Below are 144,179 nucleotides of genomic sequence, written 5' to 3'. Positions count from 1 at the left end.
TTTTATGTACTCTATTTGTTGAGCACTATCTGCAGATCATTGTCATATTTTTATTAATAATAATATTATTATTATTCCTCTTATAAATCATTAAGATTGAGCTTTGCAGCAATAACATTTCATTATAGCACTCAATTTATATTCACAATTCAGGTATCATTAATATTACCTTTTCGATTATTGTCAGGCTTCAATGGTCATTAATGTCATTGACCTAATTTCATTTAAATTTTGTATTTCTCTAACGTTTTATCATGTTGTAATTATCCCAAGATATTTGACTCAATCTAATTACAATTGTTTTTGTATGTGGCCATCTGCCTATTATTATTTTATTGTTATTAAATCTCATCTTGTTGATTCATTTAGTCCTTTATTGGCGTACTTACCACACTTCAAGCTATCAGTATTTTTATGCACAGAATTCGAAGATTTATTTGTAGGTATTAATACCAACTATCATTCACAGTCCACTGCCCTGACCTTGGATTCTGTCATAAAAATTGGTCCTCCTGCCCGTCATCTTTGACCCAGTGTACCTAGGATAATTGTTAATTGGACCAATTGGATAAAAATTGGTCCTCCTGCCCGTCATCTTTGACCCAGTTTACCTAGGATAATTGTTAATTTTTATTACCCATTTCTTGGTCCATTGAACCTTAGGGTTTCAGTGACCGTGTGCCTAATAGTCTAGCTTGACGCCAATGATTAGGTCCCACTCTAGAGTATATTTATTCCATTGTACCTTTGTATGTTATATTGTTTAATATTAAGCATTCACACACTTGTTTCAAATTTTCAGTACTGGCTGCAACTCAAAGCATGCTGCGACGTGTATGCACCAGCTATCAACTATCTTGTACCCTGAGAGACTGAACCGCACTGAACTGGTCACAGACGGCTATTGCGCATTGAGAAAACAACACACGGCAAACTACACCGCCTTGCGAGCTCGCTACTTGACTCGCCGCACAGCAAGCTTGATACAACTTGCCTCATATGCACAGGCGTGCCTCTCTGCGTACTGGACCAGCGCCCAAAGTTGCTTGTTGGCGCAGCAATCGCATTGCAGTATCGTTTCGTTCACTCAGGTTTTTCTGTTAATTTTTAAGCATGTCCGATCATGAGGAAGATTCACTTCCTGAGCCTTCTGCTCTTTTCAATACAAGAGACAATTTACACCACGAAATAGATTGGTTCATAACCAGCTATAGCGATTATGTTGTGGACACTGAAGCCACTTATTATCAATTGTTGACTGTCAAAAACGAACTAGGTTCACTTAGAATTAAGTATGATAAAATTCATGAACAGTTATGGAATTCAGAGTTGCAAGCACAAGACACTTCAACTCATTTTGAGATACTTAATAAGTTTATCTCCATTACCTCTAAGGCAAACGCTGCATTAACTGCTTTTGAAAGCAGACAACGCAACAATGAGGCCACTGCTGGTGCTTCCCAGCGGCCAACATCTCAAAACTCACATTTGGCAAATTTTCAGTTGCCTCAGATTCCGCTTCCACGCTTCAATGGGGAGCTTTCAAAATGGCAAGCATTCTCAAGTGCTTTTACCAATATTATTGGTAATCAAGATAATATTAATGACTCATTGAAATTTTTCTATCCTCGTCAATCACTCAGTGGTGAAGCTCTTGCTAGAGTGGACACATTGAAGCTGACGAAAATGGTTTTCAGCTTGCTTGGAACCTCTTAAGGAGAGGTATGACAATAAGAGATTAATTGCTGCCAGGCACGTCACGGCAATTGAATCTCCGCCTACCATAAAGCGTAACTGTCCGCAATCATTACGGGCATTCATTGACTTTTGCAAGTCCCACATTACCGCGCTCGAAGCGCTTCAACTTGGAGTCCAAATCAAGGACTTATTGTACATGCACAAAAGTTGTTGCAGTTGGATACTGCTACTGTTCGAGAATGGGAAAAGAGTGTTGGTATACACGACATTCCCACCATTGATAAATTTTGGAATTTTTTGGAATCACAATGCAAAATCATGGAAGCTGTTGCTTCGAGCTCAGCTAACCATCATCAAGGAAATGTACAGCAAAGTACATCCAACTCGGTTGGTGCTCATAGCAAGCCGAAGTTCAATCAAAGTCAATCGAATGTTCAAGCTAGGATGCAGGTTACTACCTCTTCTATGTCACCTTGTAGTTTTTGTAATTCTGTTGGTCATTTTCCAAATCGTTGTAATGAATTATTGAAGTTGCAGGTTACTGATCGTTGGAATGCTGTCCGTGACAAAAGGTTATGTTATAATTGCCTCAAGCCTTTCGCACCCAATCATGTTTGTTCGGACAAATCGTGTACACTTTGTGGCAAGAGTCACCACACTGTTCTTCATAGGTCGTATCCTCAATCACGAGACACTCAGCCTACTTCTAAGGATAAGGTAACTTCAAATGTTATTCATTCTCAATCTTTTGCTCCCTCCAAGGGTAAGAATGCTGTTTTGAATTCCGTCATGGTTCAGAATGCGGAAACAACTAAGCAAGCTGTTTCTCATGCAAAACAGCCTCAGAAGAACTCTCATGTCACAATGAGCTCCACTTCGTCTCTGTGTTTGCAACAGCAATCAACTGTCGCCTTGTTACCTACTGCCGAAGTTTTGGTTCAATCTTCTAGTGGGGAATTTATTAAAGCAACCACGCTTTTAGATTCTTGCTCTGATTGTAATTTGATGTCAACTAGGTTGGCTGAAAAATTGTCACTTGTTACTTTGTATTTGGACACTTTGATTCATAGTGTAGGTGAGAATAAGACCAAATCATCTATTTCTCATTCAGTTTGCTTGTCTTCATCTGATCGTTCGTGGTCGGTCGAAGAAAATTGTATTGTAGTTGATAGCATATCATCTAATGTTCCTAGTGTGAACATTGATCTTTCTAAAATTTCAATTCCTGTTGAACTCAAATTAGCGGATCCATTGTTTGATCAGCCTAAGCCTGTAGATTTGTTACTTGGTGCTGGCATATTCGCATCTATACTTCAGCCTGGTAAATTATATCTAGCTCAAAACGCTCCCATTCTTCAGAAAACCAGTCTAGGTTGGGTCATATTTGGTTCTTGTAAAGCTATTCCTCCTATTGCAGCACCTCGTTCGTGCCTCCCCGCTTCACCTGTGGCCGCTCCCCGTAGGGTCATGTCAAATTTTCTAACTTCAAATGATGTCTCTCATCAGTTAGAGAAATCAGTTCAGGAAATCAGTTCTCAATCAGTTCAGGTATTAGCTACTACTTCGTCTCGTAATGATGTTATTTCAGGTATAATCAATAGTTGCTCCACCTATCACAAAATCGTTCGTACAACAGCATATGTTCTACGGTTCATTCATAATTGTAAAAAACAAAATTCAGTCACTCCGCGCTTTGGTCAATTAACTATCTCTGAAATTTCAGAAGCTGAAAATTGTATCTTCAAATCTATTCAAGAAGAAGCTTTCTCTGCTGAACTTAAAGCATTGCGTCAAAATCAGGAGCTATTGCCTAATAGTTCTATTAAAGCCTTGTCACCATTCATTCATTCAGATTCTCTGCTCAGAGTTGGTGGACGTTTGCAAAATGCAAATGCTTCATTTGATTACAAACATCAAATATTGTTGCCTAGCAATCACAAGTTCACTCGTGCATTGATTGTTGCTCACCATCGTCGTCTAAGTCATGCTGGTGTGCAGGCCACCATGGCCAGTGTAAGACAACGATTTTGGTTTCCCTCCACCCATCGCACCATCAAAAGTGTATTGCAGCTTTGCATAATGTGTTTTCACCTTTCGGCTCTTCGTTCTGAGCAAATCATGGGTAGTTCACCAGCGGCCCGCGTTCAGGCTAATGTTCCCTTTTACAATTGTGGTTTGGATTATGCCGGTCCTATTTCCATTCATGTAGGCGGCCCCAAATCTCGTACTTTTTCTCCACCACTCTTCAGAAAAAAGACCCATTCCTCCACCACTCTTCAGAAAAAAGGCAAATGGTTAAACAATTGTGAAAATTTGAAGGTCGGTATGGTTGTCATCTTGAAGGATCCTGGTTCTGCGCAGTCCACTTGGAAGCTGGCGCGCATTACTGAAGTTCATCCCGGTAAGGACGACAAGGTTCGAGTTGTCACTGTTCTCACTCCCTCTGGCACTTTTAAGAGAGCTATTTCGAGTTTAGCACCTCTTCCCATTGATGAGGATTCTAGTTAATCCCCTTGCTCTTATGGTTCATGTTGTATTTTTAGGTTTCATTGTTTTTTCCCCTGGTTCTCACATGGGGCCCAGTTTTCAATTTCCAATTGCCTTGCCAGATTTTACATATTTCTTACTTTTTCTTATTGTGCCATACCCCCGTATGACACAAGGGGCCCAGTTTATGTAAAATCTGACAAAGCATTTATTGGAACGGTCCACTTGTTACTCGTTCCGCTACTACGTAGACATCATGTCATCATTTTGTCTGTCTGCGCTGACCAGTGACGTCACACTCACGGTTCTTTGACACTGCTTTAGTCAAGTTGGTTTTCTATACTTTTATTCGTATTTTTTCAACGGATTATTTGCCGTTGCAATTTTAATATTTGTACTATTCGATTTTTTGGAATTTATTTTGTCTTTAGGCATCTTACTTTCTAGATATTTGTTACTTTTTCACCATATGTTTGTAAACGTTTTACCTACGTTTCAAACACATCCGGCATCTTCCTTCTTTCATCGAGCATTGTAGCGTCTTCTTGTCTTTTGCAATGATTCTTAGTCGATGGTGCATTTATGCCTTCGGTCTAAACCTTTTATCCATTTTCATCGGACCTACGAAACGTTTTAAAAGTGAGTTATTTTCAAATTAATTCGTTTGTTCTATTCTTCAATTGTGATTCAATTATTCATCGATTTCTTCGCATATTTACTCTGATAAACTTTGTTAAAATTGCAACCTCGTGTGGACGTTTTTTCGCTATTCATCGGATCTACGGAACGTTTTTGAAAGTGAATTATTATTTCAAATTAATTCATTTATTCTATTCTTCAATTGTGATACAATTATTCATCGATTGCTTCACATATTACTCTGATAAACTTTGTCAAAAATTACAACCTCGTGTGGGATTCAATTGCCATTCTTCTACAATTGGCTTCACCTCGTGAAACTTAAACTTTCAAGTTCATCATCTCTACCGTTTGGAAATCAATCTAAAAATTCCACAACTTGAAGGTCGGATTTTTCGTTTGGAATTCTACTTGCTCCTGTTCTCATTTCCACTGGGGGATTTGCCTGCTGTGATGGACGCTTCCACGCTTGTCATCGCATCACCAGAGGCATCAAAAACACCACTGGAGCTGCTGGAAGACATCAGGCGACCACCAGTGGCAGCCTTTGCTTGGCGTGGAGTGACCTGTGAGGACATCCTCAGGATCTCAAGCAGAATGAAGACCTCAACCAGCAAGGACTTTTACTTTATGTCTAGTGGCTTCTTGAAACGTATAATTGAGCTCATAATTGTCCCACTCACATATTGTATTAACATATGTCTGTCTCAATCTATATTTCCAGACCAGCTTAAATTGGCAAAGGTAATACCTGTGTTCAAGAAGGGTGATAGGGGTGACCCCAATAATTATAGGCCCATTTCAATTTTGCCTATTTTGTCCAAAATATTTGAAATGGTGATAGCTGAGCAACTCTATGAATTTTGTGAGTTGAATAATCTGTTTGCAGGTACACAGTTTGGCTTCAGAGTGGGGAAGTCGACAGTGGAGGCTGTTGAACATATTGTTCTCAAGGTCCATGCAAGTTTTGAGAGGGGAGGCCTTGCTGGGCTCACACTGTGTGACCTTAGCAAGGCATTTGACACCCTGGACCATGCTACTCTTTTGGCCAAGCTCGCTTCCTATGGAATTGGTGACAGCCCTCGGATGCTTCTCCGTTCCTACCTGGAAGGACGTGAGCAGATAGTGCTGGCGAATGGTGTGAGGTCTCAAGTCAGATCAGTGAGCTGTGGGGTCCCCCAGGGTTCTGTACTGGGGCCTCTCCTGTTTCTCATCATGATTAATGATGTTGCCCTTTTCAGAGACAGGAATGTGGTGTGTTATGCTGATGACACCTCAATGCTGGATATCAGTGGTGACATGACTGACCTGGGCAGAAAGATGTGTGCTTCTGAGAGGGCTGTTGCAGACTGGTTTCGGGCAGATCTCTTCCTTCTCAATAGTGAGAAGACCCAGAGAATTGTGTTTGGCCTCAGGAATGGAGTACATTATGATTTTCCTCCAGTGAAGCTCCTTGGCTTCACTCTGGACCGCAAGCTTTCCTGGGGCGGGCACATTCAGGTAGTCTGTGGCAGGTTGAGCAGGGTGCTGTTTTTGCTCAGGAGCCTGAGAAGATGTGTACCAGAGGCCCATCTCCGCATGTGTTACTTTGCCTTCTTTCAGAGTGTGATGGCCTATGGCATCACCTTGTGGGGTGGTGCCTCTGAGGTAAAAGATGTGCTGCTGGTGCAGAAGAAGGCCATCCGGATTCTTTGTGGAGCAGAATTTTTAGCGCATTGTAAGCCTCTTTTTGTGAGTGAAAAGATTCTCACTGTATTCAATTTTTACATTTACAGGTCAGCTATAAAGGCATTCCACAGTGTCCGTACTTTGCCTACCAGGGGTGATGTGCATGATCATGGCACCAGAGGCAGGCTGAGGCTGGACCTGCCATATTGTAGACTGGAGAGGACCCAGAGCAGCCTCATCTACCAGCCAGCTAAAATTTTGAACAAGCTGCCAGTTTCAGCCAGGACTCTGCCAGAGACAGTCTTGAAGAGGAGACTGAGGGCTTTCCTTCAGGAGAACCCCTTCTATTCTATGAGGGAGTTCTATGATTGTGATCCTCAGACTGTAAGTAGATACTTCTTGCATTAGTCTTGCTGCCTCTTCTGCTTGCTGCTTTTTGTGTTTGATGTGTTTTTTTTTTTTGTTCTTGACCTGTCTTATGACAGTTTTTTATGTTCTTGACTTGTTCACTTGTGGCCATACTTATGACCACGCCATGAACAGAAACTCATTATTATTATCATTATTATTATTAATACGTCACAAAACCAAACAATATCAGTCATAAAATAACAGATTATTTCAAATTTCAAACATTTGGTATCCCCACTTTCGATTGACATTCTTGAATGAACCTTTGTTTCACTACACTGAACTTTCGTTGGTCTGTACGTTGCTTTATCGTGGAGGTTACGGTACCTTGTTTTTGGCGGTGAACTTTTACTTGTTTTTGGCGGTGAAATTTGGCTTGACGGCGACATCTTACGTCACTAGACCTGTCATCTGAACGGGTGTCTTGAAGCAGTGTTACGGTACATAAAGTTGCGGAACCAAAGGGGTGGTACATGAGGTTGGTTTGGGGTCACTAATGGACCGCTGTAAATAAATGTATTACAGCATTAATTTTACCTCTTCCTACAATTCATTAAAATAAGCTATAAAACTTGAGTTACCGGTATCTATTGATTACAGATTATTTAAATTCTCTCATTCTATTTGAATCCTTATTTTATATAGATTTTTAATTTTAAACTACTGATTCTTTGTATCAGAATTAATGGGTCCTCCTTCACAAATAATGAAAAAGTTCTGGAATAATTTAATAAATTAGCGTTCAGTTAAAAGCCATGAAGAAACATAGTCAGAAAAATATAAAACTTTACCAAGTCTCAAACTCAACATAATATTCAAAATTACATTCCAATTTGAAGACTATCTTCTTGGCTTTCAGCAGTTCTATACAATAATATATCTTCAGAAACAATAACTCAAATAATGTAACATAACTGAAAACTTTCTATACTTCTTTAGAAAAAATTATAATTTTCTTCCATCACCAATAAAATCAAAAGGACTATTCTCAATCAATATTATTAACTTGAAAAATACAGTAACAGGCTTTGTTGATACAATACTCTGATGGAAGTTTCAATTAATTAGGTTCCCTAAAATATATTTTAACCTTATTTTACGTACATTAGCGGTTATTTGTAGAAACAATTATTCCTACATGATGAAGCAACACAATTAAACTTTTCAGGACATGTCACAAATAGAAAATTCAAACTTAAATACAAATTAAACTAACTCCTACATTAACTAATCTAATATAAACTTGCCCAAAAAGGGCAAAACAAAATGACTACATCTTTACTCTCATAGTGCTCCTAGCAAAGTGTCTTCCAAAACATAATCTGGTCTCTCAGCTGGGGAATCGCCCCACTACTGTATTAAGAAACAGGTCTCCTATTGGGCAAAGGAAATCAATTTGACCAATCGCCGCGTGGCTTCTATAGCCTTAGGACCAAATAGTAACCGCAAAATCATTAGTTTGTTATAATTGTAGTATATTGCTTGTAAAACAGCACTCTATGTCGCGACAGGAAGGCTAAGTTTGAGAGATAATTCCATAATCTACATTTCTCGACGACTCGGAGCCACAATTTTCAAATATCTATCCTGGGAAACTCAAAGTCATGGCCGTTCATAATAGGGAGAGAAAATAATGTATTTCGCTAACTCACTTACAAAAATGGCTCTAGCCTATTGCTTATTAAATTCACTATTATAACTTGGGAAAAGACCTGAATTAGAAACAGTGCACGGCACAGTAGGCTAAGGCTACAGTCACTATATTACTCACAGTCAGTACTCAATACTTTATCCTCCTTGCTCACAGTATGGCCATTGATTGTCACGAATTTGATTGGCTAGCTCGATCACGTGATACAAATCCGCCATTAAGATTCCAAACAAACTAAAAAGTCCTATCGTATTGCATTGGAAATTTAGATATTATCACTTCTTCTACCGTTTGGAAACATATTTTGAGCTTCCAATGAGTTTGGTATAACATTTTCGAAGAGAGATTTATTACACTTTAATATAGACCAATAAAGTCTATTCAAATAACACTAATAACGCCCAAACATCAATTTTTCTTCCCTTGGGCTCCTCTCGGACCACTTCTGGAGCTTTCGCGGATCACTTTTTTAAAATATGTAGAAAGATAGATTTCAATTTTATTGTATTTCCCCATCCAATTTATTGGTTTGACGTTTTAATAATCTAATTCCAAAATATTTTGCTGCTCAATTGGATATAACATGTTATGAAGTCAATAAATCACAGTTGAATATTTGAAAGTTTTTTCCCTCCCGTCGCCATGGAGATTCAAAATATGAGTAATTTATAATGCAGATTATAGTGGATTATAAGTAAAATCGCTCGCCTTAACCTTCCGGCAGTCGCGCTGTTGTAAAAAGTACAAGTGTCAGTTTTTTTTGCTTCACAAAACTATTGGATGGGGTGATGTCAGTGAATGAGTCATTCCAAAACTTTCTCCCCATCACTCCACTGAGTTGCAGTATCAACCGAGCAATGGTTCAATCTTTAGGTGCCATTTAGTCGCGACAGTGCATAAGTTGCACTGTGCATAAGATAGGTAGGGAAAGACTGTATACGGGGACTGTATACGATCAAATAACACAGAATTGATGGCTTTCCTTGGTGTACCTTATTGGGGTATGAAATGGTAATCAAATAATTTTGATCTTGTAAAAAGTACAACACGCGACTGCTCGTGTGATTGAATAGGGCGCGACTACCGGAAGGTTAAAAGTATATTTTTATTAAAGTATATTTCCATGATTACTTCGATTTAATCTCTTTCAATTTTTTATATATCCCCAGTATATAGTTTTAGAACTTGAAATAGTAAAATAGATAATAGCGAGTAAAAATGAAAGGTTCGTAGGTAACGTAACCTGAATCTCCAAAAAACTACTTATAAACTTTTGCAATGTATCATGATATTTAATATATTGTTCCATTGACAAAAAATGACCAAGTTCTCAATTATTATATTTGTAGAAATCCCAATAAACAGGTAAGCAATTGAGAAAGAAAATGCAAAGCTCATGACCATTATTATTTATATTCAGCGATTGTTCGAATCTGCTGAAGTGATATTTAATACCACTGCTAGTGGTATTGCAAGTTGAAATATATATCAACAGCTATTAAAAAATTGATCATGCTGTGGGTAGGCTACTCAGGACTGAAGAGTATCAATCATAGAAGTGAAGATGTCTTTAATCAGCACTAAATCACGGTTAAATATTTCATACAATGTTATATCCAATTGAGCCACAAAATATTCTGATAAAAGTTTATGTGACAACAAATTTCGTAAGCGGGCTGGCATAGCTTGAATTGCCAGATAGCGAGCAGTAATTTCGATAAGATAAGGTGCCAGCCAGCTATTATTCCGTTTCATGCAGCGTTAATACTGGGTCCGGCAGTCAAACCTGACGGTTTTTAAGTGGGGATAGGTGGTGGTGGGGGTGACTGGGCGGGTGGGGATGGGCGCCATCTTGTTCACCTTGAGTGGAAGTTCATTAGTTCAGTAACAATGGAGCGTTGGACCGCTGAACATCGTGCGTTTGTAGTCGAGACGTTTTTTTAGAAATAATGATTCTGTGATTCTAACGCAAAGGAGTTTCCGTATACGGTTTAACATTCCCCCTCGTGGTGCGATCCCGTCACGAAACACAATTCTTCTGTGGGTTCGGAACTTTCAGAACACTGCGTTTGGAACCACAAGAAGGAGAGGAGGATCACCTCGAACGGTAAGAACTCCTGCTAACGTTGAGGCTGTTCGACATGCTTTTGAACGGAGCCCTCGTCGCTCTGCCATTCGTCACGCCCAAGCTCTTCGGATCTCCGACCGGTCTGTGAGACGTATTCTTCATGACGACTTGAGCTTCCACCCTTACAAGATTGCTATTATTCAAGAGTTACAAGCAGGAGATTTTGGTAGAAGGTTGAATTTTGCTGAAACCATGTTAAGAAAGATTGAGGAAGACCCTGGAATCATTGTTTTGACTTCAGACGAAGCTCATTTCCACCTTAATGGATGTGTTAATAAACAAAATTTCCGTTATTGGGCCCCAAATAACCCACGGGAACTTCATCAGCGGCCTCTTCACTGTGAAAAAGTAACTGTCTGGGCTGCAGTGTGTAGGTCAACAGTTATAGGGCCTTATTTTTTTGAAGAGGGTGGCCATACAGTGACAGTGAACTCAGAGCGAAACGATCTGGCAACAGAGCGAAGCGAGAAAGAGATAGCGCTATCCGCTTTGTTGAATTATAGACAAGGAGTACCATTGCTGATCAAACACTGCCACCATTATAACGTGGACCTCACTATAGTAAAGCGGGCGCCATTCACTATCCGACAATTTCGTCCATCCATTAGTCTGATCTTTCACCACTCAGCTCTGAACTATTATCTCCATCTTTTAGGCTAGGGCCACATGAGCGCACAAAGTGCATCCGTTGTAACTTACTTTTGACGGCCGTCGCCAATGACACCACACGAGCGTTGAGAGTGGTGCGTCAACCAGTTGGATTTACACAATGGTCAATGGAACCAGACGAAGCAATAACTTTTGTTTGTATGTCTCGACGTGCGTTGTAGCATTTCTGCGCAGTTCAAAAATCACCGTCCGTTACGACTTCCGTTACTTGGTACGCACGTACCTCGTGTGTTGTCACCAATTCACTTCTATGTATTTCTACAACGGACGTCAAAAAGTAAGCTGCAACGGACGCACTCTTGTGGCCCTAGCCTACCACACACGCTCCAACTGCTTCAATTGTCATCCAATCTTCAATCCTTGTTTTAGTTCAGGTCAGCCGTTATTTTATACTGAACAACTGAAGTATTGGCAATCAACCTATCAACATCATTTAGGCCTAACCATTGAAATATGGTTGAGCTACCAGATAGTTATTCCAACCAAGGTCTATAAAAACCTTGATTTTATTTATAGACCTTGATTGTATTAAATACAATAAATTTTATAGACCTTAATTCCAACCCCCCCATTTACGTTCCAAATATAGATGGCAGACCTTGTGTGGTCGGCCAAGTCAGTTGTCCAGTTTGCCGGACTTCTGAGAGCATTCGCTTCGCCACACTAGCCCCATTCAAGTTTCGACATCAAACTGAAGGACCAACTTATCGGATGGAGAATGGCCCGCTTATGATAGTTGACATAATTTGTATTACCTCTTTCGAGGTTGGGACACAGTTTCAAAGTGTCTCAACTTCAGCACTCACACTTGAGGCTTTTTGATACCACTTCGATTCAGGTATACATAATAGGGTATAAACCCCATTCTTACCTGATAAATAAAGTAATCCTATGAAGTAAATATTGCAGAGCAAAGTGATAGATACACTCACATTATCACAGTCGAAATGAAAAGAATAGGCCTATGGGGGAGAAATAGAATAAATCTTCACATCAGTTTACAAAATCTCATAATTTATTCAACTAAACAAGTTATTTGGACTTTTGTTCTCAAGTTACAATATACATAAAATACATTACAGAACTTGGGCCTACAAGATACATGTCATATTACTAAAATTACAAGAAAAAATTACATCTGGATCAATGATCAGGCAGTAATAATATTTATTGGGTTAATTTTGTAATTCAATTTTATTTATTCACTTTAACCACACAAAGAAGCACATTTCTTGTGAATAATTGTGATATTTATTTGCTTCAAGACGCAAGGGCCATACCGTATACAAAGAGTTGCACACAAACATCACAAATGAGCATATAAATTACAACAATATCCAAAAACAGAGTTACAGAAAAACGATTTGGTAATAACAAAGGCACAAATTTATAGCATTTATATAATTAATAGATTATAAATTTTCTGAAGTGATATATCTATATGATTAACAAACTGAAAACTGAATTGATGAGATTAGAGTTACCAATGCTTTTACTAATAATAAATACTTAGTTAATTACTATGAATTATAATTGGACTCAGTTTTAATCAATGATAATGCTTGATAATTACTGTACACTAGAAAGAAACTATTTTCAAGCACCCATGAAATAATACTTTTCAGCCACACGTGCCAGTTGTGTCTCAAGCCGGCCAGCTTCAACTTCGCAGGAATTTTAAGCTTTTCAGAATATGTCTACCCTTACAAGGAGAGAGAAAGAAAAATGATTATAAGATAAGTTGAGAAAGTATGGAATATGATAGGATGAAAAGTCAAAAAACCAGGTGTTAGAAATAAGTTACAGAAATACTTAGAAAAAATAATTACTTCTAATCCAAATATAATTGTTATGTTTAATAGAGATGCAGGTAATTATGTACTAATTTATGTATCAGTAAGATGGATTTGTACAGCGTCATTTATAGATTAGATTCTGAAGAGTATGATTGTATTCCAAATAAATGGATCACCACCAAAGAGAGATGTTGGTATCTAGACAAATCTAAGAGAGAATGCAAAAGAGCTGAGTGAAGCTGAATGAAGCTGAGTGAGCTGAATGAAGAGCAGAGTGAATCCAAATCCAGACAACAGAGTCTGTGAGAATTACCAGACACATGGATCATAATAAAGAGGATTACCGAGACTGCATTCAAGCAAATTAACCCTCCATTACCCACTTTGTGGCACTGGGTGCCGCAGAATTAGTTTCTTAATCATGAGACCACCGAGAAGCTAACCCCAACATATCAAGCCCAAATTTTGGAACATACAGGTTTTGGACTTAATTTAGACTTTCAGGAGATCCAAGTTTCCGAATTTGGGCTGATGGAAAAATGGGGTTTATACACGTCTATATTTTGGCCCGCCACTATGACCGATCTTGAAGATGAATTTTGTGAAGCTGCTTTATTGTGATGGATATTGATCTACAGGACCCTGGACATTGTCTCTAACTCATGTTAGAGACAATTGAAACTTGCCAGAGTCCTAGGTTGGCTCTAGAGTTGACTGACTTAACAGCATTGAAGCAGGCCTCATCCAGGAAACAGACGAATCCATAACCTTTTGGGTCCGGCTTGGCTGGCAGGACATTCCACTCCTTCACCTTCAAGGTGGGGTTTTGCTTGTCGAGCATTTGAAGGACCTTTTCTGGAGTCTTCTTCAGTAGCTTTGGATGAGCTCTAAAGAATACCCTCGTTGACCTCGAGATGTCTTTTCTCACAATGAGTTTCTTCTCCCCGAGTGGTTTGAGTCTGGGGATGAGTGCCTCCAGCCAATGGTTAGTAGCATCATTAATGCTGGATATGATCATTACACCTTCTTCCATGTAGGTGCCTGAAAATGATGGAGTGGAGCCATCCTCTAGGTGTTGGAGCTCATCCATAATGGCATCTTCAATGACTTCTCCTTGCTCTGCTGAAAGCTTAGCCTCAGGATAGCCTTCCAAGACAATGGCCATTTTGGTGGCAGAAATGTCACTATGAGAGGCTTCTTTACTGGAAGACTCTGTATTCAGGTTTTGGTCCTCATGACCTACTTGAGTTCCACTACTGGCCTTTTTTGTAGGTCCTTCCACTGAGAGAGGAGTCACCAAATTACCTCTAGGGTGATTGGCCACTCTCGACTCAGTCTCTTGACCCACATTTGTGCCAGGAGTTTCACCCATCTCTGGTCTCTTGGGCTTTTTCTTTTTGCCCCTCCGAAACTTTGCAGGGTCAAAAGCTTCACCTCTCTCAAGAAGTTTTGCCTTAATGACCGCCTTTCTTTGAGCAGTGGAGAGGTTTGGTCTCTTTACTCGCAAACTGCTCGGTTGCTCTATTGCATCGTCAAGCATTCCTGTAAATGTTTGCTTTTCTTGACTTCTGAGAAGCTCATCCTCCCTTGCCAGTTGGGTTTGGTCCTCAAGACCTACTTGAGTTCCACTCCTGGCCTTTTTTGTAGGTCCTTCCGCTGAGGGAGGGGTCTCCAAATTGCCACTAGGGCGCTTGGCCACCCTCAACTCAGCCTCTTGACCCACATTTGTGCCTAGAGTTTCATTCATCTCTGGTCTCTTTCGTTTTCTCCATCTGCCCCTCCGAAACTTAGCAGGATCAAAAGCTTCACCTCTCTCAAGAAGTTTTGCCTGAATGGCCGCCCTTCTTTGAGCAGTGGAGAGGTTAGGTCTCTTCACCAGAAAACTGCTTTGTTGCTCTATTTCATTTTCAAGCATTCTTGAAGATTCTTGTTTTTCTGGACTTCTGCAAAGCTCATTCTCCCTCTCCGGTTGGGATGGTGTGATTGAGCTTATGTCATCCATGTTGTGAACAGTAGAAGCCTTCTCAATGTTGATAGCATCTACATTAGAGTGCAACGGAACCTCCTGTGTTCCTGAAGCACCCATTTCAGATTGCGGAGCCTGCCCTGATGGGGCAGATCCTGATGGGTTTGAGGGCAAGGCAGCTTCTGGAGTTGCCTTGGGGTTTGGTTTTGGTTTGTTTGTTGTTTTGTCATCCATGTGGTTCCCACGAGCAGCTAGGGAAGTACAGTCGACCCAGACAGAGCCCCGCATATCCAGGCAAGGCTAAATACTACAGGAGGGCACCTGGTATCCTGCAGGCACCGTTAGAGACACCACATAAAAGGCCTGGTGCCATCCACCCATCAGCACGGTCCACATCACACCTTGGGTTGGCCAGTAAACAGGGTGAAAAAAAGATGATCCATGCAGAAATGAATAATATGAAGAATATGGATCAATAGGAAAGATCCAAAGCATTGTGAAGAGGGGAAGAGGGAATAAGGGCTTTGGATGAAGAGGGGGTCCCCTTTTAGTCGCCTCTTACGATATCAAGCAGGGGATACTGTGGGTGCCATTCTAGTCAACTTAATACTGAGTCCACTGTGTTTGGACTCATCCGCCCCCCACCCACAGGGGGTATGATGGTGCTAAGTTAGAGGGTTTCTTTTCACAAGTTTTTCATTAAGTTTTTGATGCATTTTTCTATGTTTCTGAAGTATCTCAAGTCTCCTCAATTCATACTTGAGGGAGTTAGATAATAGGTTTTTGATAAGTTATCCACATCATTCCTGTTTCAAATTTCAAAGTTGACTATTGGACTGAGATACAATAATTATCATAATATCTTAACCCAAGTCTGTAATTAAAATATAACTAAATATTTTATTAACTCTGATAAGAATAAAACGTTTAGCACTCCTGCACTACTTTATTCAAATAAAACTGGTGATTGAATTGAGCCTCTAAGTTTCTTTTGACTTTTTGATGGAAGGAAGCAAGCTCAAATGCTGAACCTATTTTTGGATGATCCAGCTGGGGGTCTAGGGGGCAGAGTCCCTTGGCTAGACAGATAAGGCGAGTGAAGCGAGCCTGCCGGCTAGTAGGAGAATATTTACTTCATGTCCCAGTAGCCCCATATCAAAGTAATTTCAATTTAAACTTTTTCAATCTCATTGTACGATAATAAAATGAATAAATAAATAATCAGTCTTGGATAATGAGACGTAACCATTTATTCCACATTGATTTGTATGCTATAAAAAATTATGATCTCAATTGATTTTAAACTAATTCTCAGTTAATAAGAAATGACTTGGACCTATAGAATTATCTGACCTATAGATTTATGGAATTAAAAATTATTAAAATTAATATTGAATCTTCAATATTATATAGCTGTTTTATTAAATACATTGAATTCTTGAAAGATTTGAGATTCGAGCAGTATATGCTCGGTTCTAAATTTATTATTTATTCTAATTCTGTTTATGATTCTTATTATTCTTCAACTGGAATTGACTTTAGCTGACTTTTTGTTGAGCTGTTTGAACAAAACAATGCACTTGATTATCAGCTTGAAGGTTTTGAAAATATGTCAGGTTTTAAAAATATATGAAGTCAGCTGTCAGGATTATCAAATAATCTATATTCGGGTTACCTTTATTTGAGTATTTTATTGTCAACAATGTTACAGATTTTAATAATCTAATCTAGGTTTGCAACTATGTATTCTATGAGTTGTGGTATCACTATTATGAGATGGAATTTTCCTGCAATGAACAATATTACAAAAAACTTTGATTTCATCAATGAATTTGATATTGGTCACACAAAATGTTATCATAACGTTGCAAATATGGTGTTGACTGTTGCAATACTCTTGATGATGTTCTCAAGTGTTGTCACAGTAGAGCATAAGATATTTGATTTAGTTGAATGTTTTTTTGCATGATGCGCAAATGGGGTAATCAGGAAGACCTATATTCCAAGATGGTTGAATGACGGTAGGGTCTCCTGGCTGGGGTTGAGCGCATGTAACCCTTAGTGATGCCAGAGTTCTTTGGAGTCAACAACCCCAGCCTTACGCAATACGATGCTTTGCGTGAATGGATTTTAGTTATGAGAATAACAACAAGATACAATTACACAATCACAATAATAATAATTATTATTATTATTGATGCAAGAATTTTTTTGTTTTTAATGACATTCATAAAACGGAAATTCAGTTCTAATAGAAATGTATGGTTGTTATAATATTTATACAAAAGAAATATTATATTTTCACTCATTTCTCAGTAACTTAAGTTTATTAGAGATGAGCAGGTGTTACCCGTGCTCCTCAAGGGTCTGCTGTTAAAAGCACTAAATTAAATTTAGATTAGTTTGAATTTAGTTTCATGGTTCCTTGCTGATACTAAAAATACAAAGGAGCCTACTCTAACCCTTAACGTCATTGGGATCTACCAGTTAAGAGGCTGGTGGGCCACCAGTCGGTGCCCGGGAATCTCAAGGGGTTCAGATGCCGACCACCAACCATTGCAATGCTGTGCCGCTTAGTCCACAAGGCACATTGCCTGCCACAACACCACCTGTAGTAGTTGGAAGTCCCCATGTCTGCTCCATCTGTGACAGGGGCTTCTCAACATCGATTGAGCTGGGTGTGCATTTCAAATTAGCACACCCAGCTGAAGCAAACGTGGCGATCAGGATTGATCGTATGCACGCCAGGTGGTCGAGCAAGGACATGTCAGTCTTTGCAGCAAGAGAGGCCGCACTTCTTCTTGACATCAGAGGGGGTGTGAGGACCAATTGTCTCCGGATCATGCATTACACCCTCTTCTCCAAGCCTCCTGATGGGACAAAGCAAACAGGATGCTATCAAGAAGTTGCAGCAGAAGGCCAACTATAAGACGGCAGTCCAGGGGTTTTTGCAGAATCCAACATCTATTCCACCGAACATCAGGAATCCTCTGCAGCCTGGACCCACTCCACCACCTGGTCATGTAAAGCTGCTTGCTGCACAGGCCGCTCATTGTGCAGCACTTGCAGCTGGACCAGCACCTGCTGCTTCATGTCGCGTAGGAAGGACAAAGGCTCTGGTGGCTGCAACACCTGCCCTAGTGCCTCCAGCAATGCATGTACTGTCACAGGAGATTGTAATTGTAGTATCTCCTTGTGCTGTCAGCGCTCCACTTGCTGCCAGCAACAGCGCGACGTCAGCGGATGCTGGGATGCTGGCTCAGCCATTGTACTTGACCTGGAGTTAACACCTGAGGAGGGACAGGTTGCTGCCCTCCTAGACGTTCCTCCACTCCCTGGATTAGACACTATTGCTGTGAGGGACATCCCGGTGTCCCCTCCAGCACAGCAACTCCCAGACTATGACCATACTACGGTTCCCTGGACCCTTCCAGTTGTACCCAACGATACAGGATTTATTGAATTCCTCCCCTTCCTGTCCCTCAACACCCTCCTCATCCTGTGCAGCAACAGCCAATGGAACATAAGTTCCCACAGTTGGCCAAGCCTCAATCCTCTCCCCTTCCCATCCCTCATCACCTCTCGCAGCAGGAACAGAGACAGCCAATCCCGGTGTCCCCTCCAGCACAGCAACTCCCGGACTATGACCATACTACAGTTCCCTGGACCCTTCCAGTTGTACCCAACGATACAGGATTTATTGAATACCCTCCCCTTCCTGTCCCTCAACACCCTCCTCATCCTGTGCAGCAACAGCCAATGGAACATAAGTTCCCACAGTTGGCCAAGCCGCAATCCTCTCCCCTTCCCATCCCTCATCACCTCTCGCAGCAGGAACAGAGACAGCCAATGAAGTGTAAGTTCCCACAGTTGGCCAAGCCGCAATCCTCTCCCCTTCCCGTCCCTCATCACCTCTCGCAGCAGGAACAGAGACAGCCAATGAAGAGTAAGTTCCAGGAGCATAGGTTCCCTGAGTTGGCTGAGCCGCTTGCTCAACACCACATTCACCCGGTACAGTATCCACTCCTGAATGCAGAAGACATTCGCACTGCCATCCTCCAGAAACTCAATGCCCAGATGTTTGAGCTTGAGCAGATGGAGGCCTGGGGTGCACCTATCCTGGCTCACTCTATATTCGAGCTTCTCATCAGAAACAATGATGAGGCATTCCTGCTGCTATATGAATGGGCAGATGCTGTGATGCCAAAGCCAGCGCATGCTACCATGGTGACCACAGGGCCAATCAACCCCAACCATCATCTGGGGCCAATGGACAAAAGCAGACAACAAGGGCCTCCAGGTGGGCTGCACATTTAGCAGCCGTCCAAGAGGCATAGATGAAGGCTCGCTTTAGCACAGCCAAGGCACTGTTGTCCAGTGAGGAGACGCTGTGCACGGCTGTCCTGCCAGCCAAGGCTCTGAAGCCACTGTTTTCGTCCAAGGAGATGTTTAGTTTCTGGGAGCCCATGATCACCACACAGTCCTGTGAGGTGGACATCTCCCAGGTTTCTCCCACTTGTGCCAATTTGTGGTCACTGTGGTGGTCTGTGACAGTGATGGAGATCTGGACGAGTGTGGTGCCTGCAATGTCAGCAGCAGGACTGGACAGAATATCCCCACTTATGTGGGCAGCCTGTCTGGCAGTTGATAAGGCAGCTCTGTATGATAAACAGCAGGTTCCTCTTGTTCCTGCAGGCAGCGCCAGTACAGTTGGTGGAGGCATACACAATATTTATACCTAAGAAGGGCGAACCTGCGGATCCCTCCCAGTTCCAGCCAATCATGGTGTCGAGTGTTATCATCCAACACTTCCACAAGGTCTTGGCGACTAGGCTGAGGCAAGTGGGGGTAGTCAGCGAGTTCCAGCAGGCATTTCAAGACTGGTGTTTGGAGAATACCACTGCTTTGGCTGCCACCCTACATTATGCTCACACTCACCTCAAGGAAGTCCATATCGCATCTTTGGACATCGCCTAGGCCTTCAACACTGTGTCACATCAGGCCTTAACAATGGTGTTACAGGAGCTGGGAGCTCTGCCAATGTTTATAAGGTGCCTTTCAAATGTGTACAACATATCCACCACAATGCTTCTTCGCTTTGGCCGGCATTGTTCTTCTTTGCTGTCGTCAGGCAGGGCATTCGGCAGGGTGATCCCCTTTCCTCTTTTGTCTGACCATTGACAATGTGCTGCACAGCTTACCATCTGCTGTTTCATACCCCTTGGCAGACACGTAAATTCAGCATCTGGCATATGCAGACAATGTGCTGCTTTTTGGTTCTTCAGTCCCGGGTCTTCAAATGGCGATCTTGGCTTTCTCAACATCTGCAGCAAAGCTTGGGCTTCAGCTCAATGCTAAGAAGTGCCTCTCTCTGTTGATCATTCCAAGTCACAGGAAAAAGAAGTCAAAGATTGTCACTGATGCCCTGTTCAGGTTGCTGGATGGTACTTTGACTCCGGCCAACACCACAACTGTCTTTAAATACCTGGGAGTGTTGTTTTCTCCCGGGGGTGCAAGGAAGTGTGGTGTTGACCTCAAACTTCTCCTGGACAGGGTGACCCAGGCGCTGCTGAAGCCACAGCAATGCCTTTACATCGTCTTCCACCATCTGATCCCATCCCTTTTCCATCAACTGATTTTGGGTCGTGTCAATTCCCAGATGCTGGAGGAGCTGGATGTCAGGGTGCAAGCTGGGTGCATGGCTATGACTTTCACACAATGTCGGGCTGGGCTTTTTTCATGCCTCCTGCCAGTACTTGGTTGGGACTGGGAGTGCCATCATTTGCTGCTGTCATCCCCTCACTCATATACCATTGAGTGAGGAAGCTGGCTGCCTCTAGGATGTCTGTTTTCCAGGCAGTCTATGCTACTCCTTTGATGCAGCGGCAGATGACATGAGTGCTGTCAGCCACTTGCCGCTTCAATCCAGTGTTCCTGGAGGGTCCTTATAGACTGCAGGAGTCTTTCTTCAGAGCCCTGCTGCACCACTCCACCAACGACTTTGAGCTCTGTGAGGCCGGGGGAGTGCCAACATCAACTGCCTGGATGAGCAATGCCACAACTGCTATCCTGGGTGCAGACTTTGTGGGCTATGTTCACATACTGTGCAACGCCCTGCCATCAAAGGTCCACACCTCACATGGCCGCCCACAATTAGATACATGTTGCAGGGCTGGATGCAACCAGGCAGAAACCATGGCGCACTGTGTGTGTAATTGTTTCAGGAGTCATGGAGGGAGGGTCCTGCAGCATGATGCCATCATCAATGCCATTGCTGGTTATCTTTTGGTGCTGAGGCCATTGTGTCATCCGGGAGCCCTATATTTGAACATCTCAGGGCAGTCAGAAGCCACACATCATAGCAGGCATTGAGAGCAAATTGGCTTTCATTCTAGATGAATTCGGCAATTCGGCTTTCAACCTCTTCTTGGAATAATACACATTTGTGGGAGTTAAGTTTACCACTTCACTATACACATTGAAAAGGTTTCACAAATGATATTTCTACACAGATGTGTAGATTAACATTTGTTAAGTTGGTATCATGTCTTCCTATTGCTTCCAAACAGCTGTAAAAGCAGTTACAAAGTCGAATTTGTGGTGTTGTTCAAGTCGTGTTTTGGTCAGCTTTGTGGCTCATGAAAAGTTATTTCTATTCAAAAAAATGCATTTTAAAAAGCTTTAAACAGTAAAACATAGTTTCTTGTTTATGTTTTGATAGTTTTGTGCAGTTTTGGAAGAATTTTACTGATTCTACAGACTTTTCTACAAACATACACAAACGTGGACTCAGTGCAGATTGGGAACCCATCATGGTGTTTTAGGTTATGTTTTGCTACACTGTCTACAGTGCGATTTTCAATGTCATGGCTGTTGTTAGAACAATTTCTAATCATATTGAAAAAGTTTGTAGGCTATTATCAATAATTTCTTGTAACAAGTACTTGTTTTATCAATATGGCAATTAGTTTTAGTTCAATTTTGTAATAAAAATGACTGAAAATTTTATAGACACTGAAGATATTGTGAATGTATTGTATGCACTGGACGACCCAAATGCATCAGATATAGATTTTCTCACTGATTTAGACTCTGATGATGGTATTGATGACAACTTTCAATCATTGGACAATACTGAAAATTAAATAAACACTGTTTATGTGACTGGTTTACGTGTAGAACCATTCCAAGTGCCTAATAAGAATACTACCTCAACAAATGCATCAGATTCACCTAGTTCAACAACTGATTCTCCTCAAGATGATTCACTATCAGCATCAAAAAATTTGAAAACTACATCAACTTTGACATCTTCAAATATTCAGGACCAGCAACAGCAAGCTACAACATCCACAACAAATAGTTCAACTTCAATTAAACATAGACCAATTGTATGGTATGCAAAGGACAACGATTTTGTGAATAATGTTCCCAACTTCACTGGCATTTTACATTTAGAATTATCAGAGCCCAAACATGGTGAGACACCATATTATTTTTTTGTTAACTTATTCACAGATGAAATGGTTGAGATGATTGCTACTGAAACTACAAGATATGGTACACAGGCAGGGGATCATGATTTCAAAACATCTGAGAAAGAGATGCGTCTTTTTTTAGGAGTGAATCTTGTGATGACTTTTATAAAGTATCCACAATATCGTATGTATTGGTCATCTATACCTTCCCTTCGTCTGAACTTGATTGCAGATAATTTGTCACTGAAACGATTTGAAAAATTGAAAAAGTATATTCATTCCATTGATAATGACACTATTCCTCCAGATAATTCTGATATATTTATAAAGGTCCGGCCAATTCTTGACATGATGAATACCACTTTCTCAACTGTTGCTTCTCCTACTGAGTATATTTCTATTGATGAGATGCTGATTCCATTCAAAGGTCGCAGTAAAGCTAAGCAATACATCCAGTCAAAACAAAAATAATGGGGGTTTAAGGTCTGGGTCCGGGCTAGTTCTGATTGCTATGTTTCCTCTTTTCTAATGTATCAGGGTAGTTCAAAACAGCCAAAATTTGAATATGGCCCAATAGGGGATGTTGTGTTATCATTGTGTGATGACTTGAAGGGAATAATCATAAAATTTTCATGGACAATCTATTTACTTCTTACAAGTTGTTGAAATGTTTAAAAGAAAAAAACATACATGTATTGGGCACTGTGCGAGCTAATAGATTAGTTGGGGCAGATAGGAAATTGAAAGCTGGCAAAGAACTTCTAAAGGAAGGCAGAGGCTCTCTAAGTGTCACTACTAGCAGTGATAATATCACTGTTGTGCGCTGGGCAGATGGCAATATTGTTCACACTATGTCAACATTTGCGGGTATTGAACCACAGGATGAGGCAAAAAGATGGGACAGAAAGAATAAAAAGTATTTAGCCATCAAGAGACCATTTTCTGTTTCTCATTATAATAAAAAAATGGGAGGTGTGGACATGACTGATCGTATGGTAGCACATTATCCCCATGCTTTCAAAAGTAAAAAATTCTATCTGAGAATTTTCTTTCATTTTTTCAACGTTTGCTTAGTTAATGCATGGATAATTTATAAGGAGAAAACTGGAGATACTATGCCATTCCTTGATTTCAAGGCATATATTGCCAACACTTTGATCAGCATTTCCAGCATGCAAAAGAGACCTGGACGACCATCAAATGCTGCTCAGAAGGAACCACTAAAGAAGAGAGCAAGATTAGGATGTGTTGATGAGATACGGTTGGATGGAATCGGTCACTATCCAAAGAAGAATCAGTTGAAAAATCCACCAAATTGCCGGGACAAGAATTGTCGTCGACGTACTCGGTATGAGTGTAAAAAATGCACAGTTCCAGTTTGCCCTGAGTGCATGGAAAGCTTCCACCAACTTTGAAGTGATATTTTGATACCTCCCTTGCGTTCGCTACCTTTCAGCCTGCCGCTCTGCTCTGCTCCCCACGCCACGCATCAACCAAATGAGTGGTTGACCCACCCGCCACCAGGGTGCGCCTCAGTCGCCGCCACGCGTTCCTGCGTTTCTATTGGCCGAGCACCGCCGGCTAATAGCAGCGCAGGTGAACTCGGGGACTGTGAATAAAAGGGGGCTACTCAGCTACCCTCGATAGCACTTGCTCACTAGCAGCCTTCCACTGAAGAGCCAGAAGAGACCACCAGCCGAGACCACTACCAGAGACCACTACCAGCCGAGACCAGGAGCAGAGCAGCGAGCAGGTCAATGAGGGAACCACGGCGAGACTAACCGCAACCTGAGGTGTCTTCCTTGTCTACTACCCAACCGATGCCTAGGAGGAACCGAGCCGACCGCCGAATCCAGAAGAGGAGGGCCCTACGTCGGCTTCGCCAGGTGGAGGAGAGGCTGAGGCTGTACACCGCCGCGCCAGCTGCGCCCCAAGACTTAGCGCCCCAGCCTAACAACTGGCGTGCGGTTCTGGATGCGCGGGTTGGGTGCCGAACCGACATCGGAGTGTGTGCAGCGGAAGCCTAAGACCCTGCCTGCCCGGGGTTTGACCGAAGGCCCCTTCTAAACGAGGAAGTGGTCGAGGAGGTCCTCCCGGCGGAGATTCGGCACGACCTCTGGCTAGTAGATCACCCGGTCAGCCCTCTCCGTAGCCCGGGTAAACCAGAGTGGAGACTGCGAACCATTGACTTGAGCCCCTGCCGGCCTGCTCTCGCACCAGACGGACCTGCCCGTGACCCTCGCGCGGCTTGGTATCGCGCCAGTCGACGACTACTAAACATCTAGCCTGCCTTGGTCCCTTTTAGGGCCACCAGCAACAAACTTGGCCCTTTTCAGGGCCACCAAAAGCCATTTTTTCAGACAGTGGTAACAAACCCCTCGCTCGACCCGACTGACTAGCCCAATTGATGAACGAGCCACACCTTCCGCCATATCAATTTATATGAAAAAAAAAGTTTTTTCCAAGTATAACCACCAACTTTAAAGTGATATTTATATGAAAAAAAGTTTTTTTCCAAGAATAAACTATTATCTGTGTTTACATATTATTCAGAATTATATTCATCATTATTAGTGTTGTTCAATGTACTATATATTTTTTTTTTTTATTGTAGGTATGGCTTATAAGGTAATGGTAGGCGAACAATGCCTAGTATATAATAAGTATATAATAATAATAATAATAATAAAAGTATATAATAATAAGAAATGTAATAAATATAATAGCTTACTGAAATAGTAGTAGATTTCTCGAAAGACTTGAGATGTGTAGCTAATTAAGTCATTGATACAGCACTCAGAAATTGAAAAATCTAATAATATAATGTTTGGACTGATTTTATGGATGAAATCTTGGTAGGTGAGCTACTCATAATAGTATTACAAGGACAGAATGAAATGATTTCTGTCGTATTAATACAATAGACTTCAAATGTTACAAAGCCACTTCAAATGTCATATTCACAGAATCCACCTCACAATAATTAAATAATTTATCACTATTTAGTATAATCATAACCATAGATTCAAGATAACATAAATCCTCTTATAACTTGAAACCATGCTATCTTTCCTCTATGGTATGACCTACCTAAAGTAGGCCTATCTATACATAAATATTGATCAACATAGGTTGATATTTCAGTTTATTGGAAATCATTATCATACTTTATTAAATTCTTGTAATCAACTATAGTTAAAATGCAAGCATTAATAATATATTCTGCTTAACCCTGAATGAATGATTGTTTTCTCGCTGCCGTTTATGCGTATTTATACTATAAAGGAACAGTGATTATTTTAATAAAAATCATCATCAAAACAACTGTTGAAACCAATGATGAAAAATAGCAGTTGAAACATTTCATCAATGAACATGCTGGTGAGTCATAATTTTTTGTTTTTCCAACATTTTTCATTAAAATTGAAATTATTAATGGAGTATGATATTGCATGCATGAATTGAGCATAATCATACAGTACATAGAATCAGATAAGTTAAGGCTGCACCATTGGACAATGTAACATGCTTCACATCAGCTAGCATTCATATTGGTACTCATATGGGCAGAATACACATATGTGGATGTTACAATTTTTATCAATAAATTCCTCAATCATGATGAAATTCCACCAATAATAATTTTTATATCATCTTCTACCAGTAATGAGCCACTGATGAAAGTTTCAAGTGATTCTGATGACTTGAATAGAAACCTGTCCTTGAAGAGGTTAATGATTTGCGTCTTAAGCCTCGACAGAAAATCAATCTCTTTTTCACCTATGTCTTAAGCCTCGACAGAAAATCAATCTCTTTTTCACCTATGTACTACCAAAATTCTATCACATTCTATCCATAGGTAGAGCGAGTGGTGCCCAGCTGCTGCGGCTGGATAACCTAATCTGCATGTGTGTGAGGCAGACTCTGCATCTTTATATGTCTACCCCTAATGGACTCTTTTACGCAAGAAAGAGGGATGGAGGACTTGGGCTGCCCAGGGTGTCGAATATGGTCAGGCTGTGCAGCATGCGAATGATGCATGGCCTGTCTACTTTCAAACATCCCTGCAAGGAATATTACGACTGTGGCCCTATGCCCTCGGAGGTTGCAGAGAGCCTGTTGATGGGGCTGCCGCCTGAGCCTATAAGGGCTGACTTTAATAGAGTTAAAATGAACCTAAAGAGAGATGAGACTGTCTCATGGGCAGAAAACGCATCTACAGGTCATGGGGTGAAGGCCCTGTCGGATAGTAGGGATGCTAACTACTGGTTGTATAATGACCGCATTATTAAATCCGAGTCTAAATTCATTAACTTACTTAAATACAGGACCAATACTCTCGGCACGAGAGATGCACTGTGGCGGGAGGATAAGACGAGAGAGCGATTATGCAGGAAATGTCGCCATCCTCAAGAGACGCTTGCTCATATTACTGGGTACTGTGAGGGCATCCTAGCTGAGCGAATCCAGCAACACAATAAAATTTGCGACATGATTTGCGAAGAACTCAGAAACCTGATATAACTGTAGCGAAGGAACAGACATTCTCAGTGGATTCGCAGATGTTTAGGCCTGATTTGGTGGTGAAGAGCGGTGACAAGTCTTACATCTGTGACGTGACGGTTAGATATGAGTACTCCGCTTCCTTGACATGTGCGGCCAAGGAGAATGTACAGAAATATAAAATTATTGAGAAGGAAGTGTCTCACATCTTTGGCGTCAGCAAAACTGTCTCAATGCCGCTGGTGTTTGGGGTTAGGGGTGCCCTACCTCGATCAACTGTGTCCGTAATGAAGAAGCTTGGTATATACAGTTTCAGCTTCAGCATGAATATATGCTAACGAAATATGATATCCGGTCCTCTCTCTCTCGCTCCCCCACCTGCTCGCTCCCATCAGCATCTACCACTGCAAACTGCCCACCACATTGGATTATCTGCTGGACTCTGATAAGTTTTATAATAGTGCACTGTAGATTAATTTGGACTTGAATTTCTATTTTTCCAACGGACGCCGAGCTATCTGATGCATTCATGACTATTCTTGTATTTGAGATTTTCTTAGTTTTAAGCCTTCCTAGTTTTAGTGTTACCTTACTCTTTAATTCGTCTGTCATGCTCTGCTATTGAGTCTTTCTGTGTCTCGAATGATGCCTTTCAGTGACAACCCAGCTCGCTCGCCCTCTCCTCATTTTAACTTGAATAATAATAATGGTAACAATATTCAGGACACAGGCATAATATTATCTAACAAACTTCACCCTCTTAAGAAACTTTTTAAAGCCGCTCATCTCAATGTTCAATCCCTCAGCAGCCACATCGATGAATTGGGAGCAATTTTCAGATCTCAAGACTTCAATGTAATAGGTATTTCAGAATCATTTCTCAAGCCTAGTATTCATTCTAGCCAAGTTGCATTGCCCGGATGTAATCTTTTCCGAAATGATAGGCTTAATAAGGCTTGTGGAGGGGTTGCAGTCTTTGTGAAAGATTATATAAAAACAAAAATATTAATCTCATCAGAGCAGGAGTATTCTGCCACACCTGAATTCATGTTACTTGAATTATCGTTATCTAGCTCTAATAAACTACTTGTTGGTATCTGTTATCGCCCACCAAAAATTGGCCACTTCAGTGACTTCGAAAATGCCTTACTTTCTTTCATGCCTCATTATAATCGAATACTAGTTTTGGGAGATATGAACACTGACCTAAATATGACAAATCGTAACTTTGACTACTTTCAACTGACCACAATATTCCAATGCCTTAATATGACTATCTTACCACTCGACCCAACTCATCATACTAATGACTCTGACACATTCATTGACTTACTAATAGTTAGTGATCCAAATGAGGTTGTTGAAACTGGTCAAATCTCTGTGCCAGCCATTTCAGGACATGACTTGACTTACTGTGTACTCTCTCATGAGACGCCTAAACCCACTCAGAAATTTATTATTTACAGAGACTTCAAACACATTGACTACGCTTTTTTGACTGACGTAGCTCAAACCCCCTGGCATCATATTGAAGCCTTACCCACTGTTAATGCAATGGTTGAAACTTTTGAAAATTGGACACTCAATCTGTATGATAAACATGCACCCTATGTGACAAGGAGGATAAACAGAAAACGACGTGTACCATGGATGATTCCTGAAATACTCAAAATGATGGGACAAAGAGACAAAGTTAACAGAAAATTTAAAAAGACATTTGACTTGGACAGTTTAATTGAGTAGCACAGTTTGAGAAATAAAGTTAAACAACAGTTACGGAATTCGAAGACAAGGTACTTGAACTCATTCATGACAGACAATAGACAAGACTCTAGATCACTATGGCGCGGAATAAAAGAATTTGGCCTTGGTAAACAGAAATCTCAAACTGAAATTGACTTAACTTTGGACGATATTAACAAACATTTCGTTTCTCATTTGTCACAACGTGACGAGACAGTCATCAATAATCATATTAATAATCTCAGGTAAGCTCAGGTTAATATCTCAGATATTAATAATAAACATCAGGTAACCAATCTAAATGTACCACTTGGAAACAAATTCAACTTCCAACTGATATCTGAACTGGACGTTTTTAAAGCAATACAACATCACAGCATGCAATGGGGGTGGATAACATACCAATTAAATTTATTAAAAAAATGTTGTTTGCAGTGTTGCCCACCATAACATTTATTTTTAACAAGTCCCTTGAAAACAACGAATTTCCTGAAAATTGGAAGCTTGCTCTAGTACATCCACTAAACAAAGTCACCTCTCCCAATAAAGTTGAAGATTTCAGACCAATTAGTATTTTACCCGCTCTGTCCAAAATACTTGAAAGAATTGTTCATTCACAAGTTGTGGAGTTTCTCGAAGCAAATAGGAAACTACATAATTTCCAATCTGGATTCAGAAAATCTTTTTCTACTGAAACCGCTCTCTTGCGTGTCACCGATGATATTAGGTTAGCTATGGATCAAAGAAAGTGTACTGTTCTCTGTCTGTTTGATTTCTCAAAAGCATTCGACACTGTAGATCATGAAATTTTGTTGAACAAACTAGCTATTCTTGGGTTCAGTTATCAAACCCTCGCATGGTTCAAATCCTATCTCTCAGGTAGAAAGCAATGTGTCTCTTGTTAAAAATAATAGGTCTAATTGGTTAAATGTTAACCATGGCGTCCCTCAAGGTTCTATCTTAGGCCCCCTACTCTTCACTCTTTATGCGAATGACCTACCCTCTGTCATCAAATTTTCTAGTTTCCATACTTATGCTGATGAACTTCAAATTCATGCAAGCTGCCCAATCACTAAAATTAATGACACAGTAAATAAAATGAATCACGATATAATTTCAATAGTAGAATGGACAAAGAAAAACGGACTAAAACTCAACCCTACAAAAACTCAGCCCATAATAATGGGATATTCAAGACTAGTAAACAACATCGACTTAAACTCACTTAACAAAATTAATGTTTGGTGTCAAAGTAACTTACTAAAAACCTTGGAATTATTATGAACGAAAATCTTGACTGGTCTGATCAAATTAATAAGACTTGTAAATTTATATTCTCTGCCATGCATTCATTGAAGAAGATGCAAGATATTCTTCCCAGAAAAATTAGATTGTTACTAGTCAAATCGCTCATATTCCCACATCTTATGTATTGTAATTCTGTGCTCAATGATATGCAAGTAACCTTAAACGATAAACTTCAGCGATGTCAAAACTATTGCCTCAGGTTTGTTTACTCTCTACAACGCCATGAACGAATCACTCAGGCCCATATTGACAGTTCAACTTTAAAGTTACCCGATCAGAGAATGCTTCGTATAATCAAGCTTGTTAGGGACATTTTAAAATATAGTGAACCAATCTATTTCAAAAACGATTTTAAATTTGTCTCTGAAGGTAGGAGAATTGATGCTTCCCACCCTAGAACAGGTGAAAATACTCTAAGAATTCCAAATCAACTATTTATACAAAATCCTTCCTTGTTAGCGGTTGTCGTGCATGGAATGCACTCCCAAATCAAATAAAATCCATAGAGTCGAGCAGGCTTCACCCGTACATTGAGACATTATCTTTTAGAAAAAATGGCTGAAACTGTCCAACCCTAAAGCAGCATGACATTCAATTGAACCTTCCTTAATCCCTATCCTTTATAATCATTTCCCTCCACTGCCAAGTAAAAATAATGGTTTTTCTCTTTTTATTTCATTCATGTAAACTTAGCATTAAAAAATGTGCATAAGTTTAGCTTAAGATTGCTTCTTATTCAAACTCTTCCTCGAGTGGATCTTAGCAACCTCATTCTATATCCCTTACCCTCTCTTTTGTATTATAATTTCCCCTTCATAATTCCCTAATCAGAATTATTATTATTATTTCTTGTTATTTACATAAACTAATCTCCTTTGTACAATAATTTCCCTTTGTTATTAACATTATTTTTGGATTTAAATCAACAAATCTCTTTTCTAATGATAACTTTCACTCCCTCATTATTCCAATTATTATATCATATCGATTTTCTAATTATTGGGAATTAAATTCTTCTTTATTTTTATCGTTATTATTATTTACTCTTCTCTGTTAATTGATTTAACTCTAAATCATTTATCGTTTCTATGATTTGGTTTTTACTTATTGATATTTCTAGTCTTAATTTTTTTTCGCTTAGACATAATATTTCGTTTGAATTTTTAACTTTATTTTTTTACGGTTAAGTGCTGAAGGGGAGGGTATCCTTGATACCCTCTCTGAGAATGGACTTCTTGAGGTCCAAACTTCACCGTTTCATGTGAAAACATTACAGTAGTACCTTGACTTTTGCATTTTTTATCATATTTCTTGCTCAATATTATTGTAGAACTCATTAGTTTAATATGATTCACCATGTCATTTTACCGCTACTGGTATTTATTTTGAACGCTAGAACGTAAGTTGAATTATGTTTTGTTAAACACATGAATAAAGGAATCTGAATCTGGATCTGAATCTCTCTCTCTCTCTCTCTGCTGCTATTAGTGTATATGTGGTTGATTTGATCCTTGAGAGTTGCCTGGTGGATGTGTCAGTTTAATCCTCTTTGGTGAAACAAACACCAAGTGGGCTGGCCCTTGCCCTGAACGCGTTCAAGGCGTCTGCGCGGCGGTTTGGGTTGAAGATCAATATGCAGAAGTCCTTCACGTTGTCTAATATCCTCTTGGGACATGAGAAGACGTTCTTCATCCAGTTGGTACGTTCTCCACACCACCTGTACGAAGGGCGATGCTGAACCCCCTGAGAATGGAGCTGCAAAGAGCGTCGTGACCCCCTCTGACAATAGCGGTCACACCACCAGTCAGCTCGACGAGAGTGGCCTACTAGATGAGGCTGCAGGTGGCGAGGACATCTACACCAGCACCCCACGTGACATCGGACTATCACCCGCTTCCGGGTTTTGAAAAACATATGTAATGTTTCAGTGTTTGTAATTTTTAAGGATAATTTTACTGTAGTCTATTCAATATTTTTCTATAACTGATTGCCACATACAATGTAATACATATTGTTATGTATTCAGTAATTTATATCACATAATTTTGACTTTTCAGAACGTTCTTATGTGTATTGTCAAACCGAGATATGTGTTATCTATCAATAATGAAAATTGGAAGAACTGAGAATCTAATTTGAAACTTCAAGTCAGTACTTGAATGCATGATGATCACTTTTAAAAAAATTGTTAAATACTGAAAAAATAATTTTTCAAATATTTTTCCATTAATCAGGCATAGTTTATACATACACTTGATTTTTCTCTTTTGAATAGAATAATTCATGCATTGAAGGGTTAAATGTTGAAGGAGAGAGGTTGAAAAATTAGAAAAAAGAAGATTTGAAGTTCATCCCTTACCTCAGAAATGAAAACAAAATATTTTATGAAGAATTAGTCCAGTAATGGTCAAAGTAATAAACGTGTTCTAATTGTTGTAATCAGTAGTTCTGATTGAATTATAACAATGCTCTTAACTGTCTCATTGAGATCATTGTCTATTTCTTATTGTTCACTCCATGCAAACATGTTTTTTTCTCAATGCACTTTGAAATAACAATAACATGCACTAATGTAAAAGGATTTTTCTTATGATGACAATATTTCAATTACTTTTATTTAAACTCATATTGCTGTGGGATAGCCGGCATTGGTGGCACATGCCACTATGAGTACTGATTCATCCACTGACTCATTGATAGTAGAGCTCCAGTGGTGTTTGACTAGAAGCGAGTGTCACTACTGTTATGGCTGACACCCAGTAATGTGAGTTTATTATTCAACTACACAATCGTTGGAATAAACAGTATTTATAGCAGTGAAAACAAAGAATGGATCCCATTATCTAGAAAAATGTTACTTGGCCCATATTTTACTTTACTCACATTTGGACTTGGCTCGTTTTTTATTATTAAAGGTAAGGCACATAGCCACTACCTCCGTAAACAAAGCCGTAAAGCATTCGTGTGACGTCAGCACAGGTAGGGCTCCTACACCAATACAAACACTAACTGATATAGATCAGCTGGAATCAACAAATTTTTACTGGTGTAGGAGCCCTACCTGTGCTGACGTCACACGAATGCACTATGGCTTTGTTTACGGAGGTAGTGACATAGCCCGGTTCTTTTTTTTACAGGTGAAATATGTTTTTTCTGTAAAGAATATTAATATTATCTGAAATTCCACTAAATCAGGTAAGGATACTATGTGTCAATCCAATAATTATGAAAAACCAAGAAATAATGCAGTTTTTTGTTTCTTGTAAGGTTTTATGCTTTTATCTCAAAACTTTGATTTTGGCACTTAGACCAGATTTTATAAAGTCTTCATCAACATGTAACATGAGATTCATATAGCTTTTCTAATTTTCATGAAAAAAATTATGTACATATGGTTAAAAAAATGCGTCTAATTATAATCCATTTTCCACAAATTAAGTCTTGTACCTGCATAAAAAAACAAGCAAATTCATGAACATATATCTTGTATATAACTCATACTATGGCACTTTTTGACATGGAATCGGTTTTTGGGTGTGGCATCTGTCAATTGGATTTTTTTCCACTGTGCCACCCAAAGGGTTAAAAGTAGTAATACTACATTTAATTGTTAATGGTATTGTTTATATGCATGATATGTGGACTATGTCATATTGATTGCAACTCTTTGTATGGGACATAGCTCGGAGCAAATAAAAAAAAAATTATGATAATTTATTTTTCAAATAAAATGTGTAACTTGATAAACGACTTCCTGTTATCACTTTATAAATAAAAATCACTTTACATAATACATAATGTTATCAATATTAATCTAGAAATAGAGAGGTAAGAGCTTTGCTCTGGAGTACAAAAACTTAGAAAATTTATAAAGAAAGAGATATAAATCATATATGTTGATCATGTAGATTAATTTCTTGCTGGATAATATTTCTTGTGAGATCAGCGGATCGAATGCAATAGTTCAACAGATGTGGCATAATTTTGTCTCACTCCCACACACGCACTCGCTCACTCACTTTTATTATTGACAAACGCCGAAATTATCAGCTGTTTTTCCAAGGATGAATTATCCTTTCAATGTCCTTCAGCGAGTAATCCCAGGGATGAGATCTAGTGCAAAGGTATTTTTATAGCATAAACCTAGTTTGTTTCAAAGTTTGTGAAAATCATAAGAGTCGTTTTCGAGATCTGGTGACATACAAACATATAACCAGAAATTGCTTGCTTAATATAAACCTGATCTGCAGAACTCCATTCTGAAATTCCGTTTGGTGCTGATTGTGGGAGTAGATGGGCGGGCGTTGATAACGATGGCCATGTTAATATGAGTTGTTGTCTTCTCGGAGATAGTCGTTGGGAGCAAAGTAGTAGACAAACACTGAGAAGTACTCCTCAGCTCTAATTATAAGAAAACTGAAAAAACAAACAAAAACTTTGCAACAATATGGTAAGTTTGTGGATTATAGAACATTCTATTTTTTCAATTACTACTATTGAATTTTGTAAAGCGTTAAAACTTATGTTGTACTTTTGAAGTAATCTTCTGACTTAATGGATCGATACACGTGTTTAAGACAGTCATAATTAAAGATGCATTGTGCAGAGTGTGGCATGAATAGTTGGGGTGACATTCACTTCATCAAGAACTCAGTTGATCACGAATCAGCCGGGTAGGAGTCTCAGTTAACTGAAATATCAGTTCCTCAAGTTTCGGTTGCTTTTAGAAAGTTCAGTTAGTACCGTTTGAATGATAAATCTCGAATATTGCCATTTAAAAGCAAAAACGTAACCCCCTAACCTCTTCTTTTACCCTAAAAACATTAACATACATTAAGTTTTAGGTATTTTACTATTGGCAATTGATCCAGGTCAGAACTGATGCACTCCCTATTGTATCAACCTGCAAAGTAAGCTTGATGCTGTGAGTATCGACTAACTGAACGGCTCAACTTCTCACTTAATTCAGTTCTCATGAAATGGTGAAAATAGGCAATAGCTGAGATTGCTCAGGAACTGAGAACCTGCCACCCTCCAAATATTTGGACTATTCAAGATGGCTTAACATTTAACTCATTTTAATATGAACAAAATTAAATTCACATCATTGGAAAGCCCATTAAGGGCCGTTTCCGAGCTCGGGATTTAGCCAAGTTCTAGACTTCAAACAGCTGGAGTCAGAAAATTGGCATTCTGAAACGGAGCATAGTCGCAGTCCACATTTAAATTAAATTTCGAAAAAACTAGAAAATTGAACACAAAATAAAATAATGAGAAAATAGTGTAAAGTTTCAGCTATTTTGAAATGTTTCATTTCGTCAAGGAAAACAGTTTCAAATTATAGAAATAAGAAAATAAAGATTATCATAAAAACTGCGACTACGCCCCGTTTCAGAAAGCCAATTTTCTGATTCCAGCTGTTTACAGTCTAGAACTTGGCTAAATCCCGAGCTCGTAAACCGGCCCTGAAAGTTTAATTTGAGAAAGTACTCACTTAAGAAAAGCCTGTAAAACTTCGCTGAAGAAATCAAAGGCGTCGCCAATTGGTCTCCAATCCTCACGTTCCAAAAAATCTGGAACAGAATGTGAAGGTTTAGATTTCAAGGAATAGGACTATTATAACTGAGTATAAACTTAACAGCATTATACTTAGTCTTAAAATGCTATTGAGATTGTAAAAAAGAAAAATAAATTATTTCATCAATCAGTTTTTCAAATTCCAAACATCGTCCACTATTGAATGAAAGAAAGACGGATTAACTTTATTCTTCTTCTTCTTTGCACGGGTTAGGCATTAATCCTTGTTCCGAACCTCTGTGCCACTAAAATCAACCCATCTCTTCCTGGGACTTCCACGATCTCTCCTCAGTCCGTTATTCCAGATCATTTTTTTCTTTGACAAAATGACTTTTGAAACTTATTTATGTATCTCTAAGTATTGAATTAAATTTCTTTATAAGGTTAGGCCGCGAGATTGGTTGTTGTGTTCCTGGCCCCACAAACTGTAGCACGGAGGAGTAGGAATTAATTTATCACACTCTCTCTCTTAACTACCTTAACTTTCGCATATTTCATCATTTTTCTTGCTCAATATTATTGTAGAACTCTTTAGTTTAATATGATTCACCATGTTATTTTACTGCTGCTGGTATTCATTTTAAACGCTAGAATATAAGTTGAATTTCGTTTTGTTAAGCACAGGAATAAAAGAATCTGAATCTGAATCACTCTGAGTACACAGTCTGAGAATTGACAGAATAGAAAGGTTGGTCCTTGAAGCGAGAAGTAGACTGCCGAATTCCTCACCCCAACACAAGAACTTCATTGGTCAGTTGCATGTAGTGGGATTGGAAGCTTAGGGCATTGCAGCATCTTCAGTCACCATGAACGTTCAGGTAACTAATGAACAATTAGAACTGAAAGTATTCATGCCAAGTGGAATGGTCTTCAATGTAAAAAAGCATGGAATATTCTATAATGTGATACTTTAGAGTTAATATTAGTAAAAATAGTGAATAAGTGACAGGAATGGTTTTTGCTGAGACACAATTGAATATGAATAATAAATGTGCAGCAAGAACATCAACCAAACTAATAGACTGTTCAAGCAATTTATGTGGAATTTAACTAAAATTTTGGTTCAACAAGAGACATAATTTTGTACTAGTATTGAATAAAATATAAATTTACTCACACATGAACCGTAGAATATGAGGCCCACCATACATCTCATTCACTTCCTTAGGTGGTTCTAAAGAGAGAAACTGAAAAAATGAGAAATAATATAAAAATAGAATTATTAATATTTCAGTTTATTTTGAAACGCATGACTGCAGAGAAAAATTATACTGTAATAATAAACTTCAATTAAAATGTAAGTAGCGAAATCGGAGATGACAGATATAACCACATAAAAGATATGATGTCCTTTGCCAGCCACTCTTCCTGAACTTATAGCAAGGATTTGCGCTGCTTTTGAGCCAGTTACACCTGAAATGCTAGTTCGAGTCTGGTAAGAAATCGACTATCGATGGGATGTCTGCAGGATAACCAACGGAAGTCACATAGAACATCTTCAGTTTAAGGTAAAAAAACTTGAAGTGTTTTCCTTTAAAACAACACCTAAACCAGCTGTGTACCTTGTTTAATAAGATTTATATGAATTTTCAAAGTTGTAAAGTCCTTTATGAATCACCCGGTATATTATAAAATATAAATATGAAAACCCTCTCCCACTTTCTCAATTAAATCAATTCTAACTGATCTTTCTCCGTCACCTGAAATATTTCTAACTCCTCCATAAACTTTCTATACATTAAAATAATTCTTCCTAATTGCAATGCCTCATCCACCAATGTTATTTATTACCAAATCATTCACACCCCCAATAGTTCCTTCACTTTCAAAGTTACCATCCCTCCCACATTTCCTCTCAATCCGTGGTCGAAAAATCTTAAGTGATTCCCATCACCTAGACCAATAACTCAAACAATATTCCACCAATCCCTCCTGAAATGAAAATATTATGAAAAATTACTTGAAAAATAAATATCCTCCCACAATCAAATTTGAATTTTTCAATCAATACGAAAAGTCAATATTTAAATACTCATTCTCATATATCATTCCATTTGATTTATGTTTCAATCATGTTCTTGCCAAATATAGACACTGATCACGTGTTTCCTATGTTAAGCAACAGATTAGGTAAATAGGTAATGTATCACAGTATTGAACATTTATTTTCGTTGTAGACTAGATATCCTACAAATACAAAATTTCAGAAAAACCTTACACATACATAAACACGCAATTCAAAAAAGAAGATAGATTCCTATCAAATTTCATGAAAATCTGTTGCCGCGTTTGGCCAAGAATGCAGCATATACATATATCCCATATTGACAAAAGCAAATCACGTAGAGTTAAAGCCGGGTCCAGACGCTCAAGACGCTGAATCCGAATCTGAAATCACAATTTCTCTATCTCCATTTTTACGCGATTTAGGTTTTGTTGGATGGGCAAAAGACGGACGGTTTAATTGAAAAAGATCCCCGGCCGATACATTTTAAGTTTGACGACTTAAGCTTGAAGACCCATCCGTTTTACCGTCCAGACGCAACGACTTACATGCTCCGACTTTTGCTTGAGCAAAAGACTGAAGCTAGACTTGAGCGTCTGGACCGGACTTAAAACGTAGAGCTCACTACGCTCGGTCAATAATTTATTCAAACAATTATTTTATCAACAAAAATAAATTATCCTTTATAAAATAAATTCCTGATTTTTAATATAAATAAAGAAAAAAAACATCTGCCACATTCAGGAAGTTATACAGGTTCAAGTATCCAAATTTTTTCGGCATTTTCTGTGAAAAAGTACAATTGCCTAATATTTCAAATACTTTTATCACGCTTACAAGTTTCACATTACAAAGTTTTTTTGGCAGTAACATTCCCTAATTTTCAATTGCCTGTAAGGCTCTAATCGTTTAGTTGAGTATTAGCAGCATAATTTCTGAATTATTCAAGAATTACTGATTATATCGACTTTAAAACGACTAGAATTCAAAGCTGGTTCTGTATCATTTCACAATTCGGTAGGTATATAATCATTCCTGACAATAAAAAATTGACGATAACACAATACACAGGGACAATACACAGGACAATAACACAGGGATATTACTTAAAAGAATCCTAGAGTATTTACCAGTACGCAATTGAACATAATATGTTTTACATCCGATTTTCGGATTGATTTAAAATGACTGCATATCATTGTCAAAAAAAAAACTTGAAGACAAGTGAAACTCGTAAGTTTTTAAAACAATGAACTCAGAGTAGTAGGTAATTACATATTTTACAGATAATACGGCAAAACTTACAAATAAACTATTGAGAATTTTCCGAAGTTACTTTTTCAGCTTGTTAGTCACATGCTATTTTACGGTGATGACTCTCACTATTGACCATTTAGCTGAGTTGATAAATAAATAGGAAAAGGCTAATAAAGTGCTATGTTTGGAGTGTGGCACTGTATGGTGCAGAAACTTGGACGCTGAGAAAGGAGAATAAGAGGAGGCTTGCGGCATTGGAAATGTGGATATGGAGAAGGATGGAGGGGATCAGTTGGAGGGATAAAGTTACAAACGAGAAGGTGTTGAGGAGGGTTGGGGAAAGAAGGAGTCTGCTGGATGTGATAAAAAGAAGAAAGAGGAGATGGCTGGGACATTGGATGAGACGGCAATGCTTGTTGGTGGATGCCATGGAGGGGACCATTCAGGGAAGAAGAGGAAGAGGGAGAAGAAGATACAAAATGTTGGACGACATCAAGGAGGGGATGAGCTACTATGCAACGAAGCGACTGGCAGAGAATAGAAGAGAGTGGAGGGCTGCTGCCATATAGAAGGACCTGCTTACGAGCAGAAAACTACAGACAGATAAATACAGTGAAACCTTGTTAAAACGGTTGGTTATATGTAACCATGATCATTGCGGATAAGCGAATTACCAGATAAACATCTTTTAACAATTTTGACAGAAAGCACCTTTCAATACAAGAGCGTATTGCGGTTGCGTTTTATTGATGAATACTTTTATAATACCTACATTAAAACATTGTTTTCATAAATTTTTCTCCAATAAAATTTGCACAACCTGCCGAAAACAGACAGCCAAACCACCAAAACAGCCGTGCTGTTCAGAATGTCGCAAACTGTACTTTTACTGCAACATTCTTAATTTTTGCACTCGGAACCATCGGAACATATATAAACGAGTACAGGATAAAAGAGGTTTCACAGTACCTAATGAAATCATCAATCATGCGGATAGATGAAATAAAAATTGGAGTTTTGGAAACGAGACAGAGCCGCCGAAAGCAATGGAATGGACAGGTAGAAGTTCTAATGACCCTTCAGCGGTCGCCTATTGTTATTAAATTTCGACATTTCCGCGGCCTATTGTGAAGGAGTCACAGATTTCATATTCCGAGTAATATATTGGTAGACCAGCCTGTTTACTTAAAAGCACTTTCAGCTGTAAACCAGTGGTAGCCTACAGTGATTGAATAAACACACACACACACACACACTACTATCGATAAGTACAAATTTAGTCAAACTAGGACCATTCATTTAGTGCACATGATGAGACTAAACACATTACACAGACATGTTCAATCTAATAGATTTTAAAAGATAAAAGAATCCTACGTTCAATAATTATTAAATTGTATGTAACACAACTTAGTCTGTATACAGCTTGTGCGCAAGTTCCATCAAATGAACCATTGGGAATAATACAGTTCCGATCACTGATTTAGATTCAATAATAACAATATTGTAGAGAATACAATTAAAAGATGTAAGGTGCAAAGTAATAGATAAGTTGGTGCTAGCTAAAAGTGCCTTCCAGAAACGAGAAGGGGTCAAGAATGAGAGTGATGAGGCAGAATCAGATGACAATAGAGTATGGTAGTCGAGAGTTGGAGGTGAACCTTTTTGAACCTTTATTGAACAATGCCCATAGTGGACAGGTAGCGCGGCCCCGTCTCCTTTCCATAACACAAGAATTGAATACCATACTAGATATGAGTTATAGAAGGAAAAATAGCTTACGGTAAATCTTCGTGACATGACTCGCATGAAATGAAACTTTCAAAAATTTCCTTCGCCGGAAACCTCGAGGGCAGCCAACATAACTAAAAAATAAACAATTATAATCAGATTAAAAGTTAAGTTGGCTTAAACAGTTATCAATAACCAGCAATACCAGTCACATAATTTATCAATATAAAGCAATTTCTTACCAGTGAATATAATCAAATATAAGTTAATGAGTAGATTCAACCACAGAATACAACAATGCTGTATTCTGTGATTCAACTTAGTCCAGGCAATGGTTTGGAGGGAAATGTTTGGTAGACCATTTTTGACCCACAGTTCTGTTTAGAGTAGTAAGGAGGTGGATGCATCAAAAGTACCCACTTCTATCCTATGTGCTAAGGGGGTGGGAGTAATTCAAAGGTACCAACCAATTTCTGGTTTCTCGCGAATACTCGAAAACATGTATTCTGACATAACTATTCTATACAAAATTGAAGCTCGCATGATTTCCTACAATAGTCATATCACAGCTTTTCTATGTATCTTATAGTAATTAGCACCGAGGGTAGGGGTGGGTCTTTTGATATGTTTACCTCCTTACAACCCTCAAAAATTGTCTCCCAAAATTTTCACTCTGTTGACTGGACTAACTTGAAAACATGTAATTCGAGCACAAAATTTGTTCATTGCTTTCGCAAAATTATTGCGTTCCACTACGTGTCGCGTGATAACTGTTTTGCTCGAGCAATAAAATCGCATTTTACGCTATTAATACTTGAATAGCTATTTCCCATATTTGATGATTCTGTTTTCATTACACAGAACCTGAAAAGAACTAGTCATTCTAGATCAATGGTTCTGGACTATCACACCTGAACACAGAGACAATAGTGGCACCCGCTAAAATGACAGGGCAGAACGCCATCACACAGGGACATTAAAGTGTCATTCACCAGTAATAATATCGAGTGACCTGGCTGGCTCAGGTCAGGTGTCAGAGTTTTCAGGTCGCAACTGATCAATTTCAGGGCCTCTGACATGACCTAACGACTGCTTTTTAGGCAGCCGGGAACGACGGCTTAACGTGTCCATCCGAAACACGGGAGTGGCCCGAGATAAATATCTTGCCCGGGCCGGGATTTGAACCCGGGCCTCTGAATCATAAAGCCAGCATCTGATCCACTCGACTACGGCCTCACCAGTAGAGTTTTCAGTACTTTCCAGTACAGTAGGTCTATCGGCTGGAAGTGGAGGTGGAACAAGAATATGAGTAGGCGTTGATACCTGACTATAGCGACAGTAACATAAATACCACTTATCTATTTCATTTCTGATTTGCATGGTATTGATTTATAATGTGAATATCTTCGAGACGGTTTGAGATTTCGATGTGTGGTTTTCGCCATTTATTTTGCCTTGTAATTCCGTATTGAAATCATGTATCGCATGACCACCTTCCTATTAAAAAAAACGAAGAAGGAGGACCAGATTTTTGAAGTCATAGTAAAGTAGTATTTTCAATTTCAGTAGGATCCCCAATCACACTTACCGTCAAATTACCTTTGTGTATGAGATATTAAGCCGTTCTCGGACTTTTCACCCACTCTGTATATTTGTCACGTGTGATATACAAATATGTGAACAATTCATAGAGTCTATATAAATATAACAACTGAAGCACATGTATATCAATTTTCTAGTTGATTAATTACCCTAGCGATACTCTTTTATTTATTAATGAGGGTGATGCCCACAAGAGCTCTAGGCTTGTGCGTGGTAATGAGTCGGACAATAATGAGAGATGAGTGGACCTACAGTTTTAAGTGGGTTTCGAACCAGTGGGAAGCAATTTTTCCAATTCATGAATCAGGCACATGATTCTCAACCTATCTAAGCGATAGCTTATCAGCGCAACCACCGAGTCAAACCATTTTACTTTTTTGATGGAATAAACTATGTTACATACTGGCCCATTCTCTTAGGAATAAATTGAAAATAATTGAAATGAGTTTGGTTAATTTTTTTTATTTTTTACGAATATTTTTAAGGTTTATTAGGCCTACTTGATAATCGCTTCAAATAACCCAACTAATTATTAACAATTTTATAATAGGCCTGACTTATGATGACATGAGGTGGTGGCAGGGATAGGTTGGAAAATGTTGGCAATATAGATTGATTGTTGAACTCACCGATATATAGTGCCTCACACGAACTGGCATTTTGTGTGAAAACATGATCTGGATGCGGCATGCGTTTTCTTCCTTTCATATGAACACAATACGTGATGATAATCCTATGATAAACTCCTCCTCCACACTTCCAAGTTGTGACGTCACATTCCTATTTGCCAATCAGGGAAGGGGATAGGTTGGGTGAATGAAATTTTATTATATTTCATTTTCTAATAATTTAGGAAATATTATTGAATGTAAAAATATTTTATGTTTCGGGCGGGTTCAATTTATCAGCTGTGGAAGGGGTGCTGTCTGTTATCGGCAATTAGGAGATAACAGACTCCAAGGTTGAAGCCTTCCCCTATTTTCAAATTTTATTGACTAATAGTGCTGATGTTTTTATTGGGAAATATGCCGTGACAACTAATACTCTACTTTCCTTTTTTTCTAAGGCATGACCAAATTACAGCTAATCATGACATTTTCAAGTGTCTAAATAAACAAATATTCTAATATTATTTCTTAATTATTCTATTCTAGTAATGTCTTGAAAACATAACGAAGTTTTCAAAACCTATTTTCAAATATACATTCAGGATAGCGCTTACCTTTCGTTGCTTATTCACGAAATGCCAGTCATCAATTACATAATTCATCATCTCTTCGGGTAATGTGAAAGGTTTTCGTCGAGGTGCTGAGAACATAGCTAGGTCTAATAGGCTAGGTGTAGAGTCATCATCGTCGTCGTCGTCGTCAGTCGCGTCTACGTCGATTGGATCATCAGTTTCTTGCCTGAGGGTTGCGCGGAACGTTTCTTGAGACTCTTCTGACGGAGAGGGATTCGAGTCGACCGAATGCCTCCTCTTCACAGGAGAAGCATCTGCTCCATCTTCGGAGGAACTTGCTTCACTTGCAGAGGCTCTTCTCCGCATTATTTTCGCTGGCACATCATCAGATTTTTGCAATTCCACGTCGCTCTCTCCGGAAGGAGGATTCTTTTCAACTTCGGCGTGACTGCTAGCAAGTTCTTCACGTTTTACGTCGCAATCCATTTCAGAATCCGAAATTCCAGATTCTATCTGGAAATGTTAAAACAAATAACAATTTAATGCAATATTATACAGTAGAATATAATATCTATGAGAAAAATCTGAGGCGTTTTATACAGAATCATGAAGCGTATTTCTGCTCAACAAATTTTCAACATTAATTGTGAGAAATCTAGAACGAAAATTGAAATTCGGACATTGAATTGCTTCAATTCAATATTTGATGAACATCAGAAAAAGTGTGAATGTCAAACCATTAACATTTTTTTTTAGAATCCGAGCCACACACAAAAAAAACTCAATCAATCAATCTCTATATTCACGACATACAATGTACATTGACTCGTACATAAATGCGTCATCTCATTAAAAATACTTTTAATTCTTAAACATAAACCAAGAAAGAAAGAAAGAAACACAACAAAAAAGATACAATACAATAACAAACAAGGTAGGTAATGTATCCCTAATTCCCCCGGTAATATTCTTCAAAACTATAAGTTTCTAACTCTATTAGGTACTTTTTCAACTCTATTTTGAATCTTGCCCTATCCGTTTCGCTTCTGATGCTACTCGGGAGGTACCTCATGAATTTCATTCCCATATATGCTGGACTTTGTTTAAAGTTTTCTCTCCTATGTTCAGTTATAATGAAATCATTAATGAAACTCTTCTCTCTCTTATTATCAAGATTTAGATAAAGGACGAGAAAGCATACTCGAAATTATATTTCAGATTCAGGTTAACACAATTTTCTTTTTCAAATATATAGAGAATTTTGCTTTATATGACACAAAAACAAAAATATGAGTAATCAATGATTTCAAAGTCAAATTATAAAATGAATATAACTGAATATCTGCTCAACTAAAACTCTGAAATTTTTTTTAAAAATCCAAAGTGAATAAAAAACTTTTCAACTCGTCATCAACAGTGATTTATCATTGTTAAGCTGGGTTTACACGCTCAAGCCATTTGCACAAACTGGCTTGCACAAGCCAAATAAAATTCTTCTGTTCACACGCTCAGTTCAGTTGATAACTGACAGTTGTTTCACGCTCAGTTGTGAAAATGGCTTGAGCAGTGTTTACACGCTCATTCCAATACTCCGCAAGCCGATTTTCTTTCAGAACAGAATTTGCTCAAGCCAGATTTTTTGGCTTGCGCAAACATCAAGCCACCGTTCACACGCAGCAATTCAACTGCGCAAATGGCTTGAGCGAGTAAACCCAGCTTTAGTGGAAGATATAAAATAACTACAGAATAATTTTAGAAAATATAAAGAGATTGTTTTTTGTGACATGAAGCCAAACATTCTCTCCGACAGAGCAGACTGAGGCAAAATAAAGGTTAGAATAAGAGAGAGAGAGAGAGAGAGAGAGAGAGAGATTAATTGATTATATGCCTTTATTAGGGCGGAGTTAGGGCTCCTGGTCCTCTCTGCCCCACAACCCTTAGAGAGAGAGAGACACTAACCTTAATTGTTATGTTTGCTGTTTCTAACTGTGGAGAAGAGATAGCAGGTTCCAATGACGATCTGCATGATGTCCGTTGCAAGTCTTTATCTGTTGATGTACCACCTTCAATAGGCCTACATTCATCTTCCACTTTGATATTAACAGAACATGACTGATCGCTGTCGGCATCGAATTCTTGTTTAATGTTCGTGATCAAGTTGGATACACAACTATTTTCATCATTGATCTTATCCTGGAAAATTGAACATTATTTTTGAAACATTTTTTAAAATTATTTATTAAAATGTTCATCTATTTTTGCAGTCAATGAAAGAATGGCTGTTTGGATTGTTACAGCTTGTGAGGAACTTGTGTTACCATATATCAGATTTTAGATTCTTATGTCATCCTGCTACGGGATGAACCTATTCATATTTTCAATTGTTGTGCTGGTTATGTATAATTTTATTACAAATTAACTTACTTTATTCATCTATTATAATTATTGTTTCATTTGTGTTTTTTATAGTACTTTTTCTTTTATTACCTATGTATTAAAACATCAACTTGTGTGTTTGGGAGTTTGCTAACAACCAATAAAATGTCTTAGAAGCTATGCTCTACATGCTATTGAAGCTATTAAAAAGATGTTCATTATAAGGAGTACATATTCTGAACCACTCATCCCACACACGAGGCTAGACAGACGATGAAGCACATCATCAGAAATTGCAATATACGTGCCTACCAAGGCGATTTACATGATTTTATAATGACCAGATTTTTCATTGACTATCTATGTATTTGTGTGCGTCTATATATGCCATACGCTAATAATAATAATAATAATCCCACACACAGAATTAGTCTAAATTGTTTTATGATTTCTCAATTTTATTCTATTTTAATTTTAATTGTTTTAATAATAAATTGATAATAAAATTAAAAACAGTTGACGAAGATAATAAACACAGGTAACTTTCTATTATAACATCGTAGTTAACTTACAGTGTGGCCTTCTCTCATTTCCAATTGTATTTGATTGACTGGAGTGGGCTCATCATCAGTCTTATTTTGCTCTGGTTTTGCTATTGGCTGCGAAATTTCTTCTCTTACTATTGGCTGCGAAATTTCTTCTTTTACTATTGGCTGCGAAATATCTCCTTTAATTGGATTAGAAGAGCCTGGAGCTTGGGAGCTGGAGTCGGAACTTTTCAATTCCTTCGAATCAGATTGTTTGGTTTCCGTACTGGTACCTCTCCTTCTAACCTTTCTTCTTCTGAAAAACCAAAAAAATATTATTGAAAATTTTGTTGTAGGCCAAATACATTAGGTTTTCTCCAGCATTCCTATCATTTTAATGATAACTCTACTCAATGCGTTAAGTTCCAACTTACAAATTTATCATAGTTATCAAATTTAACATGACCAACAGGAAATTCGGCCATCTTGGCATGATTATGAATAATGTATGAAATATTAGTTTTCTTATATCGTCCCAAACAAAAGGTGTATTTCTACTATTAACAACAAATGGGAATGATAAATCATACTTACTCCTTCCCTTTAGATTGAGCTCGTTCCAACTCCTGCTGTTTTTTTACGTTAACATCATTATATTTCAGTATTCTACTTTCTTCTACCCATTCGTCCCAACTGTAAGAGAAATTATAACAAATGTTAAATAAATGATCATGAAAAACAATTCATGATTGTAGAGGACTACACGAATCTGGATAAAACAATTTTGATTCAACTGAGAGAATATATAAATCTATTAATCCATTTTTATCATTACTTTTAAGGTTGATTATTATGCATAGGCAATGCATCAATTCTGGATTGAACAGGAATCAAATAGACTGATTTGATTGATTGGTTTGCTGCATTTATTTAAAACCCAGGAGGGCGAAGATAGGGCGCAGCCGGCCCTATCTTACATTTAACCTTCCATACAATTCTAATTTACAACTAAAAGGAATAATAAAACAGTAGTAGTCTAAATGATAAATTTAAAAAATAATAATTTCAATTGATGATTTAGTTAAATTTGATCGCTATTACCAAAAATCTCATCTGCTATGAACAGACTAAAAAAAATGAAATGATTTTTGTAGCTAAATGATGAGTTGCTCATTGAAAAATTAGTTAAATAGGCGTACATTTTGAGGAAGCATGACTATTATATATAATTATACATTCTCCTTGGATTCACGATAATTTTTCTTTTTTTTTTGAGCGTAGAATCAATCAATTTAATGATGTGATAGTATATGTCACATCGACAGTCATACATATTCATAGCCTATATTTGGACTATTGTATAAATTAGAATATAATCAGTTTTGAGATGTAGCTTTTGTCTTCCTCAAAGTTTTATGATTGTGAGTGGAATGTGAATAAAGTAAAAGATGCTTCCTGTGGGTTGGGGGTGCTTTGAGTCGAACATCTTACTAAAGAATGTGTTGAAAACCTAGATTCATCTACAGTATCCCTGCTTGTCGTAGGAGGCGACTAAAAGGGACCCCAAGGCAACTCCAGAAGTTGTCTTGCCTTCAAACCCACGGGATCTGTCCCATCAGGGCAGTTTCGGAGGGGCAAAAAGAAAAACCCAAGAGACCAGAGATGGGTGTAACTCAAGGCACAAATGTGGGTCAAGAGGCTGAGTCGATGGTAGCCGGGCGCCCTAAAGGCAGTTTGGCGTCCCCTGTCTCAGCGGAAGGACCTACAAAAAGACCAGGAGTGGAACTCACGTAGGTCACGAGTTTTGGGTGGAGTGACCAAAAAGGGGGGCCATTCAGGCAAAACTTCTTGGGAGAGGTGAGGCTTTTGACCTTGCGAAGTTTCGGAAGGGCAAAAAAAAACAAGAGACCAGAGATGGGTGAAACTCCAAGCACAAATGTGGGACAAGGCTGAGTCAAGGGTGGCCAGGCGCCCTGGATGGCCGCCCCTTCCTCAGCGGAAGGACCTTCAAAGAAGGCCAGGAGTAGAAATCACGTAGGTCACGAGGACTTATCAGTCTGAAGAGACTGCCAAGCATATCACACTGGATTGCGACAAGAAACCAGGTGATGAATGGGATGTTAGCATAGGGAAAAACTCCTGGTTCTTGTAAAGGACACAGGTATTGGTATGCCTAACTAACATACTACTTGGGAACACAATAAGCTTCGGTTGACGTGTAGGGTTAGTTGAACCTCTGGATCCTTGAATCCGTCCCTTCAAAAATAATAATAATTGATAATTAAAATATAAAAAAGCCTTATACCTTCTTCTTCATCCATCACCCACACTTGTGGGATCATTGGCGTCATTTCACAATGAAAGTCAAAAACAACAAAACACTAATTTATCAAGATGGCAGCGATCAAGATAAAGCACACAGCCTGAATAATTCTGCATTATTCTTAATCATGAGTTTTCTGAAATTTATATCTTTCAATAAAAGTTATTTCACACAATGAGTTAAACTCAATCGCTATGCATGCAAATATAGAGTGAGTCGAACTACTCACTTCTTGTTCCATCCCAAATAATGAATAAGATATTCGGGAGTGTTGTCCTCTTCACAAATCCTCACTTGCTGACATTTTGACTCATAAATCAAAGGTCCATGGTAGCAGAGTACCTTTTCCCCTAGAATATAAACCAATGTCATGGAATCTGGTGAGAATCTATGCTATAGGCTAATAGAATTGGTCTACTAGTTTACTCAATTGCATTGATTAAACAATTCTAGTGACTAGTGATTAAAACGATTCGCCTATCTAAGAATTCAAGTCACAATTTCAAAACTTCTAAATTTAGTCGGTTTAGTATTGCTACTAGCAGGCAACCCGTGCTCCTTAAGGATCTATTTACAACTTGACAAACTGAAAACTTTTCGTAATGAAATCTTGAAGAATTAAAAATAGGCCTATATCCATCCTTGGTTAATTAAGAATCTATAATAAAAATTTCAAGTTAATCAGTCCAGTAGTTCAGACGTGATGAAAACTTGACAAACTGAAAAATTGACGTAATGAAATCTTGAACAATTGAAAATAGGCCTATAACCGTCATCGGTTAATTAAGAGTTTGTATGTTACATTTCAAGTTAATATAATCAGTGCAGTAGTTCAGACGTGATGATACGTCAAACATAATTCTCCAGTACGTGTATAAGCGAGTTCTTTCTTTTATTATAGATTATAGTATAGATAGTATAGATGATGGATAGATAGATGATTTATATTTGAATGAGAATAACTTTTGAACGGGTTGAGATATCGATATGCGGTTTTCACCATTAATTTCTCTTGAGATTCAGTATCGAAATCATGTATCATATAACCGACCACCTTCTAATTTAAAAAAAAATAAGTTGGATTCAAAATGGCGGTTCCAAGATGGCAGACCAAAATTTTGATGCTACAGAAAATCAGTCATTTTTATTCGAATAGGATCCACAATCATACGTATCTTCCAGTTTCCCTTTAGAAAGAAATGTTCAGCTGCTTCAATACAATAACTGGAAGCATGACAAACTGAAAACTTGAAGTAAAGAAACCTTGAGATTAAGAATATGTATACAAATTTCAATTTAATCATTCAAACATGATGCGTCAAACATAATTTTCCTATCCCGTAATAAGCCAGTTCTTTCCTTTATTATAGTATAGATTAAAATTTTATTTTTATAACACCTGGTTAAAACTAATAAGCTATTCTATTTTGACTAAAATTGATAAAAATATTGTTTGTGAAGGTAAAACCCTTTGTTTAAGCCTTCTATATTGGTCAAGGATTAAATTGAAAATTATTTTTAATATAAAAGGATACAGTATTCTGCTTTTGCACTTCCATTTGAACACTTTAGCACTAAACTAATTCGTGTGGCTATAGATTATAATGAGATTCTATCTAAACTTTCATCATTGGTTAAATTAGAAGCATTGAAGTTTTAAAGTATAGGAAGTGCTGGATTTGAAGTGAGTTCCACTATAGGTGGTTGTAAAGAGGGTTCTTAGAAGAAAATATTTTGCCTATGTAATTATTTGGTTGTTGACTGGCAAATTTCAAGTACTTTTTTGTAATCAGTGTATCTACAACGTTAGATTTTACGTGTTCCATGTTGCTGTTCATGAAATTATATTATTAGTTTTCAGAATGATCTAATACCACTCGACTGGTACTTTTAAAGGGCACGCCACACCAAGCTCGCTACCGCGGCGGTAGCGAAGTTTTAAAAATCGCTAGCCATGTATTCAGGTTGATCGCGCCACACCGAGTTCGCTACCGCGGCGGTAGTACGGCGCACTACCACCTACGACCGCCTGCTAGGCGATTCAACAAAACTTCGCTGAGAGGTAGTACGGCGGACAAAGCGAGCTCAGTGTGGCGCGCTCAACCTGAATACATGGCAGGCAATTCGAAGAGGTAGCGCATGCGCACAGAGTGCGCATGCGCTACTAGACACTACTCTGAGACTACCGCTAGCGGACGTTTTTCGGTGTGGCGTGCTCAGCCGAGAAAACTACCACCAGCGGTACTAACTTCGGCGGTACTGGCGAGCTTGGTGTGGCGAGGCCTTAAAAGCCAAGAAACTTTCAATTATACGTCATTTTTTAAGCCAAGCGTTGAATTTGTTGAGCCAGTTGAAAATTGGCTTAGCCTACTCAAGCTAGCAAACTCAAACCAACCAAAAATATTTTTTGAATTTGTCCTGGAGTGTCTTTCTAGTAAGGTTAGATAGATGTAACATTGAGAGATGGTACATTATTAGGATGAAAAAAGTTTATCATATTTCTTCTCAATATGGCTAGTAAATCACTTACACGACAAAAAAGTTAGTCAAGAATAAGTCTAGTCTGAATGAAAAAATTGTGAATAGCCTACATAAAATAAATATAGACTACTATTTTTATTTGGGTCGGAAACAATCACTGAAAATGTGATTAGCCTATACTGACTTTCATAATAGCCTATTCTCGAAAAACATGTAAATCAACCAAGTGTATAACACCTAAAGTTACCTATCATTGTATCATTGACATAATTTAATAGCTAAGTTATCATTTGAATCATTTCAATCAAGGATATATTTTATAATAAAGACATTTGAATCATTACGCATTCATTGAAAATAGTTATGCAAACATTAAATTTATTTTCTAGGTAATTTAATAAAATAATATTATTTATTTTTAGGCGTTGCAAAAGTTGCATTTCACTGCATTGCCAACATATATTTAAGCTTTTTGTTTTTTTTTCATAAAAGAAAAAATTGATTCAATCGTTTAATCTTTCCTACAGAATTGAACATGAGAAAATCTTAAAACAATTTGAACAGCCAAAACTAAAAGCTTGAATGCTGCATCAAAATATTCTTTAAAAGTAACATGTTTGGAATAGCTTATTTAGCAATGTGCTGTTGTAACTTGTAGATTATTGTCATGCTTTATCAGTATTGGAAAGAATACATAGCTAAGAAGCGAGAATTCATAATAGAATAATATCTTTAAATAAACTTAGCTTAAATTATTGAACTAGATTACTAGATTACCGGCTTCAAACTTGTATTTCAAGTTGATTGGACGTGTATTGGATTGATTATCTATCTCTTCTGGAGCTGCCATCTTCATAAGAATAACTAAAATAGTAAATACTCAACAAATAAAAACATTACTTATTTGAAATAACCGTATTAATTACCACTATCTGGAATTTGAATAAGCACTAAAATTTTTGGTTATAGGTAGCAATTCTCGGCCATTCGCGCGTTGGCCCTTTCACTTTCAGTTTAGTTTCAGCCAGCGATCCATCGTTTCTCGTTGTTGCTGCTTGACTCCAAGCTACAAGGGTACCAACTACCAAAACTATAGACATTGAAACTGCGTTTCAATTTATGCCGTAGAAATATACTAACTGTGTGATAGATTCATTCTGCGTCTTAAAGGTTTACCAAATAGTAATGTTGTCGAAGTTATATCCATTGCTTTGAGATTCATGTAATTAAGTCAGCATTTGACTGACATTGGTTAAGTTATTGAAAATGGATGTTCATGACATGATAATATATTTATTTATTTATTATAATTGAAAATTACCAATACTGTATGTTCTATATACTTTTTGATACACTCATGCCATTTTTCAGGTTTTGACGTGAGAACGTCTTATAAATTGGTTTGCCGGGTGACACTTCAAGAAACTGCGTTACGCTCCGCGTTATGCGCTCACAATGAGAGCGAGTGAGAGCGTTCGTTTAGGTTCACGGTCGTTTGGAAAGAGCATGAATAGGAGCAGTGGCGAGCAACACAGCAGCATCCCGAAGGCATTCACCTAGAGAGAGAGAGTGAAACGGAGCAGTCAACCTGCGCAGGCGCCGCAAGCAATCTCCTGCGACTGCGACTACTTCCCAGGCTGGCAACAATGAGAGTGAGTGAGAGGCACGCGTCCCTTCCACTCAGGCATGGTTAGCCCGCCTAAGAGCGAGAGAGACATACATAAAAAGTGAAAGGCACGCGTCCCTTCCACTCGAGCACAGTTATTTATTAATTATTTTTTTATTGCATCCCAAACATCTGAATAATCAGACTGGGGATAAGTCAAAAAGAGCAACCTAAAGGAGGTTCTCAACACATATCATGATACATTAAAATACTGTAATTATACAATAGTCACATGAAATATTAATAAATATATATATATATATACAGTATAGCTATATATATATATACACTATAGCAGTAATATATATAGTACAGTTAGCCCGCCTAAGAGAGAGAGAGAGACAGAGTGAGAGAGAGTAAGAGAGATAGGCATACATACCGGCTCATGTCTTACACTTCTATTTCGCTTAGGCGCCTGCATACATCAAGTTTACATGTTGCCAGTTATAAAACGATTGTGTATTTCTAATATGAAATTCAGTTCGAGATTCTTTGTATAAATTAATGTTTTTTTTTAATATAATTCTTTGTATAAATAAATGTTTTAAATTGTTACTATTATTTCATCCTTCTTCCAACTATACGAATGAATATTCACATTAAAATTATTTTACCACTCAAAGTTGTTGTCATGTGAAACTTTCGCTCATATACCGACTTTACAGGCAACCATGTTTTCTCAAGTTTTTGAAGTCAAAATAAAATAATTTATTCAAAATAAAACTAGTAATTCATATTTAACTAGTAGTTCTGTGAACAGTAGACCTCTCACAGTTTTCTCAGCCACAAGTTAGTATCCGAAGACTGAAGACACCTGTTCTATAGTGAGTCCACATTATGACAGTATTTGATCAACTTTGGTTTTGCTATCCTTGTCTATCATTTGACAAATCCGGTGGTACTATCCTTTTCTAGGTCCACAACAATGCCAATTATGTTTTTGACAGTGTAGAAATATAATTAATTAATGCAGAGAATCGGCATCGCTATTCTCCTATCTTCTATCTACTGCCATTATAACGTGGACCTCACTATAGTCAAGGTTCTAGTTGATTCAGTTGAATCACAATAAATTCACAGTTGAATCACAATTTCTCCAAGATCAAAAACTCACTTATGCCAATAAACTCAGTTCTCGTTTGAATTTGTATTCAATATGATAATTTATACAGTTCCGTGATAATTTTTCCATCTGATGAAAATTATTTCTCAACAAATTTAAAAAAAAAAATTCATTCAAGTCAAGAATATTATAATTTTTTCAGCATTATTTAATTCATTTTATTTTCAATCACCTATTAAATTTGTTTTTCGAATATGAGAATATTGATACTGATGGGCACACATCATAAAAAATATTTAAACCCTATACCTTATAGAAATAGACACAGCCAGACATCTGTGTAATGCATGTAATGAATAATTCACTTGTCAGCTTATTGATTATGAGTTATCCCATAGTCTGATTAATCCTATCTTCAAAATAGATGATAAATCCTATATAGTGATATCACAGTATGGAGGAATATTCCTTTTCTTTTCATATTATCCTCAAAATGCAAAATTTCAAAAAACCTTGTATATACATCAACACACAGTTGAAAAAGTAATATTCCTGCCAAATCTCATCGAATTCTATCAATGCGTTTGGCCGTAATCATGTTACATACAAACAGATGAAAGAAAATCCGAGTTAAAACATAGAGATCTCACTAAGTTGATCTAAATTTTATAATTTGTTTAATTATTAAACAGTTTGCATTAGAAACTATCCTCCATAGAAGACAATGGCAAGGCAGAAAAAGGGCAACACTGTTATCCAATCATTTTTACTTACTTTATTGACCGAGCGAGGTGAGGTCTAAGATTCATGTTGACAGTTTTGCATTTCTCTTTATGTTTATATGTTCCACATTAACGGCGAAAAGCGGCAATAGATTTTCATGAAATTTGACATGCATGTTTTTTAATTTTGCATTTTAAGGGTAATACAAAAGGATAAGGTGTCTCCTTTGAATGCCAATATTACCATAAAATAAGACTATAGAATTATTCACCATAAATCAGCTGTCGAGTGGATTATTAATTGCATTCAATATCTCAATGTAATTTGGTAAAAAATCAGCTGCTGTGTGGACTATCAATTGCATGCCTCTTTGAATGCAATTTTTATGCACTATTGATTACATGCAACCATGTAATAACACATGCAATTAATAACTGAAAGTAACATAGTTTTTTCCAATGTACCTAGAATGTATTCTAGGTAAATTGACAGATTGAATTAAATTTGACAGATGACTGAATGATAAGTCATAACAATTTTTTCTCATGTTCTTTCAATCTTATTTTTATATCCTGAAAAAGGAGGAAGAAGTGAGTCAATTTTTTCATCCCAACAAACTTGACCTGTAAAATGGTTCGAAGAATACCTATTCAAAATTTGAAGCTGATTGACCAATTCTTTCTAAAGTTACTGTCAAACATACAAACCGATGGACAACGATTTTGGCCTTCAGTAAGTCAAAAATCATCATCATATCCCCTCTCTGAATATGCCACTGGAAGTGTTCAGCTCTAATATTATTATTATTTAAAATATGAATATGTTTGATATTAAATTATCAATATTATGTTACTCACAATTTTGACGTGACAACGTCTTATAAATTGGTTTGCCGGGAGACACTTCAAGAAACTGCGTTACATTCCCACGTTATGCGCTCACAATGAGAGCGAGTGAGAGCGTTCGTTTCGGTTCACGGTCGTCTGGAAAGAGCACGAATAGGAGCAGTGGCGAGCAACGCTGGCAGCAGCAGCCAGCAATCCGAAGGCATTCACCTGGAGAGAGAGTGAAACGGAGCAGTCAACCTGCGCAGGCGTCGCAAGCAATCTCCTACGACTGCGCCGCTACTTCAAAATGTCAAGTCAATGGTTGTCTCTCTCGCTCTTAGGCGGGCGCGGGCTAACCATGCCCGAGTGGAAGGGACGCGTGCCTCTCACTCACTCTCATTGTGAGTTATTATTTCATCCTTCTTCCTACTATACGAATGAATATTCACATAAAATTATTTTACCACTCAAAGTCGTTGTCACGTAAAACTTTTGCCCGTATACCGACTTTACAGGCAACCATGCAATTTTTTTATTTTACATTTTCAGTAGCCTTGATCATATTTACTCATGTTTTATACATTTTTGAAAATATTGTGTCAGATATGTTTTAGTGGGTAGTTTCAGGATTTTTATTATTTTTTCTTTCGCGCCCTCAATAATTTGGTGCTCTGGGCAAATGTCCAATCATTTATAGCTGACTTCTCATTTTTTAGGATCCTCCAGGTAAGGGGGGATAGAATGCCAGTATGACTGGAGTGTCGCATGAATTCTCGGCAAAATTGGGAATATGTGGAACTCAAAATATGTTGACTGGTGGAGTTCCAAATAATAACGTGCATAGATGTTTTGAGTTCCGGATATTTCCAATACCGCGGTCCCTGACTGGTCGTACGATTTGAATAGACGTATAATTTCACAAACAATAATGTTCAGTCAACTTTTATGACGTAGAGTCAGCATTTCCAATAAGTATTTTCAAGATATGATGCGCTCAAAAAATATCTTCTTGAAAATATTATAATAATTATTTTCCTCCTAAATCAATCACGTTTATTATTCTCTTTTATTTAAAAAATATTAATTTTTTGAATGAGTTTGTAAATTGAAAATAAATAGTAGTCTATTGTATCTTTGGTTCTATCTTCATTTCTTCAAGTCTTGTTTGTTGATTCAGTGCAGCTGTTTGAATTGGGAAGCTGTCTGTAATTTTGTGTCATTCTCAAATAATTATTCTATTTTAAAAGCAAAATCTTTCTTTTGGAAAAAAATATTTATTGTGCGAAGTATTCTTCTAAAGAATTTGTATCGACACTGATACAACTTTTATAATATTATATTCGTAATAACCCTGTATGGCTATCAAAACGTTTTTAGAGTTCAGTTCAGAGTATGGAATCTTGAGCTTAAATCTCATTACGCTATAATATATTTCCAGAATTACTCATCTTAAATCCTCTTTTTCTTGTTATTGAGTTTTTTCATAGCAATGACTTCAAAGAAAAAAGTAAGTACTTAGAATTGTATCTTAAATACATTTATTTTAAGCTTCTATCTGTTGTAAACATAACCTAACAATATGCGATTCTTTTACAGATTTTGGTGACGCTACTAATGTTTAATTTATTGATGAATGCTATTGCATTTCTATGTTTGTTCAATGACCAATAAAAAATATTATTCATTTTCTTAGTTACTTAGCCAATCTTGATCTCTGAATGTCCAATTCCTAAGCGACGACGACTATTAATATTGGTGCTCGACTCCACACCACTTGTTGTACTAACTATTTGCTCCCAGTCGTTGTTATAAGTTGACTGTATAAATATGAGAAAACAAATTGCAGAGCAATTAATTCTCTTCCCTTTAGACACTGCATATAATTACAAAATTTACAGAGACAACTTTAATTAGCTTATCTTTGAACACCACTGACTTCACACATGATCAGCTGGCTCAGATCTCCGAATAGGCTGACATGAAATAATCATCTTACCATGTATTAAAGCTGTTAATATGTAGCCTACAGCCTGTGAACAGTCAATGATTCAAGTTTGATAAAAAGAGATCGAAAAGATTGTCTGGGACATTCATACTGTTTGTGTTTTGTCAAGTGAATTAAGTATCTAATTTGTTGATGGATTGTGTTATAGGAAGCAGCAGCAGCTGCGGCGGCATCCAGCTCAGACTCGTCATCAAGCAATACATCGTCATCATCATCGACGTCGTCGACATCATCCGGATCCGACTCGAGTTCATCCGACTCTGACAATTCATCAACAAGCGCCAACAAGAGTGCAGCCGTCTCCACCGACTCAGATTCAAAGAAAAAGACAGCCCCGGCTAAGAAGAAAGTCAATCCACCCCCCGCAAACAAGACTAAAACAGAAACTAAGAATGAACCAGTCGCTTCCAGTGAAGTGGTACCACCGCAAAAGAACGTCAAGGAGAAAGTGGTGCCGAAAAGCAAGCAGATAGCTCAACAGAAAGTATCTGCCGTTTATTCGTCAGAATCAGATGATGGTAATGCAAACACAAAGACTAATACTAAACGCAAATCTCCGACCAAACCGAAAGCATCAGCTACAGTAACACCTGTCACGAAAACTGCCAGACCTGCTCCCAGAGTTCTAGCCAAAAAGCCTGTGGCGGTCGTCAAATCAAACACTAAGGCCTCCAATGTGAAGGATACAAAGTCCAAGATTGAAGCGCAGAAAAAGTCGAAGACCAAGAGTATTTTCAGCCCGGACAACAGTAGTGAAAGTGACGGCCACAACGCTACTCCACCTCCGCCCAAGTTGACTGCCATGAAGACGGTGGCAACTAGCAAGGCGGCCGCAGCTATCAAGGCCAAGCCCAAGGGCAAGAAGGAATCCATGTCCACTTCCGACAAGTCCAGGGCCAGTTCCGTCTCATCCAACTCTTCTCAAGGCAGTGGTGCATCTTCAGGTAGGCTTCATTTATTCTAAACATTTTCCTACCTCAAATTCGTTACTTTAATGCCTAGTCTACAGGTTGGCTCAGTTGCTGACCCAGTGGCTTACCTAGTTGCTGTCCAAGCTGGTAAATTTGGCCGCGTTGGTCATGCCATCCACACTGCAATGTGCCCAGTGACTAATCAAGGCCAGCGGTAGCGAGCGAAACATCCATGATAGAAACTGCCTGTTCAAACTATCCAACTCAACTTCCGAAAATCGTAACTAAAAGGAACACAAAAATATATAAAAAAGGAACGCAATAACAATTAATAATAAATCGGCTTAGAGCAACCCAATTACACAGAAAAAAAACAGCAGAGCAGGCGACAAAATAGGAAACAGAAAGCATTGGTTGACAAGAGTGAGGATGGGTGGTTTGACAGCGCTCGCCGTTACTGACCTTCATTGGCCTTCGCTCGACAAAAATCGGAGCGATGGCCAACAAAGGCCAATAAAGGCGAGCGCTGACCAACTACACTCTGGCGCTCGTCGTAATTTTTATGCATTGAACCAGAGTGTGGATGCGGCATAAGAGGTGCTCGGCAAAGGACAAGCATTTATCACAATAAGTACAGGATGACACAGAATAACGGGAACTTTTAAAAACGCCATGAAACATCAGTGGGAAGGGCAAAAATGATTTTATTCAAAGTAATATAAAGTTCAAGACTTGCCATTTGAGAATTATTAATAACATCTATCACTATTTGACAATTACTTCTTTAAGATGGCTTCCTCCTGAACCAATACACTCTTGACATCTGTGTTGACGATTCCTCATTGATCGCTGCAACATCTCATCTGGGATATTACGGATTTAATTTTGAATTGTTTTATTTTTTAATTAATTCAAGATTATTGATGAAATTGTGAGCGAAATCCACTCTGCAAGGCATTCAATGGCAACTGTGCGAATGAGTATTGTTTAGTAACCGTGTAATATCACGATTAGGTTGGGTTTCCTGGTTCCATGATCTGTCCACCTGCGATTTTCTGTTTGTGGAGCTATCTCAAATCAAATGTTTTCACAATTTTACCAATAACTGTGGTTGAATCATAACAGACAATTCAAAATTAAATTGACAATATCCAAGCTGAAATGTTGCAGCAATCGTTCAGGAATCTCAACACAGATTTCAAGAGTGTATTCGTTCAGGAGGAAGCCATCTTAAAGAATTAATTGTCAAAAAGTGATAGATGTTATTAATAATTCTCAAATGGCAAGTCTTGAACTTTACATCATTCTGAATAAAATCATTTTTGCCCTTCCCACTAATGTTTTATGTCGTTTTTAAAAGTTACCGTTATTCTGTGTCACCCTGTACAATCACTTGCGAAAAGGATCAACAGGCTCAAGCCCAAAACTATTCTCATTCCAGTTTATACAACATACAGTCTAAAACTGCTACAGTAGAAATTAATAATCTCTGATAGACGGTGTTAGGTCTTGAAAGTACTCTCTCTAGCATTGAAAAACTAAGTAAAATATATTCATCATGGAACTATTTTCTTCAACATCGATCATAACAGTGTTCAATTTAATAAGTAATTACATTATATGATAATTTATATGTGGCAGTAACGAAAAAATACGAAAACTTTCAGTAGATATAGATTACTTTCCAAAATACATTTTTTTAACCAAACCTATGTCAGGTCTTTTATTTAAAGAGTTTTTGAATTGCAATGCATTTTCAATTTTAATAATTCAACTCATTTTGAATTCAATGCATTTTCATGAATAAAATTTGGCTGATCTTGGCCAAATGATCATTCTCCTGCTCTGGTTAATGCTTAAGTTAGTACTCCAATATCAATGATTTAACTTCATTGAATTGAAGAGTGTTATTATGATGAATAGGGTTAGTGAATAAAATTTGATGTTGTTACCACAACTGATAATTACAATAACGAATTCACAAACACGTCTCATTGTAGTGAGTTTTGATATTGTAAAACTCATTGCTTAGTATAGTTTGTAAATATTGTTATTGATGGTTTGAAGATATATCCATAGTTGCCTAGGTATTTTTCTTTCGTTCTTTCTCATCAGCACAACCCTCCATAAAGCTTGGTTTTGTATTTTATTAGAAATTTGTATTTTGATTCAATTTGTGTTGAGTAAAATTATTAATTGATAGATTGATTGATATTTGCAGGCAGCAGTTCGGATTCGGACTCGAGTGGGGGCGAATCGGCGACCACCAGCCGAGTGAAAACAGCGTCGTCGCCGGCGAAGAGTCGCTGTGTAGGCCGGCCGAGAAAGACGCCGCCTGCAGCTGCCTCCGCCTCCGCTGCCTCCGCCCCCGATCAAGGAAGCGGTAGCGAGCCACCAGTAGCCGCCTCCGCCATTCTGACGCGCAAGCTGACGCGCTCGGTCAGCGCACGCGGCAGAAGCAAACATCTCACCGGTCGAACTGCCAGTGATTCCGAGTCTGAAGCAGGTAACAACTGTTGCTCAGCTTCCTACAATAAGTGAGGTCCACGTTATTAAAGTTATAACAAAAGTTTTATTATTAATCTATCTAAATGTAAAATTGTTTTTTAATATATTTTCAGATTGATGATTTGGTGTAGAAATTGAAATGGACATAACCTATACATATTATTATTTGGACGATTTGAAACTAAATTAGTCTAGTTGAATAATATGGAGAAGTTTTGGGCAATAGCCTGTTTTTTCTTTTCCGATCTTGTATTGCTTCTGCTAATCTAATAAATAAATAAATAATGACAGTATTTAATTAACATTGGTGTCGCTACCCTTACCTATCATTCAACAAAGCAGATAGCGCTATCCTTTTTTAGCTCCGCAACGTTGCCAGATCGTCTTTCAACGATGTAGACATATGATTAATTAACAAAATCTTCAATCTCAATCATGAACATTAATTATTCAATCATTGAAAAATATTTCTTGACCAATAAAATATAAATTGATGGAACAGTAAATATAATTGATCAATTTTTGGAACAGTTTTGTTACTCGTCGCCAGCACACAAACCAATAAGGTTTTGCTAGTAAAGCCGATTAATTTCAAGAAATTTAACATATATTTCTTATTGTTTATAATTTTTAAGCGAATTATTTTATGTTATGTATTGTTCTTGTATGAATTTCTGAAAATACTTGAATAAATTTATCATATAAGTTTATCAAAAGTAGTGGTTTTCAGTTTGATTGGAATGTTTTGTGATGACAGAATCAAAGTCTACGTTGACCAAGTCGCCGGTGAAGAAGGGGGCAGGCCCCAAGGGGCCGGCGTCGCAGCGCAAGCCGAAAGGGGCACGAGGCTCGGCCGAGTCTGGCCAATCGCTGCTCAACGAGGTACGCAAGTGTCCCGTCGATGGTTGCGATTCGTCCGGCCATCTCTGCGGCAAACTCGACAAGCACTTCACCATTGAGGCGTGTCCCGTCTACCATAATCGAACGCCTCAGGCTTGTAAAGTAAGATCAGATCATCCGTTACTTTAATAATAATTATAATAAGTTATATTTGTATTATTTACAAATATTAATAGCATTCATAATTTATTTTATAAGTAATATATTCTTCACTATGTAAATATGGATTCATTCATTCATATTGGCATAGAGGCACTGCACTGTAACGAAACTGTTTCCTCAGCCAAAGCTTTGTCTTCAATAACCGAAATAATCAGTTCCCTCACTCACATCCCTCACGTCTAATAGTAGTTAAACCTACATGTAACTTGATCCAGGATTTATTATAAGGCTACAACTTACTTATTATAATTGTGATGCAGAATCCACACTCTTGCCAAGTGCGTGCAAATGACGACGAGCGCGAGAGTGTGGATTGCACCAGGCATATGCTACTAAGTGCCACTACGTCACATATAGCCTACTATGTCACCGCTCGCCTTCACTCCGCTCGTATGATGTATAATAATAATAATCATCATTCTTTATTGTCATGAGACAATATTGTTTCATAAAAATTAATATTGTTTCTGAATGATTAAATAAATAAATGAGTATTTTGACAAATACATGGGCATCGTCAGGTACATACAAAAATATCAAAAAACAATACGATAGTTATAAAATTGTAATATTACAGCTATTTTAAGCGGAAGAAACAACAGCATGCCACTTGGCAAGTGGCTTGGCGAGAGTGTGTCGCTGGAATCAGAGGCATCATGAACAGTTAATGATCCCTGGCCTTCCCCTACATGCGATCGATCACTGATGTTTTATGTGGTGGAGATGGGGAACTCGGCAGTTCTTTTATCGCCTGGAAGACCGATGTTTCTATTCTATACTTTTTATGGATAGTGTTCACGGTGTATAAATATTTTTGGATTGAAAATGTTGTGAGAATCTAGAAGACAACCTCATTTTGACTTTCAATGTGACCTAAATTTGGGAGAGAAATAGTACAAGGTATTCTTAGTTTTTCTCTCTCGATCTGTGCTTCATTATAAAAAAGAATAAAGAACGAAGGAATGATATGTGCGAGTGAGAGTCTTTCCACTGTTCTCTTACAGCGTTTGAGTGGCCAGGGATCGTCGTGAACTATTCACGACTCCTGTACAAGTGGATCAACTGTTTACATGAATTGGAAGAGGAATAGATTTGTTGTTTTTGCTCCAAAACAACTGCACTTCTTTAAAGTTATTCTACATGATTGATTAAATAAAAAATAATAATAATGACATCGCGATTAAACTCAATTTTTTATCGAATGAGCGATTTCAATTTGGAATGAACTCTATGTCTATGTAACTCTGTAGGTGCGTACAGATATATGCGCCGCGAACATGAGCAATTCACTTTTAATCAGCTGATTATATCTGTATTTTTACAGAAACGGTAAGATACAGATATAAAAAGCTTGGCATCAACTGATTAAATTTGAATTGCTCATGTTCGCGGCGCGTAAATCTCTACGCACCTTATGGCTCAACTCACACTTACGCGACTCAGGTCGAGAAAAGACTCGACTGTAGTCGAGAGCATGTGTGTTTCTAAATGATGTCTCTCAGACCTGTCGATTCTAGTCTCCGCACGTCACCATTTGAAAACACATCATGCTCTCGACTAGAGTCGAGTCTCTTCTCGACCTGAGTCGCGTAAGTGTGAGTTGAGCCTATGTCTCCCTATATCTATGCTACTCCTTCAAATAACCTGTTGAACTTATTGTTCTAAGTTTGGGTTATTTTTTCCTGGTAACTGCTCACTCAATTCAATTATAGAATCCACCTATCATTTGTTTTCTAATTAGATGTAATAATTGTGATCTGTTGACAGGAAGCAGTTATTGAGCGAAAGAAACGCGAAGAAGAGCGCAAAAAAGCAATAGCGATGCTGAAGCCGACGCATGCAAGCAACCCGACGCCAGAGCAGAAGGCTTACCGCCAGAAAGTCAAAGAACTGAAGTCGGTGCACGAAGAGGGCAGCAGCGGCAGTGAACGAGAGAGAAACAACAACAATAACAACAATCCGAACAAAGAGAAAGAACCTCTGCTCTACAAATTCGCCCCCAAATATGATCTGAAAATGTTCCAGGAGGCTCAGGCTATTGTTAGTGAGAGCATTGTGAGTACTATTCAATCAATATTAATATGTGACTGTCATATTTACTAAAATGAGTTTACTACTTTTGAAAACTTAGAGTTTTACTTTTGAAAACAGAGTTTAGTTTAGTTTAATTTTTTCACATAAAGCTGTATAATCGAGAAGAGCTCGCACAGCATGTGACACGTCAGAATTTTATAAACTTACATTCAAAAGAAACAATGTTTTGAGAGCTCACTCTCTAGCCAAAACCCCCTCGACAGAAAACCTCAAAACAGTCAGAAAGTGAGTATGGACAAGCCTCAATGAGCAATTTTTTAACTTCCCTAGCAAACTTTTCGTGGCTGTTATCCTTCAGGGCTTTGGGTAAATAGTTTAAAATCTTCATACCCGAATAGAATGGCGCCTTCTCAACCAATATAATCCTATGCACAGGATATTCAAGTAGCCAACCTCCTTGTCTAGTGTTATATGGGTGGGATATTATGTTGTTACAACAAATTTTATTGTCTGCCATTGATGATTTAGGCCAATCTTTTACGTGTTGTGGTGCCTTTAGTTTCAAACTTGCTGTAGTGAAACTTCAAACTTTAAACTTACTTTCAAACTTCCAAGCGAGTGAAGTCCCACATTGTCGATTGACACACTGTTGTTTCTGATCCTGAAGCTCTACATAACACTAACATATATTTTCTGTTGATTTCGTGTGGTTATTACCCATGACACTAGCAGGGTCAACAGCTAGAAAGAAATTCGATAAGAGCTACCATCCAAACATTATTTGCCAGCCCGGGAATCGAACTCAGTACCTCCTAATTGTCAGGCATGCTTCAACCAATTGCACTAAACTAAACGGACAATCTTTGGACGGTAATTCCTAGCTAGTATTCTTAGATCACTTCATAGAATAGCATATATTTTTATTCAGTTTTAATAATTTTGTATCAGGTAAATTTGGTACATTGTTTCAATGCACGTTTTATTCACTCATGAAAGTCAATTTGAGCTGTACACCATATCAATGGATGGTATGTTGGCAATAGTGTTCTTCAACTCATCAAGGATATTGAAGCGATCATTGTTAATCAATGACTTGGAATAACCTTACAAGAAGATTTCACAGGGTTGAATAAATCATTGGTTGTCAATAAACGCCTCGAAAACACTTCATGGTTTGAAGATCAACATTACAAACAACATTTTAAACAAACAAACATTCGTCACACTGTTGCCATTATACTCACTGATATGCTGCGAGAGCCCAAATTGACGTTCAAAATCGTGTAAAACAGTGCATTAAAATAATATAACTATTTGTTATTTTTTGAACTCCATAGAAATATTCTATTAAAATGCTATTCTGTATCTATATATATAAAAGCGAAATGGCACTCACTCACTGACTGACTGACTGACTCACTCACTCACTCGCTGAACTAAAAATCTACCGGACCAAAAACGTTCAAATTTGGTAGGTATGTTCAGTTGGCCCTTTAGAGGCGCACTAAGAAATCTTTTGGCAATATTTTAACTCTAAGGGTGGTTTTTAAAGGTTTAAAGTTCGTCTTTTAGCATGTATATTCTTCTTATTCCAATCTCTTAATTATAATTTATTGAAAAATATCCATACCATATGTTAATATAGAACTTTAATCTAGAGAGAGTACCTCTTCGAAACAGTTGTTAACTGGTAACTAAATTAATAATTTTGTCAGGTTGGCATTAAGTTGAGTTGACTTTGTTAGGTTGGCACCAAGTTGAAGATTGAAATGCATTTATCGCGGAAAAATTGATTGGGCACTGCTACTCCAATCAAAGCTATTCCTGGGAATATTATATTACTAGCCGTCAGGCTCGCTTCGCTCGCCATATCCGTTTAGCCAGACGTTTAGTCTGCACCCTCGACTGAATCGTCCTAACATATGATAAAAATGCTCAAATGAAAAATGCAGGCAAGCGAAGCGAGCCTGCTGATCTCATTTTCGGACGATCCAGTCGGGGGTCCAGAGGGCGGAGCCCCCTGGCTAGACGGATATGGCGAGCGAAGCGAGCCTGACGGCTAGTGGTTTTATAAGAACAACAATTAAATTCGTGCCCGCTTTGTTTTTATCGAGTAAGCAAATGAGCAAATTAATCTTCTCTAACCTGCATTACATCATCATTTTAGTACACTGGATGCCTTGAAGGATAAAAGTCGCCTTGAAGATGTTCGAATTCACAACAAATTTATTTTTCTATGATTATAGCAGAATTCAAAACCAGACTACCGACCGACAATGAGGGACATCACTTGAACGACGTGCTTTTTGAAAACAAATAATAGAATTGACGTTAAGAAATTCCAAATTTGACTTTGATCCCACTATAAAGTTTTGTTCAAGTCATTTTATAGACTTAGTAAGTCTTGTTCTGGATACTCCCCTGCTCCACCCGTTATTTTGTCTTGGATTGGAAATATATCAAGCTGTTAAAATCCATCAAGAATCAAAGAAATAATTCGTTCTTGATGGCTTTTCTACTGATAAATGTGTATGGGATTTATGCTCTTTTCCAGAGGAGATTGTCTGATTCGAGTTGATCCAGAACTGTTGCAAGAACATTCCACTCATTCTCACTTCATCATTCATATTACTTGATTGATAGTTTACTATTACTGATTCCCTCATTTTCCTATATACTGTATTTCTCACAGTTAATATTGAATGAATGAATGAAGTTTTATTGTCAATAAGGACAATATAATAAAATGTAAAATACATGCATTCAAAAAAAATCTGGTGTGGTACACTCACACAACTTTCCTTGCTCATATTCGAAACAACGATCAGACTTCTGTATATGTGTATATATAATTGTTTTCAGAGTACTTTTTCCTTTGTGTAAATTGTGAAATTCAATGATTTTTTTGGTCGTCATTTTTTTAAAGTCGTCAAAACAGCTGTTCTACAGATGAAATATCTCGACTATTTGTTCTTTTTATGAACTGCTCTACCTACCTACCTCATGCACGAGAAGGAGGTTACAAAGTCCATTTCTCAAGGATGGGGTGGACCCCCCATTAGTTTCCCAGAAAGGAGACTCATGCCAGTTAATAGAGCTGATAAATAACTATACAGAGTATGAATTTGAATAAAATCGGTCAAGTTATTTTGAAAGAATCGTGAAAAACAAGGTTTTTTTAGTAATTATCCGCCATTTTTCTCAAGAATATTACGGAGCTCCTGCAATTTTCTAAGGAAAAAACTCATGTCATTTGATAGGACTTATGAATAGCTACCCATGGCTTGAATTTGAAGAAAATCGTTAGAGCCGTTTTCGAGAAAACCGTGAAAAACCTGGTTTTTGGTCATTATCCGCCATTTTTCTCAAGAATATTACGGAGCTCATGGAATTTTCCCAGAAATGAGGCTCATGCCAGTTGATAGTGCTTATGATTATCTATCCATGGTATGAATTTGAAGTGAATCGTTAGAGCAGTTTTCGAGGAAACGGTGAAAAACATGGATTTTTAGTCATTATCCGCCATTTTTCTCAAGAATATTACGGAGCTCCTGAAATTTTCCCAGAAATAAAACTTATGCCAGTTGATAGGGCTTAAAAATAGCTCTCCATGGTATAAATTTGAAGAAAATCGTTGGAGCCGTTTTCGAGAAAACCGTGAAAAACATGGTTTTTTAGTCATTTTCCGCCATTTTTCTCAAGAATATTACGGAGCTCCTGAAATTTTCCCAGAAATGAGACTTATGCTAGTTGATAGGGCTTATAAATAGCTATCCATGATATAAATTTGAAGAAAATCGTTAGAGCCATTTTCGAGAAAAACGTGAAAAACATGGTTTTTTAGTAGTTATCCGCCATTTTTTCCGCCATCTTGAATTGAATTTTATTTTATTTTTATCTTGTTCAAAATGTCAACTTTTAAAGAATAAAGTGTTAATTACAAAAGCACATTTACAACAATATAGAGAACTGCATATTAACGAATCACAAACCAAATTTAATGTTACTTATTAAGAAAAATACAATCCAGCACGTAAGATGCAACTTATGGACCGCTGGAGGGAGTCTAACACATATTGTATGACTTTCATTTGTATTCTAGGAGGAAGAACTATCAAAACTGCCTAGTACAAAGGGAACAAAGTACATTGAGATGGGCAAGTTTGAGATGGAAGTCTGGTACCAAAGTCCTTACCCTGATGACTATGCTCGCTTGCCCAAGCTGTATCTGTGCGAGTACTGCCTCAGGTACATGAAAAGTCGAGCGATTCTCAACAGGCATGCGGTCAAATGTGTGTGGCGACATCCTCCAGGCGAAGAGGTTTACAGGTAAATCATATTAACTTATTATTCTAGAGATTAATCTAGACTAGATGGACTCTTCTATCAATCAAGGGATCACAGTGATAACAGAATTCTATTCGTCTCTTTTTGGATCTATAGTGCGATTTAAGTTGAATCGCTAATTGCAGAAAGGGAACATGTCCAACTTTTTCAAAAATTGTTTTTTTTTAAATCAACTATTTAATGTAAGATACATCGTTTACTGTAGGAAGGATACATGTCCAACTGAAAGCATTGTACTGACAACGTTTAGAATATATCGTTTACTACAGGTTTAGATTCAGGTTTAAATAAGTTTTTGTCTCTCCTGTAAAATTATGAAAACTGGACATGTTCCCTTTCTGCAATTAGCGATTCAGTTATAATGTCAACATCTGATTAACATTGGTTTGCGATCCTTGTCTGTTGTTGGACAAAGCAGGTAGCTCTATCCTTTTTTAGTTCTGCACCTCTGACTCGGAAACTGACAGTTGTATCGTGACATTTTTTCCGAAAAACGTCTCACTGCCTGAAAAAAGGCTGTGTATTATATGGTCAACAATCGTCTATCATGTCACAGAAGTAGCTTCACATCAGTTTCTCATTGAACAGACCTCAAATGACAGGGAAACATTTCATTTCAGTATTCTTAATGTCAGGATTACCTCAAAATCGACATATCTACTGATGATCTATCCTAGAAAGGAGAATACCAAACTGTGATTCAATTTTTTGGTCACTAACGTATCGTTTCACAAGTCTGATACGTCTGTACAGTCAAAAACTAAACAAAGTTTTTGTGGCTTCGACATTAGTCTGCAGGCAAAAAACAGCTGTACAGGTGAACAGAGACGAATTGAAGATGAATTTTTCCTACCTGAGCGTACAAGATTGGTGTATTTTTCTTTAGGGCTACTTTTGAATTAAATTAAAAATATAAATTTGTGTACCTTTTTTAAATTATTTCGTCACGACATGTGGCGAAAAAAGTACAAAAAGGGTAATCAGATTTATATTTATAAAATTGGTGTAGTAAAAGGAAATTCGTATGGCTTTTGTTGGTGGGGAGTCCCTTGCGGGAAGGTTCTACCGCCTGAATATATAATTTAAGCCGTCAATGGGCCTTACGACTGTCATACTTCGTATTTTAATTGGTGTAGTTTGAGGTTACGTTTTGGAATCTACGACACTTCTTTGTTTATTTCTTCACTGCTCTATTTGAGATTAACTATTATTCTTTTAACTACTTTTCTATGGTTCTTTTATAATTTTGTACTGTTCCAGTGGTTCAGTTGTTGATAGTGATGGTTTAGTTTTCTGTTTGTCAACTGTTGAATTAGTTTCGACTTGAAGAAATCGTAGAGTTTGTGTGCTCTTTCAAGTCTGGTGTACTCGAAGACTGTTCGTCTGACAGTCGTATCGGACATGTAAAACATTACGCCAGAAACATTAGTGCTAAACATTAGTTACTAAACATTAGTGCCAGACTAAGATGGTCTTTCCTTGCGAAGGCCAACTACTAGTGTTACGTTTCACTGAACATTTTCGAGTGAAAGGCAACCAGAGTTCTGCAACATCTAACTTGCAAGAGCACACAAACTACTGCACAACTCCGTTAGAAGCGACACCAGCACCAACGTTTCGGTTTTCGACTATACAGTCGAAAATGTTCGGCGAGCAGTAACGTTAGTAGCTGGCCGAAGTGATAGAAACCGGCTAACTCATGTTTTCACCAACAACAACACTATTAATTGCATAGATAATCCGTCATGATGTGTTGTATAAAACAATATAGTTGGTGTTGATAGATATTAATCATGCTACTTCACAATACTACAGAACTGTGTCATATTGATGCGTATCAGAATCGCTTGGGTTGACAATCTGCAAAAAAAGTCTGAAATAGAATTTTTTAAAATATTCATGGTATGCTCTTTATATGATAAAAATCTTCTGATCATATTTCATTCATGTTGAAGCATTTTCCCATTGCTTATAATACTGTTTTGATGAAGTTGTCTCTATAAGACCACAATAAAACTATTAGGTATCCTTTCTTGAGACAAAACGGCTGCCCTCAGACTAGCTCCGTTATTCGCTGTAAGCATGTAGTCAGATGTAGGTAGGTAGGTACAGGCGCGGATCCAGGACTCTGACCCAGTGGTGGGGGGGAGGTGGAGTGGCTGTCGTCGTCCCCCCGTACGACTCCCCCCACCCGGAAACTTGTTGATTTATTTTATTGAAAACAGCATTTGAGAGCTTTTGAAATTTTTTTCATTAAAAGGCCAAGGTCATGATACTTATTTCTGCAACTACAGTTGTAACTTAAATATTGTAACTTAATTCAAAAAATGGTACTGAGATTTTTATTTCTATTAATATTACAAGTAGCCCTAAACAGAAAAGAGGCAGTTGTAACTGTATCTTTTAAACATCACTCTTCCCCTGGATCCACGCTGGGTTGAGAGGACTTCTCTAAAGTTGAAAGTGCCCAAGGAAGAATTCTTCTACCAAAATATGAGGGTAATTTTTGAACATTCAACACGGGGAAGAATAAGACTTTTGAAACTAAAATGCTAAATCACTACTGTTTGATTCCTCATTTTGAAGATATCGGTTATAATAGCAATTGCTTCTTCTATGCATTATCTTCTCCCAAACATATTCTGATTGAACTGATATGAATGGTAACTTGTATGGTCTTATTTGTTTGATAGTAGTTATTTATTTTTTCAAATAGCCGATCAAATTAATCGCATAATTATTTGTGATGTGAATTTGCTAATAATTTCATATATAGTAGAATATCTTTGTATTTTGTTATCTTAGCTTAGCTGCTTCGAGTATTTAAATACTGTAATATGATTTGTGAATCAATAACTATCAAGGTGTTCTATGCACATTCAATGTGCATAAAAAAATTTTGAAATTTTAAAAATTTGAGGAATAAATAGTTTTTGGCTAAGCCTGTTGCTCTAACCCAAACATATCAGCATATTAGCTGAATTGTTTGTTAGCTGAATTATTTATACATTCATATTGTATTGTTCCATAGCCCAACCCCAACAACACTTACTACTCCCATCTGAAATTCAATTAGCTATCAGTGAACGTCGTAGCACTTGTAAACGTTGGCAGATAACACGAGCTTCTGCTGACAAATATCCATTCAATCAAACTTCTCACAAATGCTCTCAACTTCTTAAGCTACATCGTCTTCAATCCTGGGAAGAATATCTAACCTCTTTGCTATCTAAAGCTGCGTACACATATACGCGCCTCCAACCCGCACCGAGCACGCTCCGCCCTCGTACCGCCCTCGTTCCTCCATCGCGCCGCAGTCGCTCCGCCCCCGCCCTGCAGTCGCACCAATCATGAACGTTACGGAAGATGTTAGCTCTTCTCGCGTTCCCCGGTCGATCCACTCTTGCTCCTCGGTCGATCATCAATCGCTCTGCTGGAGTGACGTTCGGTTGCGGAGCAGAGCGAAAGTCTGTACGCACCTTAACTCGGCCTGGCTAGCTACCTGAAAAATTCTCAGGAAACACCCCCCAACCTCACCACTTAACGGCCCAAACGTGCTAATCTTCTCAGAACAAGAGAAAGTGGATGAGTTTGCCACCCACCTCCAAATTCACTTTTCAAATCCACCCATACCCCATAGTAGCTCAACTCCCACTTCAATAAAATAATCAAAAGCGTAATAGAAATAGTGCAAGACCCCACCTCAAATAATCTCTCACCCATTACAATGGGAGATATAAAAACTACACTGTTTGCTCTATTCAATAAATAAATATTATAACATTTAATTATTGTAGTCACAAATAAATAGAAATCACTTGTTCTCTGGTCACGACTTATTCGCTGATCTATTTGTAATTATTTGCAGGAAAGATAAAATATCAGTATGGGAAGTTGATGGCAAGCGTTACAAGCCCTACTCACAAAACCTGTGTCTTCTGGCCAAGTTCTTCCTCGATCACAAGACGCTGTACTATGATGTTGAGCCGTTTCTCTTCTACGTCATGACCATCAATGACAACGAAGGATGTCATACGGTCGGATACTTCAGCAAGGTAAGTTACCAAAATCCTTCACCAAAATCCCTTCACCTGTTTCTTGCATGATCATTGGAACTCACCAGTTTTTGTGAAAATATCTTCTGGACTAAAAACTATTTCATTCGAGTTTCAATCTTTTTTTCAAGGAGAAGGCTATGTGGCTTTTTTACTGTTCTCCAATAACCCTTGATCTCCACCTTTTGATAAATTATTCCCTCTTCATTTATTTTCATCAAATACTATATATATATATATATATATATATATATATATATATATATATATATACAGGGTGTCCCACGAAAGGTGTAACTGCCGAAGACCATGGATTCTACATTGAATTTGCAACAAAAAATTTTCTTATATCGACCTTAGTTTTCGAGATACTGTATATCGATTTTCGATATTTTTGAAAAACGTCAATAACTAGAAAACTATGAGTCAAAATGTAATTCCAAGGACATGGTTGGGAAGAGGAAGAAATTTCCAATAAGATTCATATAATTTGTTCCTTTGTTTGACGTTCTTGAACTTTTTATGAGCGTTCAAAGTTGAAAAATGTACATTCGTCGAGTTCAAAGCCAAATTTCAAACAGTTTGAACACTCATAAAAAGCTCAAAAAACAAATGAACAAATTACATGTTGAATCTTATTGGAAATTTCTCGAAAACTAAGGTCGATATAAGAAAATTTTACTGGACATTTTTTGTTGCAAATTTAATGTAGAATCTATGGTCTTCGGCAGTTACACCTTTTGTGGGACACCTGTATATATGTAGTATTTGTATAATGTTCAGAACCCGGTGGTTCGGAGCCTAACTGAATCTGTAGTTCCTATCATCAAGTTAGTTTAAAATGTGATAAGCAAAATTGAAGTAAGAATAAGAATTCAATAAACCTGAACTATTCTTCTTATTCTGAGATCACATTTTTTTAAAGTATGTTGAGTTGACACACTGTCCAGTTTTGTGAACCTCATCCTCACCCCCTTCCACGTAACACTCTTGAAAAAATACCTCTTTATTAATCAGTTACTCCGCTCTTGGAAAATCTGCTCGATCAATCAGGTAACTTATTATCAAAATATTCAACTCTGTTAGAAGGAATCGCAAGATAGTTTGGATGTCAATTGTTTTGCAACAATTTTGAGCCGACTCCGCTATTCATTTGTCATATACTAGCTAGTAATCTATGGTTTGCACCGGGGTGAATTTTGTATTGTAAAATGCAATCTCCTTATGTCCATGAAAAAATAGAATAATTATTTAGTATTTTGTCAAAATTACGTGGTTGGTCTTCAGCAAAACTGGAAATTCTCAGCAAAAAAGAATGAGCTTGATTGGTCTCGAACCCGCAACCTTTCACTCGCACGTGCTACCAATTACGACACGGAGTCACTTAGAGAAAGCCTCATTTGGTTGGGATTTTATTGTTGCGTGAGCTTTGAATCACAAATTGATTAAATTAAAATTAATATTTTTATAGAGATGGAAATAAGCTTGTATCCATTCTCGGTAAATTCAGAAACCTTATGTAAAATTGCAAGTTAATCAGTTCATAAGTAATAATGCGTCAAACGTATATTCCCTATCCCGTACATGTATAAGACAATTCCATCACTTATAATATTATAGATGAGTTTGTAAATCGCTTCCCGGTGATCGGAACCCAGCTAAATCGGTTGTTCCTCTCATCTCTCGTCCTCATCCTACCCATAGGCAAGTCTATATCAACCTATCGAAAATTGTTTCGAAGTTTAATCATAAAATTCTTGCTTCAATATTTTGTTGAGCAATAGAGGAATGTTCCCCTAATGACTTATTAGTTTTTAATTGCTTACAATGCCATCAAATCATCAGACATCATCGAGGCAACAAGATTATTTTTGTTCTCTTTGATGTTGGAAAATCACCCCCTCTTTCACTGTTCTAGTAGCTGGGGTTCAAATCGCCTTTTCGAAGTTATAAAGCTGTTTGAATCCTTTTCAAGGATGCTTGAGTGACAAAAAGGTTAAAAGTGCTCTCCTGAGAAGAGGCAAAATATTGCGCAGCTTCAGCATCGATTCGGATGTTCAATTTGAAACGTCTGAGAAGTTGTGGGGGGAGAGGGTTGTATATAAGGGGGTGGGGGGTCGGACTAGAGCCAAATCCATAACTGGTGCCAATGAACTCCCTGTCTCACGACCTGACCTGCCTCAACGCCCGCCTTTGCCCTATGCCTACTCTCATCCACACATTCCTAGCTTTATATCTCACACTCAAACACTTTCTGTTTTTAACCCATCATTCAAGGTCCATACGCTGTACGATTCATAGGATCTCTTCTGTTTTCTAGAACAATTTCCAAAACAGTAGTTCCATACTAATTTAATTCAATTCATTTATTTCCTGTTCAACGAAAAATGTTTCTTCAAACATTTTTGAATAATAGTAGAATAATAATAATACAGATGATGAATATTTTCACATGGGCTATAGTGCCTATGTGCAAAAAAGAGTTTGAATCAATCTATCTCATTTGTGTAGGAGGAAGTGATTAATGAATCATCAATCAATCAATAATTTTATTCAATCCAACACAAAATACGCAAAATACAAATTGTAAAATACAAATGTTCAATAATAATACAAAAAACAGGCTTCATGTTGAGGTGTGCTGAATAGAAAGAGAAGTGGAAAAATACCTAGCCAACTATGGTTTTCCATTTAATAGGCTGGTAGAGGGTATAAAATAAAGAAATGAAGGGTGAATAAAGCATGAATGGGAGAGGAAGATAGGAAAAAGAGAGAAGAAAAATGAGCAAAATTGGTAAGCAAGTCCACTTCGAACAAATACAGCTAAATAAAGGTATTTCATTCAATAGTCTGAACAGAAATTATATTGTGAGAAAAAGCTAGAATTATACAAAAGATAGAAAAGAAGAAAGGAGGTTGAAGATACAAAAACAATAGAAAAAATAAAGAGTGCAAAAAAGGCTTCATAACTGTAGAGGTTAGTTCAAGACAGCAGCTGCCGGGCTTACACACATCCCGAGAGAGGAACATTGGAAAAGCTCAGTAAGTCAGTCCAGTTCACATGTGTCCAGAAGCCTTGCAAGACATGATACGTGGAGCCGCACATGGATATGTTTAGCCGAACACAAGGGAAGAGGGAATTGTGACAAGAGTAATATAGTATGCAAAGGGTATTTTAGCATACAAATATAATAGAAATAATATATATTGAGTAAAAAATATAAATAATCTAAATCTATAATATAATAAAGTAAGGAATTGATTTATACACGTTAGGGATAGGAAATTCACAAATAACGCATCATCACGTCTGAACAACTGGATTGAATAACTTGAAATTTTGCTTTACAAACATAAAAATTCTTGAAGTTCTTTGTCGTCACAAAGAACGGTTGTAAAAATAATACGGTTATAAACCTTAAAAAGAATTCCACTTCTTCACAAAAAATATATTATTTAAAAACTAAAAAATGTTAGACAGCTTCTCAGTTGAAATTTTGCATGTAGATTTTTATATTCTGTCCAAAAAGATGAGCTCTGATGGATTAGGCTGACCCTCCTACTACTCACACACACACAAGCGCAGTCTCCTTTTGTGTGTATGAGTAAAGAGGCGGTCTGTATACTACGTAGTATACATAGTATATCAATGGCGCAGGTCGGCCGGGCGTTTCTGCCTGCGCCTGGGGGAGCGAGGGTCGGCTTAATATTTCAGGGCTCATGGCAGTTTGGACAGACTATAATTTACCGAGTTTGGTAGGCCTATTCTACATTCTTTAAAATTTCAGTTCGTCAAGTTTTTAGTTTGTCAAGTTTTTAATTAGACCCTTGCTGAGTACGGGTTACCTGCTAGTAATAAATAAATAGATGATTAATGAAGAGAATAGGAGAAAAATAGCAACCCTGTTTACCATGTATTATGGATTCTGAAAAACTGACATCTTTCAATGTAGATCTCCAAATAACTTTTTCATTCTCTCATGATTACTACACGGTTACCAAGTTAATAACTATTCAATCGTCTTGAAATGAATTAGTGTTTAAGTTAGTTTCCACTTCATCATTATTCACTGTTTTATTTGTATCATCATCTTCACGAAATTCCATGTGATGAGATCTTGACCTATTGATATTTCATCTCTTGTCTCTAGCAAAAATGAAATCTTTGCAAATTGAGCTAATTGAAAATCTCTTTTAGATACAATAGAAGAATATTAGTAATTGCAATTATTTATCTAGTAGGAAACAAATGATACCTTAATTATTAATAATTCGTGTTTTATAGTCATATTTCTGTTATTATTCTTGAGATAATAATGTAAACAAGTTTCAGTTGGAAATTTTGATAGCATAAAATGGAATAATCTGAGTGAATACCAGAGCGTCGCTTAAAATTTGATTGACTAATAGGTTAAACTCTATTAACTGGCTTCTTTTTGACTGAACGTTACTGGTTGGTGGCTCCTAGACGACTGAACTGATAGAACTAGTTGAGAGAACTGATATCCTAATCATTCCCATTTAGAATACATTAGAACTTCATATACATACCTGAATGTTGAACGTTCTATAAATGTGTGCTATAGTAGGTATGATTCCAAATTCCAATCAGTAGTTGACAAAGCATTTATGTTTCCTTATTCTGAGAAATATCTACTTGTCACGAAACCCTTGTCGCCGTATTCAAAGCACCGTCAAATGTGAATCGTAATCTGTTTAATAGTTGATTAAACTAAAGAAATAGAGGAAAGTTGCTCTTCAACGTAACATATTTCTTTTTAGAATTTGCACAAAAAATAAATTGCTCGATAAATAACAAAGAAGTAAGACTGCTACATTAGAGGCAGGAGAGAGATATTCTTTTTGAGTTATTAAAATTCTTCGTCCTGGAATTACTTTGTAATTGTCAGAAGCACAAACTAGCTCGTTCTTTAAAGAGATTTTTTACTGGTGTGTGACCGAGAGCTTTCAAATTAGAAAAGAAAATGATCCAAGAACGAAATAATTGAAGAGTTTGTACAAGCAAGCTAAAGAATTTCTTCTTTTGTTCTGACAATTCTCCATTCAATTGCTACATATTTTGCACAGTTTAGTTGTCAGCCATGACAGGTGAAATGAAACACGCCAGGCGCCCTGCTGAGAACACTGGGCCGCTTCCCGTTAGCGGGTATAACAAATCAAATAAATTATTTATTTAGTAGTACTGCATAGGTCTCGGCTCGTCTTCGATCCTGGACAAAGTGATCCAGGAAAGGTAGGTGTTCTATGGAGCTCAGCGCAGAATGTATATTGCTTCCAGGGTTTGCTTTTCCTTTTTTCGGGGAAAAGTCGCATGCACAGCTAAATAATTCCACAATTGTGGAAGTTCGTCGGCCTTTGGCGTCTGTGAGTGGGGGGGGGCTCTCCGTTCTCTCCCCCCCCCTGCTCGACCCAGACGTCTAGACGCCTCCGATCAGCTTCATCTCCTCCTTCACCTCCTCCTCGTTCTGCGCGGATCTTTCATCTCTGCAGAACCAACCACCTCTCAGCTCCCACCTCATTCTTTCTCCCTATTGAACTTCCATCGAAGCCCGTTTGCAAACGAATAAGTGCCACAGTTGAATTTCACCTTCCCACCTCACCTCCTTCCTCCCAGTCTGATCGATTCACCTTGCTCATAAAAATATGCAGCCTAACAAATTTATTGCAACGTCCATGTCCTGACATGGCACCCAACACGCTCGGTGTCGTTTGATTGGCATATGAAATGCGAAAATAAAACGGCTGTAAAGCGCCAGCCTGCTTGTAGCACTGTGTATTATCTATGCACAGTACACGAATGTCTACCGCCACCGTTATTTATTATCCTGTGGGAGAATTTCACTTGAAATGTATTTCTTTCATGGCAAAGCTTGAAACCCTCCTGGGAAATCGATCTGCAGAGTTCTGTCAGTCATTTTCCGTAGCATGCATTTCAATTACAAAAAGTAAACTATGACAGTTTGAAACTAGACATTCACCTCCAGATGAGGAGCAAACAATATGAGTTCCATGCTTAATTCTGTTGGATTCTATTTTCATAACAATTATTCATTAACTTTAAGACGCATCCAAAAATGATATAACACTTTTGATTTGCTTTCGAATTCAAAGCGAATTCCGATTTAAAATCGGAAAAAATGTTTCTCTTTAAAATAAATAAGAAGTGTTGAGGGTAATTTCCACTATAATTATAAAACATTGTTTATTATGCTTGGCTAATGTGATTTCCATGTAATAGTAGTTAATGCTTGCCAAATAATTTAAAATAATTTCTTACGGTACCTGAAAAGAGTTATCAACATGAATTTTGGATCTTATAGTTCGTCATCCTTTCATTCAATCCATTTAAACATAAAGTTAAATTGTTTGAATGTCTCATATTATGAAATCATTTAGAATCGATTTGGTTTTCAAGCTCAACATATCAACATGATTATGCTTTCAACGGATTTTCGTCAAATAAACTCCAATTATTATTATTATTTCGTTTAATCATTATTATTTCATTATTATTCATTTTAATCAATTTAAACAAAATGTCAAATTGCTTGAACTTCTCAAATTATGAGATAATTGAGAATCGATTTGTTTCTCTAGCTCGTCATGGGTCATGTGGAGATTATTCTTGTTTTCAATGACTTTTCGTCGAATAGCGCTGTAATTGATAGGCTATTATTATTATTTCGGAGCTCATTTTGTTCAATAAATTAAAACAAGTTAAATTGCTTGTATTTATCTTCTTATAAAATCATTAAGAATCTATTTCGTTCTCTAGCTCATCATATTGATATTATTCATTTGCAATTGCTTTTCGTCAAATAGCTCTGTAATTACTATCATTAATTCGTTATTGTGAAATTGACTTGCAAAATATGAAATTGTGTAACAAAGGAAATATGTGAAGCAACGCATCGATAGGATGGCTATCCATAATCAATTCACATAGAACATTAGATTATGAATACCTGATTAAATATAAGTTGATTATGTATCAAAATCCCATTTAAAAGCGGGTTTAATAGAAATTGCGCAGTTGCCGAATGGACAGACAGGCATTGCTGAAAGCTTGAGTTTGTAATCGGATCAAGGATGTTGGGGTACGTTGCCGCTCTAAAATCATTTGCTGTCTCTTGACTTTATGCGTAGTTCATAAGGGTTGTAGTTGTTGTGGTGTTGGTGAGGGGGGGTGGAGGGTGTTGTAGGAGAGAGGAGAGGAGAATAAAAGAGTGGTGTCTAGACAGGAGAAATGGAGAGCTAATGTGATGTGGACCCCGGGGGTTCACAACAGTATCGCCATCACCGATCACTGCTGCCCCAAGCCCCACTACTGCTGTACTGAACACATACCGGCCGGCCCAAGTCTATAAAGCAATTTTAATATCCCCCTTCATCTGTCTGGACGCTTTTTATTGTTCGTTTTTGGAGAATTTCATTTTCCTGCTTCATTGTCTGTCTGGAATTTTGAGAAAGGCAATTAGCACTTTCCATTCTTTTGCAATGCTTATTGCGCAGTAACTGCATCACTATTATCTTCGCTCGATTCAATTTGAGGTGCGGAGCCCAGGGATTTGCCTCAGGCCACCTATCCATTCCAGACAATCGACAAAATGATGATAATAGGTTTTTAGGGGAAAGGATTCCCTAGAAACTCACGGCGGTATTTTTCAACCAACTTCCTGTCATTGAAAATCTCCCGAGGTTTCAAAAAACAATAGACAGATTAATTTTTTATCAGTTAGTGAGTCAGTGGTCTACCACATTTATACTGGGCATTGTGATAACGACCAGAAAAGGTTGCAATGCTCTAAAATGTAATAATATATAATACATATTGTATATCTTGAAGTTATTGCTTTGTTTAGAATGACAATTATTAAGGTAGGCCTATTTGAAATTGAAACTTTTGCCTGTGAATAGCAATTTGAAATTGAAACTTACTGTCCCAAGAAATATGCTTTATACGGATGCAATCAATAATTAATCAATCAATTGAACTCTTTATTCAACACTTACATTAAATTCATTGAAATATGCTTTATACGGATGCAATCAATCATTACATTGAAATATGCTTTATACGGATGCAATCAATTGAACTCTTTATTCAACACTTACATTAAATTCATTTAATTCAATAATTTGGAGGTTGGAACTAATGGAAATTTCACAGCTATTTACAATTTTCTTCATTACGAAAGTCTTCACAGTAATTAATAGTGCTTGGCTGTGTTTCCAATTTTCGTCATTACAAAAGTCTTCGTAATTGTTAGATAAGTTATTAGCGTTTCCAATAATAATATGATTTCAAAAATATATATTGTTTTCAGTATTTGAAAACCTTTTATTCAAAAGTACTGAGTGTCTATTAAGAGAGAATATATATTAGTATATTAATATATTGTATACTGTATATTAATCATTGTATTTATAAATTATTAAAAAAATTGAAGTAAGGAAAGAAGAACTGAGGTTTTTCTGCGAATAACTGAAGGAAGGGGTGGAATTGCCGTAGCCATTAGCAACCAAGCTATTCACTTGCAGGTCACTGCTCACATTCAACGTTTATTGAATTGTTTTCTGCAGAACACTTTTCATGAGGCCGGCTCGTGGACCGAATGACCTTTGAATAATAGCAGAGGTCGTTGTGCGGGCCTCTCTCGAGACTCCTCACTTGTGTCTGGCGGGGCGGCCCCGGGTTTCCATGGAGCGCAATATTTGCAACGACACAATAATTAATTGTTGAGCCAGACGGTATGGCGGCGGGTTGGGTGCTGTGGGTGGGGTGGGGGATGTTCCAGACTGGAGGGACGGGAGGGAGAGCTCCAGTTTCCACCACCTTGCGAGATGGATGCGCACTGCTGGCGAGAGGGGGGGAATGAGCTCCGCTGATTTAAGGGGAATCAGGGGATGGATGTGTGTCTAGACAGGTTCGTCGAATAGAGTTACCTCCATGGCAACCATCCGGTTAGGTTACCGCCCGCACGCCGCAGGCCTCCGTCCATTTAACTTGCAGAAATAAGCTGCTGCTGCTGCTATACATGCTTCCCTGTATCATTCACCCCTACTTCCTCATCGCTCAACCCATCCGACAGACATCATTGTCTGTTATATTGTTCAATGCGAAAATCAGGGATGAATTTCCGTTGTATTTTTTAAAAAACCACGAGCTATTGTTTATTGTTCAATACGGATTGATGATTTTCACCCAAAATTTCAAAATGCAAGTCATACACCTTGAATACAAATAATATGAAATGATTCATACATGGATAGTTTCGAACAATCAAATTTTACTATAAGTAGCTTTCATTTAGAGAAATTTCCTCCTAGCTTAGTATAAAGACTTCTCAGGATAATAAATGTATCTTTCAACTATTAATCACTTTCCCTTATGCCTCTACTCTTCTATATGGGTACTATACATTATTTTTGGCTGGATGTAGGCTTTGATTGAGTTATACCTTGGCCCAATTATTAGAGATGGTTATGGTTTTACTCATACTATTATATATATCTTCATAACAATATCAGAATTAAGTTTGTTTTTCGGTAATTCTTCAAAATTATATTTTCAATATGTGAATATTTCCTATTTTAGTTATAATATTTCTTCTATGTTTAGGTATCTAAATTTGAAAATCTACCTTGTGAAAATACTTGAGGACTGAAAATTTTGTGAATTGAATAACTAACTACAAGACTAAACATATTTCGGACTATGTGTTATCTAAATTTGGGAGAGAAATAGCACAAGGTGACCTTATTTTTCCTCTTCCTATCATTTTGATAATGTACTATTGTATAAATGAATAGATTAATACATAAATTGAATCACAATTATTCCAGTAGCTAAATTAAAAAAACAGAAGCTAGTCCAAAACTTCCTCTATTCCTAAATTCATACCAACAAAATATCCAAAGCTCACATTACAACAATTTAGCTAGAAGTTTCAATTTTCTCCAAGTTTAGATTATTTTTGTTATTGAATATACTATGTGAAAAGAGGCTTTACAAGGAAAAGCCTTTTCGGTTTTCACCTGTTGTTTTCATTGAAGATTATGAATAAAATTAGGTTATTGAACTTAAAACTCGTCGTCTGGTGTTGAATAGTTTTCATGCTTATAATATCTCCACAATCGAAAGCAATAACGAACAAATGTATCAACGTTCATCTGGTTTTCCTGTATGTTGGACATAAGTAATCGAAGACATTGCGTCGAAACTATGTGTTCAGGATACTATAAAATGTGTAAGACAAGAGCTTAACAAACGATAAATTCGAGGAGAACAAGATAGTTTAGTGAAGAAGGCACGGAAATGCTTGACTAGGGTTTCCTGCTCCAGTGCTACTGTCCTGTATAGACACCAAACACCGCTGAATCGTCGACTGCAGTGCGGTGGCACACACCTGTTGAATAGAATTAGGATGTCGTCCAAGGAAGCAATAACACTTCATCTATTGGCCTTTTGTTTTCCACCACAGATCGGTTATCAGTTGTCCTTGTTTTAATGGAACTTACACTTCCTTAACACATGTACGAACAACACAAGAGGAAAACGTAGAAATGAGCTGCTGTGACCTGTGAGAGTGTGATCAACGTAGCCAGCGTCTGTTTGCTGATACATGGGGTTTATAATGTGGTCTAATAGTGGTGCTTAACAGAATTTACACGTACTTGTGAATAATGTGACAGGGTTTTTGAGAATGGGGTTTTATCTGACAGGTGATATCTAACTCTGTAAGAGAGACTCCGTCTCTCCCGCCATTTAGAGATAGTTTTTTATCATCTCCTCATAATAATATGTCAAACGGGTCTCGGAAATGTTTGATTGTGAGAATTATTACAATTACTTATATTCATAGAAATGACATGCATGAATAATTTCATCAATTATTTCTCTAAGAATATAATCAATCAACAGGCGAATTTGTTCCCCTATGGTTGTTGTGATACTTTCTCCACTACTACGTCATTTTTAGCATTTATCTATTCATCTTTATCTATTGACTACTCGTTACTTATCGATTAACTTCATAATCGCAAACTTTTCATTCCGCTCTCCAGTCACATTCTATTTTTCTTATTTCTCTTTCTTGAATTTGAGTAGATTGCTCCTATTGTCTTCTCTACATTGTCTTCCATTGCTGCCCGGTACATTGCTTGCAAGCTAAATTTCTGGACAAAAGATGGTCAAACTGACATACTTATTTGCAGCAGTTCAAAATTGTTTCACGATCCCGGATGATGTGTATTTCAGCCTCAAAATTCAACAATAATGTAGTCCCAATCACGTTGGGTATGTCTGTACTCAGATCATCCAATCGAGAGCTTTTTCTCTAATATCATGGATTCAATAATGAACTTGATTTAGATTATAACCCCAAATTCTTTATTGGCGAAATTTTCAGCAGTATAATCAGCAATATTTCCAGCTAGTTTGTATGGAAGGGATCCATCAACGTGTTTGCAAACGGAGCCGTTGAAAGCTTTTCTCTTGAAATAATGTGAAGAATTTAATCATTAGTGGCGCGCTGGTCTTGTTAGTGGTGAGGAGGCGTAGGAGGAGAAGGAGGAGCTCGTGGATAAGTGGCTGACTGGTCCATCAGTGCTCGATCGAAAGAGTCTGGAAGGGTTCGCGTTGTATCGGGTCGGGAGACGAAGAACATGAAAAAGGGAGCTAAGTCTGACTACGTCACGTCTAGTCTCGGCCTCGCCACGTGCCTCACGCCAATCGATTCCTCTCCCTCCTCTCCATCTTTTCGCACATTCTCCATCGGAAATGGGTCATCCTCTTCCTCCCTTTTCATCTCGTGCACATCCGAATTCTCGCTCTTTGTCCTGCGCATGCTCCCTTATTGCCACTCTTTCCTGCCAACCCATCCTTGAACTCGTCCCATCCTTACTGTAACTTCATTACCATCGAGATTGATTCCTTTGGGACAAAGACTATCCTGAATTCCTGAAAGTTATTGCATATTTCCGCCAAATGTATGTAGACGAATTATCCTACAGTTTGAGATGTCTGAGAACCGAGAATTCTTATACCTTTCTTTCTATATTCCCTATACCTGTACGCAGCTCTTACATACTTTTGAACACATGGTTCTTGAACGTCATTTTGGATTGACGAGAAATTATTATACTTTTGTGACAATGATTTTCAAGGTCTGAGAACCGAGTTCTTTCCCTATACCTCTGTGCGCAGTTCTTATATACTTTTGAACACAAGATTCTTGAACGTCATTTTGCATTGACGAGAAATTATTAAGTTTTTATGTCAATGATTTTTAAGTGAATCGATCAGCTTTCTTTATTCAGTTGAATGTTTACAATAAATGATGACCAAGATTTCAACTATTCAGTAAATTTCACAAACTAGAACTGGAGAATTAAAATTATTAAAAGATATGAAATAAAAATGCAATTTATTCATGATAATTTCAAGATGCATCTACAAAAACGTTGAAGTTTGAATGTGGAGAGAAAGAGAGATTGATTAATTGATCGATTATATGCTTTTATTAGGGCGGAGTTAGGACTCCTGGTCCGCGGGAGAAGCTAAGACATTTCTAAAGCAGACCTTCCTTCAACGTCTCATTTCGTTGCGTGGAAATGAGGAGTGGCCTCCTCGGTCACCGGACCTGTCAACTATCTTTCACGGGCCACCTAAAATCACATGAATAGATTGACAAATATGTACTCTTGAAAACCTGAGTGAGATGATAACTGAAGAAATTCGAGGTGTATGCTTCAGAGGTGTACGCTTCATAGGTATATGGACAGCATTACACATCCACAGGAGTTTATGGACAAAAACGGACACCATTCTACTGATGTTATTGCTTGTACGTGATCAACTTTATAATTTCTTCCCTCTTCAATTACAGCTGTGAGATCGCAACATTGATGGTACACACCAGTGAAAAAAATTCCGTAAATTATTGTGTAACTGCTATTTCAAATGGTCCATTGCCCAACTTTGTATTAGAGCAAATGGAATTTCACATGAATTTCAGGCTATGCATTTTTCAATAATATTGCAAAGCTTTTTCGGTTGAGTCGACAATGAATAAATATTGTGATCCTTCCTTAGTGCAGTATTACTGTTGAGTTCTACACTCAGCACTCAATGTTTTCAGCCACAATCCCCTGAATCATATTCGAGTACTATTTCCAGATTTACGGCTAATGTTACTGTCATGTACAAGGACAAGAGGTTTGCTGTTGGGGTAGGTTGAGCAAATGTGATTCACGTGTCACTTATACGCTGCATTTGTCAACCGGAATATCATTTCAGCGGTGAATCTAAATCTGAATTCGCTTAACGTGTGTCGCATGTCGCTTGTCGTGTGACGCGTGCTTGCCAACGTAACGTGTTGCTCATTTCAACAGGAAAATGTCACACACTAAAGTGATGATCCACTGACATGTCTTATGTATTTCGAACCTGCTATACATGGGATACTAGATACTAAGTATGTAAGCTTAGATTCGATATTGTTAGGATGATTATTAATTATTTATTAGGATAAGTTCAATTCAATTCTTTATTGCCAAAATGTAACAACGTAACAAATCAAAGGTTAATAAATCAAACACTTATCACAAGAAGATAAAATAAAATAAAATTAACTACCCAGAACTAAAAAACTAAAAATTGAAAGAAAAATCTTTGACCGCTGGTGGGAGTTGCAAAAAAGTCCGATTCAAAATAAAAACTAAAAATTACACAATACAACATCAAATTGATGGCAAGAAAAATCTATTTCATATCACTGCAAAAAACAAAACAAAAGAGTAATAACAAATTTTGAGAGAGGAAAAACAAATAAGATTTTCTAATAGGAAAAACTAAAACAAAACAGAGATCGAATGAAAAATATGACTTCCATTCAGGTCTCTGGAATTACAAAAAATAAAATAGAGATTGCTTTAAGAAATATATAAATATAGGCTATATTACCACCATTCAGGTCCCAGGGAAAAGAAATACTTTTCCTTAATCCAAGCCTCTATTCCCTTCAAATCTACTCTTTGATGAATATAAAATGGAATTATATTAATAAATCTAGAGCTAATATACATCAACTGTCTTCTTAACAACATGCTCAACTGAGAATCTTGAACTACATACCTCAGCTAACTGTCTGGTCTTAAGTTGTAATATTATGGGCCAGTTTCCGAGCTCGAGATTCAGTCAAGTCCTAGACTTTAAACAGCTGGAGTCAGAAAATTGGCTTTCCGAAACGGGGCGTAGTTGTAGTCATTGTCATAGTTACGTTTGAATTAAATTTTGAAAAACTAGAAAATTGAACACAAAATAAAATAAAGAGAAAATAGTGTAAAGTTTCAGCTATTTTGAATTATTTAGGAATGTCTAATTTCGTCAAGGAAAAACGATTCCAATTATAGAAATGAGAAAATAAAAACTATGACTACTGTTATAAAAGCTGCGACTACGCCCCGTTTTGGAAAGCCAATTTTCTGACTCCAGCTGTTTAAAGTCTAGGACTTGGCTGAATCCTGAGCTCGGAAACCGGCCCTGAGTGTATGCTTATATTTGATATCTTGAATAATATTTCATTTATAGTTTTTAAAGCATTATGATGAATAATTTCTGTATGTTCCTTTCAAGCTCCCACTAGTTATTTGGAAAAGATTCCTGATATTTCTTGCTGATTCAGAAATTTGTGAATCCATCATTAATGCAGTCTATTGTTCAAGTCGCAGGTTTTAATGAGGAAGAAACAGTTATCAAATATGCTACTAACAGTGAATTGAGTATTCGCTAATAATTTATTTGAAGAGCGTTAAGAAACTTTCCGACTAATTGGTTAACATGATAACTTGAATAAATCTGAATTTTCTCTTGTTAAACTTGCAAATAAATGCCATCCTGCATGGGATCGGTTTTCTTATTAGGAAAAATCACTAGAAATGTTGGGTATACTTATTATTATGTTGTACGGGTTTCTTCACCACATAATTCACATAGTTTGTAGCTATTAGAAGACGTCCTAATAATGTTTACTTGAGTTTCTGAGCTAGTCAGGTTTATTTACAAATAAGTCAGTGAAGCTCTATTGGAACGTCTTCACTCCATGTTTCCTGCATGTTGATAAGGGAAACGTCTTGCATCCAATTGACAGATGGAGTGTAAAGCGGTGGTTATGTTTACTTGAATTAATAGGTTGAGTCTACACGCCTCCATAAACAAGCGTGATTGGATGTCTTGCATAACTTGTGCTCAATATCTCATATATTTATTATTAAAATGTTAGCATTTCATCGATCATCAGACCATGATTGCAGCTACAGCACTGTACGTTACAAGACTGTATTTGACATGTTTGTATGTATGAATAATACACGTCTGCCTACTCAGAAAGGCTGTAAATTTCGGTTTTATAATATTACTACAAATATATAGAGGAAACCTCATCTTTCTAAGTGACAGTTGTCTTCTAAGAATCCAATATCTTACTATCTTTGGAATTCCGTTCTACTAAGACTCAACTCACACTTACGCGACTCAGGTCAAGAAGAGACTCGACTCTAGTCGAGAGCATGTGTTTCCAAATGGTGACACTCAGACCAGTCGATTCTATTCTCCGCGGCGTCACCATTTGAAAACACATGCTCTCGCCCAGAGTCGAGTCTCTTGTCGACCGGAGTCGCGTAAGTGTGAGTTGAGCCTAACTATTTCGATTAGTAACAATGAATTCTTATATCTTATTTTTTATACTGGCAGGTAACCCGTGCTCCGCAAGGGTCTAATTGAAAACTTGGCCTACTGAAATCACGAATAATTCAAAATAGCCTAGGCCTATAATATAACCTTCCTCGGTAAATAAAGAATCAATGTTGAATGCAGAATTTCATGTTGATCAGTCAAGTAGTTCAGACGTGATGATGTGTCATTCGTGAATCCGTAAGTGTGTGTATAAGTCAATTCTCTCCTCTATTATATTATAGATATTTTCAAGTTCGTTCTCCAAACTTCTACTGTATTCCATTAGTAAAAGATCGTTCTTTTAATATTTTGTGCAAAGTAAGACTACTTTTTCAATTATTTTCTCTATAGCTTTTAATAAATTCCATTTTACTTTGCTCTGTAAGAATGATTCACGATTCTAAATTAAGATTGTCAAGTCCAATCGACTCAATCTGGATAGCAATTATAAATGGCAATATCACATTCCCCTCTATCATCTACTATTATCATTCCATCAAAAATTCCACTTCAGACATCTTGCTGCCCATCAAAGATTAATTTATCAAATATATCAAGAATGTAATTGTATTGGTAATACATTATCCACGAATGTCTGATATCCAAGGGACGAAATGTATGTCGTCACAGAGCATTTCAATAAATTAATGTGGAAAATAAAATTGATATACAAAAATACAATTTCAAGGTTTTAAATAAGGAAACATTTAGGTTGACTAACTAATTATAGCCTCAGATGCATCACGGATGACAGTGAGCGGAAGCACTTAGCACTATTATTTTATCTCGAGCTGAAGTGACGTCGGTTATTTGACGCTACTTTAAATACGTGGGTGTGACAGTGAACGTGGCCTCTAGAACACGTGGGCCTATTTCATTTGACGTCAATATTCATCTTCCTCAGTCCTCACACAGTTTACCGAAAAATTTCCCTTTATGGAAATTAAAATCTCATTCTCATTTGAGATGGAAAATTTGTCATTAATTGCTTTTTCCAAAAACGTTTGCTTTTCATGTGACAGTGATGGCCTGCGACTTAATTTGTATCACATATTTAAGGAAGGGTTATCATCATTAATAATTGGTGATCTAGCTTACTCTGGAAATCGTGTACCAAGTTCATAGCATGCACTTGTGCTGACATCGGTTTGAGAAATCAAGGAATCCTCTTGTTGCAAAAGTCACTCTCCATTAAATCCAAAATGATGAATCCCAGTTTCATATAAAAGAGAAGTAGCTAGCCAGCAAGATCCCTAAAAATTTATTTCTACAGATTTCTGCTAGCCAGCCTTATTCTAGTCCAAAGGGTTTTGCTTCCTACTCGAAACTCGTGCTACTTCATACTTACATGATATTCTTGTTACTGGTTGTTAGCACAGAATACAGCAATAGAATTATAGAAGTTTTCTCTGATGTTAGGCTTGCCGTTAACCTGCTCAGGTGGATGTCACCTGCCTCAGATCCAAGTATCCTGGTAAATCCCATACTAGAAGTTATCCTGATATGTAAAACTCAGTGCTGGTTCTATTCACAGTTGATTCTTGGATAATATTCTGCTAAACTAGCAGTGGTTAGATGGATGAATGCAAATATCTATTGGCCAACTATCACGCCACAGAATTGTTCTTCATGTCGTGAGAACCTTTATATACACGAGTAGGAGAACAAACGTTGTCCCTTGAGTTAGAAAACGTCGGCGTCTTTTCAAATTGTTCTACGTTCTTGTTCTTTTCTCGGTTCAGATATTTATCGCTTGCTATGATACGTTCACCTGAGTCATCGGCCACAACTGCATGTGTTGATCGGACATTACTTTTATAGTTGGCCATTCAGATTCCATTTTGAACCGGATATCTTCATTTCGTATGCATTTCAGTGCAAACTGTTATTACTGAAACGTGATACGTCAATTGATATCGTGTCAACGGCCAGCCGTTATCTGTAGGTTTTCTATCACACTTTCAAATTGAATGTGTTGTCACTCTCACCACACCATCAGGATTTATGTTAGCGAAAATAAAGTTATATGAAACCAGCAAATGGTAAATGAATATTTGATGAAAATGAACACGATCACATGAAAAACTTTTATGTGTGTTGGTAATGTTTTACAGTTATATTGTCATGTTGATGATGTTTGTCGAAATTTAAGAGTGAATGTTTCTCATAACATATCAGAATATCAAATTTCACAATAGCATGATTTCATCATTACAAGTGATTTTTTATTGAATGCACTTTTATTTCAAGAATCCTATCACTTGGTAAAAATTGAAAATATGCTTCTTTCACAATGGTATTTGATATAAAAAATTTACTTCTGTAACGTTTTTAAAGTAAGGACATTTCACAATTATTCAAGTTTCATTTGCACCTTGAATGAAGTTTCAGAACGTTACTGTAGATGACCTGTATTCTATTCATCAAAAACCTTAAGAACATAGTTTTGAAAGTATAAATTGCATTCCATTATTTGGTGCAGTATTTTCTGCAGTATCATCTGCAAAGGATTTTGTAATTATTTGAAGACGACTATTTGACATAAGTAGTATGATGCTACTAGCTACTAGCATCACTAGCACATACTAGCTACAGAATGCCAAATAGATGACTACGGGAAATATATAACTTGTACCCTGAATTCTGTCACACTAAAAAGCTAACTAATGGTTGTGTTGAGGAATCATGGTTAGAATTCATTTGGTGCGGTGTATGGAGTCGCGAAGTGTAACAATTTAATATCTTTGAACGTGGGTTCCTTCTTTACACGGTGTAGCCTAAAGATCAACTTATTTCTTGTTAGGTATTATGAGAGGGCATCCTTATTACATGCTTCTACGTACTACGCCTGATTTCTCTGTCTCTCATCACTGGTGCTCATCCTTTGACTACTATTGAAGATCTTCCAATATGATTTCGATAAAATATGAAAAAAAATCTGGTGTGGCGCACTCACACAACTTTTCTTGCCGTTATGAAAATTGATCACCTGACGCTAGTGTTCCCGCGCATCTCAAGTCTACTATTCAAAGATTTGAGTCAGCTGGTCACAGGGCAATAAAGCTAGAGACACACGAGGACTGCTATCTCTTCATAGTGAATCATTTAATAGAATCAACAGTTGCCAACAGTTTGCAATTGGATAATCACATTTTCTCGAATTTCGAGCTTATTTTTGATTTTAGGTGAAAATGTTACTGAACATTAATTGTAGAGATTCTCATGCTCAATCTTTTCCATTCAAAATTTTATGTTAAAATTGTATCTGAAGCCTGATAAGTGAGAATCTAAAATCAAACTTTGCATAGATGGGGCGGAGCTCCTGAAATTTTTACAGATATGGGACTTGTGGCAGTTGATAGATGCATCGATGACTATTTTAGGTATAAATTTGATCAAAATCGTTGGAGTCGTTTTTGAAAAAATCGCGAAAAACCCTGTTTTTGATAACATTTTCGCCATTTCAGCCGCCATCTTGAATCGCATTTGATCGAAATTGCTCGTGTCGGATCCTTATATTGTAAGGACTTTAAGTTCCAAATTTCAAGTCATTCCGTTAATTGGGAGATGGGATATCGTGTACAAAGACGCACATACACACTCTCTCTCACACACACACACACACACACACACACACACACACACACACACACACACACACACACCACACACACACACACACACACACACACACACACACACACACATACATACAGACCAATACCCAAAAACCACTTTTGGACTCAGGGGACCTTGAAACGTATAGAAATTTAGAAATTGGGGTACCTTAATTTTTTCGGAAAGCAATACTTTCCTTACCTATGGTAATAGGGCAAGGAAAGTAAAAAACAGCCAATACAACACCTGTCAAGGGTCGATTCCCTTTTCGTCTAGCATGTACTGAATTACCCATCGCCCAATTTACATATATTTTTACACCCATACCTTATCACCCACGTACATGTATCCATATACAGTATATTATAGTGAGATTTTTACTTCATGATTTACATAAAAAAATTATTCCAAAATAATTATTAATTTGAGAGTTGTTAGAAATGTTGCAGCCTTTGGAATCGGGTGGGGCGACTGCGTGGGAAATCTGGGGAACGTGTTGCATGGCAACACCTCCAATATATTCAATAAAGCCCTGTTAGATTTTGAAATTACAGGGAGCTCCGCCCTCAGCATCTATTTTCAGATAATTCCCGGTGCTGCCAGTTTTCCCCGTCGGGGCGAGCTTGTTTGATTCGCGAAAGCCAACCCCCCCCCCCCTTTTCCTTTCAACACCGATGTTGAGTGGTGAGGGGAGGGGGAGGTTGGTGGAAACAGCGAATGGGTGATGAACGCGGAAAAGGCGGTAAGCGGAAGACACGAGCCATAAGCGGCTATGAGCCATGAGCCATGAGCCACGAGTCGAGCGTGACCCAGACGTTTAGTGACCTCGGCACTTGGTTTCCTCGGCGACCGTCGGAGCTCCCAGAACCCCCCCCCCCTGTCACCCCCTACCTGCGTGAGCATTGCGCATCATGAGCATGCTCCCACTCATCAAAGCCCCATGCCGAACCCAATCACTCTCTCATTTCTATTTTTAGATTTAAAACGCACCTCGAATTTGCACGTTTCCCCCCCCCCCAACTCTTTCTCATTGAACTCGCTGCAAAAATTTTCCTTGTTCTTTGATTCTGATGATGTCTGATGATGCATGTTTCAAAGCTTTTTGGGCCTACTGTACAAAGCACTACTGCTGTATTGGAAAAAGTACTAATTAGGTACTACATTCTTTGAGAAATCTGTTGATTTATCCAACTCACATATATCTTGACGATTGGGATAACTTGAATATTTCACATAGAATCATCCAGAATCCTAAAAAAGAAAAGTGTAAATAGAACTCCTAAGAATATTACGAACATCAAATTTATGTTGGGAAACCACCAGCAAAACAACCTGTATTATCAGCACCCCACTTACCAGAAAGTAGCAGAATCTCATAATTAATATTTCACTAACTCACCATGATATTCTGAAAACTAAATGATAGTTTGTCATGTTATGTTTATATTTTTCAATTTCATTGTTGTTACGCACACTTTTCCAATGTATATAAAACCTTTCCATTCTTTTTACGAACGTACATTCTTTACTTTCTTTCATTCTTTTACAAACATTTTTTCAATGTATATAAAATCTTTTCATTCTTTATGAATTGTCTTCAAGTATTAAGTTATGTTTCAATTGAATTCAAAGGTCAAGTCTTCGTAATCTTTATTCACAAGATATAGTTGTCCACTTCCAATGGGCTCCAGCATACTTTTCTGTAACATAACCCTGTTCGTGGGATGTGATTGAAACCTTGTGGCGGCGGCTCTCTATTATCTACTACATTAATCGTAGGCTGAGCATTTGTTGGCACTCCATTGTGTCCAGGTCGAGAAGTGGAGAAAACATCTTCGCTATTTCTATACGTAGAAAGAAGGGCACGGCTTTTCCTTAGCTCCAGCGTTCTTGCCATATCTCAGCTGGCTTTCAATGCACTATAAATATGACACTGATAAGGTTTCCATGGATGCAAAATGCCATATTCCCCCTTTCTCCATATTCCCCCTCTCCCCCTGCTGATAGACTGTCGCCATCCAATTCCAATATAAAATTGTCCTCTTTCTCTTTCTTTCCCCATCCTATCCCAAACCGGCACCGGCGTCTTTTGCTATTTAGTATGTGTTGGCTTAGACATTTATCCACTTTATATATTTGTATCTGATAAGACTCTTCGCTTTAAGCTCGTATTCTGCTCCTTCATGATTTAGTAAAGTCGATAAGACTGAACTGATTTTCTGTTCGTTTCAGAATACAATGTACCACACATTATAAACTTTCTTGCGCACTCTATATGTTCTTCTCGCTAGTCTATAATATTGTCCAGTAATCGAGTGTATGACGTGAAAAAAATTCCTAATGTTGAATGGCGATATTTCTGGATTACTGGATGACATTAATATTCAAATTTCATCTTAATTTAAGTTAAACTATCATCGTCCTCCTTTCTACAATAGAAATTACTCATACTATAACAGTACTTTATTTTTAATAATCTGGTAAGCATATTTCATAGAACTATATTATACTGGATTTTTGTGAAGAATATTATGGTTAAGCTTTATCTATAGGTCTTCAACCTTCCAATTTATTGCAATTCAATCGTTATGACGTCTGTCTCATACGAGAACATCTTATGAGATGCCATCGGAATTTATAGTAATGAGAGTATATTGGACAAGCAGGAACGGAGACTAGAGACAGGAGCACTTGACTTGAAGAGCATTGTGTTGTACCTACCTGTGTTGTGCTGAGAGTGGAGAGTCTGTAATCTGTAAGCAGGACCGAATAGAATCTCTCAGACTCCTTGAAGATACGCATTGCTCCGCTTCTGAAATACTCACTGCTCATTGCACAGAACTGATTTCTGCTCAGTCAGTATTGAATGATGCCGTCTGAAGTGGTCTCATGCGATTGCAAGTAGCGTTACCTCGTTATTCCAGAAGCATATTCATTGAGAAAAGATGGCATAATGCTTGCTATCTTAGGCCATATTTTCTCTACGGTATATTGCAGCAATATGAAATATGCGATATGAAACACTGAATCACTGAACTTATCATTCTATGAAATATCCTTAAGCCGTCATTCACCTATACGATAAGTTTATGCTCAAAGATCAAAATTATATCTATCATTCTAATACCAAGTTTAGATAGATAAAACTTGGCAGTATAAATTCACTAACAAGTATCAATAAAGTAGGCTACACCATGTATTTATTATCTTGATTTCGTAATGTGTTTATCAATATCCCAACAAATGGACTCCAGATGTAATATGTTTAAATTGAGTTTTATCCGTAAAAAAGTGGAATGTAAAGGTAATATTATAGGATATGAAATCTACTATTATTATTAGTGTATGGCTTTGAATGGTGGGGAGACCCAAGGGTAGTTCCACCTCGCCGTATATAGTCCAAAGTTCCCAAATGGGAAACCGGACACTAAGGTTATAGTGAGCACAATACTTTAAATTTACACTTTTCACTTCGGAATAAAGTTCATTTTGATGTTAAAAAGTCCAAAAATATACAAAACCGAAAAAAAACACAAAACCACTAAGTCAAATTTAGAAAATTTTGAATTTAGACAATAAATTTAGAGCCGAAAATTTATAGCACGTAACAATTTTAGCACTAATTTTCTGTGTTTCAATTCACTTTACATTTCACTGTGACCAAGAATCACAATTAATGAAGATTTTTGAATGAGTAGATAAATTGGAGTAATATTTGTAACCTTCAATCAAAATCTTCAGAATCGGAATATAAAATTGGATTTAAATCAATATGTGAATCTTTAAATACCTGTTTCCTCCATAAAATTCAATTTCCACAAATTTTTTAATGATAAACAGAACTGTTCTGTATTTTGATATAATACTTTGGTCTTGGTCCTGAAGATTGGCATTAGGCATACATTATTTATATTTTGGGCCAATATTGGTGGGACTGGAACATCTTCCTAATAACTATTATGGGGATACTGATGAATTTATTACTCGCCGAAATGAAGGATTATTTTTTTTAAACAGGCATCATTCATCATTACCCTCATCCTATTAATCATCTTCATCTTTAGCCACTCAAGTCGCTTGATCATGGGGGCTTTACTTCAAAAATTAACATTCTAAACATTTTCTTGTTAAAACATTAACATCCTAGACATTTTCATGTTAAAAAGTGAACATCCTAGACATTTTAATGTTAACTTTTAATGCGTAGTTGTAGCTGGCAAACCAGCAGCGCAATAGAAGTAATGCGATAGGATGTAGTTTTTGGCTAGTCGTATCGGAGAGAAGAAGGAAATGGTGTAGTGAGCTGACAGTGGGTATTGGGTAGATCTATGCTAAAATGGGGCCAAAATACGTAACATGGGCAGGTGGCCGGAAACAAGAGGTCAGGGCTGAATGTTGAAGGGTGGAACATGGCGGCCAGCGGCAAACTAAGGAAGTGAACTACCTCACACGTGCAAATTGATTGCCAAACACAGCCCACACAATTCGTTTCAATTCCAAAATAAGCATTATTTCTGTTTGTTTCAATATTTTACCTGCTATAAAAATCTAAATCACAAACAATTTATTCTTTATTGTTCTATCTTCTATGTAATTGCATTGAAATTCAAACTAGAACTTCTTTTGAGATCTCTACTTTGTGGTTAGTTGTGTCGATATAATATAGTTAACCGAAAATAGTTCCAAGTATTGTAATTCTACAAATAATGTAGACCTAGAAGGCGATTCGTGATTGCTTCTGCATCCATTATATGACCTATCTTGATTTTGTAGGTCCAAGAGTTTTGCCTACAATTTGAAATTTTTACATTTTTAAATATTGGAATCAACTTTCAATAATAAGTGATGATAGATTAACTGTGTGATTTGTTCTTTCTAATTTACTGTATGTTTACTATATAGTTTATTTTATTTTTTGTTGACATTGCTTGTACCTTTCATACTCATTTTCAAACCTGACAACGTTAATTTCAACAATAATGATTGAACCACACATTATACGTGGATCAAAAATATCCTTTAATCTCAAATGAGGCCCTTATTCAATAATTTTTCATTACATCTGTGCACTAAATAAAATGATTGAATTTGGAATGGCCTGGCTGGCTCTGGTCTGGTGTCAGAGATTTCAGGTCGCACCTGATCAACTTCAGGGCCTTGACATGACTTTATGACTGTATTTGGCCAGTCGAGACCGACCATCTAACGTGTTCATCTGAAATACGAGTAACCCAGACAAATATCGGATAAAATAGCCGGTCAGGGCTCAAACCGTCCTTTGGTTCTTAAAGCCAATGTTTAAACCACTCGATCTTCTTCAATCAAATATTTTCTCTACGTATTTGCATTTTATGGAATTTGTGTTTGGAGTATGAAAAATAAATTTGATAGTTTTGCAATGTTTGTGTACCTTGATAATAGTGGCATTTGCTCTTTCCAGTCGAAACCCTTTGCACCAAATTGCATAACACACTGATAATATACAGGGCTCTCAGGCACGTATTCAGTGTGGGGGGGGGGCTATCCCCTTCCTCCCGTAATCTGACAACGATAACGAAATCTGATACGTGACAATCTTAAACCGGTAGACGTATTCTCGGGAATCTCATAACACTGCTGGCTGCTTTCAGCGGAAGATGTTTTGCAAGTAAAAATTCAGCGCGACAAACCCCAAGAAGAAACCCCTTCAGCGATGCTCATATTGGCTTTTCCACACTTATATTAAATGTAATTTGGGTGGTATCACCCACGCAGTATTTCAAATTCTCTCTTGTACTTGTTCACTGTTCAAATACACATTACCTCCACTTCATCTCCTTTCAAGATCATTGCTACGTTTTGGTCCGTGGGTGGAACCTAATAGGCGAAAACTTCATTGAGGAAATCAACTGCAATTTTAGGTCTATTACTGTGCTTACTGATCGTTTTGTTCAACTAATTGCATGTAATTAGGTCTAGCTGCAGACAATTTGCATCGGAACTACAAGTCTCAACTAACACCTCCTGCTTGTTATTAAATCATCATCGTTGAAGTTGATGGATCCGCTTTTTAAAACGTTCACTAATATTGTGCATGAAGTAATTATTTCACTACAAAATGCCTCCTGGCAACAATGTCTGCCGATTGTCTACGAGTTGGCGTGCTGTTGCAAATTATTATAAATCTGCACTTCTCACAGAAATTAACTTTGTTTTTCGCTTGCAATTAGAGGATTTCCCCCTGTGATGAATTCTGAGTTGCACGAAACAGCCTTAATTGAACAATTTATTTCAGTCGGTAACGCATAGGTTGTAGTTTACCACCTTCCTTTCTGCCACTTGCAGTACAGTGCATTGCAAACTGCACACTGCTATTTATTAGAACTGCATTCTTATTAGAATTGTAAATTGGCATGAATCTCTTTGTGAAAGTCAAGAAAGAGTTTCTCATACTTTGCAGTTTTTATTGTGTTAACACTTGGTACTATTGTTTGTGTTAGCTGGTCTGTAATTAATGGCAGTAGTCTTACCCTCTTGAAAGGATATTCACCTTCTTGGAAATGGAACAGGTGAATTCCTAGTATTTCATCTAGTTATATGTCACAGTTTATGAAACAAAGATACTGAAAGCTTCACTTTTCGAACTCAAATTCCTCCTAATGTGTACACTTATGAACTAAATTCTAATGCTTTGGTTGAACGCAAGAATCGGAATGGTTCGGAACACATTTGAAACCTGGAACTGTAGCTTCATTCATCTTGCTATGTCATCTCTCTCATTACACAATCTCAAATATAATAGTAGAATTTATAATTTACTGTAGACTACCTGAGTTCACTTTCCTACACTTTGAAATTATTTTCTTCTATACTTACCTACATTTCCTTCACGTTTCCTGATTCCTTATACTCTGTCAAGGGTGGAAGCATTTCCTAGTTCATTGTTAACCACAGTTGGAAATCCTGAATATTCTCGCTTATTTTAGCACACCCCACTACGAAGTCTGCTACTTTGTATTTCATATTGTACTTTGTCTATATTTTGATTTTTGTATTTTATTCTTATTTTGTGTATGCTTTGAATAAATTTTTGAATACCTCGTTTTTTTAACGAAGGAATAATGAAGTAATTTGTAAATCGACCTGGTTGGAATACAATAATTTTTGCAGTATGAAAATCGGTGGCTGACTGTAAAATAATGAAGCTGGACTAGGAATATCGAGTTGCCGACATTTGCATAATAGCGTTGTTTGGTTGAAGGGGGTTGGAGTTTGGACAGGGGCAACTTTTTCGGAGTAGACAGAGGTTGAGAGTTGGGTGCTGCTCAGTGGAGGGGGATCTCATGGGGGAACCGGGTTATGGAAGGGGCTGGGAGAGGCAACTGGAACCAGACGGTTCAATATTCCCGTCTGGTTTGATGCTCGCTAGTCGCTACACACACCTAAACACTTTTACAATACACACACACACACACACACACACACATACACACACACACACACCACAACAGAACGGATGTCGGTGTGTCATCTCACTGTTGTTCGTGGATTTAGCAGCTCGGTGTGGAATTTACAGGGGTCGGACTCGCGCTGATGGAATAGGGTGGGGGTGGGGGTGAGTCTACTTGAGCCCAGACAGACGTTTATTAAGTTATGGCGTATCAGGTTCGACAACGGGGTCCTTATGACTCAACTTCCAAATGATCCAATGCAATTTGTAACACACTGTTGAATTATTCAACATCACAACATTATTCGAAGCAAGTATTCAAAAATGATGCATACTATTATCCTGATCATAGAGGAAGACTGACTTATCATAGTGAAAACACAAATCTAAATTGTCAAAAAGTTTTAAAAAGTGGTTGACAATTTAAATTTGTGTTTTCAGTTTGGAAAAGTACCACAACACAACTGTAAACTTATCATAGTGTTTAGGTTTCGTAGTGTATTACCTCGATCATAGAGGAAGTTTTTTTAGTATCCAAATTATCGTTTATATAATTTAATCACTCAACGGTGTATTTGAACGCCGTCTGTCGACTCATCTCTATGGTCAGCGAAAACTGCTTATTATACTTTCAAATTGTTCACCTTAATTTATCGATTTACAATATTCATTTTATTTGTTGCATAGTTCTGTCACATTACTTGACTTTATTGTCAGGGAGAAAATATAATTCTCTCTGATAGTGGCCTGATCATTTATTTTTCCATTCTATTTGATAGACCGTCAATGATCTCTACAGCTGTCATCGTACAAAAGCAGTAACTCTCATACATACTTCAATAAAAATTTTAGTTCTTTCATGCAGCAGACCGTTCAAAATGGAATTCAAAACGATCATCAACTAGTTTTTCAAAGAAATTACCACTGTTATTACAAAAATATAATATTTTTCTTTTCATTCCAAATTTCTTCTTCATTCAACCCTAAACGAATCGTATAGATTACATTGGTTATTATCACCTATCACCGCTACTATTTTTTTATCCTGCAAAATTATTTAATATGTGAATATTTCCTTTTTTAGTGATAATAATTTGAAATATTTCTTCTATGTTTGGTTTTGAATCATCTAAATTTAAAAATCTACTTTGTGAAAATAATTAAGGACTGAAAATTTTGTGAAGTGAACAACTATAAGACTTAACCTTTTTCGTACTGTGTGTAACCTTATCCAAATTTGGGAGAGGAATAGCACAAGGTTGCCTTATCTCCTTATCGTTTTGATGATGTACTTATTATATGAATCAATTAAACAAAACAGATATTAACATTCAATTTAATTCAGTACGTTTCATAAATTGAAATCGTGAGGATTGGTCAAATAGCTAATAGAGACTATCCTTGAGATTTCGCCTAAAAACCACAAAATGACTCTCATTCCATTGCAACTGAGATTTTCCCATAAAATTTGCTCTACTTGGAAGATGATGATGGCACCTGTTAACAGATTTGCAGAAAGTTGAACTAGTGTAGCAATGACAGTGTCAAATTGAGATGCTTTGAAATACAGTAGTGCAGGAAAAAAGAGTCAAGTGTATGACACTTGTTGAAATATGGCCGAGAGTGAGTGCACTAGTTAGTGTGGCGGAAGTGTGAGTGCGAAGGTAAAGCGTCTGCTGCTCATCCCTTGTGAGATTCACTTTAAACTGTCAGATTTCCTGGTAAATAGCATGAATACTTCCCATTCTAGATAACAGTTTGAAGTGTGGAGCGTGCAATGCAACAACTGTAGCCTGTAGCACACAGGTGCCGGCTGCCGTTTCTATAGCAAGCAAGTAGCTACTTACAGTGCGTTACCTCCGCTCCGCTTTTCGCGTTTTGCGCGCTAATTGGTAACTCCCCGTCGCGACGTCTACTTTGCCAATTAGCGGCTTTCACCCCTTCACAACTCTAGTCAGTGCCTTATTATTCAGTCTCTCATACATATTATCTTGCTTTTATACTGTATGCTTTCTCCCTGAATCTATCGGTTTTTATCCTTCTGTTTTTCCTCTTTTTCTACCTCCTCCGCCAATCCTTAGTTCCCTTCTCTTTATATTGTTCAAACTTTCTTCCCTTTTCCCTCTCTTATTTGAAACAGATTACTTTACCTTCACGTCCTCGTCGTGTTGTTTATTGCTCTTGTCATTTTTCCTTCTCTCTTTCTGTTCTTTCTCTACTCTCATCATTTTTCGTTCTCTCTCTCTTCCTGTACTATTTTGCTCTCAATTTCCCAGATCCTCTTCAATCTCTTCTCTTCAGTTCTTCTCTTCATTTCTTCCTCTTTTTCAGCTTCTTCTCTATCTTCTAGTATCTCAACTTCCCTCATCTTCTTCTATTTCATCCTCCTTCTTCCATTCTCATCCTCCACCTTCCTTCTCTGCTCTTTTTCTTCATATGCTCATTTTGATTTTTTCCTACCCATCCTACTATTCTTCTCATTCTCTCTTCGTCATTCTCAACGTCCACCTTCTCCTACTCCTACATATTTCTCTGTTTCTCCCTCTTCCTCCTTTTCAACTTCCTTTTCATTTTCTCTGATTGTCCTAGTTTCCTCTTTCTTCTCCTTCCCTCTTAAATTTATCCTTTTTTCCTACTTGATTTCCTCTCCTCCTCCTTCTCTTACCCTTCTTATTCCTCTTGTACTCAACGTCTTGTTAATTTTCTAGTATCGTTACTTTTCTTCATCTTATCATTTTGAGTTTCTCCTCTCCTTCCTATTTTCTTCTCATTTCTAATTTCTCGCTTTTCCATTCTCAACATCCTTCTCCTTAATCTCCTCTCTGTTTCCCTCCCCCTCCTCTCCCTTTTTCAATTTCCTCTCCATCTCCTTGTAGTTTACTTATTCTTCTCCTTCCCTCTTGATTCCTATCCTTCTTTTGATATTCCTCTTTATCTACTTGTACTGTATTATTCTTTTTCCTCACCTTTCCTCTTCATTTCCTCTCCTTCTTATATTTAGTTCGTCGATTGCTTCACATTCATGTTTTTCTGCTTCCTCTTTCCATTTATACTCTTTCATTACATTTTCTACAGCTATAATTTCCTTCTACTCCTGTCATATTCCCCTTATTACCTTCCCTGCTCCTAGTTCTTCTTGTAGCTTCATCTCATTCACTCCCCACTCTCTCCCCCACACCTCTCATAAATTATTCTAGGGCTATTAGCTGGACATTACGTTGTCCATTGTCTAGAAGTTGTCTAGACATCCAGTCTAGGCATTGCCCATTTAATTGAGTAATCAAAATTCAGACTGGTCTTTAAAAATGTAGCATGAAATAGACTCACTAGTTCAGCTAGCTAGCATATACTGTACACGATTCAGCCAGTCGGTATTGCATCTATCAAGGACGGCTGCCTACTGGCCTGGGGCTTCAACCTGATTATGAGTATCGAACCTAGAGAACAAGATCTTTTATCAGCTGAAACACTAATAAGGAATGTTAGAAATGTAGATTACGATGATTTGAAACTATTTACTTATCTGATATTTAAGAAGATACAACCAGAAGTAATATTAGTATTGTTAATCGAAGTAAACATAATACTATTAGAAAGAAAAATAGAAATCTCAGTACCCTTTTTGAATTATTTAATCACAACATGTTTCAGACATTGATGCCATTTTCAAGTCTAGAGATTTTGACTTGAAAATGGCATCAATGTCCGAAACATGTTGTGATTAAATAATTCAAAAAGGGTACTGAGATTTTTATTTTTCTTTCTATTTCTACAAAAAGTTGTCCTATACATAAAAGACATAATGCTATTTTATGGAATACAGCTCACTCGTGTTATCTATTTTTTTTCAATATTCTATTTGGCTAGAGAGAAGTCTTAGTAATGAAGTCAAAGTATGAAGTAGGTATACCTAATACAGTATATCATGCTTCCAGACGAAGATCAAACAATTCCATGCCACATAGAAATGTCTTCCAAAACAAAAACTAAATTTTTGACAAGTGATTTTCAAAAGAAAAACTAAATTTTTCACAAGTGACTTCCAAATCAAAAACTAAATTTTTGTCAATCTATCCATTTTGTTCGAGCTGACACTCATAAATTTCTTATGAAATCAATGAATAATTAACATTATTAAATGGTTAACATGTCATTATCAAATTGTTTTTTGATTACCAAACAACATTCTTATTCCATATGCCGAAGATCATACAATTCCATGCCACATAGAAATGTCTTCCAAAACAAAAACTAAATTTTTGACAAGTGACTTTCAAAAGAAAAACTAAACTTTTCACAAGTGACTTCCAAATCAAAAACTAAATTTTTGTCAATCTATCCATTTTGTTTGAGCTGACACTCATTTTCACAATCAATTTCTTATGAAATCAATGAATGAATAACATTATTAAAAATGGTTAACATGTCATTATCAAATTGTTTTTTGATTGCCAAACAACAACATTCTCCTGTTATTCCATATGAAATCTATAAAAAACTTCAAATATATAACGTTTTGGATTATTGCCTGTTCTTCTCTCTCCTAACTGATTTGATAGTTTATTTCAATTCCAATTAATGTATGGATAAAACATAATAATTTGGAAGTTTTATAATTTGTATAACTCAATGAACAACTACGAGTGTTAAACGTGATTCATTGGTAAATGATGTTTAACATGTCAACTCAAAATTGTCATCATTACTCTCTTGATAGTAAATCCGATCTGGCGAAGTAGAGTGAGAAATCACTTGATTCCAGTTTTCCACATCCAAGTTCTGTGGAGACGAAAGATAAGTGGTGGGAATCTGTTGTGCAAAGGTGATAAACCGATAAAGAAGCACCTTGCTCCCTGTTTCCAAGTCTGAGATAGACGACAGACAAACGTAGTTGTCAGGTGTATTGTATGGGAAAAGTGGTGGGAGAGGAAGGTGTGATGGTGTCCTACTCCAGACTGTTCAATACGGCCAGCCAGCCGTCTTTATCTTCCCCGTCCTCCTTATAATTCAATTCTATCTGTCTAGACTGCAGTTCCCAACTTCCCATTCCCAGCCATCTCACCGCAGCAACTCTGCTCTCCAAACTAGTGTCTGCCAACTTACAATTTGAATATTGCAGTATGATTTCATGTGAATTATTCCATGTTTCATCCTTGGTTTGGTTTATTCGAGCATCAAGTTGAATATGCAGTACTTGATAATAATTATCTCTATTGATATCTGATGGCTGAGATGGTTTGGTTTATTTAAGCATCAAGTTGAGTATTCAGTACTTGATAATAATTATCTCTATTGATATATTATCTTGATATCCAGTACCTACTTGATGGTTAATAAAATAAATTGGAAGTTGCATTTGTTCAAATGCTAATAATAAATTATTAATGAATAATAATTGACCGAGTGAAGTGAGGTCTGAGATTCAAGTCGACGGTTTGGCATTTCTCTTAATGTTTAAATGTTTATATGTTGCGCATTTACGGCGAAACGCGGTAATAGATTTTCATGAAATTTGACAGGTATGTTCCTTTTTTAATTGCGCGACGACGTATATACAAGGTTTTTGGAAATTTCGCATTCCAAGGATAATATAAAAGGAAAAAGGAGCCTCCTTCATACGCCAATATTAGAGTAAAAATCAGTCTATAGAATTATTCATCATAAATCAGCTGACACAGATGTGTGGAGAAGCCAGTCTATTGCTGTATTTCCATAAGGTCTATAGTTTCAATCAGGTACTTGTGGATGAGAATACTGCGTGAGGTCTACTGTTCACAGAACTACTAGTATTATTAAACGTAAATCCCAATTGATTTTTGTATAGTAGCGCTTATCGAATTTGCTGTTTAACCTGTTGTCAATATTTGCAGTAGCAGAAGTCCTTGGGGTGATTTACAGCATTTTATTGGGATTTTCGTTTCATCTTCATTCAAACATCAAGTTTGTGTAGCATGAAGCGAGCAGTTTCAATGAATTCAGTATCAAAATTATAAGTTTGATTTCAATATTTTTGTATCTGACTATTGTATGTAATTAGAATGTAGTTAGTTACCGTTACCAGACTGTTATCATGGTTTAAAATTATTGGCTTCAGAGGATGATGCTAGAGCAACCCCACACGAGTTAACATTAGTTTCCTCATAATTCGTAATGAATATTGTTGGATTATTGTATTGAAAGCAATCATAATATCATGAACAAAAAGTTGAATGAATGTATATTTATATCTGAACTTTATTAACCGGAACGGACCCCTAATCTCCTAGATTCGGATGATGACTTTTCGCCACTTGGGGGCTTGGGGCTCCGCTAATTTTCAAATTTGAGTTTCAAATTCACTTCCCGGCTCTAAACTCACATTGTATTGTAGAACTAATTATTTCTAATCATCATTCTTTTCACTCATGTGGGCATCGCACTCACTCACTCAACTTATTTTCGTATGCAATCATCAAGGCATCATAAAAGTCTAATGTAGCTTGGTTTAAATACTGTTGAAGTATTTCATCAAGGTATTAATATCCTACTATAACATTATCATTTTCATATCAGTTACTCTCATATGAATATGTTTCGCAGTTTCAATGACGTGTAATTTGAACATTGTCTGTTCCTTTCAGCTTTCAGACTTTGCCTTGCAAAACACTTTCCAAGTTCCTAGTCTGTCAAATTTTGATGTCTATCTCAATGATTTTCCGTCACGATAATGTTCCTGTTCTTTTCATCTTTCCATCATTTACTCCTAAATGGTGTTTCCGCTATTAAGATCTTGAGAGATTGTCGGCCAAAAACCTCAACTCATCACATTTGCATTTTATTAATTTGGAGCACGGGCGAGGATTGTTAAAAGCGTATTATAACGTCTATCAAGCTGTGTTCCAAGCCCAATTTTTCCCTCGTTTTACACATTTAGTGTAAAATTTCGTGTTTATTTGCATCATTACTTTTTTATCACTCGCAGATAATTGGTTTTCAAGCTGTTAGTTTTACTTGTACAAGATCCAACTCAACTGGAATAATCCACATTTTGATTGTTGTTCAGAATACTGTAATTAATTTTTTTCAAGGTGCCTGTTGTCTTTTATTATAGGTCTGCAGTCTGCAGACAGAAACATTTATAAAATTGTATGTATCACTTTTCCATCTTGCTGCTATCCAAAAAGTGTCTTCAATTTAAGTTTTGCATAGTCTTCATATAATATTTTCTTGGCTAATTGGTATTATTCATGAGCAATTTCAATTGCAAATTTGCAACCTGTACATGTGCAAAACCATCCTGAAGCTCTTATCAATTATCATGCAATTCATCTTCTACTTTGTTGTTAAAACTTTAAATGCTGTAACTTAAGCTAAATAAATAAAAATATAAATCTGAGTACCCTTTCAAATTATTTCGTCACGACATGTTTCGGCTACTAAAGCCATTTTTAAGAATTTTTTTCTTATTTTAAAAGTAGCCCTAAAGAAAAAGACAATAAAATGTAACTTAAGCTGTATTCTTTCACAGTATTCGATGAAATTTCACACTCACTTTTCAATTTTCCAATTAAATTCTTTTCAATTAAATTCTCCATTCCATATTGGAAGCGGTTGCCTCTGTGGTCGCAGTGATTAGCGCTATGAGATAAGTTACGATTCTTGCGCCTCTATGCTAGGGTGACCACTTGTGGAGTCGACTCCTCATTATTAGCCAACTATCAATTATCTAAAAATCGCTTCCCAGTGGTTCGGTACTCACCTGAAACTGTAGGTTCAGTCATCTCTTATAACCCACTTATCACCCGCCTCATTACCCATATTCTGAAAGAATCAATCAATTAATCGATGATAATAAATTTCAGAAATTCTTCATATCTTTGTTGAAATGAATATTCACTGAAGTTTACTGTTAATTGTCTGGCTCAGAGAGAGCTTTAGTTCTTCCTCATTGCTCAAAGTTGAGGGTTCAAAGTTGTAAAAAACAATAAAAAACTTGACGGAAACCAACGGAAACGTTTGCAATTCCTTCTGCGAATTTCAGAAACTGGATGGCTTAGAACTGACTACGACAGTAGTACCTACTACATTTCGAAAAGTTCTCTTCCTTCATATAATACACCTTACTAATAGGAGAAGATATTCAAAGTTTTGATCTAAATCTAAGTTGATTGTACGTACGAATGCTGAGTGAAGCTAGTTGATGACAGAATATAGCGTAACATTTTAATAGCTTGTCATTTCAAATTCAAATTCATTAGTTCTATGCACAAATTTGTACATAAATTTACGTAATATTAAAAAAATAGTGTCAACTAAAAATAGAATTTGAAACTCACAAGACTCATGTCTGATCGTGAGCATGTATTGAGAAGAGAGAAGACATACTGAAATACAAATGAACTGGCTGTTCATATTCAGTATTTTCCATGATAGAGAAGTTAATGAAAGCTGGAAAATACAGTTCAAATTATGAAGCGTTGTATTTTCGGTTCTTGATCTGCCCAACAGATTATGTAACAAATTTGAAGGTCGCAGACATTATCGTTGGTAAGCTTTTCATCAGTTTTCTCTTTTGGCCATAAGATTCTACTTAGAATGTATAGTGAGTGCTTTACAGTGCATACGTGATATTGGCCCGGTTCTTGTGTCTGGCGAGTCGAGCCGGTTCTTCTTCTACATTTTACTCTGCTTCTTGTTGGCGAAAGTTCATTATATTTGAAGAATAGGAGGAGGCGGATAGAAGGCGCGAAACTCTCTCGAATTTCATGAGCCTGGCTGGGCGTCTCGTCTGGATTTCTCGGTCCATAAGAGAAGAAGATGAAGAAGAAGAAGAAGGAGAAGAAGACATGAGACGCCAGCCAGGTAAAGGACAAAGAGTGTCTGCATTGAGAAGTGCCAGACAGAGTGACCTAGATTGGCCTGTTCGCCATCGCTGGTTTGCCCGCTCACCTAGAGCTGCTGTCTTGCTGTCCTTCTGTCAGCGTCCTTCCAGGAGATCTCTCTCACCCTTCTCCCTCTCGCTCTGACAGCCACCTGGCTTCCCTCGAAACCGTTTTTCAATTTTCAACTGTCTACTAATTATCAGACATTATCTCCAAAAGAATGTCAATATCTATAAAACTTGGTCGTCAACCTGTTGATCGTTAAGTAAAGTAATATCAAATCTTCTGGAATTTTTGGTTTGAATAAAACGATCAAGTTTTTTGAGAGAGTGTTGATAATATTTCAATATTTGAAAACAATCACTTGTGATTGAGAAAATTCTATATTAGAATGATCGATTGTATTTTGGAAGTAACTGCATGTAAAATCTTCATTTTAAAACTATTGTATGTAATGTAAAGGATATCATTTCGTTATTATATCTAATTAAATAAATGTATCTTGGTTTAAGTGCAGTAGCATATACTTATATTTATTTTTTGTAAAGCTTTTTTGTATTTTGTTTTTGGCAAATAAATAAATAAATTGGAACCAATCTTAAAAAATTAACCTTTTATTCTCTCTCAAGATTATAAATGACTGAGGATCTTCTCATTAATCAATAAATGAGAGAGCTGGGCTAGGATACTCAGAATAGAAACGTAATTATCTTTCCATTCCAATCACATTCTTTACAAAGTCTCCAATTGTTCTCTCCCCTGGGACTGCTCCCCTTACTAATCGCTAAATACATGAATCAGTCGATCAGTATTTTAAATCGAGTGGGTGTAATATGTTATAATTATTCAATGTGATGCGATTTTCACGGCGCAACTCTAATTTGCTACCTTTCCAGAACGGTAGACTCGTTAATGTTGCAAAATGATTTCATATCGAGAAGGTGATTATTTATTGATTGTTTCTACCTCGTGAAACACCTTCGCATCTGCTTGGCAACATGCATGTTTTTCACAAGGGTTAAATGATCATAACAAACGTTTAAAGGGTGAAAGGCGTCGAGGGTGTAATCAACCCTGGGATATCACATTTCGGAAGTTCAAGTGCACAGCTTAATTGAATGCGTGTATTATTTCCAATATCAGCGAGGCGGATCTCTGAATTTCACGCTAGTTGAAACTCCAGCTCACATTCGACAATAATTAATTAAATTAAAATTATCATTTCACCTCTGTTCAATTTTATTAGAGAGTTCCGTCAGTACTCTTCCTCCAACAAGTTGCTTTATATGATTGAAATATTATGTTTCGATTTGATGAATAAATAATTATTTTTCATCACTTGAATAGAAATAATTACTTGTAAATAAAAGAGCATGATTCTAATTGGTCAACAAGTGCGAATTGATTGTTGAATTTAGCAATAGGATATTTATTTCATTAATTCATATTCAAGTGAAAGTTTTTTGATAAGGGAAATTCTTCATTTTATACGACTAGTAGCGTTAATGAAATTTAATTAAATATAGTAAATAAAATCTTTTTAGGTGAGTAAGTTTATGTAAAATAACTTGGAATGAACCATTTGAAGTAACTTGTGTGCTTTTTTGAGGAACCTACGTAGATAGAACGCCTACTCATTGATGTAGGGGTGTTGAAAATAACAAAGATCTAGAGCATACTCCTTGTACTAGAACTGGATTGTTCTTTTCCGAGTGTTGTTGACTTTTCCAGAAGTGTCGCGTCTTTTCACATAATAGCTTCTTGTGAGTTCTTGTCACATGAAGAGTGGAGTTTAGTGTGAGTTCACTCTTGTTTTCCTACAGAAATAAACCGTGCAATAACAAACCCTCTGCGCTTTGACTACTGAGGAGTGTTGTTGCTGCATGCTCTTCCATCTACAGTTCTGCGGTTTCCCTTGTTTTCAACTTATTAACAGTACCTAGACATTGAGAACTTGGTCTTTTTGAGCTAGGCGTTCATTTACATTCACTCTCTTAAACGTTTGTTTGTTCAGCTCTGTGTGTTGTTCGCCATTACTGGTGAAGAGTTCTAAGAATGAAGTCGAGCCAGCGTCCTATGTTTGTCTAAATTTCTCCTGATAAATATACATGTTCATATAAATGCATAAGCCGTATTTTCATTTAATCATACTGACTTGGTTCTACACATCGACGATAATCGAATCGTCCACTCTTGTTTTCAATATTTTGTCAAATTCTCAGACAATAATTTGCTTAACAAAATGTCATTAATCTATTGATTGATAGTAAACTTTAACAATAATACATACTGTTATTCGCCCTCTGCAGATTCCAAAACTAGGGCATAGAGAACTAGGTTTGTACAGAGATATTGAAATACGTGTAGATTGTAAAAATTGAAGATTGTTTAACTTTAGTTTCAACGGTCATAATTTAACATTCAGTTCTATTCTACGTCAATATCAATTTTGGTCAACTTATTTTAGAAAATTTACTAAAATGACGCGACTATTTGGAATTCAGAGTATTTCAGATAAATTTCATCCACGATTTAATTAACATTATGATCAACAATTTAGATTGAACTGATTGGAAATATCGTTCTTCAGCTATAGAGGTCTTTTGAGAGAGGATGCCAAAAACAGTGGAGATCAATGTCAAGTTTAACTTCTGAATAACAAAGAAAACTATTCATTCCTATTGAATACAAAATCAAGCTTGCAAAAAGTTATGTTTGATGTTGATTCAAATATGGAATGGGAGAATATAAGAGCGATATTCGCGGCTAGCAAAGATAGACAAAGGAATAAATTGGTTGGAGAGAATAAAGTATTAAGTGATGATTAAAAATGTGTAGTGTCCACGACAGATTATCAATCTGGAATATTGTTACAAATTTTAAACTATATGATGTTTGACTCTATTGGAGAGTACTTTCCACAAATTTATTTGAAATTTATCTTATAAATATTCATTAATTTTATAGCTAAAAGCTTAATAGCTTTTATTTATAGCTTATTGTAATAGCTAAGAGCGTTCTTCAGAATTTCTCTTACCATTACTTTGTTGCCTACCAGTCGTGGCAATAGAGTGGGAGGACGTAATTCAATTACTGTAGAGGGTCTGTAGATGCTCTAATCTTGTTGCTACATTTTCCCCGGCTCCTTGGACCGCCCAAAACTTTCCCTCACCATTGACCCTGTTTTATCTTCACCCATATTTTTTGTGCAGAACACTTTCAGACTTTCGTGTGATCCGGATCTATATTGATGTGTATGTGTGTGTGTGTGTGTGTTTGTCGGACAGTTTGATAGTGTTGTAGTGGCTGGGCGATCCTTGCCGCATAACGCCGCATAGTACCGCATTCTCCTTTCAAATTCTTTCCCGACGTCTTTCTCACAACACTTGCTCACCACCATCTCTCTCTCACTCACTCACCCTTCTCACTTATCCTATCTATACGTCTATCACTTTCTTCCTTCCACCCTATCTTTCTCTTCCTCGACATCGTTACAACTTTTCATTTCTTTTCCCTTACAGTGTAATATTCCCTCTACCGTTGACACCAAACTGGCAAACATTACCCCCACCCTTAATCTCTCAACACCCCTCCCTGCCCCACCAGACAGCTGCTGCTATCTTTTCTTCAGCTACTAAAACATGCTCAAATTCCTGCACCTGCACTAAATTATTCCTTGTGAATAATTTTGAGTCTTCTGTTAATTATAGAGAAAGCTCATAGGATTGCAACTCAATCAACGAAATTCACATTTTTACTGTTTTTGTTTTCGTTGCAATAGGGCTGTAATCTAGTTACCAACAAAACCTATTTCCATAAGAATGCTGTTGTATTGTAATGAGAAACCGTAGATCATGTGATCATGTTCATGTCTTGTGAATCGGACAAAATTTTGCATAACATGTTCTCATATCTTAAGGCTGTGCAAAGGCTAAAAAAACTTTCTATTTCTATACTGGTGATATTTTTCAAAGTTTTTCGATTTGTATATCATCAAGCTATCAAAAAGAAAAAGTTTTCTGATGATAACATTTTTTACCGATAATTACTTTTTGAGATATGAGCGCCTGAAGTTTAAATTTTCGGGACAGAACATTACAAGTAGTAATAAATTTGTATATTATGTAATGCGTCTATGTGTGTTTTTATTTAATCTAATCCATCCAATTTTTAAAGCTCCCATAAACTTCACATATGACATGAATATTTTACATAATTGAATTTAATTCAATATGTTTTTCCTTCATCAAAATAACAAAAAGCTCACTTGTTATTGACTAGAGAAAGCATTATACATATTTTTGAATTTTGTATTACACTCGTACGTTTTGCTTACCAGAAGACCTCTTTCGCACTACAACAATACCTAAATGGTAGAGGAGCACTCATCTGATTTACAGGCAGCATAATAACGCAATTTTTTTGTTTTTTGTAGGAAAAGAACTCGTTCCTCAACTACAACGTTTCGTGTATACTCACGCTGCCACCATATCAAAGGCAGGGATATGGCCGACTACTCATCGACTTCAGTGAGTAACCTATCATATCAGAGTTATATTATACTATTGTAATTTTCAATTTAACCAACTATCACTTCCAAAATACTAAGTAAGTGCGAGTTTTGATAGCTTATTACGGAACATGCTTGTTTGTTGTTTCAGGTATTTTTCAAAATTATCAATTTTGCCATTTCACATCTCATTGATATACTCTGTCACGACTCTCATTTCAATTATTCCATAAAAAAAATATTGAAACCAATCAAAGAATTTCTTCCCAGAGTTCACCAATAGGGCTAATTCAATTGAAAATTAATTGTAGTGTTGATTTAAGTTTTAAAACATAATTTTTCAGTCATCAGAGGTTCTTTGTTCAAAATGTTTAACTAGCTACAATACTCTTCAGATCCACTCCAGATGTAAGGAATATTTTCAATCACGGATTATTCATTCATATTCTGGTTATCATTTCACTCATAAGAATCAACTGCATGTATGTAGTATAGAAAATTCTAATCAAAATTATTGGTTTCGAATAAGCGAAAATCGTTAAAATGACGGAATGTCATTGTCATGTCAGTGATTAGCATCACTGATGTTCTATCATAATAGTGTGTGTGTAGTTATGTTCAACTTATGTTCGAATTCAGTTTGGTACGATTCTTGGTACTCGTAGATTTTGCCAATTTCCTTTAGCCACGTCAATCCAAGTTTCATTTGTTTCAAATGTTGTTCCAAAAAGGCAGTAGAAATCCATTCATTTGAAATAACGGTCACATTTGAAAAAATATTGGGATGGAGATGAAACTACCAAGATAAATTAACGGTATCGCTGAGTTTTAAAATGGCGAAGTGCAATGACCAGGAAATTTTCGAAATTAGAAAAAGAACAAAGCCGTGTTTTCCTGACTACAAGGAAAATACCGTAGATAAGCAAATTATAGTCTAGAGCTCTGAGTAGAGTGTGTGAAGGTGAAAAAGTCTGCTGGGATCACATTCTGGCCAGTTTGCTCGTAATTCATTTTATTTTCTGAACAATTCATTCATCATGATCGTGACTAAGCTCAATGAAGATATCCACCGAATTTCTCTATCAAACAAATTAGTTCAATCAGATTAATAATAAGGAATTCATTTTTACTAAAAAAGTATATAATATGAATAAATATCATTTTGGACTTGGGAGTTCGATTCTATAGAATGGGAATTTGAAAAGAAGGAAACAATTTGCGAACCTCTTACCTCTCACAAATAAAATTTATTTATTTATTTATCATTTTTACAAAGTAGCACTGATTGGGAGAGGAAAACTAAATTGAATATAACACTCAAATATGTGTTTGACATTTTTTATCAAGGCGACTAAAATAAGGTTTCCATATTAAAATTGGGATTCTAAATCCGCCGCAATTCGTGCATTATTATTTCAGATTTAAACATTAATAAATTCATTATGTATAGCCGTGGAGAAAATTGGAAAACTGTGGTGTGACAACTGAGATACTTTGTGGAAAACGATTGGAGAAAAATGAGTTGTACACTGTTGAAGATTTATCATAGCTACTGATACTTCTGAGTTTCTTTTGACAGAATGTCAAACTTCTGAGAAGCATTAGCACATCAGACATTGCAGTTTATTGGACGCTGTTTACTCCAACGTCCATGCTCTGTTGATTTTACAGAAATTTCTTGAATTTCAAATGTGTGCTACCAATAACGTATTTTATTCTAACATTTATTGGCTATCCTAGTCATCAAATCAAATCTGTCTGATTATTATTCTTTTTCATATTTATTCGATTCTTGAATCATCATATTTTTTTAAACACAGATTTTCGACCAAAATTTTGAATTTACTCATGACATGAAACTCGTATGCCTTTATAGGATCATCATTCTATTTTCAGGAAAATTGTTGAATTGTTGCAACTCTAAATACAATATATAATTATTCTAATGTTTGTTACAATAATTGGATGTTGTTTTCCAAATCATTATGGTACAGTAGCTCAATAGAAATCACGATTCAGATACAGTTTTCTGGAGGCGGTGATTTTGTGGGAGCGAACTGTGTTGGATAGTGGCGGTGTCTGGTGGCGAAATCCGGAACTTGAATTTATTGTGGCACTGTTTCCTCCCACTTTGTCGTTCTCTTCTTCTTTTCTTTGCTTCTCTTTTCTCTCAATTCCCAGCCATTAGCAATTGGTTCGTTGAACTCCGGATACGCAGCGTCTCAAAACTTTTCATGCTCATTCTTATTATATTGCTTGCAATGCAGCGCTTCACGACAGTAATTAAAATTTCGCCCATGAGTTTGATTCTTGATAGGTAGCATCTCACCGATTCTAATTCGCGTTTCAAAACTAGTTTTAATTCTGCACAAAGAATCTTACATCATAGAATTAGTTCAACAAGTTATATTGTCAATGATTTAGCGTTCTCAGTATGATGAAAAATCCATAGAAAATTAAAATTAAAATTCTACTTTGGTAAGAAATCTAGTAGAGTTTGTATTCAGAATATAACATTATATTAAGCGAGCAATTTCTATATATATATTTATATGGTTATATATTTATGTCCAACGGATCTCGAAAACAGCTCTAAAGATTTTTACGAAATTTGGAACATAGTAGGTTTATGATATGAAAATTCGATTGCACTAGATCTCATCCCTGGAAAATTCGCTGAAGGACATGTAAAGGATAATAATTATTCATTCTTGTAAAACACATGATAATTTCGTCTTCTGTTGATAACGGAAGATGGGAGTGCCTGTGTGGGAGAGAGACAGAATTATGTTCAGCTGTTGAATCAATCAGCTTATCTCACGAGAAATAATAATTATCTAGAAATTTCAATCGACTTGATCAAGATAATCTGATTTGTTAACATGACATGGTATATCATTCTAAATTAGAGTATTATCATAATTTTCAAAGTTAATCATTATTTTACAGTTTTAAGTGATTAGTGAGTGTTATTTTGTTATTCAATTTGGTTTGTAAACAATCTAAATTAGAAATTTTCTGTTTTCAAATGTTTGCACTGAAAATTGGACCTGAATTCAAGTTTATGGAATATAACCTACTTTTTGGACTATTTATAGTGTATAAATCAAAATTCGGGGAAGAAACAGTTTTGGGCTGTGTCTGTTAGTCCTTTCCAAATCATTTTAAAGAATTGTGTTCTGCTTATCAATAAATAAATAACGAGCGGTCTCGGTGCCCCGATTTTGTACTCTCTATATGAGACAATAGACGACAGTTAAATTGCTGGAATGAATACCCCAAAGATAGATCCAAGTTAATAGAAATTATCTTCTCTAAATAATCACACTCCAGTCTCCACTCATATTATAAATTGTAGATAGACTTATCTACTTGAATTCCAAACGTTTCCAATATTCGTATATTATCAACTGAAAGATTGATGAGTTCAATTCCGTCATGCATCATGGAAATAAACTCAGTATCTATAGTGAAAAAGATACAATTTTTATAAACTATTGACTTACTATTGAAATTAAATTATTCGATTTAAAAAAAATGGGAAAACCAATAATCTTTTTCTTGACGGAGAATTTCGCTCCAATATACTTCACCTTGTCAATTGTCAACTGTTAACACTTGTGATATAAAATTATTGGAATGCAGGGTACAGTACCTTGAAGTTACATTAAGTACTCAATTTGATTTTCCTTTCCAATTGAGTTCCCAATTCAGATAATTTTAGTATGTAAATGTGTTGAAAAATATGATGTGAAGAGTGTTATTATTTGATTTGGGTATTGAGTTATTTGAAAGAGTTAATATAAAAATGGACAATTTAGTATGCATTGCAATCAGACTACTTCATTTTGAAAGGAGAACGTCTGTTATGCCCAAAGATCGTTGCTTTCTTAGGATCTGTATTTCTAATCTTCCAACCTAATAGATGTCTCCAACCTGCATTCCACTCTCCATTTCATGATACTATGTCTGTATATATGATGTGGGTATACACCAAAGGCATTTCAGGTGACAACCATCATGAGAAGCTTTTAAAAGATTAAGATAAATAGACTAGCTTCCTTAGCCTGTCTTCTAGTCTCGATTAGAAGACCCTCCATGCTCACAGTTAGTCTTTTAGACTTGTTTCTTCTCAATATGAATATGGTTGATTATTCATACTACGAAGAATAGAATCCTTCAGGCTGCATAAGCAGCATTCAATTCATATGTTTTATCAGTGGATTCTATAACGGTTCTCAAAGAAGAACCTACTCTACATACTCTATCTTCAAGTAGTAGCAACCCAGGAGAAGGAATCTCTTGAAGAATCTTTAGAATAAGAATTTCTTCTTCTAAAGCTCAGTAGTTGATGTCCATTATCTACTCTTGCAATAGTAACTCTGACTGTACTTTTATTAACAATCCAATTTAAAGCTGATAGAAATGATCAAACTATACAAATTATTGTACTATAGACATAGACTGTAGGCAACATTTGTATGCGTCAGTGAACGTTAAGGGAATACATCCTTTTAGTCCAGTCAACGAGAGAGGGAAAAATTTGGAACACGATTTTTGACCTCGTAGCTCTTTTCAGAATAGTCAGGGGGTAAACATATCAAAAGTCCTCACTCTCACCCCCTGTGCTAAGGTGGTGGGGGTGGTTTGAAAGTACCATATTTTGTTTTTTTGCATATATCTCGAACAATATGCGTCTTTCGGAAATTTTTGTCGAATACAAAATTGAAGCTTACAAATTACCCTACAAGTTTTATCTATAACATTTTTCCACATCTCATAATTTTCCAGGTATGAGCTCTCGAAGGGGTCACATTTTGAAGAAAAACCCTTCCGACTCTGATTTTTTCATATTTTTTGCCCTTATAACTTTTTAACGATTGATTGAAGAGATCAGTACTAATCATGAGCTCATAGAGCATCATATTCTCTTCAATTTCATGTAATCATTTCACTATTTTACGCATCTCCCTACGATCGTTGCAGTCGTTTTAGTGTTGAGTGTAAAATCTTCAATTAAAAAACAATATATCAATTGACAGGGAAATTTGGAGGGAATGTTTGGAACACAATATTTGACTTCGCAAAACTTTCTTGGACTAGTTAGAAGGTAAACATATCAAAAGTCCTCATCTCTACCCCATGTGCTTAAGGGATGAGGGTGGTTTAAAAGTTGCGTTTCACCATTTCTGGCTTACTCGCATGTATCTAGGGAACAATGCTTTTCATTGTGAGATCTTTGAAAAGACCGGTTTTCTTCCATAATTTTTTTGCATTTTCAGGGCTTATTACTCAAGAACAATGCATCGAAAAAATAAGTACTGAACGTTAGATTGTAGAGCATTTAATTCTCATTAATTTTTATGTATTATTTCACCATTTCATGCTTTCCATAAATTGTTATAGCTGCTTCAGTGTTGAGTGTTACCCTTTTTTCCAGCAGACCACACCATTTTAGCAATAATTTGTCTTGTTTTTATTTTATAATATTATTAAGCTTACTTCTTCATTATCCGAAGTGTGATAATGAATGGATGAGGTAGTTGAAATGAGATGTAAAGTTTGATGACAGATTATAATATTGTCTAATTTTGTCAAACTACTGCTTGCTGCAACGGTTGATTTTGATTTTTATGAAAGAATATTCCAACCATGTTAGTTATAGGTAAGGTAAAAATAATACTTCCTTCTGGAAGATGAGAAGCGGAATTAGTTGGATGGATTTCAAACAAAAGAGCGGAACTACACATATTCAGGCTAGAGTCCTGCCAATGGCCGATAGGTAAAATGCTTATGAGCCAATCGCAGACAAGTAACGCTATCTTGGACGTCCGCTATTGGCTGAGGGCGTGGCTAAGCTTTTGGCCATTGACAGGTCTCCAGCCTATAACAGCGTAGTTCAACGTTGTCCACAGAGTTCAGCACAGTATGGGTCCTGTTTGTAATTGAAAATTCAGATTCAATTTCAATAGATTAACAGATAGATCAATTCGAAATTCAATTGAAAATGCTTTGATGTTTTAGAAGGGTTTCTAAATTTAGCCGAAGATACGCCCAAAATCGCCGTTTCAACACGTTTTTCTGCAATTTGCCTGTTTTTTTTTTTTAGAACAAATAGACAGAAAACTATGGAGTGTTTGTATTTGTGTATATTTTCCCACAATGCGTTTTTGTGTGTTGTAAATAAATTTATATAAAATTTTAATTTCGCTGTTTAATCATTCAAAACTGAACATGAAAAGTTTTCAGTCAAAATTTTTACTGTAAGATTGAGACCAGACAAACTACAGCGCAAGAATGAGAAGAATAAGTGAATGTGAAGGTATGAAAGGTAGCCTTGAAGAGCTAGCTGGGTGAGAGTAAGGCGAAAAGGGTAGAGAGCATAAGGTTGATAAGGGTAAACCGTGTTATTAGAGGCTGAATAATAAGTTTGCAGTGGAAGATTTATGCTATTGAGAGGCATCAGTGCCCCTGTCTGCCTATGCTGCTGGTACTATGAGTTCAATTTGGGTAGTGTGGGTGTGTGAGTGTGTATTTGTGCCGAGTCTGATCCGTGCCTTATCTGAGCGCCATCCTATTAGCTTGAACCTTGCCTGCGCTGCGCTGCCTATTGCCTGCCTATGCCTTCCATGCTTCCTTTCGCCAACGCAGCCATATAGGCCTACTCCACACCCTGATACGCTTTTAGCTGGCAAAAATCTCATCAACAAACTGTTGATATGGTGGATATCGAACCGTTGCTGCTAGATAACACCCACCACCTTTCTTCCTTCTGTGTTCCAACAACACCTTTTTTCCTCCGATATTTAAACCATTTTTCTTCTAGTAGGTATTTTTTCTTCCACTACTTTCTTTTCTGTAACTTATTCATTTCCATTCGTCTTGCATTGTCTCTTTTTTCTTCTTCTCATCCCCCTCTCCATCATAATCGTCCTCTTCCTCCTTCCCTTCTCCCCATTCTCCACCTCTGAATCTACATTCCCTTCCTCCTCCTCATCATCCCCCTCCTCATTATCCTCTTCCCCCGGCTTGCTGTCCTCGTCCTTGTTCTCCACTTCTCAACTTTTCTTCTTTCTTCTTTGTCTTTCTCATTATTTTACTTCCCTTTTCTTCTCGCCAATATTATTTTCTCCAAATTGTTTCTAATTTTAGCTCCTAGTTTTTCAATCAGTTCCCTCTTCATTTTACTCTGCTCCTCCACCTGGCTAAATTGTAGAAATATTTACGAAATTGAGATTTATTTTCTAGTTGCAGGTAACCCGTGCTTCGCAAGGGTCTAATTACGAACTTGACGTACTGAAATCTTGAAGAATTTAAAATAGGCCTATAACCATCCTCTGTAAATTAAGAATCTATATGCAGAATCCTAAGTTAATCAGTCCAGTAGTTCACGTCATTCATGAATTTTCTATCTCGTGCGTGTATAAGCCGATTCTTTTCTTCATTATTATTATAGATTAGTAAATTATTAGTATGGGTAAATTATTATTTTGTGAACTTTTTTGTCAATACTAGGCCTATAGCTATCTAGTTTACATACTAATGAGCTATATTAGTATCCAAATATATAGAATGATATATAATTATTTTTAACTCAACATATAATATTATTGTTTATAATATTTGTCACTCTGATCCACACATTATTATTATAGATTAGTAAATTATTATTTTGTGAACTTTTTTGTCAATACTAGGCCTATAGCTATCTAGTTTAAATTCTAATGAGCTATTTTAGTATCCAAATATATAGAATGATATATAATTATTTTTAACTCAACATATAATATTATTGTTTGAAATTGAGACATTCATTTGAATCACTCTGATCCACGACAAATGAAATTCTTATCAAAATCTCTTAACCGCCATTATTGAATATTTAGTGAACTTGATGTGTGTATTTTTCTATGTGATGAGTGTTATTGTTGTGAGCATTGCGAGGCATCAGGGAGACCCTCTATCAATTAGTAGCCTTGAGGCCAGCCAGCAGCCACCACCTCATTCATCACATCATTGTGAAAATTGAAGCCATTAATCTTTCTGTCCCATTTCTCCATCCTACGTCCACTAGCGCAGCGCTGCCTCTTCTATTTATTACTCCATTATTCAAGGTGGAAACTTCTGTTGTCGTTGACCACTACTGTATTTTACTAGATCACACTCACACTCACCACTAACTCGAATACATGATAGTCTCGGTAATTAAATTATCACTTTAAGCACAGAAGGAATCACACTTGAGTGAGTTATTTACTCCATGCTTCAAGTTAGTGATATTCTGTATTTATTGTATTGTCTTTTCACCAGTTTTCAAATATTTATTCCTAAATCTAATCTCGATCAAAAAATTATTAAATTTGAACAAAGTGGAAGGGAAATGTCTAGAATTCAAGCTCAAGCTTTAATCAAGATCGTCGGAAAAAATTGGAATGGGAGCCAGACAAAGATTTTATTTCCAATGAAATAAAAACACACATTTATGTTGTCAAATTCTACACAGTTTTATTTGGTACAGGACCATGGTTTCGTGACATTCTCAAGCTGACTGATTTCATTTCTTTTTCTGCTTATTTTGTTTAAATTTGATTAGGTTGCTTACGAGATGATAAAGTTGATTATGATTTGATCAGGTTGTTTATAATAAATGCTAGAAGGAATTGCTAGCAATTGGATTGCTAGCAATCGAATCTGTGATCGGCGCATTGATTTTCGTGAACTTTTAAATTGTCATGGGCGCAAACCAGAACACATCAGGCTAGATAGGTGCTTTCAAATTACCATTATTTTTAAATGGTACATTTTTTAAATATTATTATTATTTATTCTATACATATTATTTTTAATTACAGAAATAGTAAAACCAGTAAAATAGTAAAAAATTTTTACAATAGTAAAATGAAGTATCCTTAGTTTCTCTCCCATTCAGTGCTTTCTTGTGAAAATAAAGACAACAAATAAATAAATGGAGGGTTCTAAGGTGCACTACAAATATCAACACATGAATTCGATTTTTATTTATAAATCTACAAATTATTTCATGTATAGCATAAATAGATGAATATTTGAAAATATGAAGTCACAAGTCTGTGATGTGTTGTGTGCTAATCGTTAATCATTCAAATTGTTTATTATTATTCAAATCGTAGTATTGAGTAACTGGTTGTAAATCTCCTACTGATGTCAGTGATTTAAATTATTACAAGTATTATTGAAGAGCCGAATTTCATATGCAGCAATGACGTCTTTTTTTAATTCCATCAGCTTATCTTTCTACAAGGAAAATAACTTCAATGTTATTCATAATAATTTCAAGTTTATCCCTGTCTCATGTGTGAAGTGTGAGAGTGTAAAAATCTTCAAAATAAATGCGGACTAGTCAAGTAATTCATTGTCGCCTTCAGGTTATTCAGTTTAATAACTTCATTATTTTCGATGCGTTACTACCGACTGTAATTTATTGTATGTACAACATATTTCTATATATAATTAATTAAATTGAATAATTATTGCTTTATCAAGTTATTTGGACGATTTCTAACATAATTCGGGCTTCAACACCTGATAAACCAGGTGCAATTTGCACCTGATACCCGCATGTATGTTTCTTGATAGATGTTGATCTCTTTGATCCCGTGATCAACTGAACACAACGCAAGACAATGAAAATTTATTTTAGTGGTGCTATTGCCTTAATTCTCTTGAGAATTGATTGAAACCTACGAACTAAGAGTAAAAGTGTACCGTACTACCTCCTTACCTACTTTTTCGTTTTCACACAACCTCTTTGTACCTATCTTTAATCTTTGCTTGTACAGTAATGTTATATGCATGATAGGGGCAACTGGTTTAAACGGAATTGACGGTTTTGGCTATGGCCATCCATACTCTCCGAATTGAACTTCCTTACTAAACCTTGAAAACGTAATCATAAGACTAGGCCAGTCGCATACTCAAGTGGAAACAACTTGACAAAAATTTTGTCTGCTATGAGTCCCTTAAATGAAAAATAAGTGTGGTTTCATACCAAAGCTGGGCCGAGCCGAGCAGAATCCGCATGCGCGCCTAACTATGCAGGATTTAGTCGGGAGCATTCAAACTAACGCCGGGCCGAGCCGAGCGGTGCTGGGCCGAGTCGAGCGCATTTGTGCAGTCGGCTTGACGACCAACTCGAGCGTTTTCGGCCAAGCGGATTCTGCCTTCTTTCAGTTTCGATCTTCCCAAGTAGTGAGTTCTCACTACAAGGCTAGAAAACCTACTGAGTGAATCGGCTTCAGTGCGAACGCAGGCAGATTCCGCTCGGCCGATCCGCCTCCGGCCGATTCCGCTCGGCTCGGCCCGGCGCGGCCCAGCTTTGGTGTGAAATGGGCCTAAGCAAACAAGGCTACTAAAAGGTTTCTAAGAAGTTCATTTCTAAAAAAATGTTCGTACAATATTAACTACATTAATTTAAACAATATGAGGGAGCTTTTTATGTATATTTCTGTTGCTCCTAATTGTATTTCAATCATTGCTTTATTTATCTGTTTCCTGAAATATTATTGTATCATTTGGAGGATAAATTATATTTGGAAACGTTTTGGGCTTTCTGTGAAACTTTTTACCATTGAAAACTTAATTATGATTGAGAACACGAAAGTATTACATTATCTTAACGAGGAATACCCGCATCATTATGTAGATTGTGCTCAGAAATAATGGCAGTCATTACATTTCTGTCTCCTAGAAAGTATAACACTAACTTGGGGCGTTATCCTGCATTTTGCTTGGAATGTTCTTATCTAGCAGCGACATTTGTATCGAAAGCTATGTTGCTATAAAGTTTCAGTGCGTTGTAGGCTGGATAGCTTCGTTGTCGCTAACATATTTTGCGATTGTCGTGAACATTTTTTGTGCCGCGCAGGATGTGGAGTGAGAGAGAGAGGGTGTGAGTGAGAGAGAGGAAGTGAAGTATAGGCCGTGTATGACACTGCGACGGGCTGTTGACAAGTCGCACATAAAATAAATCGAAAGGTATCAGTGTGTTAATCATAGTAAGTGCTCGGCAAACAGGCAGTAATTTGTCAGTGGATGTGCGTTTACTGGGTGATTTAGGAGGATTGCGGTGGCATTGATTTGCCTCATCCTCGATGTAGTCGATGCCCTATAAACTTGAGAAATGCTCAGCTTGCACTCTGGTCACGTAGTCTGCGTTTACACTGGCCTGGGACCATATTGCCTGCCAAACTCATCAATCGGTGTGAAATAGCCGACTGACTTGACTCGTAATAAGTAAAGATTCAAGATTGCACGTTTGTTGTGTGCAAATCACATGTAATCTACATCTAATTAAACATTCTCAATGTGGGTTCGTACTTACAATCTCATTGCGATACCATACCAAGAAATTAATAGGTAATTTTATTTTCCATTAAGACCATGTAGGTAGTTTGAGATTCTATCCTGAATGGAAAGTTCCTCATTAATTACCATGACAATTTTTCTTAATAGATAGGCCTAAAATACCTACTATATTATATTATGATGAATTGTATGCTATTGAATTAATAAATGATTTGAATTGAATCATTGTGATGGACGCAAACTCGTTGGACATTATTCAAACTCACGCAGCTAGTTTTTACTAAGGAAGCGTATATTAATCTCGTACTGTATCAACTGTACTCGATAATGTCCAGTACCATAGCCACCTCTCATACAAGGCCGCGGCCTACGATATTGCAACGTCGCAGTGTAGGCCTAGAATCTAATACATGATTGGTGAGGAAGATTTTTTAAAAAATACCAGCTGTTCTTTTTTACCAATCATGTATTAGATTCTAGATTAATATTGTGGAGAATTAGCAATTCTATAGCAAAAATCACAGATAGTCAGTGGAACACAAACAGTTGGGCAAATATATCAGAACCTATTTCATCATCTTGTTAGAATCAAGCATTAAATAATATTTGCATTCGAAAATGCTTGACTTAGTTCATGGATTTATAATAAGATCAATGTACCATTATCGATCGTTCTTCTGAATCCTATTCTCCCAACTTGTCCCGTAGCTCAAGGTTATCTGTCTGTTCTGTTATGAAATGAATGTTTTCATGGGAAAACGTACACACAATTTTAATTAATAAATTCCTGCCTTAATGATCACCATCTTTGAACCATAGCTGAGCTACAAATCATGTGTTGCATGCTATTCTATAGACGCGGATCACCGTGACGCGAGGCATTGCTGTTTTACGACCGTAGCTAACTTCTTTTTGATCCTACCTCACTGTTCAATCTCTTGTTTTCTCCTCTATGACCATCTTGTCTCGTTCTTTCCTCTACTCTTTCTTCCTTTTTTTTCTTTCGAATTTTAGTCAGTGGAAAAAATACAATAATAGAAAAGAGAAAAATGAAAACGGTATAAGAGTCAGTTCAAAATCCATAGACCATTTCGATAGAAAGAGAGGAACGGAATAGATAAAGAGGGAAGAAAAGACACACACACACACACACACACACACACACACACACACACACACACACACACACACACACACACACTTACGTTAAGATTCAGTTAACATTCCAGCCGAGTCCACCACCTCTGATCCACCGCAAGACAGCCGCGCCGAACCGACGATGTCCCTCAACAAGCCTTAGCTCAGCAGGTAGAGAATTCCACAAACTACAGGCTGTCACAAGAAACGACTTGTTGTACATAACAGTCCTATGTGTTGGGACAGCCAGCAGATGGGATCCATGCCGCGTTCCACCACGACCAAAATCACTCAAGTAACGGTACTCTACAGCCAGATACTTAGGGGTTTTAGTTTTCAATATCTTATAGAGGAAGCACAAAGCATGATATGATCTACTCTCACGCAGCTTCATGAGTTCAAGTCTGTTGAAGTATTCAGTTACATGGTCGTCACGTCTCAGGTTGAAGATAAAGCGAACACAGTAATTATGTGCACGCTGCATCCTCTGCAGAAGTTGAACTGTCATGTCAAGAGTCACAATGTCACAGTAGTTGAAGATCGGGAAAATCAGAGTCTTAACCAACATAACCTTCGTTGAAAAGGGAATGAAGTCAGAGATCCTCTTCAACGTCATGATCCCCCCAATGACCCTGTTACAAGTCTGAGTCACATGGCTGGTCCAGTCAAGAGTCCTTGTCATTGTCAGTCCTAAATTTTTCACGTCAGAGCTGTATTGCAATTGTATGTTATTCAATTTTATATATGGTCCGTTAGTTATGTCAAGTGTGTTTAAAAGTCTTGAGTAACCTATTACTATTGATTTTGATTTATTCTCGTTAATTTTCAGTCCATTATTCTCAGTCCATCGTACCAAACGAGTCAAGTCAGCATTGACTTCATCAACTGTGACCTCAAAGTCATTTTTCTTACAGTGCCGGTATATTTGTAAGTCGTCGGCATACAGGTGATGTCTGGTCGTAAGTAGAGTGCTTGTCACGTCATTTATGTAGATGCTGAACAGCAGAGGACCCAATACCGAACCCTGAGGAACTCCTCTGTTCACTTCACGCCACCGTGAAGAGGCATCCCCAACTTTCACACGCTGACGCCGATCCTGAAGATAGGACCTTACCCATGCCACAGTGGAGTTGGAAAAACCTAAGTTTCTGAGTTTATATAGTAAAGTAGGATGGAAAATGCTATCGAATGCCTTGCTTAAATCTATTAGGACTAGAACTGTTAACTCTCTACTATCCATGGCTCTACGGATGTCGTCAGCGACTCTCAGGAGCGCAGAGGTGGTGCTATGACCGCCACGGAACCCTGACTGAAAGTCACCAATCAATCCAGAACCATGGATGAAAGTGCTTAATTGGGAGTGTACAATAATTTCCAGAACCTTAGACATGACGGACAGTAAGCTAATAGGCCTGTAATCAGATGGAGAGAGAGGATTAGGGATCTTGTTCAAGGGAATCACTATGGATGACTTCCAGTCATTGGGAAAAACGGACGTTAAAAGTGAGGTATTGATCAAATGAGTGAGGAAAGGAAGGATGAGAGGGAGGATAATTTTTATAAATTTGATTGGGATACCGTCTGCACCAACAGCATTACTCTTCACTCTATGAACAGCAAAAAAGACTTCCTGCTCGGTGACATTGGAGAAGTAGAAGTCTTCATTGGGATGAAAATCAGGCAGAGAATCGAAGTGGGCACGAGCTTGGTCCAAACTTACAGGGATGTCAGTGAAGAAATCATTGAGATCATCCAGCGAGTGAGCAACATTCGGTACCTGCCTCTCCTTGCCAGCCCCAATCTCCCTTTTTTTTTTCTCTTTCCTTCACTTGATATTTGAAAGTATTATTATTATTGTAAAATTAGTTTGTTTTCATAGTCTTATAATCTTTGTTGTACAGTGTTTTAGTTTTACTTAGAATTGTATTGGAGGGTTAAGTGTAAGAGAGGGCCGGCTGCGCCCTAACTTCGCCCTCCCAGGTTTTTTAATAAAGGCAGCAAATCAATCAATCAATCAATCATCAATCAATCAATCAATCAATCTTCCATTTCTGATATTTTACATTTTCTTATTGTGCTTTCTAACCCTTTCTGTCTTATACTTTATACTACTTTCATGAGTTATACTTCACAGAGTACTTCATACTTTTTACTACTCCCAGTGCATCTTTTCTTTCCATGTTCTCAATTTTTAACTTCCTTATATTTTTATTCTTTAACATTATTTCTTACTTTTCAACTTCGACACTCTCCTCTATAAATTCGTTCAATTTTCTCCACCTTTCCTTTGTTATGTGTTCTCCCACTAGGACTTTTGACTCATTCCCTTTCAAAGAGTGTTATCTATCGACTTCTATCGACTTGTTTCTTCCCCACTTTTTCTTTACATGCTTCTCCTAAAACATATATTTTACTCAAAACTTTACTATTTCATTGATTGTTCACTAAAATGTTGTGTCTGGAATCTCTTAATCTTCTCAACTCCTTGCTCCTCTGACTAGCTTTCCTTCAGCATCTCAATGAAGAAAATCTTTTCTATTATTTTTCCTCTCCACCCGTTTTTCTCCTTGTTTTCTTCACCCCTTTGTTCTACCACTCTGTTCCTCTACCTCATTCATTTCTACCCTCTCTTCTTTTTGTTTTTCCTCATTCTCCTCACACCCTCATTTCCTCCTTCAGTAATTCTTTTCCTTCTTCCTTCATCATCATCTTCTACCCACATTATCCTGCATCCCTTTTTCCCACCTCTTCCTCCATAACCTCCTCCACCCCTTCCACTCCCTTTTCTACCACCTCCTCCTTCTCCTCCACCGCCTCCTCCTCACTCTTCTTCACCAGCTCCTCCTCCACACCCTCCTTTGCCACATCCACCGCCTCCACACTTTTCTCCACTACCAACTCTTCCATACACCCTTACTCCTTCACCTCCTGCTCCTCTCCCTTCTCTTCCATCTCCTCCTCCTCACCACCTCCTTTTTCTTCGTCGTATTTTAAATGTTCCTTTTTGTTTTTCTCCTCCTGCTCTTCGTGCCCGATCCTCTTCTCAGCTCAAACTTCAAATACAAGGACAGCAAAACGACTGTAGCCGGGGGCAGACGTCTCTGCTCAGCAGTGCTCAGCAATTCTAAGAGACTCTCTCTCTCTCTCACTCACTCACTCAATTTCTCCCTCACTCTTCTCAACCACTGTCTGCCCTGGCCACTGCTGATTAGCAGTAATAGAATCCGTCGTAAATCAACTCTTTACTTGCTCAACGCCATTACTACCTTCTGTAGACACTACCTTCGCAGGTATGTGTGTGTGTGTGTGTGTGTTTATGTGCCCACACTTAATGGCCAGACAATGCTCTCTGTACTGTTGCGCCATACCAGCAACAACACTAACTCACCGCAAATCGGCGGCCGCTTAACACAATAATAATTTGTCCAAACTGGGGACAGTTGAAAAACATTTAAAATCAAGATCTCTGAATCAATCATTGATTGGTCGCAATCTATCGGCATTAGTTTTATTGTATTCGTAGATCAATCAAAAAACCTTTTTTTGTTGACGAGTCATTGAAAATCTATTGCTTCAAGTGAATTTATTTGTAGATTTTTTTGTTATTTACTGCTAATTTTTAATCTTTCCTTCTTGAGGGTGAGAAAATTATGTTCACTGTGATTCTCATAAAATGTAATGCAATATTGGTTTTCTATGTTTATACATATTTGCATATTTTTTTATTTTATTCAATAAATTATTTTTACTCCATTGGAATATAATTCAATGAACATCTATATTACAATAGAGAGTTAAAAAGGGTATCCATTTAATAAAAAATGCTGCAGATTAATATATAAATTCACAAGGTCAACACTTGATCATAATATTACTACTTCATTTAGGTTTGGTTGTTGACTTATTCACCCAGTGTTTCAATCAAAATAACTAGCATTCTATCACGAAATCTTCTTCGAAACAATCACTTATCTTGCATCATCACACTCGTGTACTCTGTACAGGTATGATGCATGTGATACTCAGGTATCCTGTGCTATCAGATTGCCGGGTGCATGCGTAATTGGGCTGCTAGCATAAAGTATATGGTGGGGGGAGGGGGAGAGTGCAGTTGTCAGCAGCAACCGAATAAATAATGCTTGCACGGCCAGAACGCAACCAGTGAGTACAAAATGCTCTATAGAATAGTGAGAATGTTCTATACCCACTGAACGCAATGCCTGGCACTCAACACAGTTGTAGCATAGAGAAAAGATAGCGTAAGTATCAGTAGTTGTCTCCGGTTGTAGTCTGGCCGAACTCGATTCGTTGGCCATTAATCTTGAGGTTTATTGCAGCCAGAGCGGCAGCACATCTAGACTACTCATCCCTCCCAATTGCATTCTGCTGTGCTTCTTGCCTGAGCTGTCACCCTCAATAAATTACGCGGTGCCCGCTCGGGGATCACACAACGAAACTACCCTCAGCATCTTTGCAGTCCTTGGAATTTTATGGCATATCCCATTGACTTCTATATCAGTCTCCAATAATACCGGGAATTACAATTGGTGCTTTGTTAAGAACTTTGGACAATCCTTCGAGTTGTATGATACCAAACTCGGTAATGCAGGATCTAAATCCATTATCCTTGATCCCCTAGTGGCTTAAGGTAACGTCTTATCTCGTCAACACTGCAAATTCAAGCTGTTACTCAATACGATTAATTATTTCCTGAATTCTCTGAGCAACATGTAATTTGTAACATAGACAAAACCTTAGTTCAGACAATCTTGGACTCATTGGTCAGATACAACCAAATGAGAGCTCAAAGATCACCCCTTGCTGGACTTTAAAAAGAGGACACTTTTCAATGTTCAATGTAAATCCTTACACAAAACTATGTGGCTGAGACATCATTCGACAACCAACTTAGTGCTGCTGTAAGGTTTTGGATTTGAAGTTACGCTTCAACTTGTTCCATGTACATGACACCATAGTCCATACTTGTGTATGGTTACCCTGCGATAACATCTATGACTACAAAAATGTACAAATTGTCATGTTTATTACTATGTAGCTTTTCATCAGGCTACAGTTTAGGTTTTAGTTTTCCTTGGTGGAAGTACCTGGAGTATTAATAGTATGGTTTGAAGCAGTTATGCAGTGGCTCTGCAGTTGAGGTTTTAGTTTTCATTGGTGGAAGAACCAGGAGTATAGTATGGACTGTGCAGTTTTGTGCCAGTTTTGAACGATTCAGGCACTCAGGCTCATAGTTATCTGAACCATCGAATGTGTGCAAATGCCACCCACCTACAGCTGTTTAGGCGCAAGGATATAGGCCTAGTACTCTACTAGCCTTGGTTAAGACGGTCCTCAGCAGGAAGAAGACTCTGTGTGCTGACCAAGCCGAGATGCAGATTGTAGCGGCGCAGTAGGCCTATCGAAATTGATGACCAACCAGGGATGGTATTGGGCAACGACATGGCATTGCAGTGAGGTTAGGGCGTGGCAATAGCGGCGGGCATATGACGTCACCAGTCTCGCCTTATCGACCGACGGCGGGGTCAATGACCTGAGTGGCGGCCCGCCACAGCAGACTGGATCACCCCCTTCGCCCCTCACCTACCACCTACCTCAATGTCAGTTGCGCAATGCGTACACTGGGCTGCTACTACCCCCTCCCCCCTCCCACCATGCAACAACCTGCACCACCAACACTCACTTGACTCTCTTCTCAGCCTCATTCTTCCTCACTATTTAATTATCATTTTCTTCGTCTTACCTGCTGCTCTTCTATTGGTATACTCTACGCTTCAGTTGTTCTCCTCTCTGTACACAACCATTGGCCAAAACGGCTCCAACATCCACCTCACTCCTTTTCTCATAGCTCTTCGAAATTTGCCATTCGCCACAAGGCAAAAAGGATGTTTTTCCTTCTCTGTGCATTCGCACAAGAATCTCCTCTTGTTTGAAGAGAGTGAGCGAAGGCGTATGAGGAGAAAGAGGGAATGAGGAAAATGAGAATATGGGTTGTGTTGCTATGTGTGTGAGATAGACTGAGAGTGAGCGAGAGTACGAGTGGAACACTGCCAGTCACTGAGAATGATTGATGGCTCGGAAACTATTGAATTATTTATTCATCAATTATCTCATCATAAATCAATCGTAGGTTTGCTCTGACCGAATTTTGTAATGATGATTGACAATGCAATTCTTTCTAGGTTCCTTATATTTGTAGTAGAGGTTTTGTACCAGTACTCTACTAGAAACTTGATGAATGTAATTTTCAAGTGATATCTATATCACATACACAACCCAAGTGACAAGTTGAGACCATCTGAAGCACTGAAAATGTTGTTTTAATTATAAACACTCTCTCACCAATGTCAATTTGAGAAATAGAACCATATTCCACCCCTAAATAAGATTGGATAAGAATGGAACGTTTCAAATAATATTTCATAACATTTTTGATGAATTTGATTTCAGTCATTGCATCAACATACTCGGCAGATGTTTCAATATTTTAGATTAAAATTAAGATTTATCATAAAATTCTGCATATTCTATTTGTATTTTATTACATCATTATCCTACATAATATGTTCTCTCTTTGCAAATTTGATATTCCAATTGATCAACCTCACGTTCATCTACTTTACTTGGAACTAGTGACTCATGCGAATAAAGACAAACGATGTGCCAGACACAAAAGAGAAAGGAATACTATTTATCATTGATATTCGGCTTCTCCGAACATTATTTAGAAATTATAAAAACTGAAAATTTTTGAAATAGAAATTACTGAGATATTGCAATTATTCAAAATGCTAATGAATTAATAATTAATATTAAATGAAAATCCGAATTAAATGCTGTAAATCATCTTGAAGACTTCTGCAAATATTGACAACACGGTAAACAGCTAGATGGAAATTCGATGAGCGAGCGCTACTATTCTAAACTTTCCCGGGCTGACAAATAATTTTTGAATAGTAGCGGTCATCGAATTTCCATCTAACTGTTTATCCTGTTGTTAATATTTGCAGTAGCAGAAGTCTGCGGGGTGATTTACAGCATTTCATTTGGATTTTCGGTTAATAATCATTATTAATTATTTAAATTATCAGGTAAAGATTAACACTATAATAAGATTCTATACAAAGAAAGATTGTAACGATTCTCTCAACGAGAATATAATAATTTACTAATGGTTGAAAAGGAAATTTGAAGAAGTGTGAAAACACGAGATCTTGGTAGATAAATCTGTTGATAAAGCGATCAAATGTGGAGCTCTACGCGAAGACGCTGTAAAATGAAGTTATTGAGTGCAGAAAGCTATTGAATGTGGAGTAATTGAGATTTTTATTGAATGTAAGCATGTGAAGTTGAAAAACTGAACAATAACTATTACAGCAGCAAAAACATGGCACTAATGTGATGCATCGTGCGTGTAGTTGTCTCCAAGAATGGTTAGTATTAGTGCGGTGAGAGTGAGAGAGAATGCATTGCTGCTTATATTTGGTTTCCTTGTCACTGCATTTCTTCCCCCCTATCATAGAGGTAGCAGCATTCCTGTGCAATGGATGAGTACAAGTCGTCGAAAGGCTTCATTTAAGTTACTTAAATGCTTGACGTCAACCAACTCACGTAAACGAAAGCACTTTGAAAGCAATTCATCTTTTTATTCCCTCCACTTATACACTCACTACTCCTTACCGAGTATCGTTTCGTCTAGAAGCAATATTATCTTGAAAAGAAATCCAGTCCTTTTAAGCTCTGTTGGAAAAGTTACTGTTGACAGTCATTACCTACAGCATACCTAAAAGATATCAATCCGTCTTAAAAGGTTTTCCTTGAGTTGTAGTCAGTATGAATTTTCAATATTATACTGGATCATTCATCAACTTGCAATCAAACGATATAATGTGATATTTATGGGTACTATTAAATTCACAATTTTATAGTGTGATGAATGTTCTTTTCAATGTACGGTATTCCAAGTACAGTACTTAGTACTATGAATGAGATTGTCGCTATTACATAATTTGGAACTTGTCGCTAGTTTTTGAGAGTGCATTTTTCTTTTCTATTGCGGATGATGCCCACATGAGCTTTTTGCTTGTGCGTGGGTAATGAGAAGTGCGAGGGTGATTTTATGGGATGATGAAACGTCCATGCCTACCGGTGGGATTCCAACCCACGGCCATGTAGCAGACTGAAGGGGAAAATGACTTCTTCAAAAATTCACTTTTACCCTTACAGTCGTTCGGCTTTCCTGGCCGGCCAATTGTTGTTGTCATAACGTGTAAGTTCCTTTTCATCACAAATCCTACTGGCCATTGAAGCATTAATGTTGATGGCAGAGAGAACTTCCGCTCCTCCAATAACACTAAGCTCATACGTTTGAGTTCAATCCTTTATTCATAAAATAAGTACATCATAAAATGATAGGGAGAGAAAGAATAAGGTAACCTTGTGCTATTCCTCTCCCAAATTTATGTAAGGTTACACATAAAAAAATTTGAAATCCTTGATTAGGCTTTCAAATAATGCGACACAAAAATTTGAAATCAAAATTCAAAAATTTGAAATCCTTGATTAGGCTTTCAAATAATGCGAAACAACTCCCATTGAGTTGAAAACAAATCACCGAAAATCCGGCATCATCAGTAAATAAATACTGAAGAGGATAAATTGGAACAGATGCAAGTAAATTATTATTTTACGAAGTAATTGATATTTCCTGTATGAATTGAATGAATCGGATAAGTCAAGACTGGAGGAGTAGAAGCTGTGAAGGCTTTAACGGATGAAGGATTCAAGAATTTCCTGAAATAAAACTCTATATTTGAACTGCCTTCAAGATATAGGTGTTGCTTTCTCCAAAGAGAACATGAAATTGCTGGTAAAGTGAATGACCTATTGAAATTTGGGTGTAAAATTACGAGTAAATGAAGGAGATGGTCTTAAGCCAAGGGTAAGGAGTGTCTGAGAGATTATAAAAAAATGATTTAAAACTACTAATAGATGAGATAATCTTTTTTTATTTTCTAAATAATTTATCTTTTGTTGCAGGTTATCTTCTTACACGGGTTGAAGGAAAAATTGGTTCACCGGAAAAGCCACTATCAGATTTAGGTTTGATCTCATACCGGAGCTATTGGAAAGATGTTCTTCTTGAATACCTGTGCAACTTGGGTGGAAAGCAGTTATCTGTGAAAGGTAATTCAAGATTCCTTCTTCTACTTTTTATAAACCGTGGTTGTAATTTGAAGTTATTCTTTTTCGTTTTCATAAACTATAATTTTCTAATTTGTAAGGAAATGTTGCAGCATACTTGTTCGTACCAGTATTACTCACACAATGAGATAAAAGTTTTATATTCTTGTAGTGATAGCATAACTATTTCTGTTACTCTTTATCCACTAATTCACCAAAAACTATCCACTATCCAAACTATCATTCATAACTATCCACTAATCAATACTAATTCTAGAACTTATGGAAATAATGGAATCAAATAGTTCTTCTTCGCATTCTGTTTTAAAGCTCTCACAGAATTTCACATTATTTCTAATCAATTTTCTGTTATGTAAATTTATTTGTTAGAGCGCATTCAATTAATTCAATCTTGCACACTGAGTTATTACGAAATAATTGTTTAATGGGGACTTTGGTATTATAGGGGCTCACAAGTCGAACGCTATCGTTTCAGTGTAGAAGATGTTTTGTGAATATCAGATGATATAGGCTGAGCGCCTAGTTTTGAATGTAAGAATATATCAATTTTGATTATTTTTAAAAGTAGCCTATTTTTTGAATTTGTTTTTAAAAGTATTTCATATAAGTTCGATAGCTATATAAGTTCCTTCCATGGGGAAGATGTGAACTTTACCTGGGAACTCTTTCAACCAGACATCTCATAAGTTCTCCAGCAATTTTCTATACCCCTATGTGTGAAAACGTTCAAACTCATTTTATATAGATTCGTTTTTACACGGAATTCATTATATTTGGTTACTGTAATATTCAAGGTAATATATTTTCTATTGAAGCGAAACTTAAAACAAGACATCAGTTCCATAGCTAGCACTTCCATGGAGAAGATGTGAACATGTGAACTTTCCGCTTGAGAAATTTTTCTACCAGAGATCGCGAAGTTCATTCTCCAACCAACTTCTGAACCCCTATGTTTAAGAACATTCAAACTTTTTTATATGAATTCGTTATGTTGAAGTCTTCTGTAATGGCAATGTGATATTTTCTATCGAATCGAACCTTCCACCAAAACCTCTCTGAAAGCTGATTTATGATTTTATAAAAGCTGAATTCGTTATGTTGGAGTCTGCTGTAATGGCAATGTGATATTTTCTATCGAATCGAACCTTCCACCAAAACCTCTCCAAAACCTGATTTAAAAAGATCAAATGAACCCCTATGTTTGAGAACGTTCAAACTTATTTTATATGAATTCGTTTTTACAAGGTATCCGTTATATCTGGGTACTGTAATGTATGTTCAAGGTTTCAAGGTGATATATTTTCTATCGAATCGAACCTTCTACCGAAATCTCTCAACAGATTGAAAAAGTGAACTTGCCATTTGAAAGTATTGGATAATGAGGATGGCAGAAGAAGTGAGACTAGTGCTTACTGGTAGTGTCACGTCTGGCTGAGGCTGTGGCCAACCAACCAACCAACCAACCAACCAACCATGAGCAGACAGAGCAAGAGCAGAGCAGTCCGCCCAGAGACCACTGATCGGGGACGGACGGCAAATATTATTGAAATTTATTTCCTTGTTTTACGGTGTCAGACGCCGTTATGCTGAGACCTGGATCTGCACAGGAATGTTGCCTACACTGGTCGGTCGGTCGGGCTCCTCTTTTCCATTCGCCATTAAACCACAGAAGCCAGACACAGCAGGCACCGCCAACGCTTTCTCCAGAAACCCTTCTAGTTCGCAACCATCCAAACGCCTGCCTGTTGAACGGTGCCAAATAAGTTCTCAACTTGGACTAATGTGTCTCCTCATGCCAACTGATTCATATTTTGTGAGCTTCAAGGACTAGTCTTTCAAGCAAGCATTTATGTGTAAAATTTTTCGAATATTTATTTATTTATTCGTGGATACAATCACAAATCATATAAATATGAGTAGGGTAGGAACAACAGGCTTGGCCCAAAACGATTCCATTCCTAAATTTTGATAATGTTACATGTCCAAAAAAATAGGTTATGTTTCTACTGTAAAAAGCTCACGTTCAATATTAGTCTAAAAATATATATGTGCTGGAAATTCTGAATTAAGAAGAATTAAAACAACAAATTATAGTTAAATATTGCACTTAATTATCACTGCACATTGAATTAAGTTATTTTATAAAATTTAAAGCCAAAAAAACTCACAAATTCTCACTAAGAACTAAATATATAAAATATTTGAATTTCAAAGAAGGTTAAATCCATATATTACCAATAAAGTTTTTTTATATGGCTGCTTAAATTGTTTAATTATTATAGGTTATTCTTGAAAATCGCATGAGTGCTCGAAACTAGTTGTGTTATTTACAAAAGTATAAAGAGTGCTAGTAACTTCTATAATAATTGAATCATAAAATATATTAGGCCTACGTACTATACAAATTTGAAATAATAGATTAGTAACAGATGTGTTGTGATAGCTTGTGATACCTTTCCAATTGTTGATAGCATTCCACTGACAAATAACATGTATTAACAAATAACTGAAGTCCTCGTCTGACAATAAAAGTATCTCTCTGCAAATAGCCTGAGTAGCAGAAATACCACATAAACCGTTTTACTTCTTAGTTGAAGCATCATTCGTTTACCGCATATTGTTATAAGCAGTAATAACTTAAAAAATAATAATACACAAATAGGTCATTCTAAACCAGTACGGTAAAAATCTAATATACGAGGGTCATTCAATAAGTTACAAAACAAATTACTAATTGTGAAAGATGGGTGCCTAGACAACTCATGGATGCTCACAAAGAAACCCGGCTTCAAATCAGTCAACAGTTGAAAAATCGGTATGCAACTGAAGAAGAATGTTTTCTTAAAGTAATTGTAACATGTGATGAAACATGGATCCTCCACTATGAGCCAGAGTCAAAAGGACAGACGGTCAAATCTGATCACGGTGCAATTCTCAAGGGGACTCGCCATTGTTAACTGAGTCAATTTTCGATTATGCTTACGAAATACAATGGAACAACTGTTCAGATGTCATCGCAAGGTTGCCAACTTCCAGTCCTGAAAGTTTCGTATGGATCGATTCAGCCATTTTTGAAAATTAGTAATTTGTCTCGTTACTTATTGAATGATCCTCGTATAATTCAAATGTAATGATTTATTGTTCACTCAAGAAATGAAACCCCCTTTTCTCTTGGTGAAGAATTCATCCACTTTCCACTCTAGTTTTACAAATTACATTAATTAAAGACATCTCCTTGAAAGTCTTGAGGTTTTCACTCATCCTACGTTTTTACAATTATTTACTCATCTATTTTTTTTTATTTATTCATAGACAATGTTGGATCGTTCCTATGTTTCTCCTTATAATCCTACCTTTCTACAAATTAAATCGTTCAAATCATCAAATTCTCTATATTAATCATTTTAGTCTGTAAATTATCATGAGCGTATAATCTTTAACATTTTTCTTATTCAATTTGCAGATATCAGTCAAGAAATGGCGATCAATTCCTACGACATTGTCAGCACACTTCAAGCTCTCGGCATGATGAAATATTGGAAGGGAAAGCATATTATCCTGAAAAAACAGGTAAATCTTTTGAGTTTTCTTGCTTTCTAGGATTATTATAGTTTTATAAAACGTATGCTTAAGGGAGAAAACACAGATTACAAGACAATAGACACTTTCGAAATATTTTATACTGTGTAAAATTTCTATGTATAGAACAATCTAGACTTTCCAATTCATGAGTGGGAGGAGGAAGCTGAATGCTAGTTTTTGAGGGGATGAAGTACAGTCCGCTTTTGTGGAAAGAATAAACCGTGATTTTAAGGGGGAATGGTGCAATGACTGTTAGGGATGATGGTTAACTCTGTGCACATACAGACATGAAAGGTCACATCGGTTTGAAAAAAGAATCAGGTACTTATTAAATCGGAACTGGGAGGAAAATTCGTTTCGGAATGACGTCACGAGGCCAACATCAAAGAGGCGCCGGGGATGCAAATAGCTGTTGCGAATCATTAGTTGTGTTGTTTCGTATCGAGCAACACAAGTTTGGCATTTCGTTATTTGTCCACATGCAATCAAGTCCGACTCATGTCATTTGTTTGCTAATTAAGTACTCGATATAACAATGAACGAATGTACCGATACCTCTTACTTATCGTAAAATTCCAGGTAATTACTTGAGATTTTGATATTTGAATTTTAATGTAATTCAGATTGATTATTATTTGATCGTAGAGATGTAAAACAATAAGTATCTCTTTCCACGAAGTATTCCTCCCCCAGGTTCAAAAAGGACCGATCTCCTTCCTTACTCCAGAAAGTTGAGACATCTATAGGAAACCTCTATTCTCTATTATTGTATACTAGTGGATAAACCGTACTTCGTAAGAGTCAAATTAAGAACTTGACCTACTGAAATCTTGAAAAATTTAGGATATGCCTATAACCATCATCGGAAAATTAAGAATGTATATGCAAGATTATATTACAAGTTAATCAGTTGAGTAGTTCAGACGTGATGATGCGTCATTCGTGAATTTCCTATCCCGTACGTGTATTAGCCGATCTTTCATTTATTATATTATAGATTTCTGTAGAAATTATTAGACGCCAGAGAGGCTAAGCTCACATTCCAAATCCTCGAAGACGATGACCTTGTTTTGAATTATTGAAATTATTTTATTTTTTTTTTATATTGTGCAGCTGAAAGCTCTTGTGATTCTGAGAAATGTTTTTGATTTTTTTTCAGGATGTGATTGAAGAATACGTGGAAAGATCGAAGAAACGAGGCCTGGTTTACAAAGAAATCGATCCCAGCTGTCTGAGGTGGACTCCATTTGTACCCCCCTCTCCATCCACTGCTTCATGAAGAACCCCTTCGGCACAAGGTAACACTCTCTTACTCACTCACTCCATCTCTCTCTCTCTCTCGCTCTCTTTCCCTCACTCTCTCTGCAACTCTATTGTAATCTGCATAAAGAATCTAATCTAATCTAAACTCTTTCGGTAGAGTGTTAATGGAAAGGATATTTTTGAATAGTTTTTCCAAGAATGGATGATTATATTTATTTGTTCAAATTCCGCTGACTATCTGTACACAACCAAAGAGAATCAGAATACAAGATTATTCTGACTCCCTTTGATTCAACACAATCACAACATTTACCTTAATAAAAAATGCTTTCATACAACACAATCACAACATTATATTAACTTAATAAAAAATAAATCGCCCTTTATTATATTCTTCCCTATTAGAATGTACCCTAGTAGACTACTATTCAAAGAAATTGATTTACCAACATTGAGACAAACATACGTAACTAACTCAATTCTGTACATTAATAAAAACAAAGACAAATTCACTACTCGTAATACACCATATCTAATACGTCCAAATGTTTTCAATACCTATTCACTAGACTTACATCTTGCAAACACCAATTGTCCTTCTATTGCCATAGAATAATAAATTGTCTACCTGATAAATTCATTCTAAATAGAATTACGGTACTAAGTGTTTAATTTATGAAATAAGACAGTGGGTATGTTGGAAAGTTTACTTCGGACTTGAGATTTCAGAAGATTAATTGACTTTTTGTTCTAGTGCTTACATTGTTATATTGTACATACATTTATATTCTAGTGTTTATATCGCATATTGTTTCTTCTGGTACTAACTAAATTGTCTTAGACATCCATGCTAATTACTTTTAAGATTTTTGAACTCTCTTCCAGAGCTCAAGCATTAGCTTTTCTGGGAGAGCCCATTCATTATTTCAATATTAAAATAAAAGAAAACATTCGTTGAATACGTTTTTATCTAGTTAAGATTATAATTAGTTATAACATTATAAGAATGTTTTTGTTTCACTTGTTTGTAAAAAAAAGAATGGCAATAAATTGATTTGATTTGATCTACAAAGCAAAAAAAAAAAATTTCCCTAAAGTTGTAATTAATTATTTTATAAGCCAGCTCATATTGTGATCTACATGAATGAAAAAGTTAATCTCTCTCAATCTTTCTCATAACTGTTCTACATTACTAGTTCTAGCATGGTAACAGTACTTTAAACTTGTAGATTTCAATAGGTCGGTTTCAGTTGTCAACGTTGTCACGTTTCAAGAAACCCTCTCTCATTCCTCTTGTAACCTCTCCTTGTCAATCATCATCATGACATGACACACAGGTTCTTTAGTAGACTACTTATCTCCTAATAGGAAATTCACTGTGGTTAATTGTGTTTTCTGTAAATTTGAAGTTGTCAATTTATGAATAAATAAAATAGATTATTCATCATTTAAATATACATATAGCATGTATTGTTCGCTTTTCCATACACTGGAAACTCTCATCCCTTAATTACATACAGTATTAGATTATAATACGTTCTTACTTTTACTTCAGTAATTTATTGATTCTCTATATTCTTTGTTATTTCATAAATATTATGTCATCTGGGACTTGGATGAATCAGGTTGAGGTTCGGTTTGGTTTATTCCTCATATATTTTATGAATCATATTATTGATACTTCCGTTACTGCATTGTTTATGTTTGTCTCTTTTTTCATTCTTGCTAAAATATATGTTTACCATTTTGTTTCAGGTGATGTGTAAAATGATGCTTCATCTCTGTGCCAACTCATCTGCTCAACGTCAAGACAATGCTATTATTATCATAGCTGTATTTATTATTTAGATGTAATTTGAAGTCTGGTTGAAACCAGTAACAATCATCCACCAATATTAAGTCAAAAATGCAGGATAAGAAGTCTCCAACAGAACATGTATTTTTGTCTCTAGGTAACATATTTGAAGCATGATTAACTGGCAGATTAGATATTAATCCCAAAGCAATATATTAGTCTCAAAGTGTATAGTGTTGAAACTGGTTTTTGGATAGTAACAACACATCTCTGCAGGAAAAATTGATATGTTTATGTTTGATGGTTATTTTTCAGATCTTCATCTGTGAATGAATTAATCACGCTTATATCCGTTTCGCTTTGAACTCACACCAGATGTAGATGACAGGATGAGATTTTTTCAAACAGAAACATTTTGATTTCTATCTGGAAAACTGGAAATGTGAAAGCTTCTCACCAATGTATTCAGTCCGAGGCACCGGCTGGGTGGACAGGTCATAGTAGCAGTGATCAAATGTAATAGTATTTCATGTTTTCATGACAACTCCAAGAAATTATGTGTATTTTTACATGTTGACGTTTCACCTGATCATATCAACAATACCTTAATGAGTTGTATGAATGTTTGATAATGAGTATTAAAATCTATGTAATAATATTGTTGAAAAGAGACACAGTCAATCCCTTTAAATTTACCTTTTCACTTATTTAACACCCATACAATAACCCACAACCTATTAGCAAATAGTTATACAATATTGTTATAAAAGGAAAAAATATTTTACGGTTGAAGCCATAAAGTACTATAAATTTATAAAGTACTGTATGTTGTAAGATTTTTTTAATCCGTTTAGATAATTTTGAAATTTTTACAGGGTTTGAAGATTTTTGTTGGAGATTTTTACTAAACTAAGATGAATATATCGATGTATGTAGTTCTATGAAATCTTATAGGTATTTCCTAGTTTTTCATTTATATGAGATTATTCTACATCAAGATTACGTATTATTGATGAGTAAACCTTACCTTTGTGTTCCACTAAATACTGTCGAATTGTTAATGTTAATTGAGAGTATCGTAGAACTTTCTTCACAGTTTAATTATATATCTATCTCTTTTCTGTATAGGGCTACTTTCAATAAAAATATAAAGAAAAAGAAAAATCTCAGTACCCTTTTTGAATTATTCAATCACCACATGTTTCAACATTGATGCCATTTTCATGTTGAAACATGTTGTGATTAAATAATTCAAACAGGATACTGAGATTTTTATTCTTCTTTCTATTTTTAATAATTTATTGTATTAATTTTTCCACAGTATTTTGAATGCCACTCTGATTACTATGATCAGAGATAAAATATTACTGTATTCAATTTTTGATATTGCTAGTATTCTTTTTTCTATGATGTTCATAATAGGGCGTTTCAAGGTTTTTGATTCTGGATAGCTGGTTTAAGTTTTCATAGAGAATCATTTCTGACATTACTGATATGTTCAAAGTTAAGACTTATTGATATTTTACTGTATATAATATATGAAATATTTATGTTTTATAAATAAGTTATTTATTTTTTGTAATTGGATTAGATTGATTAATTATTTTAAAAGTATTTATCTCATTTATATAATGACAAAATAGAAAATTTGTATTAGTTTACTTTAATTAGATCTAATTCTATATGATATTATTGTATATTAAAAAATGGATTTGAAATGAATAACATGCTGTGATTTTTTAAAACTTTGAATTTGAGAATGTGTACTTACAGAGAGTTCTCTGTTTTTTACTGAATAATTGTTTCTAATAAAGAAGAATTTAAATAAGAACGAGTATTTTTCAATTATTGCCTGATTCATCCAGTTCTGCATAAGTTCAAGTGAATTGATGATGCCTAGAATTGACTTTTGAAAATGTACAGCAGTGTAGGCTACATTATTATCTGTATCACATTTTCTTTCCACTTCTCTCACTTTATTTTAGAATCACTTGGAACCAAATAAAAATGTAAGTACAATGAAGATCCGTTGCTCTTTTTTATTTTGCTAATCAAAACTTTTGGAATCGATTTTCATAAATAAAAAAAATGCAATTTAGCGTAGCTGGGTGAAGTTGTCACCCGTCCAAAAGACGCACGTCTCTTATCTTAGCGATTAGATACCAGCGCAACCACGGAGCTAATCACTTCATTGATTCTTTCCAAACCCAGTGTATGATTGGTGTTTCTTGTTTTTTTACCAGAATAAGTCAACAGTAAGATATGAATAATTTCTCCAGTTTTTCAATATAATGACAGATTCATTCAAGTAAATAAAAAATCTAAGTACATCTACAAGCTTTTTGACCATAAAAAACTTGAACTTTGACACTTTTTCTATTCTATATATCCTGCGACTTAGGTTTACTTCAACTTCGTCCTTTACCTCCACCTCTTTCAAATATTTTTAAAACTTTGAAAATTATTCTATAAAAATAGGAAAAAACAGATCAAGGAAAAATCCACGAATTATTTCTTCAACGTTTGGATGATAGCATGAAACCACACTCTTGTGCATCCAAATAATATGAATATATAAAGCTCTATGTTTTCAGTTTCAACTGTGATTATCCAGTTCCAGTATACAAACTCTAAAGTTGATAACTCAATGTCACGAGCTAAAAATATCGATCATCATGGACTTGACCATTATTATTCATTCCAATTAGTGTTAGCAGACTTGCGAAGTTGTGACTTGATCGTTATCAGGCTGGAAACGAATTGCTTTTGTCGTGGCAAACACTCTCTCTCTCTCTCTCTCACTCTCGCTCTGCAATTTGCAATCCATAAGCAGCTGCATCCGGAATGGAGTTTTGAACATGAACGTTCCAAGTAAAGCAATGACGTGTACTGCTGTGATTGGGACGTCCTAATCGCTGTCTGATAGCCACTGCAATGATTCATAGTTATTCTTTATTAGTGCTTTTTGTTGGGTAGCGCCGACTATAAAAGGCCTGCACGTTGTTCTCTGAATCGCTGCATTGCTCCATGACTAATAAAGTGCTCCCTCCGATGAGCTAAGAATGTGATGTCGCACCGTCCCGACTCTTATCTTTGTTCCTGGACAATTTGGCGCCTTGTTCACTTGCATTATTCACACTTTCAAATAGCTAGCACAAAGAAATCTACTGTGCTGGAATTGTATACTACTTGCAGGTACTTCAGAACAAACAATTCTCGGTATTGCTGTAGGCCTACTGATACTTGGAACAAACAAT

At 36.8% G+C, this 144,179-nt stretch overlaps 4 protein-coding genes across 6 annotated transcripts; 2 read left to right on the top strand and 2 right to left on the bottom strand.

Annotated features, from left to right (window-relative positions):
* The first annotated feature begins 18,629 nt into the window (after positions 1-18,629).
* On the top strand, positions 18,630-19,314 carry LOC120351646 (activating signal cointegrator 1 complex subunit 2 homolog). Its single transcript, XM_039429556.1, has 2 exons — positions 18,630-19,235; positions 19,306-19,314. The coding sequence occupies exons 1-2, from the start codon at positions 18,630-18,632 to the stop codon at positions 19,312-19,314; spliced, it is 615 nt and encodes a 204-aa protein (XP_039285490.1).
* Positions 18,741-23,072, bottom strand: LOC120351447. Its single transcript, XM_039428885.1, has 2 exons — positions 19,026-23,072; positions 18,741-18,935 (listed from the first exon to the last, which is right to left on the bottom strand). Exon 1 carries the CDS (start codon positions 19,834-19,836, stop codon positions 19,357-19,359), a length of 480 nt encoding a protein of 159 aa, XP_039284819.1. The 5' UTR covers positions 19,837-23,072; the 3' UTR covers positions 18,741-18,935; positions 19,026-19,356.
* Positions 23,073-40,660: 17,588 nt separating this feature from the next.
* On the bottom strand, positions 40,661-52,271 carry LOC111058917 (AT-rich interactive domain-containing protein 4A-like). 2 transcript variants are annotated; one of them, XM_039428883.1, is made up of 8 exons: positions 51,982-52,271; positions 48,953-49,073; positions 46,995-47,093; positions 46,446-46,716; positions 45,457-45,690; positions 43,540-44,010; positions 42,947-43,097; positions 40,767-40,849 (listed from the first exon to the last, which is right to left on the bottom strand). In XM_039428883.1, the coding sequence occupies exons 1-8, from the start codon at positions 52,058-52,060 to the stop codon at positions 40,806-40,808; spliced, it is 1,470 nt and encodes a 489-aa protein (XP_039284817.1). In that variant the 5' UTR covers positions 52,061-52,271; the 3' UTR covers positions 40,767-40,805. The 2 variants fall into 2 exon arrangements, with proteins under 2 accessions (XP_039284818.1, XP_039284817.1); XM_039428884.1 differs by lacking the exon at positions 42,947-43,097 and having other exon boundaries at positions 40,661-40,849.
* A 4,361-nt stretch (positions 52,272-56,632) lies between these two features.
* LOC111058918 (histone acetyltransferase KAT7) lies at positions 56,633-141,869 on the top strand. 2 transcript variants are annotated; one of them, XR_005571405.1, is made up of 13 exons: positions 56,633-56,990; positions 57,637-58,432; positions 60,621-60,905; positions 61,665-61,909; positions 63,737-64,024; positions 68,106-68,332; positions 72,219-72,405; positions 112,506-112,599; positions 134,118-134,264; positions 137,746-137,852; positions 139,024-139,162; positions 140,883-140,931; positions 141,238-141,869. XR_005571405.1 is itself a non-coding variant. In XM_039428881.1 (12 exons), exons 1-11 carry the CDS (start codon positions 56,973-56,975, stop codon positions 139,141-139,143), a joined length of 2,514 nt encoding a protein of 837 aa, XP_039284815.1. In that variant the 5' UTR covers positions 56,633-56,972; the 3' UTR covers positions 139,144-139,162; positions 140,883-141,869. The 2 variants fall into 2 exon arrangements, 1 of the variants encoding a protein (XP_039284815.1); XM_039428881.1 differs by having other exon boundaries at positions 140,883-141,869.
* Positions 141,870-144,179: the final 2,310 nt, after the last annotated feature.

The sequence above is a fragment of the Nilaparvata lugens genome, chromosome 5 (genome assembly GCF_014356525.2).
Source record: "Nilaparvata lugens isolate BPH chromosome 5, ASM1435652v1, whole genome shotgun sequence".
Classification (NCBI taxonomy): domain Eukaryota; kingdom Metazoa; phylum Arthropoda; class Insecta; order Hemiptera; family Delphacidae; genus Nilaparvata; species Nilaparvata lugens.
The sequence above is the reverse complement of the archived record's forward strand: the minus strand, read 5'-3'. Positions and strand labels throughout refer to the sequence as shown.

What these genes read in the sequence shown, in the direction of transcription:
- LOC111058918 (XM_039428881.1), top strand. An exon ending in TGATTCCGAGTCTGAAGCAG is followed by an intron (nt 60,906 to 61,664) that starts GTAACAACTGTT and finishes TTGTGATGACAG; the next exon opens with AATCAAAGTCTACGTTGACC. An exon ending in CTATTGTTAGTGAGAGCATT is followed by an intron (nt 64,025 to 68,105) that starts GTGAGTACTATT and finishes TTTGTATTCTAG; the next exon opens with GAGGAAGAACTATCAAAACT.
- LOC120351447 (XM_039428885.1), bottom strand. Translation starts at nt 19,836, where the DNA reads ATGCCTCCACCAACTGTACTGGCGCTGCCTGCAGGAACAAGAGGAACC.
- LOC111058917 (XM_039428883.1), bottom strand. Translation starts at nt 52,060, where the DNA reads ATGAAGATGGCAGCTCCAGAAGAGATAGATAATCAATCCAATACACGT. An exon ending in GAAATACAAGTTTGAAGCCG is followed by an intron (nt 49,074 to 51,981) that starts GTAATCTAGTAA and finishes TTTATATTCTAG; the next exon opens with GGGAAAAGGTACTCTGCTAC. An exon ending in CAGCAAACATAACAATTAAG is followed by an intron (nt 44,011 to 45,456) that starts GTTAGTGTCTCT and finishes TAACATTTCCAG; the next exon opens with ATAGAATCTGGAATTTCGGA.
- LOC120351646 (XM_039429556.1), top strand. Translation starts at nt 18,630, where the DNA reads ATGGAACATAAGTTCCCACAGTTGGCCAAGCCTCAATCCTCTCCCCTT.